Source organism: Rosa chinensis, chromosome 7, assembly GCF_002994745.2.
Source record: "Rosa chinensis cultivar Old Blush chromosome 7, RchiOBHm-V2, whole genome shotgun sequence".
Taxonomy (NCBI): Eukaryota; Viridiplantae; Streptophyta; class Magnoliopsida; order Rosales; family Rosaceae; genus Rosa; species Rosa chinensis.
In genome coordinates, this window is record NC_037094.1 from 66,704,023 (window position 1) to 66,815,391 (window position 111,369).

Below are 111,369 nucleotides of genomic sequence, written 5' to 3' on the forward strand. Positions count from 1 at the left end.
AATAATAGCTATTTGTAAATAATAACTATATTTTACCAAATCATAAACTGACATGTGGACAAAAGAAGAGAGATAAATATAACTTTTGCTTTAGCTATGTAGGATACTCTAGCTAAATATAGCTAACCATTTTAGCTATAGTTAAATTTAACTTACCTATAGCTAGTCTGTTGGAGCTAAATTTTGCATTAAAAATAGTTATATATAGCTAAAAATTGAATTTAGCTACTTTGTTGGAGATGCCCTAAATGCCTAGCTTGTAGCCCGGCCAGGTGGTTTGTTATTTTTTTAATAAATAAACATAATTAGCTTGAGCTCACCTATATATATGGATCACAACTAGACCTTATCAACGGGTCGGGCCGGCTCATTCGTAGCGGGGTTGGGCCGAACCTTACTACATTTTTAAATAATAACAAGTCGGGTCGGGCCGGACTTTATTGTAAATCGAAATATCCAAACCCATCCATATAAAGCGGGCCTTGCGGACTTTTTTGGGCTTTTACGAGCCGGACCTTGTTGACTTTTTTGGGCCGGGTCTTGCGGGCTTTATTTACAAATAAATCTTTAAAGATACTAATTTTTTATAAACCTATATTTATATATCATACACTCCAAAGAACAACCTCTATCAATTCAAAGAAAATGAGAAAACTACCCGTTGGATGTGATCATTACAATAAATTATGAGTGTGGTAAAAAATTTAGCCAATTTCACCATATTTTCGAATCCAATCGAATTGGTCAACCGTCGTCAATTGTATGTCTTCTTGGTTGACCGATGGCATGACAGCCGCGAAATGAGGAGGTAGAAGTGTGTCATTCATTCTCATTAGACTCCTTTATATAGGAGTAAAATTTACATCATAAGAACATAACTAATGAGTGTATGTATATATATATATATATATATACATATACAGAGCGGTTCCAAAGAGGACGTCCGCACTGCTATGCGGACGTCGACGCTACAGCTCGGCTCGGGGCGCGAAGGAGCGGCGGGGCTTGCCGGACGGACGCCAGCGGTCGGACGAACCAGTTTGCAGTCAATGGAGTCGCCGGTGACGTGGTTGCAGCGTTGCCCAGAAACCTGAGTTGCAAGTGAGGTCGCTGCCCAGAAACCTACAACTCCGACCTCGAACACTACGCAGAACCATCCGAGGTGTCCGCCAAGCCCCGAGCCGCCGTCGCCGCCCAGAACGCCGCTACTGCATCGCCGTCAGCACTTTAGCAAAGTGCGGACGTCCGCTTTGGAACGGGCCTGTATATATATATATATATATATATACATATATATACATATATATATAAATAATATTTACAACACTCCCCATTGGATACCCACCAATGAATGATATAGTGTTGGACGAGCTTAATGTTGTCTAGTTAAAAACTTTGTCAAACAAAAATCTAGTGAGATAAAAACAACCTTGGTTGAAGGAGAAAAAGATTGCAACGCGCATATGTTCTAGATAGTATAATTTTGAATGCTTTCCTTAATGAGAATCTTTTCATGATTATGTGATCAAATACATATACCATGATCAGTGGATATGGAGTGTCAATCACAGAAGTGAGATCATGTGTGCTTTGCATAAATGTGACTCACCATAAATTTCAATTCATGCAAAGGTTAAAATAATACCAATAAAACTATGATATTCTCAATAAATCATACCTCACATGATAAAAGTTGAACCGATATCATATGCTCAAATTATTGATAAAGACATTAGCAAAGAATAACAATATAAGAGAACAATGATCGACACATTTATCTTTATAAAATATTCAAAGCATTGGAAATTAAACTTAAGTCATAAATATTAATTTGTACACTTGATAATTTCACGTAGGCTTTATGAAAGCTTTAGATAAACTTTGCTGAAGTTAGAATATGTTGCAACTAGTATCACGTGTATGGTCGTTCAGCCTTCACATCACAATTAAATTCTTTCGTACTATTTTCATGGTGATGTGAGATATCTCAATCTCTGTTTCCGATTTCTTTTATGGCATGTCGACTCTGAAAATGACATGTTCACACGAAAGTATTATTTTATAAATAATGAAATTTTAAAGTCTGCAATTGCTTGGAAGTTTCGTTAATACAATCCATACATCTATAAAAGATGCAGGTGATTTTCTGCCAAAGAAAAGAAGAAGATGGAGGTGTTCGAAAATAGTGGGAACATGCATTAGAAAGTTAAAGTCTATAGAGGAATCGTTGCAAAAGAAAAGAGGAAATGATTGAAGATTTTCCATGAAAAACGTTGGTTTCGTATCAGACCATTTACATAAAGCATCAGCATAACGACAGAGAGAAATATGAGGTCCCTCATTTGCTTTATCGTGCGCTTGCAACCCAACCTCCACCGCCAAACATCTTTTCGACCTTCATTCAAGTGGCTCATACCTTGTTATCTTCAAGTTAACAAATACTTAATAATTGTCACACGGAAGAATTCTAACTGCTACAGTACCAGACCTTACAAAAACAAGCCTTATATCTCCGCCTTGAACACATTTATGAGTCTCCATTTCCATAATGCAATTCAGATACAAAATTCTTCTCTCTTTTTTACCAAAACAGTTCGATATCTACACGGCACAACAGGAATATGACCGAAAACAAAGTAGTCGGTCAGGCTTATTCAACTAAAGCAAGCATCTTGAACACATCTGTTGCACCAAAACTAAGCCTAAAGCTAAACCCAGGACCATTTCCCCAAAATCCCGAGATGAATTAGGGCAACAAATTCATGAAAATAATCGAAAGCATAAAAATTTAGAGATGAGAGAGATTGATCAAAGCATACATACTGGGGGAACAGAGCCTCGAGCAGCAAGATGAGATTTGAAAAACGAGGCACGCCTATTGCTGCTGCGGCTATGTAAAACTATGGGGGAAGAGTTGGTGACTGAAAAGTCTAGAAGAGGTTGAGGAGGAGGAGGACAATGGGTTTTGAGGAGAAGGAAGCAGAAACACGAGGAGGAGGTATGACAAAGTAGTTGTTTGGGATAAACAACGAATTCGCCATAGAAGCTTTTCTAAGTGACAAAAGGAGCTCTACCTCTGGCTGAGTGTGGGAGCTTCTGGAGTACAAAGGGCTTAATTTCTCCGCCGATAGCTTAGCGGTTTCGCTTGACTTAGGCCTAGTTTCGCCCCGAGGTGGCGAGGTCTAAGCGGCTTAATCTGCTTATTCAATAATTTAAGTTGGATTAGGTGTTTGGTAAAAGTAAACAAGAGGTTGTTAATTATAATTCAATGTCCCACTTCTCAAGGCTATAATTCAAAAGTTGCAAAAGTGATGCTTTACAAGTTGGGCTTTATCTATATTGCCCTCATCTAATTTATTATATTACCTGATATCATCTATATTGCCCTCATCTAATTTATTATATTACCTGATATCATCACTTTTTACACACCCTCGACTTACAAACTTCATTCTGGACTTTCACCAATTTAGATATTCCAGTAGAGTTTGGTGGTGGGCACAGGGAAGTTTGGTATTACAAGACTTCACATGGAAGAAGATGTAAGGAAGCTCATTGATTCAGTCAATGGAAGTTACTCAAAGGAAAGTACCCATGTTTCCTTGCAATAATACAATTAGAACATGAAATGTAATGTCAAAGACACTTGCAGATGATTGTACATATATAAATATATATATATATATATATATATATATGTATGTATGGTTCAGGTTGACAGATTCAGTTCGTCCATTGGTTTAAGCGAGTTAGATACCTTAACGGTCATCAATTTGGCTGAAAATTTGTAGAGATGATCTATACACTAGTACATAAAAACTGAACGGTCAAGATGTGGATATGCGACCGAAAGTTGAGCCAAAACTCAAACTTCACACGTTAATTTCAAAGCGGAGCTCTGCTCTAGATAAGATATGGATATATATATATATATATATATATATCCAGAGCAAAGCTCCGCTTTGGAATTATAATATGCGACCGAAAAGTGATCGAAAACTCGAACTTCACACGTTAATTTCAAAGCGGACCTCCGCTCTAGATAATATATATATATATATATATATATATATATATATATTAAATCCTAAAGAAGGGCAGAATGGACATTTCAAATTTAATATAATTTCTAATTTTTATTTTATTTTTTCTCTATATTCTCTCTCTCTCTCTCTCTCTCTCTCTCTCTCTCTCTCTCTCATCTTCTCTGTATCGACAACCACGCCGGAAATCGGAGAAATCTTTGCCACACCCAAACTCAAACCTAATTGCTATCAGATTCAAATCCACAACCCATTCACTCCAATATAGAACTCATTCACTCCGTCACCCAACTCTTCCCCCACCCGGTCTTCACCATTTTCACTCATACCGGCAATGGGAATCTCAATTCCCCAATCTAGCTCTTTCCCAACTCCGATTACCAGTCACCATATAACCGGTCATTATCATCTCTAATTCTCCAGAACCCACCACTTTCCGATAGGTAGCTCCGAAGAATCCAACAAGCCCATCTCCCTCTACGACTCGTCGTCCACTCCCCTCCTCTCTAAACCCGACGCGCCACCAGCTCATCCCTCTCTTTGCTCCGACCAACCTGACTCCGACCCTACCCAGTACCTCTAGAACTCCTACAACCAAGAACCCGTCCCTTCAAGGACCAATTCCCTTTCTGTCTTCTTCTTCTTCTTCTTCCGAACCCATCAACACCCAAACTGAAACCCAATTGCTATCAAATTCAAATCCAAAACCCAATTGCTATCAAATTCAAAACCAAAAACCAAACTCAAATCCAGTTGCATGCTATCAAATACAAATCCACTGTCTTCATTCTCACCTTTGATGGCCATGAGCAGAGAGGGAGAGGATGGAAGAGAGAGAGAGGGAGCCGAAGAAGAAGAAGCGGGCTCTGGTGGCCCAGGTCTCCGACGCCGTGACCCGGCTCAGGAATTTGGTGATGATGTCCAACGCGAGTCGGATAGGTGAGAGCTCTGGTGCAGATGGTGTCCTACAAGTCGGCGGCGAGGCACGTGGATCGGATCGGGAGTTGGAAGATCTCTTGGAGGATTTGGGATCGAATCGGAGACTTTGCAGCCTCCGCCATGAGGACTGCGCAGTGGAGAGAGAGATAGAGAGAGAGAGAGAGAGAGATAGAGAGAGAGAGAGAGAGAGAGAGAGAGAGATAGAGAGAGAGAGAGAGAGAGAGAGAGAGAGAATATAGAGAAAAAATATAAATTATATTAAATAGGAAATGTCCCTTCTGCCCTCTTTCAGGGTTTCAAAATCTGAATTGTGGGCCCCCTTGTCTGCTCGAACTCAGCAGCTAACGTCATTTTTGAACCCGGATTCAAAATTTGGACTCGGGTGATGACGTGATGTCGTTTGAGAGTACAGGGACTAGTTTGATTTTAGGCCCAAAGTTCAGGGGCGTAAACTGAATTTTTTCCTTAAGTAATTTTCATACCCTGCCCAGCCTAAAATCTGTTTAAACTCCTTCCTCCTAATTATTCAACCCTTTATTGAAATTCTTTCGATCTTGTATGTTTGATCCTACTGATTGCTGTTCTTGGACCTATATCTAGACTCTTACATGTTAAGTATGAAAATTGAGATCAAACAATGGTCTCAATGTTTCTCTTATTGAATTAATCCTCAGATATATGTACATTGAATATAATAAATCTAAGATATGCAATTTTGTTATGTGCGAAACACAATAAAGAGTGAAATAGAAGAAACCAATTTCCCAAGTGCGAAACAAATATCTTACTTTTTCTCTGTCAATATTTCCCAGCTTATACTGGATTGGAATTCTGGGATTTCTATCCCTTATTGTTTTCTTCTTTGTTTGGTAATGAAGTTCTCCATATACCGAAAAAAAAAAAGAAGAGAAAGTGCTATTTGTTTTCGAGAATATGAAGCTCTCCATGAATAATTCACAAATCATCATGAATCTCAATTTCTATATATGGAATTTGGGGAAGGTGATGGAGCTTAGGGAAGCCAGTGTGGTGTTCTTGTTCTTGTCAATCTGTTCTTAATTGCTTTTCTTTTTTATCGTTCTTTTAATTTATTTATTTTTAGTCAAAAGAGGTTAGCTCATTATGTAGATTTAGCAAGCAGTACAAAAATGAAACACCCCTATGGGGTCGACGGAAAGAATCGTTTCTCAGAACATCCTGAGACTCCTATTCTAAACAAGACCAAGAACCCAATATACCCTCAGTACACCCACCTTTTAGGAAGTCCATGCATCATTATTTCAAACAAAAACCTAGAAACTCCGAAGCAGAATCAAAAACCCTTAGAGCTACTGGTCTTTGACCGAGATCAAAAATTAAAAAACATTTGGAGTAGAGGATGAAGTATCACCATCCACTCTGTCTTCATTCATCAGAGTCTCCCCAATTGAGAAATTCCAATCAACCTTAGCCCAGCAAGAGACCCTTGTAACCCAGTATCCAGCCTATAAGGAGTCCAACATCCAAACTCGGGCCCAACAGCCCCACCCATGAGCAAAAGTCCATCTCAGGTCCAACAACTCTGGAGCCCAAAATCTGGTCCAACAACTCATAACCCAAATCAAGGCCCAAAGAGCCCTATGCTTGGCATCTGCTATGGGCACACTTCCACCACCAGCCGGCAGAAATAGAACCCACTCCCGGACCCAAAAGCAACAACTAGAACCAATCCCGATCTAGTGCTCAAGAAAGGATCCCAATCTTAGGCCCGACACCAGGGATACGAACTTCGCCGTGTATGCAGCAGTTCCTCGAAGCGAGGCCGATCCCGAACCTACATAACCATCGACACCCTTCCACCATAAGCGTCGTTATCCTTGATTGGTCCCCTTCGAAGTACAACAAAAGCATCTGACTGAAACTCAACTGAACAATCCACCATCGGATCCCCCGTGAAGCTTCGACCCCAACTCAGATCCAGTTTTCTGGCCCTAGCTCCCAACCAGAGCGGACGGTCACCAGATCTTCCAACCACCAAGACGTCCACCACTATATCATCCTCCAATCGGAACACTTGGTTGCCGAAAAAAGGAGTAAGAGAAGCCCCAGGCCAAGGTGGCTTCCCATATAAACAATCAAACCCAGCAAGCAGCAAGAACCAGAGAGCCGCAAGGCGGATGATGACCATGGCCATTGAGGTTTTGGAATTTTGGGAGTTTTGTCGACAATGGAAAACTGTTGAGCAAACCCTAGCAGAGCGCTAGGTCAATGTGTAAATTACAATATCGTTCTTTTAATTTCATTAGTCTTTATTATTTTTGTATTTTACTTTTTCTTCAAAAAAGAAAAGTTTATTTATTTATTGGTTGAAAAATAAATTATTTTTCTTTTGATTATTTATGTCATGTCTTTCTCACACTTCATCTAGATCATTGAATATTTTAAAATCTGTAGGCTCATGAGGAGTGTAAAAAATTGTGTACAATTGTGTGTCCCTTGATCCTGACACACACACACACGCACACGCACACACACATGTATATATCTATACACCCACCCACCCACCCACACACACACACACACACACAAATACACTTGTAAGGTAAGTGAATGAGTAGAGTATAACTTATAAAGATAATATATGTTATTATTTGGGAAAATCGTCCAAACAGTGTCTGAACTTTTCCAGACTATTAATTTTCATACCTATACTTTGAAAAACATCAAAATGGTACCTGACGATTTAAGCCTGACCCAATTTATGTACCTAGCAACAGTAAAGCTGTCAACTTCGTTAAATTTTGAAGGGTAAAATTGGTACTTCTGATTTTTTTTTTTTTTGACTTGACCTCCTTCTTCCAGCTGCTTTCGAATTCTTTTCTCTCTCTTTCTCTGATTGATTGATTCGCTTCACAATAGTGCTCTTTTCTCCATCTCCCCCTTCAATTCTAGATGTGAAGACGGGTCTTGGTGTTGAAGAACAACCTCCTTGCTCTCGCTTTCACCTTCTTCATCTTCGTCCTCTCTCTCTTTGCTCTCGGCTCAATCACCTATAGTTTCTTCCACGGCTTCTATGGCCACCTGGTCAAGTTCATAGTAGCTGTCCAATCCGTCAAGGTTTCGTTCTGGCCAATATTGGGTACTGCTCTTGCTTTCTAGATCGTGTTTTTATTGGTTGTTCTTGTTGCTGGGATGTTCTTGTTCGTGTCTTTGATGGTGTTTTCGGGGCGTTGACTGGGATTCTGGGGTTCTGCAGCTCAGTTTCAAAGCTGGTTTTGGATGGGGCCACTGATAGGCGGAAGAATTGGAAGAGTTTGGCATTTACTCCTTCAGCTCCGGCTTTGGTTGTGTAGGTGGTGGATGCGTTGAAGTAAAATTACAAGTTCTATCAGGAGAAAAAATTGAACTCTGGTTCTTTACTCCTAATGGAAGCTCTAGTACTAGACGGTATGTTCGAATTTGGTATTACAGATCAAATCCACAGTGTGAGGCGTCAACCACCCAATTATTCCCTCTCAGTGATGGCTTCGCCGACAACCTGATCTTCTCTAGCATCTTCTCTGCTTCGATTTCAATCATGGCTTCGCCGGCAACCCGATCTTCTCTAGCATCTTCTCTGCTTCAATTTCAATCATGGCTTCGCCAGCAACCCGATCTTCTCCAAACATCTTCTCTGCTTCGATTTCAATCAAAAATCCCAATACCCACAATCCAAAAAATCAAATTCAATTATTTGCAGCTGAAATCAATTTCAATTTTTCTATTTTTGATGGGTTTGGGAGAAGAGAACAGAGAAGAAGGAAAGAAAAGTCCTGATTAGGTAGATGCATGTGGAGATTTTGGTAGCTGTAACAGCAAAAATGGTTTGGTTTGCAATTGTTTGCTCGTTTTAAGCCTAGTTCACCGGATAATTGAAATCATGGAGATTATTCGGGTGGATGCACAAGGAAATTTCGATTCTTTAGGTCGGAATCCAACGAGCCTGATAGCAAGGGAATCTGAAATTTCAGTAATTCCACTTTGGGTCAAGTCTGGGTTTGATCTCTGTTGGAAATGGAACTGCGAAGCAATTCCGATCTCTGTCGAAATGGTACATCGTAGTTTGGGCAATCTGCTGGTCAGCCTTGATGTGGGACCCAAAGTCAGGTTCTGGGATGTCGGAGGACGTTTCCGAATTCAGGTCGTCGATGTTGATGAAGGTCGGGTTCCGATCAAGTATGGGTCTGAGCATGGCTATTGCACGTTCTTGGAATCATGAAAGTGGCTGTTGGCGGTGGTCTGGCATTGTACACCGATCTTCCTGAGTTCTTCTGGATACGGTATACGAGTATTTGGATCTAGTATACCATTTTGATATTGGTATTTGAATCTCGTATTAGGCATGGTAGTTATTGGCATACTTTTCTAGTACTAGTATGAGAACAAACAAAGTTGTTCTTTATATGGTATAGGTACGAAGAACTCCAAATTTTTTTATTTTTTATTTTTTGTTTCAGAAGTACCGGTTTTACCCCTGAAAATTTAATGGAGTTAACAATTTTACTATTCCTAGGTATGAATATTGGGTTGGGCTTAAATCGTCATGTACCATTTTGATATTTTTCAAAGTATAGGTATGAAAATTAATAGTCTGGAAAAGTTCAGACACTGTTTGGACGATTTACCCTTATTATTTCTAAAAAATACATAAGTAACACCATTTTGCTTCATGTCATTTTTGGTCATTATCTAAACTCGCGGCACTTTTATACCAAAGTTTACCAAACACTCAAAGACTGCTTTTGTACTCACAACACTTTTAAAAGCACAGTTTATCAAACACCCGGTTATTTAATTTAAAATAGGCTTTATAGAAGCTCTAAATAACTTTGCTAAAGTTAAAATATGTTCACGGATATGGTTGTTGAGCCTCCACATCACAATTAAATTATTTGGTACTCTTTTCATGGTGATGTGAAACATCTCAATCTCTGTTTTTGATTTTTTTTTTATGGCGTGTCGACTCTGAAAATAGCATGTTCACACGAAAGTACTATTTTATAAATAATGCAATTTTAAAGTTAGAAATTACTTGGAAGTTTCATTAACCCAATCCATACATCTATAAAAGATGCAGGTGACTTTCCGCCAAAGAACAGCAGAAGATGGGGGTGTTCGAAAATGGTGGGAACATCTGAACATGCATTAGAAAGTTAAAGTCCATAGAGGAATGGTTGCAAAAGAAAGAGTAAATGATTGATGGAATCTTTGCTTTCTCTTTAATGAAGTTTCCTATTGACCAAAAAAAAAAAAACTGGGTGGACGAAGCACCATGTACCATGACGAATGTCATCAATCATGTGACCATGTAATCAAAGGCAATTTAAAGTTAATGTGAAATTCACACCCCAGCTTTGACAAATGAGACCACTCTATAACTTGTGAAATAATTTCACCCACTTTTAACAAAATAATGCCCCACTGGCCACTGCAGGACCACAAGAGTCAGGGAAGAAGATTTTCCATGAAAAACGTTGGTTTCGTATCATATCAAACCATTTACACAAAAGCATCAGTGTAACGACAAAGAGAAATATGAGGGACCTCATTTGCTGTATTGTGCGCGTGCAACCCAACCTCCGCTACCAAACATGTGTGTTTTTATTGGTCAGTCAATAGCTGTGAGGTGTTTACCCGGATCCGTATAAAAGGGAAGTGTTATTCTCATTTGGAGTCATCGCCATAAACAGAGACCCAGCAGCATTCTTAATTAACTTCTTCAATGACTACCAAAATAGATCTTCCTTATTCTTCTTGTCCACCTCCTCCTCCATTTCGTAAATTGACATACGATGTGTTCCTCAGTTTCAGAGGTGAAGATACCCGAAAAAACTTCACAGACCATCTTTATACCAATCTCATAAAGAAAGGAATACACACGTTTAGAGATGACGAAGAACTTAAGAGAGGGGAATCAATTGGTCCAAATCTCTTGAAAGCAATTGAAGAGTCAAGATATGTAATTGTGGTGTTTTCTCAGAACTACGCCGATTCTTCGTGGTGTTTGGATGAGCTTGCAAAAGTAGCTGAATGCAGGAGAGCCCTGGGACAAACGGTCCTTCCAGTGTTCTACCATGTTGATCCATCTGATTACGAAGACAAACCGGGGAGCACTTTGGGAAAGCATTTGAGAAGCATCAAGAGCGGTTTGGAGGCAATCCTGACAAATTGCAGAGGTGGAAAGACGCTCTTGCTGAAGTAGGCAATCTCTCTGGATGGCATCTGCAAGATGGGTAAGCTTTCCATGTATCTAGCTATACTACATTGCATAATTTTTGGGACGAACTTTTTTATTACGCCAGGTCGCCACTTGTGATTTCATATGTTTTTGTGATTGAGAATTCGTTTACCAAAAGCAGAGCTAGTTCGTATTATATCTGTCTCAAAAACTATAAATGCGTAGAACTAAATCAAATTAAATTTCTAATAATGCTTCTAATTAGAATTTCGGAATGAAGAAATAGATTGACATTATATAATCTTCCACCCTCTTTATCTAATTGTTGCTTACTTGGTTTATATCTTATACACATAATATATGTAAGAATATTTCATTACTTTACAGGTACGAATCCAAAGTCATTCAAGAAATTGTTGGAAAGATTTTCAACGAGTTAAATCAATTAATCCCAATATCAGAGGGTTTAGTTGGGATGGATTCTCACCTAAATGAAATGCTTTCGCACTTAGACATTGGGTGTCCGGATGTTCGTATCATAGGGATTTGTGGTATGGGTGGTATCGGTAAGACAACTATTGCACAAGTGGTTTTTGAAAGGGTACAGGCTCAGTTTGAAGGTTGCAGCTTTCTTGAGAATGTGAGAGAGCAGATAACTGAAAAACAAGGTGCAGTTCATTTACAACAGCAACTTCTTTCGGATTTGCTGGGATGTAGTGTAAATGTACCGAACACTGGAATGGGAAACAATATAATGAGGCAGAGGCTACGTACTAAAATGGTTCTTATCATTCTTGATGATGTGGACCAAGACGAACAATTGGAAGCATTGTGTGATAGGGAATCGTTTGGTCCTGGTAGTAGAATCATCATAACTTCTAGAGATGAACATCTGCTCAGTGCAGTTGAAGGAGATAAAGTATATAAGGTGAATCCATTAGCTTATGCTGAAGCTCTTCAGCTTTTCAGTACGAAAGCCTTCAAGAAAGACCAGCTGGTTGGGGAAGAATTTCTGAAGCTATCCAAAGAATTTTTGAAATATGCTGATGGCCTTCCACTAGCTATTAAAGTTCTGGGTTCTTCTGTTAAGGGTAGAAGTGTAGAGTCATGGTTAAGTGCATTGGATAGACTTAAAGAAAATCCTGGAAAAAAAATTATTAATGTTCTCAAGGTTAGTTTTGATGGATTAGAACCAAGGGAACAGAAAATTTTTTTAGACATCGCATGTTTCTTTAAAGGGGTGAACAAAGATCGTGTAAGAAGAATACTACAGGGTAGTAATGCCCACTGTCCAGACATTGATATACAGGTTCTCCTGGACAAATCTATGGTAACTCTATTTGAAAAAAAATTGTGGATGCATGATTTGATGCAGGAATTGGGTTGGGAAGCTGTTCGCCAAGAATGCCTTGATGAACCGGGAAAACGTAGCAGGTTGTGGCTTGCCAATGAAATCATCCATGTATTTGGTCGGAGTAAGGTAATGAAACAGTTGATTGCTGAAACTCATCTATTGTTCTTTCACTATGGTGCATCTTGTGCAATAAGTAATTCTTTGCTCTTTGTTATTAGGCCACGAGTGCAGTTCAAAGCATTTACCTCGAATGTCCGACAGCTGTCCCCCCAAGTGATAATGCCTTCTCAACTATGGACAGATTGAGATTGCTCAAGATTTGTAGGGCGAAGTTTTCCGGAAACATCACATATCTTTCTAATGAGTTACAGTATCTTGAATGGCATGGGTTTCCTTTGGATTCTTTCCCGTCAGGCTTTCAACCTGATAAACTCGTTGAACTTCACTTGCGTTTGAGCCACATTAAACAACTATGGAAGGGGAAAAAGGTAAGATCATAATTAATTTTATGCATATTCATAAAGCTGATATCTTAGATTCTAGTCTCATTTATTTGGAAAGATGAAGTAGCTTTTTTGAATTACACACGTCCATAAAAATTAATATGGCGTTCTCATACTAAGATTGGACATTCTCACATCAACCCCTTTCTGTAATTTGGAATCACAAAGAAATGTGTAGTAATTAGTTTAAATCACGTGATTAATTATGATCTTTGAAATTATACCAGGGATGGAGCATGCTACGGCTTATAGATCTGACTTGTTCACTATACTTGATGTCGACTCCAGACTTCACGGAGGTTCCTGATCTTGAAGTGTTAGTGCTTAACGGTTGCTTTAGCTTGGTGGAGATTCACCCGTCTCTTGGATTTCTGAAGAAACTTGTTATTTTGGATATGTCATCTTGCAACATTGAGACCATTCCACCTTTCATTACCTTGGAATCCCTTCAAATATTGAGGCTTTCAAACTGCTCAGGATTGAAGAAGTTACCAGAAATTGAAGGAAATATGGAAAGCTTGCTGGAGCTTCATTTGGATGGGACCATCATAGAGGAATTGCCCCCATCAATTGAACGCTTGACTGGTCTAACAATGTTGAATCTAAAAGGTTGTAGAAACCTTTTGCATCTTCCCAATACCATTCTGTGCTTGACATCTTTGAAAAGTCTCGATCTATTTGCTTGCTCCAAAATTGATGAGATTCCTGGGAATCTGAATGGTATGAAATGTTTGGAGAGGCTTTGCATTGGTCGAACTTCCATAAGGGAGTTATCTTTCATTGTAGGCATGAAGAATCTACGGTATCTATACTGCCGAGGATGTGAATGTCTAGTTTCAGAATCATACAAAGCTCTGGCTTCGTTATCGAATTTGATAGAGCTAGACTTGAGTGATTGCAATCTGATGGATGGAGCAATTCTCAATAATTTAAGCAGCCTAATCTCCCTAAGATGGTTATATTTATGTGGTAATGGCTTTGTACTCTTACCTGAAAGCATCTATCAACTCCCAGAGCTCGAGATTCTGGACTTGACTTACTGCAGACAGCTTCAATTGCTGCCCAAGAAGGATTACCCAAATCAAATCAAATTATTGAATCCAGTGGAATCAGAACTGATGTTCTATGTATCTCGTTTGGGGGTTCCAGAGGGGTCAGATAAATCATCTCTGGTGAGGGCTATGCTTTCGACGGTTCAAAACACCAATGCATCCTCGGTGGCGGAAGCTATGCTTGATCCCACCAATCCATCCACGCTGGTGAGAGCTGTGTTTGAAAAAATCAATCCACCCACGCCCACGCTGGTCCAGAAATCTGGAATTCGTCAAGTCTATGAGCAAGATGCTGGATGGGTTTCCAGAACATCCCCGGTCAACGGCACCCTACCGATTGTTTGTCTGAATAAAGATGAGGAAGCCGCCTCTGTATCGGAGTCTGGCTGGATTAGTCAATCTTTGAAATGGTATAATATATTTAATTTTCTGATCCACAACTACTTAAATGCCGGTTTTATTATATTACCATCTGCGTACTTTAATGCATTTTCAATTAAATATTGCAGGGAGAAATTCATTCCACCCTTGGAAGAAGAATCCACGCTTGTGTTGAGAAAGAACCTTGAATCTGTTCTTCCAAGATATCTTGAGGTTGATCCGTCTGTGTTTCTCTCTAGCTAGTTTATATGATATCTCTCTAATCTCCAATCTTTCTCTTTGAAATAAAAGAGGTTACTAATTATTTGAATTGCGCATTTTCAATATTCCAGGCACTAAACAGTTACTCTAAAATGTTCGAATTTAACCTCAGAGGAAGCCCAGGGTGGTTTGGGGTCTCTGAAGCATTCAACAGACTAGACAGTTACCCTGAAATGTTCAAAACGAGGGCAGATTATACCAGAGTGTCAATCGAGCAGCCTCAAAATCTACACAAGAGCAAAAAGTGGATGGGATTTGCAATATGTGCATCACTTGCGAAGGAAGTGGGGCAGACAATGAAAAAGAACTATTGGGTAAGTGGTATGGTAGGAGCTAGGAATAGTTTATCTACGGATGTGGGCCAAGTACATAAGCACATCAGGCCATTGTCAGAAGAACATCATCAACTATTGGTTTTTTACATACCGCGGGCACAGATTCCCGAAGCGTTGTTCACTCAGACATTAACAACTACAATGTACTTTTACATCATCATCCACAGCCCCTATGTAAAAGTTCAAAGATGTGGGGTCCGTGTTGTGTATCAGGAAGATATACAAGGGTTTGCTGATACAATTATCCTGTGCATGCAAAGGGAAGATTCTTTTGAATCTCAGAATAAGTTGGTGGTAGAAGAATGGATACGACTGATACAATTGCAAGGTGCCCCAAATTTAGAGAGAATGACAAAACGTGATTCCAGAAGCCCACGGGAAAAATACTTTGAATTGCACTCACGAAAATATAGAAATTGGGTCTCTCTCTCTCTCTTATGCATGATTTTTATTATTATTTCTTCTTTTTTGGCCTTTTTATTGACATTTGAACTTATATTTACAGGACTGGTCTGACAATCCTGTTTCTTTTCACTTCAAGGGAGCTGTAATTTCCAAGTGGAAACGGTTCATGCCTTTCATCAACCAGGGCAACTCTGCAGAAATCCAACTGCCTCTGAGTGTGTTCGATGGTGATAATTGGTTGGGGTTTGTTGTATGTTGTTGGTTGTCCCACGACCAATATCCAAACATTAGTCATGGCAGTACCGTTCTCGATTCAGAGAATGTTGTGCTTACTTGTCGTCTGGACTTATTCAGAGATGTTGCTTGGCAGGGCTTATTAGATTTCACGATGCATAGTCATATTAAGATACAGGAGCCATCGAAATACTATGCAACTCGGTTCCTTTATGTACCGCGCAATGGAGTTCAAAGTGACATTTGGTGGCAAGGCAAATTGGCCAGGATAACTATGCGGTTGTCTAGCCCATGCTTAGCGGTGCATAATTGTGCCCTTCGTCTACTATTTAAGGAGGACGTTGAACATCTTGTAGAAACACTGACCCTCGCCGAATTACCTTGAACATCCCCCAGCATCTGCTGCTGAATAATGGAGAAGGTAACTTGTGAGTAGCCTTTTGGGCTTAGATTATTTTTGTAAGTCGCAATGACATCTCATTTGGCTTGGCTGAAGTTCCGATATATTTTTACATTGACAGGAGGCAAACGTCTGCAAGCAAGAGTTTCCTAATGGAGAATGAGATAAAAACGTTGTGATCATATCTAGTGCTTAATAATGTGGTGTTGAGAATGTTGTTTGCTCCTACTCGAGGAGCAATTAATTTGATTAGTATTACGTGTGTTCATTTTGTTTAGTAATGTTACTGAACGACCTGTTCATTTTGTGATTGTCCCATAAACTGGTTCACGACTATAACAATGAACATGGGTCCAGATTCTTGTTTCTGGTAGATTGTTTCCGAACAGGGTGTAATAGTGACCTTCGTCACAAATACGTAGAATCCAGTAAACACTTTAAGATTCAAATTACACGTAAACCTGAAGAATAATAATGTAGCATGTTCTAGCATTAGCATCTAATACTCAATTTCGAAACTCGATTGAAAACCAACCCTACAGATTCATTGTTTATTTCAACATCCAAAGCCACAAACTAATACACATTCTACTGCAATGGTCAGACCCCTTATCAGCTTCTGCCAGACTTGAAAGCCTGCAACCAGGTATTATGCGAGTATTATAATACGATATATAATAAGGAAATTCCAGAGAGAGAGAGAGAGAGAAACTGATTTGCAGGTCTGTATTTGATTCCCAGAATACTCAATACTATGAGCAAAAACTTCAATGAATTAGCTAATTCTCAAAAGCTTTGCAAACAAGTGTAGCAGACTTTTTCAGATCTGCAATAGTTAGGTAGCAATGACCATGGACTACGTCATAGCCACTCAAATCATTTGCTAACTTTGTGTCTGTGCAGAGAATTGAAAAAGATGTTCATATTGTAAGATTTTGCGGACCTATGAATATCGACCAAGGAATACACACTACGGGCTTTGGATACCATTTTACCCCCACGTTTTGGTTAATGGTGACAGCAACCAAGTTTTATCTCGGGATACTGACCACTTACCCATAGAATACCAAATACAACCCCACACACTCCACCAACTTATTTTCAACCCCAATTACCCAAAAGTTTTCCCTTTTTCTCCCAACTATTCCTTTCACCAAATGTTTATCCTATTAATACCCCTCTCTCTTGCTTTTACTATTCTTTTGCTTCCTTTTATTTTCCTTTGATGAAACGTGGTGGCCCATCTCAAAATTATTTGTCTAGATATAATTGCAGCTGAATTGCATCCTCTACTCGACGGTAAACAGTAAACTTTACTATTCATAATTTCGATTGTTGATAGACTTGAGTTGATTGCTATCTGCAAAATTACTACTAAGGAACTGCAAAAGGAGAGAGAAAAATTGAGAAAATTAAAAACCTATAGAGATAATCTCAGTAGAGATTCTCCCAATTACTGGGATATTATCTATAGACTACAAACTAGAATCTATAGAATAGAAGAGGAGATAGATAATCTCTTAGATGTTCTGGAAGAGGAACAAAAACCTCTTGATTATTTGAGCATTGGTTAGATCCGCAATCACTGGTATCAGAGCTTGTAAATTAGCTCAAGGAGAACCCCTCCTTAATGGGGACAATGTCAGAATTGTTACTAGAGAAAATAAATTCTCTACTCAAAACTTCTGATGAGAAATATCAGAAGCTGTTACTAGAAATATCTAGATGTCAAACTCATCTAGAAAAATTACCTGCTATAATCCACCAATTGGAAAGATTGGAAAACAATCTGGATTATATCAAAGAACTTCCAAAAACGGAAGAAGAAAAGCTGACAGTCGTCAGTAGAAAAATCAATGAACAGCAAAAAACGCTGGACTCTATGAAAAATATACTGAAGGATAAGAAAATGCCTACAGTAAAAAAGAAAACTAATGGATTCAAACCATTAGAAAAACCAGACACAAATCGTGTCCCAAACATGATTTTTCTGAAACCATCTACTAGTCAGACTAGTATCCGGTATGAAAACCCGGAAAAGAGAGAAATGAAGATGTTAAGCATCTTTGGAAAGAAGAAAGGAGTACAACTCCTAAATGCTGAAGAATTTGAGTTCAATGAGATTGAACAAGAAGTAAAAAATTCCTCAATCCCAAAGTTAGATTTCAAACAAATCTACAAAAGAGGAAAGTTTGATTTAATGGACAGCCATTATTTTAAACTACTGGAGATTACAACCCCGGCAACAGCAGGAGGAGAGACTGATCTTCTACTAATCACTCCAGCAGAAGTAGCCAGAGCTCAAGCAAAAAAGTATCAGTTTATGCATATTGGAGCAGTCCAAGTAGGCATAAATCTGCTTGCTCGTGAAGGAATAAACTGTTCAGTCTTATGTGTTCTACAGGACAACAGGTTAACAGACTTCCAAGCTAGTTTGTTGGGAACACTCGAAGCATCCTTATGCGACCAGGTGGCATATTTCAACTGCTTCCCCAACTTCACCACCAGCTTGAAAGATGCAGCTCATTGTCTACGACTGAGAGTCAAGACAGATGGCATATCCATGAAAGAAGACATGCAAGAACTCGGAATAGTATACAGGATATACTATAAATTGATGAGTACCACAGTAGCCCCTAAGACAAGGATAACAAATATCCCAGGTCTTACTACTGGATTCCTCACCAATCAGAAGAACCATTCACAGCAGATACACAAAGTTACTTGGAATGAAGTAACATTTCCGATTGAATGGAAATTATCCGGTCCAAAAAAGCAACCGGAAAGAGCAAAAGCAAAAATCTACGAGAGTAGAAGAACTGGAGAAATCAGCCTCAACTTTGACAATCACAGGAAAAGTGATGTCTGTCCTGAGAACCTCAGGATAAACAGCAGTCTTCTGAGAAAAAGCTACAGCACCAGAGAAGCTAGTGTTAGTGGTACAAAACCCACTATTGAAGAACCAATATCAGAAGAAGATCTGGAAGCTGATCTATGCAGACCAGTCCATATGCTCAGAGCTGAGAGGCTCTATGATCTCTATGAAAAAGCTTAGAATTGTGAAAATCCTGAACGATTAGAACAACTAATCGAGGAAATGAAAGAATTCAAAATCAGAAAGACAAGAAAAGTCTTTCCTTATCAAGATATTGAAATGGAAGAATGAGAAAGCTCCAGAACTTTCATTAGCAGAGAAAAAGAAAAAGTAAAACTCCCATTTCAGAAAGCCCCCACGGGTAAAAAAGGGGAAAGAAATTCCCAAAGATTTGTCCCAGAGGACAATCTGCCAAGAGTTCCGATCACGAACTATGGCATCTGGTTAAATCTAGACAAGAGTCTAGACAAAAGAAAAACCATTGACCAATGGGTAGATAGCCTGATGATGGCTTCTGCACTTACCCTTGGTAAATTTGAAGCACCAGATTTGCAGGTATACTATGAAACTACCCTTACTGGAGTAGCAAAAAAGTACTACCTATCCTTCAAAGAAACAGCCAGAGGAAGAGACTGGCTTGAAGAAATCAAAAATTCCAAGTCTCCGTATGATTTTGCAGTACCCCTGTACGATCAGTTCTGTGGAGATCTTTCAAATCTGAGTGAAAAAGCCAAAGAAACGGCAAAATCGAATATCTATGCTCTCAAAATCTGTGACATGAGATATTTCGAAGAATACCTGAATGAGTTTCAGGAATATTACTGTACAATTGGTGAACTAGAAAATACTGATCTAGTTAATCTGTTGCACAGAAAACTCCCTGAACCATGGAGAACAGCTGTGAGAGAAAGCATAGCTGAAAAACCAATTGAAAGATTTTCAGTTGGAGGAATTGCCGACAGAATCCGGCAATTACTGAAAGAACAATGCAAAGCCAATCTTAGAGCTAAGATGGCCAAGAAACAACTCAAAGGAGTTGAAAATTTCTGTTATGGAATACTAGATATGCCCACAAACTGGGGATGTCAAGAATCTAAATTCCACAGAAAAAAGAAAGAAAAATATTACTCTAAAAGATTCAAAAAGAGTAATCAAAAAAGGGATTGGAAATTCAAGAAAAGTTCCAATTACAAGAAACAAAAGGATGAAGATCCAAAAAAGAAATTCTTCAAGAAAAATAAGAATACTCATCAGCATAAACTAGGGCTGGGATTGGGCCCGGCCCGTGTAAAATTTATAGAGCCCGGACCCGGACCGAAATTTTCGGGCCGGGCCTAAATAATATTTTTTCAGTTTTAGGACCGAGTTGGGCCCGGACCGTTTTTTTCGGGCCGGGTTTTCGGGCCCAAAAGGCTAACAAAAAAAAAAGGAAAAGAAAACAACAGATCTTGCTCCGAAGCCACAGCTCAGCTTTGTCCTCCAATCGGCATAGCTATAGAAAAAGTGAAAAACTGGAGAGAGACCGAGAGAGAGAGAGAGAAAGAAATTTTGGGGATCAGATCTACAATTGATCTTATGGGGAAGGAGGGCTAGGGACCAGGGAGAGAAGAGAAAAGAAAAGAAAAAAAGACAATGGACTGAAAAAAAGAGAAGAATAATAAGATAAGAAGAGAGAAGAAAAAAATTAGTGGGGAGGGAGGAACAAGAAGAGACGGGAAAGAATGAAGAAAGAAAAAAGAAGAAAGAAGAAAGAAGAAAGAATAAAGAAGAGAGAGAAGAAGAGAGTCCAGATTCGAAGAGAGTAAAAACATGAGTAATTGAAGAGAAAGAAGAGAGAGAAGAAGAGAGTCCAGAAAGGAGGAAGAGAGGAGAATAAAAAAGTAAAAAATTAAACAACTCTGAAGAGAGAGAAGAAGAGAGTCCAGAAAAAGAGGAAGAGAGGAGAATAAAAAAGTAAAAAACTAAACAACTAAGAAGACAGAGAAGCAGAGAGTCCAGAAAAAGAGGGAGAGAGAATAATAAAAAACTAAACAAATATACTCACTATACATCAGTTCGGGCCTTCGGGCTTTTTTTTTTTTAACTTTTAAGGACCGAGCCCGGCCCGTTATATAATGTTTTCGGGCCGGGTCTTAAAAAATTGTCAAATTTTTTTAAAGGGCCCGGACCGTTCGGGCCGGTCCCGGGTCGGTTCCGGGCCGGGTTTCGGGTTTTCGGGCTAAATTCCCAGCCCTAGCATAAACAACCAAGCAAGAAAGCTTGCAGATGTTGGTTATGTAAAGCTGAAGGGCACTATGCCAATGAATGCCCTGAAAAGGGTAAAAGATCTACTAAAGCTCTCTTCAAAGAATATGAGCAAATAGTAGAGGTAGCAAACATGAAAGGCTACGAAATAGCCTATTCTGATGATGAAGATGATGACAGGTCAGTCTACTCTGCCTGGTCGGAGGAAGAAGAATCATCAGAAGAGTTTGAGACAGATTCTGAAGTAGAGTACTTCGAATCCAGACAAATGAATGTGTTGAGAATCAAAAACTGGGAAGAAAGCAAGACAGAATCATTAATATCTTCTTATCAGGTGAACCCTGGTACATTCGTTTGTGACTACTGCTTATGTCACGAAAAGAATGGTCTCCCTATGTTCTGTGAAGAGTCTAAGAAGACTTATCACAAAGAATGCTTCATAGCTGAAGCAAGAAGAAAAACCAAGAACGGCCTGGTCAGCCAATTGGTTGAACAAGAATATGAAGAATATTTCTCTGAACAAAAAGAGAAAGAAGAAGAAAAAAAGGTAGAAACTCTGTTCCAAAAAATTAGGGAACCTTCTCCCCCTTCCTTAAAAAAGGAAGAAATTGTCGATGAAGAAAAAATCGATGAAAATTTTGAACTGGTTGAAATACCAGAAAATGTTGAACTGGTAAAACCACCAGAAACTGTTCATCTCTTAGAACGACAAGAGATAGCTGTGGCAGCGGATACTAAAACATGGGATCTACTTGGCGAACCATCCGGCAAGTTTGATTACAAGGTCAGATATGATCCTCCGTCATGGTTTAGTGATCCAGACAGCAAGAAGATAATTCCTACAGGTTGGGATGATGATATAGACAAATCACCCACTCAGGAAGATGTTCCAGAAGAATGTAAACCATTCATTCCTCAGGAACAAGCTCCGGAAAATGAGCTTCATCAATTGAAGGTCGTCTCTACCAGTAGATACAGCAACTACATAGAGATTGGACTCAAATTCCCGAATCACAGGAAATATCATCTACATGCCTTTGTAGACAATGGATCGGGATTTACTGTTTCAAAGAGATTTGCAATTCCAGATGAACTCTGGAAAGAAGATAAGAAAAAGTCAGCTACTGGTGTTACATTTGATGGAAGCCATCTCACCATGAAGAAAGTAGCAAAAAATGTTCATATCACCATCGGTGGAGGAACATTCATCATCCAGAATGTTTGGCAATCTGAAGGCCAAGGTTCTGATTTCTTGTTGGGAAATGATTTCATTCTCCAACAACGATTCATTCAGGATGAAGAAGCGATAGGCTTCAGGAAAGGAGAACGGGTGTTCTGGGCAGACCGACTCACACAAGCAAAAAGTGTGGTAGGTCCCGGTTTTACTACTCAGTATCAGAGATCGCAACAAAATAGTGGTGATCTTACCCCCTACAAACCCAAATTTCAACCCATACTCCAAATCAAGCAACAAGAAGAATTGCTTGTTGAAGAAACTTCTGAAGAAGAAGAAGAGGAAGAAGAAACTAGTAAAGATGAAGAAGCTAGTTTCATCCATGAGCACAACCTCAAGCACTTTCAGAACAAGCTTGAGTCTCAACAAATTCCCACTCTTGAAAAAATCAAGAAACTACTCGAGCAGAATGTGGATACAAATCCTCAAAAGTTTTGGAAAAAAGACCCAGTGGTCTGTGAATTGAGATTGCATGACATGAACGCTATCTGCCATGTCAAAGCCATTCCTCAGTATAAAGAGGAAGATCAGAAAGAATTCAGAAGTGATATTGAAGATCTCCTGAAGAAGAGATTAATTCAACCTTCCACTAGCCCTCATCATGCTCCAGCATTCTACGTGAGAAATCATGCAGAAAACCTACGAGGAAAAGCTAGAATGGTTATTGACTACAGAGACGTCAATAAGAAGACTGTCAAAGACGGTTATCAAATTGCTCAAATAAGAGTACTGATCAACCAGCTCAGAGGAGCTAAAGTCTTTTCGAAATTCGATGCAAAGTCGGGTTTCTGGCAGGTCAAGATGCATCCTGAGAGCATACCTCTCACTGCATTTGGAACACCACAAGGCCATTATGAATGGTTAGTAATGCCCTTTGGTCTAAAGCAAGCTCCCTCAATCTTCCAAAGAAAGATGGACAACATATTCAAGCATGTGGCGGAGTTCTGTGTCGTCTACATAGATGACATCCTGGTCTTCTCCAAAAACAGAGAAGAACACATGAGACACCTCCATGAGGTAGTAAAGCTGATAGTTCAGCATGGGATTATCTTAGGAGAAAAGAAAATCTTCTTTATCCTCGATGAAGTTGATTTCCTAGGAATTAACATCAAGAATGGAGTCATAAAACTCCAACCTCATATCCTTGAGAAGATCTGGAAATTTCCAGATAGAATTCCTGATGCTAAGAGTCTAGAGAGATTCCTTGGTGTCATAAACTAAAGGAGAGATTTTATTCCCAAAATCTCGGGGTTAACAGCGATGTTATCTCCTAAGACAAGTTCCAAAAGAAAATGGAACTTCACAGAAGATGATGAAAAGATCGTGAAGCAGATAAAAAATCTCTGCAAAAACCTCCCTCCTCTTCAACAACCAGAAGAGAATGATGAAATTATCCTCCAGACAGATGCGAGCGATAACTATTGGTCCGGTGTGGTTCTGGCAAAAACGCCTGGAACTAACATTGAAAAGATCTGCAAATTTTGTAGCGGCAAGTTCAGCCCTGCAGAATTGAATTATCCCACAGGGGAAAAAGAAATTTTGGCTATCAAGAAAACAATTTTAAATTCTCCAGCTTTTCTTGGAAAACCCTTTACTGTCCGCACCGATTGTGCCAGAGTAAAGAATTTCAAAAATTTCAAACTTGATAAAGCTGCTGATAGAGGAAGATTAGCAAACTGGCAATTATTTCTTAACCAATATGATTATAATGTTGAATTAATTGCAGGAAACAAGAATTATCTTCCAGACGCATTGACCAGGGAAATGGCAATGTTCAGCCAGAAAGAAGACGACGAAGGTCGTAATCCCAGAAGCAGAAGGACTGGGAAAGAACATGAACTTCAAGAAGATCCTATGGAAACCAAAGAAAAGGTTCTTAAAAGGTTTCTGCTAAGTCCTAAAGGACTAGCCTTAACTGATCAATCCCAGGGTAAAGGATTGGCTAGCCCGTCTCAAACGGCAGACGGTAAAGGCTCATCAAGACCGTTGACGGCTGCTGCTTTGCCAAAAAGCAGACCAACTCCAACTGGAGTTATAAATGTTTTTAATTATGAATTAAGAACTTTTGACACTCCTGTATTCAGAACTGGCAGGAGACTAGCTTATCACCAGAAGGCAATCCTAGACAATCTCTTATTTGCCTTTCAAGAAAGAAGCAGTGGTCTAATGTTCCCGGCACTCTTTGCACTAGCTGAAGAACTATATGAGAATGCCAGACCACAATTTGAAGAAAGTCAGATCCAGCAGAGTGCTGCAAGAAAAGAAAAAATTCTCTTCCTTGAAAGTCCAGAAAGTGCTAGGGTTCCTGTCATGGCACTTAATGAATCAGACTGGCATGAATTCCATAGTCTGATAGGAAGACATAATCCAGAAGACCTGGTTCCTCCAACTCTCTTTATCGTTTCAGGTCCTTACGTTGGAAGATACCTGGTTAATGTTCAGAGTGAACATCCTCAAGAACACAAGCTTTGGCTTGTTGAAAATGGTTTTGTCCATAATCTGTGGACTAAAACAAATGATGATCTAAAAGGTTTGCCGCCTATCATTGTCAATACAGTCAAAAATATAAGAAAAAATGACTGTACGCTTCGACTGAAGTTCAGATCCACTCCTCCAGAATGGATCCATAAGGCAAACGGTGAAGTTGAATATATTCCTCCTCATCATTATGTAAGAATTATTCAAAGGAAATATCTTCAACCAGCCTGTGTAGGGTACAATGGCCAACCAAACTCAAGCATCCCGTGGATGAAGGCCATGACTCTAGAATATATCAAAAAGATCATCTCTGAAGATACCTACAATACCTTCCTGGCAGCAGGAGAGAAAACTATCATCACTGCTTACGATCATCCTGACGTAGTCAGCAGTGACTTGTTCTTATCTCTTACCAGAAAAGAGATAGATTCGACACTGGCATGCTTACGATGGGTGGAAAAACTTGAAACTGACAACCACTACAAGATGTATGTTGATACAGATGTCGAAGACAATGCAACAACAGTAAGGATGGCCCAGGCAGATAACGACTCGTTTGTCCTTGGTCACAATTCAGAAACCGACGAAAATATGTGAAGCAGCAGGTGTAGAAAACACCGAAAGTCCTTTTGGATTTTTCCCAAAAGTGACTTTTGCTTTTCAAAAAGCAGGTGAAAAATATTTCACCTAAAGGAATCTGCTTTTCCCTCGGCCGACCTCCACCAGCAGGAGCACTAAGGAAAGCAGGAAATCACGGAGTCGTTCTGTACATTTTTGTTGTTTTGAATTGTAATTTGAGTTCCGCTCCCTATATAAGGAGCTTTAGCTTCCCTTAGAAGGCATTCGAAAATTTCCATATCAGTTCATATTAGTTCTAGTAGCAGAGTGATTTTTCCTTCCTGTCTGTGTGAAGAAGTGTGCTTTAATTCCAAGTAAGTACTGTAATCATTCTTATGGATAGCTAAACAGCTTCTTAGCTGTTTACCTGAGAATGAGGCTCTGAAATTTTAGCTTTGTAATTATGTTTATATAAATAATTTCAGTGTGTTCACCCACTTCATCAGTTTTTAAGTTAGCAAGTCAAGTTTTCTGTTATGTTCTTATCTTTAATCATGTGTTCAGCCAGTATCTTATACTTTCTTTAAAGTTCAGAATTCCTGGTTTTTTTTTGAAAAAACTTGCCACAGCTTAGGATAGAAACAAGCAGCAGTGATTCCGCCTGTTAAAGTAACCGTTAGGCAGGAGGCCGTTAGGTGAAAAACTTGGGCATGTTGAAGGCTAGTTTTGTTTTTCTCAGAAGTTGGAACAGGATTTTCTAAGAAAAAAGTGAGTTTTGGACCCAAAAGTCAGCATAGGATACACTAGGCACTACTTTAAAAAGACTACCCTTATGAGTCTTTTCACCTAAAAGTTGTGTAAATGGGCAAAATACAAAGATGTTGGATTGATTGGGCAAAATACCATGAGTTTTTGGGCAAACGGGCACAACCCCGTTTTATCTCAGTACTAATCCTCCCAAACGTGTGTACTGAAAAGAAAATCCTGCTCACCGTGGGTCAATATACTGTTGAAATGTCACCAATATTAGAAAGTTCTATTGCCCCATTAAAGATTATCTTTCTTTTTCTTTCCTTTGTGGTGTTAACCGTAAACTCTCTCCCTCTCTCTCTCTCTGCCCTATTGTTTCTCCATCTCTCAAGTGTTGAAGAGAGCAGCAATCTCTTAAAATCAGACATGGTCTTCAAGACGGATTGCCTTCAATTATCTGTCGAGGATGAAGAATCAGTTTGCTGATGCATTGGCCACACTAGCTTCCATGATCAGTAGACGGTATTGATATCCGAGTCGACAAATCGGATTGAAATTAGTTACAAGGGTTGGGTTGAAGAGAAATAGGAAAGGTTCGGTTTATTAATTTATGTGGTAGATCTGATATAACATTTGTGATTTTGCATTATGGATTTGATGTAAGATTTTCTATTTTCTTGTACTTTGATGGGGTGGGAAGGGAAAAAGAAGAGGAGAGAGATTCAGCTGTTGCTGAAATTTTCATCGATTTTGGGAGAAAGTTTTGAGGAGAAGCATAGGTATGTGTTTGACTTGGGTTTCTTGTTGGTAGCGGAGGCACCGTCTCTGGGGTTGGACAGTATCTCAAATCTCAAAACCTTGATTGTAAGGTAAAAATCTCCCTTGGTAACATTATCCATATATTCATTTATTCGCCACCACTGCTTAACGCAATTACCCAATCGATCACTTTCTAATTTCCATTAACTATGTGGGGATACGGACTAGGGATAGAGGCTGATAATGTTATGGGCTCACGTAGGGTTGATGAAGATGCTGAACCCATTTTACAATATGGACACAGCTAGAAGCCCGTTGCTTTCAATTTCTATAATTTAAGGTTTTCAGCTGATCCAAATTGGTAGAACTGTGTTGTTAGAAGTTGAGTCTCACTTTCAGCAGGTAACATTCGCTCTTTCCTCTTTTATGTTTTTGTAATGTTGTTTTTTTTCTCTAGGTTGTGCTCATCACTTATTTCGTCTCTGTTTCTGTTCTCTGATTTGTGTAAAATATATGTTGTTATTTGATGGTTGAGTTTGCTCTTATTTTTTTTATTTTATTTTTTTTGTATGTGCATGAGCTTATGCTATGGTTTTCTCTGGCCCTTTATTTATATACACATATACTGTACACACACACAATTGTAACTTGGCAGACTTGGAGACACTAAACTATGTAATCTGGATAGTGTTTTAAAATTGCAGAAATCACAAAGGTTTGCTGATATAATGCACGTGTGTTTCAAAATGACTCATTTACTTATTCTCGGCAAATGTTTTGGCCTCCATAACTTTTAAGTCTCTATAAGTTTGAATTATATCCTTTCACTGTTTTATTTATCATTTGTTTCTTATCCTGTGTAGTTGTTTGAATGTTTCTTCAGTTGAATTGTATCATTGCAAAATAGGATAATCCTTTGTTTTAATCAAAGAATAGAGAATCTGGGGATGAATCAAAGATATCTTTTATGAGAGTTGTGAACAGAAAAGATTTAGTTATATTTAAGTTGAATGGATATTGCTTCCCCAAAAGTAGACAAATACAGTATATCTGTATATGGTATTCATCATTCATAAAATTTCTCAATGTATGAGAACTGTACATAAAAGTTTTTTAACGGCAATTGACATACCACATAAATAGCTTTTTATTCATTAGACGTCTGTGTATAAACTGTATTAATTGTTTCTCTATGCTAAATGGAACTTGCATGTATTTCTCTAACTTTTGTTTTAGATGAATTCTATTTATGGTAGTCTACTGCTTGGTCTCATGTAGTGGTATTAAATCAATTGAAAGTAGTTCTGCTGTTTAGTATCAAGTTGCAGAAATTGAAGAAAGCAATGGTCCAGCTCTGGCTATAGTTCCCCATTGTAGGCTCAAATGCTTGGGATTGAGGAAATGTAAGCTTCCAAATTTTTAAAGAATTTCCGACTGTCTATTGAGGTACCTTATGAACTAATATCAGTTCCAGTATTCTGCAGGTTGAGAGACTAGAAGTTGGAGCATTCGTCTCTATAAGAGCAATTGGTCGCATTAATTTGCATCAAATTTGTGCAAGTGAGCCCGCGGGGCGGGGGGGGGGGGGGGGGCGGGGGGAACTGGACTGGGATATATGATATTCTGTCATAAAGTTACTCATACATGTAATTATTCTATTACAGGGGAAGAATCACCACTGGGTTTGCCTTTGATGGGTCGATCGTTTATCACAAGGTCTTACTCTCAGTAAATTTGTACCAAGAACTATATTTAAAATGTGAAATGACTTATTGCTTCCCCCACTATAGTTTGTTTTAGTAGTCTCTATTCTCTGACAATGTGTAGGTTTGTCTTTGCAGCATTTCCAGGAAAAGAGGTTTATCATGAGCTAAATTTGATGGTTTAATGGGTTTGAGCTGTTAAACAGGCAGTACAATCTTTGCAAAGTAAGGTTCTTAAGTGGTTTATGTCATATATTCTACAGACTTTGCTGACTTCTTTTTATGTCATATATCAAACCATTTAGGGGTTCAGAAAGGTTTACTGAGATGGTTCAAAGGATATCATTTGTTTTAAAGTTTATGAGCTGTGTAACATTCTTTATATTGTTTTCATTTTATGTGATGTAGTTGTCCATTGAGGAGTAGAGGAGAATGCAGACATCATGCCTAGAATTAAGGTCTTTGCAGAATTTTCTTTTCTCATTAAGTGGTTTGATTAGAATTACTGTTATTGTATATTAATTTTAATTTTTTTTAAATTTGAAATATTGTCTGTCACTATTTTTCTGATTGGTGGGTGTATTGTATATATACAATAAATAAATCATATTGCTTTTTAGTTATGGGACCCACAATTTGTAAGTCACCAAAAAAGTAATGGTGGTATCTTGGGTATATGTCACGGCATCAATGGGCACCATTCAATAAATGGTAACTAGAGAGGTGTCTATTGCTCTTCAACACCATTGATTGGTGTCTATAGATTCAATACACACCATTGTTAATGGTGTTGTTAGGTCAGTTTTGTGGTAGTGACAATAATTTGTTATCCTAGTTTGCAGAACAAGTAATTGGATATGGTTGTGCAGTTCTTGTTCTCTTCCTATCACATTAAGGAAACATAATTATAAATGGCCATACCTTGTTCCAGACTGAATAGGGATAAGAAGAGAGGTTGGAGAAAAAGATGATCGAAATCATAAATCTGTGAAGGAGTAGATCTGGATTGCTCAAGTATTGGTGTAAGAACAGGGTTATTAGATAATGTGACTGAACAACAGAGGTATCTTTGCATATCCTCGACTATTCCTTGAAAGAGAAGACGGTCCTCTTCTCTTGCCTATGTTTTGTTATACCCGGTTTATCTAGGAAATGTCTTGGGAGTTTTCTTCGTTGAAAGAAATGATGATTTGTTGGAATCATCTACAATCGAGAAGTAATTCATTTGTATACAAACATCTAGAATACCCTAAGCGACTGCACTAGTCGCCGCCACTGATCCTCCTTCTCCATGGCACCGCCATTTGCTACCGGAATGTTACAGTGCAAGATTCTTGCGTGGAACTGCCGGGGAATTGTGAATCATGAGACACAAAGGGCTCTTGTAGACATGGTGCATGCAAGAAACCCTAGTTTAATCTTTCTTGCTGAAACTCTAGCACAACCGGATCTTTTGGATTCCATCAAAACCCGATTGGAGTTTGAAGGATGTATTTGCTATCAAGCTGAAGAGGAATCTCAAGGTGTTGCGTTACTTTAGAGTGCAGACATAACAGTAAATTTCCGATCTTACTCTACTCATCATATTGATGTGGAAGTAGGAATAAAAAGGGTCGTCTGATCTCTGGAGGTTTACAGGGCTTTATGGTTTTGCAGCTCGCACTCAACTACATCAAACATGGAATTTAATCAGAACCCTTGTAGGGGAAGCATGTGTGCTGCCTTGGCTTATAGCAGGCGACTTCAACGAGATATTGTGCCAATTGGACAAGTCCGGAGCTCCACCTAGGGATGCTAGTGCCATGGATGATTTTCGGGGAACTATGAACAGTTGTGGATTGTATGATATGGTGTACTATGGTAGTAGGTTTACCTGGTCAAACAGGTTTACTAAAGAACGTTTAGACCGTGCATTTCAGTCCACTCTATGGCATGAAAGTTTTCCGTTTACTAAAGAACGTTCTTACTCTTCCTCCATCTGACTCGGATCATTGTCCTATATTGATTGAGGTTAGTGCAGAGAGGCTTCAACCTTGGCGAGCCCCAAGAAGATTTCATTTTGAGGAATTGTGGCACCAGTATCCTAAATGTTCTGAGATTGTTAAGCAATGTTGGGCACAACCTCATGCTGGCAATGCTATGAACCAGTTAGGGGTCAAAATCAATAACACTAGAACTCATTTGTGGGAATGGCACAAGAAAGAGGTCTCTAAAAGCAAAGATGAGATGATCGAGGGTGATACAAGAAAACATGAAGGATATTATGTCACACCCGTATACCCCTCAACAATATGAAGAACAACGTCAACTACATGTAAAATATAATGCTCTTCTTGCGCAAGAAGAGACCTATCGGAGGCAGAGATCAAAAGCTTTTTGTTTGAAAGATGGCGACAAAAATATTGCATTCTTCCACAGGAAAGCATCTAATAGAAGAAGTAAGAACCGAATCAAAGGTTTGGTTGATGATGCAGGTGTTTGGCGCTCTGAACCACAGACTATACAGTGTATACTCGTGCAATATTTTAAAGATATTTACACTTCTTCTGGAACTAATGCAAATGCAATTTTTGAAGTATTGGAGGTTGTTGATGAAAGGGTGACTCTAGATATGAACAGTGAACTGACCAAACCTTTTGTTGAGAGTGAAATAAAGGATGCATTATTTCAAATGCACCCTTCAAAAAGCCCTGGACCAGATGACATGTCACCGTTTTTCTTTTAGAAATATTGGCATATACTCTCAACTGATGTGTGTTTGGGCGTGAAGACGTTTTTAGAAACAGGAGAATTGGAGTATTCTGCAAACTTTACTCATTTGTGCCTCATACCAAAAATTTCTGATGCCACAGAAGCAAACCAGTATAGACCAAATGCTTTATGTAATGTTCTATACATAATTAGTTCAAAAGTAATGGCAAATAGATTGAAGAAACTGCTGCCCTCCATCATCTCGCCTTTGTAGAGTGCCTATGTACCTGGAAGATTAATTTCAGACAATACTCTTATGGCTACTGAGGTAGCTCACTTCATGCACAAGCTGCGCACTCAACAAGAGGGTTTTTTATCTCTCAAGTTGGACATAAGTAAAGCTTATGACAGACTTGAATGAGATTTTTTAAGAGCAATACTAGCAAAACTGGGATTTCATGCATAGTGGATTAATATTAGGGCTAAATACAGATTACTACCTTATAGCTAGTTTGGGTCCAAAATCAATTCAGTCCCTAAACTTCTAATTTCATCAAAAACACCCCTACACTTTCAATTTTAATTTTGATCTAATAGGTCCAATTTGTTAGTTTTCCGACAATTGAGTTATTTAACTTGTTAATGTGGCTCATATATGGCCTATGTTTTATGATGTGGTGTTTGCAGGCCACCTCTAGTCAATTTAAGAGTGAGTCTTACTATTAAAAATAAATAGTTTTTCAACAAATAATCCAACTATAACTTGAACCCATAACAAAATATTAACGAATTGGACCTATTAGATCAAAAATAAAAGTGCATGGGTGTTTTTGATGAAATTAGAAGTCCAAAGACTGAATTGATTTTGGACCTAAACCACAGGGTAGTAACCAGTATTTAGCCCTTAATATTATTATGCAATGTGTGGCCTCAGTTCGATACTCTATTTTGATAAATGGTCAACCTTCTGAAGTAATTGTACCAACCAGAGGAATTAGACAAGGTGATCCTCTCTCACCTTACTTATTCATTTTATGTGCAACAGGTTTGTCTGCTTTAATTTCCAAGGCTGTTGCTAGAGCACAACTTAAGGGCTTAACTATGTGCCCTGGAGCTCCCACTTTGCATCACTTCCTTTTTGCAGATGATAGCTTCATTTTTGGAACTGCAACTGAAACTGAATGCCTCATGTTGAGGCACATTCTTAATACTTATGAGCTTGCATCAGGGCAAAAAATAAATTTTCAAAAAAGCAGTGTGGTGCTTAGCAGGAATGTGTATCCATCTATCCAAGAACATTTGGCTTCTATTCTAGCAGTTAAAAAAATTGAAGAGCATGACAGATATTTGGGGTTGCCCTTGAGAGTGGGAAGGTCCAAAAAGCATATTTTTGCTTACATTAAGGAGAAGCTTACTAAGAAGCTTATTGGCTGGAAATCCAAGCTGCTCAGTTGTACGGGTAAGGAAATTTTAATTAAGGCAATTGCTCAAACAATACCATCCTATGCTATGAATTGCTATCTGCTCCCAAAAACTTTGTGTGATGATATTGATCAGTTGTGTGCTCAATTTTTTTGGGGTGATACCGATCAAAAAAAGAAGATTCATTGGAGCAGTTGGGGTAGACTGTGCTTGACAAAACCAGAAGGTGGTTTGGGATTTAAAAATTTATATGCTCATAACCTGGCTATGTTAGCAAAGCAGGTTTGGAGGATACTTTCTAACCCTCACTCACTGATCACTAAATTGTACAAGGCTCGATACTACCCCAATCACTCTTTTTGGGATGCAGAATTGGGTGAAGCTCCATCTTTCTCTTGGAGAAGCATTCTTGAAAGTAGATTTGTGCTTGCTGTAGGCAGCCAATGGAAAGTTGGTGATGGGGCCAAGATTGAGGTATGGAAAGATGGATACCTGATTGTCCTAGTTATCTCATTCATAAACCAATACATACAAATATCACCATAGTTGCGGATTTAATTGAGCATTCAAACAGAAACTGGAAAAAAGAAGTTCTTTGTGAATTATTTCAGCTACAGTAGTTGACAAGATACTTAGTATCCCACTAAGTAGAATTGCATCTGAAGATCGACTTAGATGGATGCCAGAAAGAAAAGGTGACTACTTGGTTAAGTCTGCATATTGGCTTGCTCGACAGCAAGTAATGGGAAACTTCCTAGCCTCTACTTCATCAGGGGACCCTTACCATTTTCTGTGGAAGAAAATATGGAATGCAAGGGTGTCGGGAGGGTGAAAATCTGTGTATGGAGAGCTGTGAAAAATATCCTGCCTATAAGAGAGCAGTTGAGTCATAAGGGCTACACTGGTCCGGGTAATTGTTTATTATGTAAGGAAGTGTGTGAGACAAACAATCATGTCTTTCGCTATTGCCCTGTTGCTAAAGAAGCTCTTAGGGTAGCAGCTATCCCACTTCAAAGCAGCATGCCTTGCAACTTCAAATATTGGGATGTTAACTCAAGGGAAGCATCTTGACAACGGATATTGGGAGAGGTTAATCATGCTTGTTTGGGCTCTTGGAAGAACAGGAACAAGAAGTTGTGGAATGATACCACTCAAACAGCCCAGGCCATTGTGGTTGGTTCGTTGAGTTAGTATCAGCAATTTTTACAAGTGCAACAAATGGAAATGCAAATGCATAGTCGAGCAACTAAGCCTAGTAAATATTGGACTCCACCGCCAAGTCAAAAGCTTAAAATCAGTATTGATGGAGCTTTCCTACCCTCTAAGCATATTGGGGGTATTGGTGGAGTTATCAGAAAAGAGGATGGCTCTTTTGTTGCTGGCTTTTCTCAGTCCCTTCAATATGTGTCGTCTCCAAAGCAGGTGGAGCTGTTAGCCATTAGAGCTGGAATTGACTTACTACTGCAACTCAGATTAGAGAACGTATATGTGGAAAGCGACTGCCAGCTTGCCATCCAAGAGGTGGGTGCAAATGATTTTGAGTTAAATCAAAATGCCAACCTACTTGCTAATATACATCATAGTAGTAAACCTGTAAAAAAATCTGTTTTTCTTGTTTGCTCCCAGAACTGCCAATATAGTGGCACATAGATTAGCTGCTTTTGGTTATGAATCCAATACCAATCAGGTATGGATTGATCGAGCTCCAACAATTATTCTGGATGCTTTAGAGTCTGATTGTAATCATTTACCAAAAATTCAATAAAGCTTTGTGGTTTTACTCCAAAAAAAAAAGTAATTCATTTGCTTTTGATTGACCTCCATCTTTAATTTGTTTAGTAATATCAGAAACGCGCCATCTTACCTCCGTCCTCTTCTGTTTCAATCTCTCTTACCAAATTTCATCCATGTCATCCAAAACTCAAATTCAATGCACAGAACACTATCCAACTTTCATGTTTGCTTTTATTATATCCGAACTCTCATGTAATGCTTCTGAATGAAACTTGGAGCCTCATTTTCGTGTCTCGACCAAATCAGGTTATTCCTTTTTTTTGTTCTTTCTTTTTTTTTCTTTTTTTTTTCTTTTTGAAAAGATTGTGCTAATAGTGATAATACTTCAGGCAACAAAGCTAGACTTTCAAAGTCCAAAATACATTTCATGTCATCCCAAGTTCACTCTAGTTTCACTGTTATAATACTATTCTACACACGAAAAGGCACAGAGAACGTCAGAGTCAGTTTGAGACCGTCCCTCAAACTGATTCATGACTAACAAAGTATTAAAGACGTTCATCTGGGTCCGGATTCTCCTGTATTAGATTTATCCAGAAGTATGAAACAAAAACACATTCCCTGCCATTTTTATTAGGAAAACCATAATTCCAGAATGGGGTGTAGTAGCAAAACATCACAATTACATAGAATCCAATAAACACGTAAAGATTTAAATTACACATAAACCTGAAGAACAATAACATAGCATCTTCTAGCATTAGCATCTAATATTCAGTTTCCAAACTTGAAAACCAAGTCTACAGATTGATTGTTTCGACGTCCAAAGCCACAAACTAGACAAACCAGAATACACACATAACACTACTGCAACGGTCAATAATCCTAATCAGCTTGTGCCAGACTTGAGAGCCTGCAAACAGATACTAAACGAGTATCACAATATGATAGCGACGAAACTCTTAATTATATGATAATGACGACAGATACTAAACGAGTATCACAATACAATAGTGACAAAATTCTTGATTATATGATAGTAAAAAGAATTATTGAGTATTGACATATACGGATTTTATCTAGTTGACACCTGATATTTTTTTTTTAACCCCATTTAACACATACAACTATCATACAACTATAGCCAGTAAACTTCTGTATATGATTTGAGCATTATGAGCATTACTTGGTTCTTAAAATCTCTACAAACAAGACTCAAAGGAGTAGCAAACTTTTTGAGTTCTGCAATAGTTAAGCTAGTGATGACCATACAGGACAACGTCTTAGCCAGTCAACCATGGCTATACAGAGGAATCAACAAGATATTCGTATTAATTCAATCTATCCGGTAATCTTTTGTTTTCTTAATGCAAGATTAATTGGCAGTTTACCTAGGCTAGAGAACCAAACGTCAAAGCAAACAAGCTCTAATTGTAACAATCCAAGACAAAAACAAACTTTCCTCTTTCTGGATAAAAAAACTCTAAGGGATTCACACTGTGAGTTAAGATAAATGTAAGTTATTATCCCAAAATGCAGTTCGTGCAAAATAAAACAAGTACCTAATATAATAACTAGCTATCCATAGGACAATAAAAATAGCAGATAATAACGCACTATACAACAAAGAAAAGAAATCAATTTATTAGGTTTCCAATAATGAAACAATTTATTCAAAGAAATTTACAAGTAGTGTTCTGAATGAACTGGTTTAATGAAGTCGATTAAAATGAAGTCCTCATAAGAACTTAAACCCAAGATAATGTGAGTGAAATTTGAAGGAACAACTTTCAGCATAACATACAGACATAATGAACAAGTTATTCAAGAAAACCTACCTGTAAGAACTGTTAAAGCTACATGAGAAAAATTTAGTTACATCGGTTGCCAATGGAGTGGCGAAGCATCGTTAATGCGTGAAACCCACAACAGAAAAATGAGGTTTCAACAATTCATGATTTAGAAACTGACTTATGCGCAGAATTTGTAGGCAAATTTCATCAAATGATTCAACAATTCAAATCAATTAGGCAGATGAGATTACCTGTACAGTGACTTAACTGCATGACGTAGCTGCCACAAGTAGTTTACAAAGTACAAGCTTCAACAGCTGAGACTCGAACATCAATCCTTTCAAGCAGTTTGGTATAAGAAAGATCCAGTTGGTTGTTCAAAAGTTCAGTTTCATTATACCCTATATTGCCACCGCCCCCAGTGCAACCAACAGCATCAATACCTTCAAGTTGAATGGTCTGACCAAAGAGTTGAAAAGAACTTCTTCCGACCTTTGTCGAGTTGCAGTTTCGATTCCCATCAAGTTCCATGCCAAAGGAATGTGGACTACTCTGGCTATCTGGTGATAATTGATCAGACTGTGGACTTCCAATGTTCAACTCAGTTGACACCCTCTTCAACCTTGGCACCATGTTGTTGTTGCCAAAGGAATTATAGGTGCACATCCGAGGAGAATTTTCATTTAACAAATGAGACACATTGGATACACAGAATAGATCTTGCCTGGCTCCCTGCATGCCAGCAGGAAAAATGTTATAGTTCAACAAGGAAGCATTGAATTGCCCCATTGTTGAATTAGCTGCTCCGGTTATAGGTATCATGAATTCTTCCTCTCCATTTCTCAGCAGCCCAGGATTCAGTGGAGCTCGGAGTCTCTTTGTGGGGGGAAATACAGTATGAAGTGAAGGTACAGTATGAAGAGAAGGTGTTGATGCAACAAAGTCAACTTGCCATGGGCTCACCCTCTTAGCATTCTGCAGAACTTCAGGTTCATCCCATGTAACCTATTATATAGAGATCATTAGATAACTAAATACTAGGCGTGAACTATAAAATTTAAAATAGTATATGCTAAAGGCAATGAGTTCAGCATACGACAAAATGTAAAATTTTAAAACATCCAACGGATATAGTATCACAGAGGTATCGATCAAGTAACTCGTTCAATCCCACTTCTCCTCCAACATTTTTTATACAAGTTAAATGAACCTAACCTATTATAAATCATTCAAAACAAGCAACTATAGAACAATTCAGGCTGAGTTGCTTTATCAAAAATCAAATATTCTCATTAATCCCAGAAATCTTAACAGTAATATTGCAACAAGCATAAAAGATAAAAATCAAAGCCACAACAGTAGTATCCTCTGGAATACAATTAAAACATAATAACTGATCAATTCATAAATGAAATCAATCATTGAAAGTCTATTCCAAATCAATCACTGATATTTACAGAAAACTACATCCAACTGGATCTACATTACAGTAAAATGTGCCATATAAACATCAATGAGTTTCAATGAGAAGCTAATAACAAGTGCAAAGCAATTGCCTCTACATTTCCCTTGACTCAATCAGTTGTTAATATAAATTCAAAGCCAAAAGCTGAGGAGAGAAATGAAATACCTGAAGCATACGCCATGGGGATCCCTTCCAAGGCCCATTCTCCGGAACAAAGGCTGAAGACAGAGTGCCCTGAAACCAAGTCATCCTGGAGGAGTCATCAGTCTCCATGGCCATCTTGACTCTCATCCCAGCCGTCCAAAACACCTTCAATGCCTTCTCCACCACCTCTGCCTTCACCACAAAGTCGGCCCACCCAGCTTTCGGATAATACACCACCTCAAACGGCATGTCCTGCGCCGCCATCTCGGCAGCCTCCGCCACAGCCTCCGCCGAAAGCCTCGTCTTAAACCCGTCACCTCCAGAACGTTCCTCCTCCGACTTCAGCCCAATGTGAGAGCTCCACCTGCCGCAATCGCCGCCGGCGCTCGCCCTCACGGCCCGCCTCACCCCGACGTACATCTCCCCACCTCTGGAGCTCCTCATGAACACCACAGAGTCGCCGGCGACGAGCATCTTGTGATTGACGAACTTGCTCCAGCCGGTGGTGAGCAAGTGCCTCCGGGGAGTCCCGCGGTAGATGTGGCGGAAGTCCCAAACGCCGCCGTGCAGGTCGGTGACGGAGAGGGTCTGGACCGGCGGCTCAGCCTGGTAGTTAAGCGGCGGGAAAATCGAGTCAGCACAGAACCTCGGGACAGAGAAACCACCGCCATTGTTAGCATCGGAAGGAGTCAAGATCTTAGCGAACGACACCACCCTATCGCCGCCGTCGTCCTCCTCCTCTCCCTCCTCCGCCGCGGCGGCGGCGCTCAGTTCGCGGTGGTGAGGGGAGAGTCCGGAGTGAACAGGATGGAGGAGGAGCTTGGCGAGGACCTCGTCGGTGGTGGGATCAGCGAGGAACTGGACGGCGGCGATGCGGCAGAGAATAAGGGGCTGGGAGAGGACGAGAGGAGAGAGAAGAACCGGAGCGGAGGAGGAGGAGGTGGAGTGTTCGAGGTGGCCTTGGGGGAAGTAGTAAACCCTAGAATGGAGAGTGGGGATGGTGACGGAGTTGCCGGCGCAGGCCCGCCAGATTTTGGGGTCGATGGAGACGAGCTGCGGCGGCGGAGGCGCGTGAGAGTGAGAGTGAGAGTGAGAGTGAGAGCGAGAGCGAGTGTGACGGTGAGAATTGGGAGGCATAGTGTGGTTTTGGGATTTAGGGATTTGAATGGAATGAGTGAGGGATTGTGAGAGAGTGTGTGTGTCTCGGTTTTTCAGAGAAAGAAAGAAAATTGAAGAAACTGTCTATGTCTGAGTGTGATTCAGCAGCTTTATTTATATTTTTAATTTTTGTTGTTTAATTAATTAATTAAGTAAGTAAGTAAGTAATTAAAGAAGTAGTAGTAGACTAGTAGTGGGTTAAAAAAACTCGGCCTCTTTGTGAGAGTCTCATGCTGTGTGACTGACTGTGCCGTCTTCTTCTTCTCTCAAATTACGGTTTTCACACACTTCTAAACGTAATCCACCACCTGAGTCCTTAGTCCTAGCTAACTCCTCATAATCTCATGATCTTAATTTTTCGAGGAAATTTTTTATTGATCGATATATGATACGGTGAAATTTATGTTGTAAGATTGTGAATCGGAATTAATTGTTATATTTTTTATCAATAGAATGTTTGATGGTGTGGTTTAGAAGTTCGAACAAAGAAAAACTCGGTGACGTCGTGTAATAGAAGAGAAAAGAATATTTACAATACAATGAGACAATCTTGTAAGTTACATTTGTCACTTGTCAAATTGTGATTAGGATTATTTAATTGTGTGTTGTTTTGACAACAGTGTTGTAATATGACAAGAAATCATTACATTGTGACAATTTGTGTTAGATGTAGTTACATATAATACAACTTTCCGTTTAATTTATAGATTCGTAATAATCGACAATCAGACAACGTAACGTAATAATAATACGACAGAGTAATAAAATCGTAAATCCATTTATTAGGTAGATAAATCCATTAAATTTGTTTTATGCTATGGGGTTTCAATTAACGGGAGTTGTCAGAGAATCCTATATAGGGCCATGGAGCAAAGTACCATAGCCATTGTTGTTCCACATCTTTGTCCCTCTCCCTTCCTGTGCTTGACATCACCTTTTCTATCGGAGTTGTACTTGAGTGAAATGAATGGTAAAATTGAATGGAATTGGTGGGTGGTGAGTCAGTGACTGAGTGAATGCCACTGAAAATTTTGACACTGACACTGAGAGTGAGTGAAGTCAACCATCAGGTTTGTTTGTTAGGATATTTTCTTATTTTCTCTCTGTTTTTGGTTTTCTTTAGGGATTGCAAACGTAAGCGGTTTGAACGCCAATTGCCGACCTCAAATTGGTTAGCTACTGTTTCTTTGAATTGAAACTTTGACTGTGCAGTCCAATTCAGATAGAAATTTTCGAAAAACCCGTTATGGTTATTAGTGTTTGTGCTGGTCTTAATTAAGTTCTTAATTAAGGGATCTCATTACGAATACAAAGGGGGGTGGCACGGACCGGATTTTCCTGCCCTCGTGTCGCGGTCGGCATTTGTTATTTTCTTTGTACTAAGACCCTCGTTTAGTCACGTTTTTCACCTTTTTCTATTTTGCCTTCACATTTTGTGATAAAACTTATCTCTAATTAGAGATACAAGGTAATCGGAGAATTAGACTATTAGTTTTGTCTAATTGTTTAACTAATGTATTACTGAAAATTATTCTATGCACCGACGGTGCAAGTGATCCAACCCTTAAGAAATAATCTCAACCTTTGATATTTATTATCAACTTTATTTTTAATAAACAAAAAGTGTATTTAATGCAATCTAACCATTTATTTGTGTTGGTGCAAGTGCACGGCGGTGCTCTGAATACTCCCTCATGTATTACTTGCAAAATAGGTCATCAATGACTCAATATCTTTGCCTTGTTTTGATGTGAAACTCGAGATTGGGGTGGTATTCAAATTTGAATACAATATTTTTGTGATTGAATTCTTGAAACTTGTATCCGAAGTGAAAGAACCACTTCGCAATATGAGACTAATGGGATCATTATCTACCTTAAATATTTTGAGAAATCATGAATTTTTGTAGAATTTGACTACTATCTCAGCATTTTATTCAACATTGACTTTGAGATCCAGACAACATGGAGGCGGCTAAATCCCATACTTAGAAAATTTTGTAGGTTCCCTCTTCTTTGTCTTTGAATTTCTACTCCACTCATAATCAACGCTTATATCATACTTCGTGAGTCTTCTTCGTAATCCCTATAAACATAATGTTCGTAGCTTATGTTTTTCCTTCATTATATTAAATTTGTAGATATAACTCTTAAATTTATTACATGAGTGACATAACTACATATGTTTGGACCATGTTTTGTCAAATACAATGACATGAGTGTCATTGTTGTTGGCACCTTTTGGGTGAAGACAAAACGCCCTTGACCCCAACATAGATAATACCACAACCAAAAAATATGGTGAACTTTAACTTGTACGCATCATCCACTTTGACCAGAAGAAAATGAGGTGGATGAAGTTTAAGAATCACATTAATAATAAATATTGAATATTGTTTTAAAGAATTGGAGTGATGGAACCTAATACATTAACTAATTGCTTTCGGAAACCTGGGGAGCCATTGGATTAGAGAAGATAATTGAGTTACAACCCGACCATGGTTGAGCCTGCTCTACTTCTTTGTCAAGAACTCTTTTTAAGTTTGATAAGATTGTGTAGATGTGATTCAATTGGGATGATGCAAAACCAACCCTAAAATGAGGATATAGGCCAGCGTGTTTTTCATATGATATACGTATATCAGATTGATAATTTGGGATGAATAAATAAATAAATAAGAGACATTGATAAAGAAACCGTTCTTATCCTGTGAAACTTGAAAGTCCCCACATATAGGTGCGATGAGCATGGGCATAGCCGGCAAAGGTTGAGGAGGATCAACAACCATTGGTTGATATAGTAGAGTTTCTCTCTTCGTCTAATCACTCTAATGCTTCCACTCTGTTCAAAACTCGCCAATCATTGCTCTTGAAGTGACATTTTACGGTTTTACATAACCAACCTGATCAAGTTAATATTCATTGTAAGACCAGCTAAAATTCTATCTTTAACAAGTTTGTGGAGAAGCTTCATAAACATTTGACAGCAAGACCATTCAATGTGAATATACGATATCTACTGTCTAGACCCCAAAAAGAAAAACACTAGCTGCTGTATTTCACCCTCTACAGCGCTTGCTTTTCATCCCTTCAACCAAAACGTCCGAATCCACCACACACAACTCGCAGAAATTTCCGGGCATCCGAAATATTCATGAATCTTCTTGGTGACATGGGCTTGTTACAGAAGTCTATGATCAAGAACGCTGACTAATAAGCTGCATTAACCCATACCAAACACATTACACAGCCCATTTAAAACTACCATTCTGAATGCATGCTATATGTTTGTAGAAAAGTCGATGACAGAGATATAGATGAAAAGCAAATACGATTCGAGATACTAAAACCAAAACCAGAGATGAGACAACATCAAGGCTAAACAACCAAAACTTTGTAAATGAAGCATGAACATTATTATCGAAACATATAACAAGAACAAATAAGTTCATCTCAAACAAAAACGCAATTCCATAACAGGGCAGGCCAGACAAGCCCAACCATCAACTCCCCTTTTATTTCCAGACACAGACAACTAATACTCATTATTCAAGAGAAATAAAATAAGAAAACACAACCAATACTCCATACTAGTAATCAAGCAGCAAATAATGCAAGCGAGCATGTTAGATATGCCATTCACTCCTCTTCTGTCTCCGACTCAGCACTCTGGAGCCACTCAATGAAAGGCTTAATGTTCTTCCAAATCTGGGAGCTTTTTGCCTTGCCGCTTAAGCCTTGCTGATACCACTTCATAATGTACTCTTCCTCCAGCACATCTTCATCATACAGTGATTTCAAAACCAAAGCCACCTCCTTTGTAGCATCAGGGTTCGCCTTATCACAGAAGGACTCAAGTCCACGCAACAAGGTCAGCTGAGAGCCCTCGGCTATAGTTGCTTCAGAAATGTACTTGATCTTCTTGGTCACCTCCTTGGAGAACCCCTTTCCAACACCTTCAAAGAGGGCTTCAAGTAAGGCATCCATTTTCTCTTGGGGAGTACCAGAAAGAGTACCCAAAAGGGTTTTGAGCTGACTGCTATTGCTCCCGGCTTTCAAGGATTGTTTGATCTCATCAACAAGCTTCCCATGGGCATTATCAGCACCATTCTCACTCTTGGCCTCAGCTTTCTTTTCACGCTCTGGAGACTTTGGTGGAGATTTTTTCTTCTCTTCTGTGGTAGAAAGCATGACCATATCAGCAGTAGCAGCACTCAACTGCTCCTCGATTCGCTTCTTGGCTGCCTCTATGGACGTGTCTGTCTGCCACTGGACATCATCATCGTCTTCAGCGGCTTGGTCAATCACATCTCCGTGGCTCCGAGTAGGGGAGTGATCCTCATCAGAACCGGTGGTTTTCTTCTTGCTTGATACTTTGGAGCCAGAAGTGCCTTTCTTTCTTGCTGCCTCCTTCTTAAGCTTCTTTTGCTCCTCATCAGCAGCCTCCCCTTCCTTAAGCTGCTCTTTGTCTGCCCTCCTCATGGCTTTCTTTTCTTTGGCAGACTTCTTCTGCTCTGGAGGATTCTTGAGGATAAAAGTTGTAAGCTTGTCCCTCATGTCAACATCAGACACAAACCCACATGCAGCACATTTGAGATTGAGCATCTGCGTTTTAGTGATGATAATCTCAGTTTCAGGGTTCCCACAACCATAGCACTGCACATATTTCTTAATGAAGTTCTCAAGAAGTCCAGCAAGCTTTGCAGTGTCATGAGCACCATTCACATGGGAAGTTCCAGTCTTCTCATCGAACTTTGACTGTGCTCCAAGCTCACAGCCAAAATACTTGGTGGTATAAGAAGCAGGTCTAGCCAAGGCCTTTGCGATTTCCACCATGTTAACCACATTAGTCTTGATGCCATTTCCTCTACCTTCAATCTTAGTTATCATCCTTGGCATCTTATACCTGTAGAAGGCATCATCACGGTTGGAAGCACCAATGTTCTGTAGAGCCATCTTCAACAAGGGTATGACAGAGATGATGAATTATAGGAGAAGGGCTCCTTTATCAGATAAGTCAGCAAAGGGAACAGGTTGCATAAAATGGCAACCAAGGGAGTGAGCGTTATTGCCTTCTAATGATCCAAGATGGATGCATTCAACTTCACCAGCAGTAAATCTGTACTTTTTTCTAGTAGGACAATACTCACCAAGCAATCCGATTGACGACCAATAGAGAGAGGCCCGTTCAGACATAAAATAGGGTACAAACTTCACACTCTCCACTTTGACGAAATGCAATGTAGCAGAATGAACTGCCAACTTCCTGCAAGCAAATAATAAAGGTACTCAGCAAAACATGATCCAAGGAACATTACAATTCATCCGCCAATAAAAAGTTCACTTGTATAATCATTGAAGGCAACAGAATATAATTCACATTCACATCAACTTCACAATCAGGTAAGTTAAGAACGATTAATTTCCAGTGTACCTAAGAATTCTTATTTTCATTTCACATTACATACAATCAAATACATTCAGACACACAAAAAAGCATAGCTGACTGTAAATAAGAGTCCGACTTTCAAATAAACAGCACAGTTTGCGCAATGCAAATAAAAAACACTAAATCAAAAGAAACTCTTTCCGATTCCAGGCATCCATGTATCAATAACAAAAATACCTAGAGGTTCATGAACCCTAGAAACAGATTTCACAACTTCTATACTATAAGTAAAACCTCTTGTATATCTTTTATGAATGGGAGCTGCGCAAAACACACAAACAAGCATAGCCGACTGTAAATAAGAGTTCTGATTTTCAATAAACAGCATAGTTTGCGCAATGAAAAACAAAAAACACTAAACCAAAAAGAAACCCAGTAATTTTCCAATTCCAGGTGTCCATGTATCAATAGCAAAAAACCTAGAGGTTCATGAACCCTAGAAACAGGTTTCACAACTTCTATACAGCAAGCAAAACCGCAAAACATACAGACTCTATATATAGTTATATATATAAACAAACAAAAAGACTCAGAGTAATCAACACGGCTCTCATAAGAGATATGAAGCTTCATGAAATTCTCTGGGCAAATAAATTATCAAAAACCTGACGAAAAATCCAAGGTCAAAAACACGAGCGAATTTCATCTATCGCAAATACAAATCCATCAATACAAAACAAACCATAACGCGTATTAATTCGAACGAAAATAAACAAGCGAGCACTAAACAGCTATAGATCTACACAAACAACAACAATCCACAAACATCGCACGAAATCTAATCGGAAAACGAAGCTCCGGTTAAACAAATCTCACACAGAGTCAAAAACAACAATCGGCGATAAGGAAATTGACGGCGTAAAAAAGAGAGAAGCGGATCGATTCATAGAGAAGAGAGAGACGACGATACCTGATGGTATTGGAGACGGAGGAGGAGAAGAGAGAGAGAGAAAGGAAACCCTAGAGTGGAGGAGGATGTGGATGTTATCTGGTTATGCTTTGCGTCTTGGGCGAGAGAGAATGGAGAATGCACGCAATTTATATGCGGCGTTGGGTGTGGGAAGGTACGCGTAGGGCTAACTCACCGCCTTTTATTTACTATATTTTTATTTTTATTTTCTTTGCCAACCTGTTGTTTTACAAATTTCACTGCGGGAAAATTTATTTTTACTATTTCCATTTTTTGTTTTTTTTTTCAGAAGTTATCGCACAAAATTTCAAAATAAAATTTCCTTTTTGCATGGAGAGAGAAATATAATAAGATGTTATCTCCTTCTTTTATTTTTATTTTTTTATTGAGATCACACGGTTTCTTAACGGCTTATTAAGTCTAAAGAATTCGAATCCAGGTGTGGGGGTTCCACACTTAGAGGCTCTTACTGACTCGACCAGTTGTGGTGGTTAAGATATTTTCTACTTATTTAGGTTCTTATCTAGGAAACCAGTTGGCTCGATGACAAGCTACGAATTGCAGAAGTCGTAATCGAATAGATAGATTTGTTTGGCAATAACTTTATTCGTAATTGATTCTTCAAGTTGGTAATATAACTTAATCCTCAAGATGATATTGTATATTATACATATGGGGCTGTAGAAGATTTGATGAAAAGAATAAATTTTGTGCCTTTCCGATTTAAATAGTGCATTATTCTACACTAAATGGTGACATTTTTGAATGTTTGGACTGAATTAGTATGTCTAAAAGATGAAACAACATATCCTCACCTAGGTTCCAAATTCTAAAAGAATCTCAAGTCATATCCCAATTCAGCGATTGCCAGCTTCTCCTTTTATAAAATTGGAAGATGGAACTAAAGGGGATTCAGAATCACTGCCATTAGCAGCAGTTACATCCTTCCATATTTGGAGTGATTCTGAATCATTAGAAAGTAGTAATAATAAGCATAAAGGGGACAAATTCCATTTGTATGATTATGCTTCTTCTTCTTTTTTACCCTCTTTTTTTTATTGTCTTTTGACTGTTAGATAATAGATACCGATCATACGCATATAAGGTGAAATACACATCCGTCGATTGAAATAGCTGAACTGTTATGAGTGAACTTCAATTCAATCAAGCAAGCAGGACCAAATAATGACGGTAGGCAGCACAGCCTGTATGCATTGAGACTTAATCCTATAAAATACAGAATCACTCAATCACAGTTGAGAAATTTGAATTTGCTGATATTAGCCACCGAAAAATTGACATTTGTAATTTTCTCAATCAATTTCAGCAAACATTATCTAGACCATATGCTTTAGTCAAATGAAAATCAGGGCCAAAAGATGAAACCTCAGAAACAAACAATAAAAAAATTTAAGAGTCAATGTGGCCATACAAGAGACTGATTCAACACTCAATTGAATGAAGCATCAAACATCGAAACATGCTTGATATAATCAGTTCAATCAATCAAAACTTTTTTTATGAAAAAAAGAGTTGCTACCTAATGCATAATTGCATACTCCAACTTTCCTCACTTACGAAACAAAAATGTCACAGTAAAACCAGACTACAAGAACACTGTGTAATTAAGTTGCCTGATTGAACTATGCCATCATCTATACTTGAATTTGAATTAGATGAAAAAGAAGAGAACACATGGATGTCAAATAATTCCTCACGTTAGTTATTTTAAATGTATTGCATCAAGTTCTGATAATAGAATGTATTCCATTTAGTTATATTAAATACATTGTACAATTAGTGCCTAGTGTTCTAACAGTTGTTTTTGCATCGATCGAGTTCTTTAACATGACATATTCCAGTTTCTTGCAACAGATCTCGTTAGCTATTCTTGAACTGTAATCACACTTCTCAAATGGACGGTAATCACACGCACTTTTGATTTCATCCCGCAATGCCATTTGAATATCCTGATTCAACAAAGAAACAAACATTCCTAAATCCTCATCCCCAATTTCCAAAACCATGAGCAAAAAGTAAAACTTAAAAGAGTAAGAATAACCCAGCTTTCAGCTAAGCTAGCACCCCCGACCAAAGGTCCCTCACATTTCCCCATATTACTATAACTCCCTAATAACACAAATGTACAATGAAACCAAGATCTGTTAATACTTGAAACAGATTTTCAGAATGAGCATACTCAGATTATGGAAGACGTACTTTGATGAATTATATTGCATCAACTAGCGGACATGGTTGTTGATGGACTCCCTTCTGGGACCAGTAGGGTTTGCAAGCTCGTCCATCACACTTGCGGCCAGCTCCAAAACCTTCACGATTCTCTGTCAAAATTAACCAATCCCAGTCAAGTCGCTGTTCCCCAAAAAAGCAATCTAATTTCAGTAATCCTTACCTTCTCCACATTCTGAAGCCACTGCAGCGACGTGTTCTGGGTCTGCGAATCCATGGCGTTTGATTGAGCTCAGTTGAAGGAATGACCGACTCTGAGAAACCAGAGAAGAATTGGGATTTGAAGAATGAGAAAGAAGAAAGAATGAACTTTAAGAGCGAGCGACAAGTGAGAGCCTCCTACCCTGTCCGGCGGCGAGCCTTTTCGCCGTCGTCGGACGGGCTTTTGTCGATCCCGTCTGGGATTAGAGTGAGTTGCGCATTCGGCCGACGTTTCTCGTTCGGCTCGGGGAGTTTGGGGTGGAGGGAGATCCAGGCGGCAGTCGGGTTTTGGCTTGATCCTCGCTGGCTTGGTCGGCGAAGTGGTTTTGGTTGCGAAAGTGTGGAGGCTGCTGGGTGGCGTTGTGGGCATGGCGGCGTGGCGTGGTTCGGATCGGCGGCAGTTTCATCCTCCTTCAGTGGTGTCCAATCTGGGGTGGTCGGTGGCGCGATCCGGGTTGGGTCTCTGGATCCAATCTGGGGAGGGATCTGATCTGAGCAGGTTTGGGCGCGTTCTGGATTGGATTTGCTGTGGTCGTGGTGACATGAACTGGTATGGTCGTCATGGGTGGCGGATCTGGCAGGGCAAGGTAGTCGGTGGTCAGTCGGCAGTGGGGGGTTTGGGCCAAGCTCGGCCTGCTGGTGGAGCTTCTCCTGCTTGGGCCTCGGCTTGCGGTGTTTGGGCAGGGGCTTGTTGCTGGGGCTAGATGGAGTTTGGGCCTGGGTCTGTGCTTGGGCTCAGGTCCCAAAATGTGTTATTTTATGTTATTTGCAGGTTAAAATTAGGATTTGGTTTCTTTTCACTTGTTTTTCAGCAATTGATAGGTTTTGTTTTAAGTTTAGATGTTGGGTCAGGTGCACTGCAATTTTGGCATAGACAATCTTCTATTTGGCGGTCTAAAAGTCGTTCATGTTCTGGAGTTAGGTCAGCAGTGGTGGCGAAATGGTCTGGCAGTGGCATACTGGCATAGACAATCATCCTTGGCCTTCTAGTGGGATTGTTCCTATCTGATCTCTAGTCGGAGGTGATGGCGATTTGAAGCATTTGTGGATTGACAGTGTTGACATTAAGGTGGCCATGGTCTTGGGTTTAATTTAGTCTCATGTCTGAAGGTCCAGCATTTCTTTTGGTCGGGTTCGAAGTCACGACTAGTGTAGACTTAATCGATCAAAGGCAGGTTAGGAGGATTCTGGGTGGCGAGTTAGTGTTGACAAAGTTGTGTATCAAGGATTCACTGCTCCTGCGCATCTTGTCTTTGCCTTTCAATTGTAGTGCAAGTTAAGTCTGTAGTTGAGTCGGGGCCTTGTTGGCTTCGTGAGTTTGTCATTTTGGAGTTCAAGTGTGAAGTCCAGTGGCCATTTCTGTGTTTGAGATGATGCCAAAACTCATTGTATCCAGTTCATGATTAATGAAGTTTCTTCTTGATAAAAAAAAAAATTTACTATCTTCTTATTTTCTTCACCAACCTATGTTTTTTTTTCTTCAGAAAAAGCAAAAAAAAATGTCAACTAGACAATTTTACTGCAGGGTAAGTTTTTTTTACTTTTTTTTTTTTCGAGTTATCGGACTTTTCAAAATAAAATTTCCTCTTTGCATTTTTTTTTTGGAGAGAAAAATATAATAAGATATTTTCTACTTGTTAAGGTTATTATCTAGGAAATCAATTGTCTCAATGACAAGTTACAAATTGCAAAAGTCATGATCGAATAGAAAAATTTGTTTGCAAATAACGGTATCACATGTGTATTATACACATGGGACGGTAGAAAATTTAATGAAAAGAAGAAACTTCTCACCTTTCATGGGAGAAGATGAAGTGGCTTTGTGAGAGATGATGATTGATGATGAACTAGTTCATGGGAGAAGATGATCAACTAGGTGGTGGTTGAGGTGGATTTGGGGAAAAACGTGAGAATAAAATTCCCCCTTTTTTTTATTTTATTATCTCTTGACTGTTTGATATCGATCATGTGCATATCAGGTGAAATACACATCCCGTCGATTAGTTGAACTATTATGAGTGAACTTCAATTCAATGAGTAAGCAAGACCAAATAATGATTGTAGGCAGCACAGCCTGTATGCATTGAGACTAATATTTAGCACCAGCAATCCCATTAAATATAGAATCACAATAGGGAAATCTGAATTTCCTGATATTAGCCACCGAAAATATTGACATTTTTTTCTCAGTCAACTTCATCAAACATTCCGTTACTATCTAGACCATATACTTCAGTCAATGGAAATCAAGGCCAAAAGATGAAACTTCAGAAACAAACAATAAAAAAAATATTAAGAGTCAATCTGGCCATAGAAGACTGATTCAACACTCCAAAAACAATTGAATAGAGCATCAAACATTGAAACATGCTTGATATAATCAGTTCAATCCATCAAAAATTTTATTAATGAAAAAAGAGCTGCTACCTAATGCATAATTGCATACTTCAACTTTCCTTACGGAAACTACATGATGGTTATAAGGAAGAGTCCATATATAGTTCATTCATCTGTTGGCCTTTGCCCCAAAACTGGAATGTCTTCATATCGTTTCTGCACTAACAAGAAAACATAATCTTAGAGTATATGCTCAACATTCAGAATGTTGTCAACCAAATTACAACCAAAGAAAGAATCTCAACTGCATAGTATGTATCTGCATACAATACATGTCCTCTACAAACATGTGATATGGCTGTGGTACTCAAAGCATCACAGCCCAAATCATTAAATATCCTCTACAGCCTGCAAGTCTAGCTTCAATAGTTCAATACATGTACATCCAGATCCAATTACCATCAAATCATGCCTATATTTTAATACTATGCAGAACCGCGAGGCATGGGGAAAATGTCAGAGAAAAACCAGACTACAGGAACACTGCAATTAGTCTTGTTGTGGTCAGATTTACATCCTCCGCTTGAAATCATTCCATCCAAATGGAGCCTAACGTTAGGAAGAATATGTAAAACTTACACAAACAGTACGTCTTTACAATCAAATTTCCATCCAAAATCACCATGTAAGCATCTAAACCACAAAATAAAAGATAAAAACACGAACACATACATTTCTTGGAGCTCCTTTTCACGGACATCAAAACATATTTTTGCAAAACGGAAATGCATAATAGTGTGTGTGTGTGTGTGTATATATATTGAGCAAATGAATGCAAATCACCGAAAGACAATGAAAACTTCAAAATAATTGACGTACCCCAACGTTATTGTACTCCCACAGCCTATGAACTCCATAATCCACAGCCTGAAACCAATGCATAAGAATTCAGTGTTATTAAATAGTATGCTTAAGCAATCACAAACACATAATCTAGAACCTATACTAGATCAAATCATGTTAATAGAATTACTGCAAATTAACTGAATGTAAGAATGAACTGGGGATTAAAAACTGCATATTAATCTTGAATCTGCAGAAAACCAAACATAAGAACATGAACCCAGAAAACTTACTCGATGCACTCCTACTGTCCATGATAGCCTTCTCCTAATTTCACCCTTATGTTCTCTTAGTATATGGGACTAAAACAAGAACAACTCGTGCATTAGAAGGGACCAATCTGACATACATATACAGCAACCTTGCAAAGCAGTTCCATCCATAAAGAAACTGCTGCAATACCTTAACTGCCTATCAGCTTTAACTGCTTGTCTAACTGCAACCAAATTTTGAATTCAAATAACAGATAAGCTTGTCTTAATATGATGTATATCATAAGCTTATACTATAGTCTAAACTTAGATTAATTACATATATGAAGCATATATGCAGAATACAAACTCCAAACAATGTCTTGTTCCATAAGCAATGTTAATTTGCTTACAATCTCCCACTGAACCTGACATTGATTTGAAATTGTAGATGAATGCATATATACATATATATACACTCACATATGAACTGATCTACTTAAGTGTGCACTGCAAGTTTAGACACTTAGGCTATTTAAATTTTATAATCTTGATTCTGTCAATAATGTCTAACTACAAGGAACCTAAGAACATTACAGTGAATGAAAATAAACACTGATGTTCCAAGATCACATTGCAGTAGACTAAAATCACATGAACCTCAGTTACAACAACAGTATAAACACACATGTGCTATTTATGCATTTAACCACACACTCGTATGTTTAAAGTCCTACCAAAATTTCTAAATAAATAGAAATAAAGCAAATTATATCTCATTCTGAAACTTTTATCACAGTCTGCATATATGTATTGCCATCATATGAATTGCAATATGTACATGTACTTCTTGATTTTAGCAAATGCCTAATAGGATAAAACCTAATAATATAATTGCACATTATTGATCATATCACAACTAAACAATAATAAAGTCATAATACATACTAACTGGTAATGATTCTGACATGTAATTTTGCTCTAGATGATGTCTTTAATTCCCATATGTGCAGCATGCTTGACAAAATCAGCTACTGGCAAAGCTTTTGTCAATGGATCTGTTAACTGATCTTTTGTCCCAATTTTTACAACTTCAATCTCTTCATCCCTAACACTTTCTCTTACTGCAAAGTACTTGACATCTATGTTCCTTGAACCTGATGATCTCTTGTTATTCTTGGAGAAGAAGACTGCTGATGCATTATCACAGTAAATTACCATAGGCCTTTCCATAGAATTTATTAGTTTCAAATGAGAAATAAAATTTCTCAACCACAATGCATGACCTGTTGCCTTATAAATGGCAATATACTCAGCCTGAAAAGTTGATGTTGCTGTCAAGGTTTGCTTTACAGTTTTCCATGAAATGGCTCCACTTGCTAGAAGAAATATGTATCCAGATGTTGATTTCAAGTCATCCATATCTAATTTGTAAGATGCATCTGTATAGGCCTCCACTTCCAGTTCTTGCTCATCTAATCTTCTGTAAACCAGCATATGATTCCTTGTTTTCTTCAAATACCTCAATACCTTCTTTCCTGCTATCCAATGATCATGGCCTGCATTTGATTGAAACCTTGAAAGCATATTTACTGCAAATGATATATCAGGCCTTGTACAAATTTGAGCGTACATCAAGCTCCCCACCAATCTTGCATAAGGCACATTTTTCATGCTTTCTGCTTCTAATGTATTTTTAGGACATTGTCCCTTATGCAGTCTATCTCCTTTAGATATTTGTGCATCACCTGATTTGCAGCCTTACATTCCAAATCTCTGCAATATCTTGTCCACATAATTTTTCTGAGATAAACCTAAAGCACATTGCTTTCTATTTCTGGTTATCTCAATACCTAGCACATAATGTGCTTCTCCCATGTCTTTCATGTCAAACTGACTTAACAGAAAAGTCTTTGTTTCTTTCAACAAGCAAATATTACTGCTTGCAAGTAAAATGTCATCAACATATAGAATGAGCAAAATAAAATTGCTCCCACTGGTCTTAAGATAAATACACTCATCTAATTTATTTTCCAAAAATCCAAATTGAGTGATTACCTTATCAAACTTGAGGTACCATTGCCTGGAAGCTTACTTAAGACCATATATTGATTTCTTGAGTTTGCAGACCTTGCTTTCATCTTCTACAAAACCATCTGGCTACAACATATAAATTTCCTCATGCAAATCTCCATTCAAAAATGCAGTTTTGACATCCATTTGGTGCAACTCAAGATCAAAGTGTGCTACTAGGGCCATGACAACTCTGAATGCATCTGTAGACCCCGTGAAATTCCGAACGTCACTTTTTGACGGGAAAATTTTTCGCGACCTTTGTTCGGCTAAATACTTTTGGAAATAGTTTGGGCTTGGGCCTTGGGCCCGAGAATAGCATATGGTTAGAGTCTAAAATTTACTCTGGACACCCAACAGACGGGTATGCTAGTGAACCCAGCCCAATAAGTTAGTTGACCTTTGACCCGAACATCTTCCTTGATCCAATATGGTTGTAGCTCATAATGACATCTTTGCATAATTTTGAAATATATTTGTGAGTGCGTTTACGATTTTCTTATTTTACCTTTCTTAATAATTGGCGAAATTTCTGCTCGCCTTATCCAAAGCTTACTCGTCAAGCATCTCACCGACTTTCAAAAGCACAATTTATTTACTCCTTATGTTTTTCAAACTCGAGCAAAACTCAGACAAAACTTGCTTTGCCATTTTTCTATCTAAAAATAAGTTTTGTGAGACCCGATACTTATTTGGCATTGTCAACACTTTAATTTGAGTTTTCTTGTATTTACTTACTTTACTTTTATTTTCCCCATCATTTTGGTTTTTACCACCTTATTTTTTTACCCCAAATTTATCTGCCCAAGCTGAGCGTTCTCCTTCACACACAAAGTTCAGCTTTTCCTCTTTCCTTGTTCACGTCAGAGTTGGGCAGAGAGAAAGGGAGCCTCGTTCAGCTCTTCCCCTCCACGTTTCCATCATGCAAAGGGCAACTCCTCCAAGAACATCATCTCAGACCTTCAAAAGAGAGAACCCAGGCCATAAATCGTCATTCACCCTTCTCTTCTCACCTTTCCTCTCGTCCCTGGACACATCAGTCTGTTTACGATCCCCAAAACGCCTAGTTAGAGACCTCCGATCAAAAAAATTTCTTCACCAAAGTTGTTCGTCTATGTATCCTCTATCTAGCCTCAAAATTTTAGCTCCATTGGAGTCGATTTGAGTCCTGTACACCCCTCGAAGCGGAAGCTATTCTGAAACGAGCCTGTTCCGGATTTCTGCTTGAATTCCCTCTCTTGCTTCACTCGAATCCCTCACATCTTACTTGAGACTGATACAAACACTTGGTAAGATTCTGGAACCATCAAGTTCCCCTTTCTTTCTTCAATTTTTAGGCTCAATACGTTCAAAACAACTATCCCACATATTGAGAAGTTTCTGTTGCACTTTGCATGTTCGAGATTGAGCGAACTTCTTGGCCTGCGGCTGGACTCGATCCAATCAGCTCCCTCAGCTCTCTTTCCTGTTGAAATCCTCAAGAGAAACTCACTTTTTTATTAGTCTTTGGTGAGTATCATCTTTTCCATAAAACTCTATATATTTTTGGTTGTTATTACGAATCCTTGAAGATTATGAACTTGTCACTGCTGTTGTTGGTATCTTGCTGCCTTAATTTTGATTTGTCATCCATTCTAATGTCTAGGGATTCTGCTAGGTCATGGCTACACCTTGAGTGTTAGAATCGTATTTGGTTCAAAGGTTATTTGTTGTTTGTAGCTGTCCAAATATCATGTTTCAATGCATTTTGTCATCGAGCTACAACACCTGCCCATATAGTATTAGAAAGTAACCTGAGCTATAGATCATTAGGAGCATTAGACATGCCTCTTAAGTGTGTTGGATTTGTGCTAGAACATGGTTATTTTGAACATTGAAATCATGCTTGATCATAGAGTTTATTTGTGTTATTGTTGTCCAAACACCATGTCTTCAAAACATCATGTTAGTGAGCTACAAGACCTTCTCCTTATAGTATTGAAGGGTGACTGAGACTTTAAGCCTTTAGAAGCTTTAGATACTTTCTATAGGTGTCCTAGAGTCTACTTAACCAGCCATTTTAGGTACCAAACGAGCTTTACACAAAAGAACCAATTTCTGCAGTTTTCAGTTTCCAGTATAATCTGACCCAGCTGCATTCCTTTCAAAACTGGAGCTGAACCGTTGAGAATTTGGGATCAGTTCCTTCTGGAGAAAGATAGTAAACACATATATGAACATTCCAGAATTTGAATCACCCCAAAACCATTTTTCTAGAATTAGTTATGCAATTTTTAAATAGGTGGACAGAAGCTGCTATTTCTGGAGAAAACCTGCACATTGTTTTACTTTAGCTTCTGAAACCTTTACTCTTCACATGGCTTTACTCAAAATTCTATAACCATTTCATTCTTACTGAGTTGGTTGTTAAACCATCTTCTTTCCAAAAATTTTCAAGAATCACCTCAAGTATTTTAGACACTCTTCTAGTCTTCTTTAACCCTTAACAGTTCCTACTTAAACTCTGTTTCCAGCTTTTGACAACTTGTCTTCTAAAGGTGTTTTTGCCACTTTTTCCTGAAAAACCAACTCTCCCTTAGAGCCCTAATGGTCTGGTTATTAGTTAGTAAATAGGTTAAAGGAAAGGTTTTCTTCGGAGAGTAATGTGAGTGAATAGCAAGCCTAGTTTATCATTATTAACGTCGCTTATTGATCTAGGCTCGATATCTTGGTAGGATCTTGTAAAGTGGTGGTTGCTACAAGGTTGTATTGAGGCCAAGTGCTGCAAGAGAAAGCTCGAGTTCCAGGTAGGGGATGCCTTTAACTCTATCTATGCTTTTCTTGCATATACTATGTTTTATATGAGGCCTCTTGCATGTTTTGGAAATTATCTGTTTTTACAACTTGAAATTTTTTGCGTGGATTGGATTGATGTGTTGGCAATTGATGGGGATGTAAGGAGAGGTCAGTTCCTCCTTGAGCCACCGGTGGTGGGCAGTGTGCACCATGCCCTTGATTATTGTTATCTCCCCTTTGTCTCTAGCCTTGTGATTAATGAATTCTGGAAAGTGATTGGCTAGATGGACGGTTGTGATGGAAGTGTGAAAGATGATCAATTGCCGTGGGATTGTAGTTACGTGGTGACAATCACGTGGAAGCGCAAACCGGTTTTTATCTACTTCTTTTATTCAAAACGATAAATCCTATTTTTAAACTTAGATATGGGGGCGGGCATGGGCAATGACTGGATGTAGGAGCCTAACCCCTACTTTAGTTTGTTTTGCAGGCTGTTGTTGTCGAAACTTGGGTATGGAGGATAATCCTTGGAGGCCAACATTTGTTTTGTTTAAAGTTTATTTTATTTGGCTTGTTTGATTTCGTTAAATTTTTGTAACGTTATGTATGGTTGATGATGTGTGTGATTGCTTACCACCAAAGTGGAACCATAGGGTTAGAACCTCTATTTGAGTTTAGGTCCTAGTGGGCTAGACCTAAAAGACTCACGTAACTTACCATTCAATGAACTTAATGCAAACTTGGGCTAAGAACTAAAAATTGACATAGGACTCAACACAACACCACCTTCCTTTCCTCTTCCTCGCCTAGTTCGTAATCTTGTGATCACGAGCCAAGCCCACTATACAAGCCCAAAAATTTCGGGCTTATAGATTTCTTGTTTTCCAACCTAAAGGCCTTGTCTCTTTGAGGAATTCTAGGCCCAAAACACTTACTCCAAGTGTCGCGGGTGTAGGGTTCCTTGGGGAGGCGGCGCTGTGGTAATCCGGTCTCCGGGTCGCCACAGCATCTTTGGTTAAGACTGGAGAGAAAGTATCATTATAATCAATTCCTTCCTTTTGATTGTAGCCCTTAGCCACCAACCTGGCTTTATATCTATCTACTCTGCCACCTGCATCCCTTTTTGTCTTAAACACCCATTTACATCCTATAGGCTTAGCATTGCATGGTTTATCAACCAAAGTCCATACACCATTTTGTGTCATGCTATGAAGCTCATCCTCCATGGCCAACCTCCATTTTGCATTATTTACAGATTGCATAGCTTCTGCAACTAATATGGGATCATCTTCATCTCCTAGTTCAGTCTCTTCAATAGTCAGGTACAACTTGTAATCATCTGATATGGCACATTTTCTGGTTCTCGTAGACTTTCTCAAGGCCACAGGTTAAGACACTTCTACATTTGGTGCTACATTTATCTCATCTTGTTGATCAACTTGCTGTACTTGCACTTCATTATTCATACTTTGTTCATTTTGAGCAATTGTGGCTGCATTAGCATTCTCAATATCATTCTGCACTATATCTTCAATTTGGTGTGCTGCAATATCAAACTCTTGATTTTCTGGAATAGGATTCAAAAGTGCTTCATTTTCTGGAACTGAATTGTTGTTGCAGTCTTGGTTTGGGATTGGTGAGGCACTGCAATCCTGGTACACAAACCATTCTTCAAAGGCTTTGCTGCTATTCTGCATTGCTACTATTTCTTTTTCTGCATCTTTTCTTGCATTGTTATCAAACAATTCATCATAAAATGTGGCTCTATGTGACTCCACAATCCTTGTGCTTCTGTTCGGGCAATAAAATTTGAACCCTTTTGATTTTTCACAATAGCCAATGAAATAACCACTTACAGATTGAGAATCAAGCTTTCCATCTGCCACATTATGAACTCTCACTTCTGCATTACAACCCCACACATGGAAATGATTTAAACTAGGTTTGTAACCACACCATAATTCAAAAGGAGTTTTGAGTACAGCCTTGCTTGGAGTTCTATTACAAATATAATTTGCTGTTTTCAAAGCTTCTCCCCACAGAAATTTTGGTAGTGCAGACCTTACAATCATGCTTCTCACCATGCTAATCAATGTTCTATTCCTCCTTTCTGATACTCCATTCTGTTGTGGGTTATATGGAGTAGTATATTGAGCCACTATTCCACATTCCTGCAAGTAAAATGCAAAAGGACCTTTGTGTTGTCCTTGTTCTGTGTACCTGCCAAAGTATTCACCTCCCCTATCTGATCTGATACACTTAATCAATTTTCCAGTTTGTTTTTCAACCTCAGCCTTATAGATTTCGAAAAATTCCAAAGCTTGTGACTTTTCTGAAATTAAGTAAATGTAACAAAATCTTCAAAAATCATCAATGAAAGTGATGAAATAACAATTCCCACAGATTGTACTAACTGGAAAAGGACCACATATATCTGTGTGAATTAAATCAAGCAATTGTTCACTTCTCTTTGAACTTGTTTTCCTAGCATTTGTCATCTTGCCTTTCAAGCAATCAACACATGTTTCGAAATCTGTAAAGTCCAAAACAGGTAAAATACCTTGTTTCACAAGTTCTTGTAATCTTTGTTTTGAGATATGACCTAATCTCTTATGCCACAGAAAAGATGATGAATCACAAAACTTTCTTTTTGAACCTGATTTGCTTAAAAGAAAAATTTTCTTGCTGTCATTAGTTTCAGCCAAAATATTTTCACAATTTGCACACCAATAACCATTTACCAAATCAGCATCTCCAAAACAATTTGAACCATGATAGAAATTCATAACTTTATCATTACTTGAAAAGCTGAAACCATTGTTTGCTACAAATTGAGATCCAGAAATTAAGTTCCTACTAATACTTGGAATACAATACACATTGTTCAACACTAATACATAATTATTCCTAAACTTGAGTTTGACAATTCCTACAGCCTTCACAGCCACTCTTTGGCCACTTCCAGTACACACCCTTGTCTCATTCCTTCTTGGGATTGAAATCTCTGACAATCCCTGTAATGAATTGACAATATGAATAGGGGAACCAGTGTCAAACCACCAAGAGTTGTCATTTACAAAAGCATTTGACTCAAAATTAAAAACAGATTTTGAAAGAAAACTACCTTTCTTTTTCAGCCAAGCTTTGAAACCTTCACAGTCTTTCTTAAAGTGACCAAGTTTCTTGCAAAAGAAACACTTAATGCCACCTGCAAGTTTGTTTTTCATTTTGTCATGATCAGATTTCACAATGGATTTAGAGGTGCTTACAGTGGTTCCAGGTTTGAAATTCTTGCTTTTGCCAAATTTCTTCTTGTACTTGATTTTGGACATGAGATTTACAGACACTTCTTGTCCTTCTTGATTCTGCATTTCATCTTCAACCTCCACACACAGTGAGATCAACTCATTGATGCTCCATTTTTCCTTCTGAGTCTTGTACAGAGTCTTGAGTTGAGAATATTCATTTGGGAGTGAGTCCAGAATCATATACACAAGGAATGAATCATCAATTGCCATATTTAGTGCTCTTATCCTTGCAGCAATATCAGAACCTCTCATAATGTACTCCCTCACACTAGTCTTGCCATTGTATTTCATCCTTGCAAGAGACCTCACCAAATTCTGCACTTCAGCCTTATCAGAAATTTTAAACTTTTCTGCAATAGAATTAAAGAACTCCTTGGCCAATTCTGAATCAGGTATACTGCCCTTTACATTCTCATGCATGCTTTTCTTGATCATGATCAATGCCATCTTGTTATGCTTGTACCATTTGTCATGTTTTTCCCTTGCCTCTTTGCTGGAACTCTCAGTTAATGCTACTGGTGGATTTTCCTTCAATACATGGTCATAATCTAAAATCCCCAGATTCAGTTCTATGTCACCTTTCCATTTCTTAAAGTTTGAGCCATTCAGAAGCTCAATCTGATTGATGCTCATTGGAAAGTGCATAGCTGCATATGAAATGATCAAACAAATTAATCTAGTGTAACTTAATACCAGAATAAACTGAATGTCCCAAACTATATAATGTAGTATATATATGCAGTAATATGAGCTTTATCAATTTCAAGACTTTGACAACCTTTGTGGTGTACTAATCTCTGTTGATATATGAATGTTCATTCACTTAATATATAATTAACAGATTTAAAACCAAATGTATGTAACTGTGTTTCTTTGGAAACAAGTACAAATAATTTTAAGTTTCAAAATCTGCAACTTTAACAATAGAACATTGACATCCTTTTTCTCTTTTGACATAAAGCCACTTTGACAGCATATATGTTCTTAAAGATCAACATAACGATGTAAATAAGTCTATTTGATACATTCTTAGGCCACTTTGGCAGCACTTGATGCATTTATCTTCATATTAGTCATCAGATCAACATATTCATACACCAATTATCACATAATCTTAATGATACATCAATAAATATACATATACCTATGATATGAATCTGATATGAACTTGAATATGGATCTACAAATATTTGACATTTTTCTGTCATGAACATATGATCCACATGCATATTTCGATCGAATCAATGTATAAGAACATATAAAATGAAATTAATGTAAGTTTCTAAATCAGTATATCATGATCAAGAATATAAAAATAAAGTTATATAAATTACTTGATGCGGATTAAGGTAATTGAAATTCCCATAATTCAAAATGTCAATGCAGTTAATTGCTTCAACATGTAAATGATCTATGTATGGCTGCTCTGATACCAATTGTTATTAAACAGTATGCTTAAGCAATCACAAACACATAATCTAGAACCTATACTAGATCAAATCATGTTAATAGAATTACTGCAAATTAACTTAATGTAAGAATGAACTAGGGATTGAAAACTGCATATTAATCCTGAATCTGCAGAAAACCAAACATAAGAACATGAACCCAGAAAACTTACTCGATGCACTCCTACTGTCCATGATAGCCTTCTCCTAATTTCACCCTTATGTTCTCTTAGTATATGGGACTAAAACAAGAACAACTCGTGCATTAGAAGGGACCAATCTGACATACATATACAGCAACCTTGCAAAGCAGTTCCATCCATAAAGAAACTGCTGCAATACCTTAACTGCCTATCAGCTTTAACTGCTTGTCTAATTGCAACCAAATTTTGAATTCAAATAACAGATAAGCTTTTCTTAATATGATGTATATCATAAGCTTATACTATAGTCTAAACTTAGATTAATTACATATATGAAGCATATATGCAGAATACAAACTCCAAACAATGTCTTGTTCCATAAGCAATGTTAATTTGCTTACATTCAGCAAACCTAAATAGTTATTCTTCTCTCAAATTGTAGATTATTCAATGGTGAGCTCACAATCAGACTTAGTTGGCCCCAGTCTCAAATCAAGGAAATTCCATTTCAGATTTATTAGCAACCAAGCAAAAGAAGGAGCCTAACAAAATTGGTTAAGTGAAGAAACCCTAATGTAAGGCTGACCCACCCGTTCACCAAGGAAAGCGCCGGCGATGACGAAGGTGATGTAGATGGAGTTACGGCGCATGATGACCCTATAGAGGCCTTCGAAGAGGCCTCCACCGGTTCTTCGAGGTGTTGAAGCCATGGCGATATGAACCAAGTCTCTTCCTCTTTTTCTTTTCCCTTTTCTTTCTGATCTGTATTTAGAAGAACTATGATGAAGAGTATCAATTAGGAAAAATAGATAAAAATAGTTACAGTCGTCAACCAAATGTTAAATTGCAAGACTGTAAAGGGCACTTAAAAAGCTCACTTTTGGTAAGTGGCATGTATATAGATAGGAACGGGTGAGGGATAAAATCTTTACTTAGAGAAAATCTTGAATTAAGCAGTCAGACTACTAAATTGCTGCGAGTCATCTGACGGTCCAATAAAATAATGAGACGTGCTACACACGCCATTGTTTTTTTAACCTTCAAACATGTATTGGTTTTTTTTTTAAAGGAGCATGTATTGGTTTTTAAGTAGTTAGAGAGAAAAGACACATTCAAATTTCGAATAAATAACCTTAGCCATTAGACCTACAAGATTCACCTCGTGTAAGCAGTTGGTTGAACAAAAATTTTGTGGGGCAGCATAACTTGTCAAACGCTTAGAAAGGGGTTTTGAGACTACAAATTTTCATTAGCAAGGATTATTCTCATCGTCTCGGTAGTGCTTTTGCAGCAAATGAGGACTAGCTGGGTAATATCTATTGTTATATGAGATTTACCATCTGACAGACGACATTGTGCAGTTAGATTTACCATCTGAAGAACAAGTAAGATTCAACATACAAAAGATAAGACAATCAAAATGTAAACAAAAATCTCAGCATCAATCTTTTGGCATCCAACATTTGGGATTTATCTTACTGCCTACTTATTTAACTGCCCATCACTCAAAATATAGGGAGAAGGCTATGAAGGAATTGAACAATTTCAAAGCCCAAATCTGATGCTTATGTGCTTGATTGATTAAATCAAAATTATCAAACAAATGACCACAATACTTTTCACAAGACAAGTAATGAGAAATGGATCCAAGAGAATGTCAAAGACTGCATAATCATGCGTCTCTTATTGCTGCATTCAACCATATCAACCAGAGGTTGTTTTCTTCTGTTGGAATATGACAGCATATACTGGAGCAGCCACACCAATGCTGAAGGCAGTGAACACTCCAAGGCTCATCTTCAAAGCCTGGTGCTTCATCATGTCCAAGTTATACATGTGTTAGGAATGCATGTAGAAGGGTTCATCATGGCCATGTCTGCCCATCCTCTTCACTCCAGTTGTGAATGGAACCCCCCCAGTTGCTGCGAAAGCACAATAGCCACTGCTACTTAGTACATACAATGAAAAAAACAGTATTTAATCTTAAATGAATCAATACATCATAGGTTTAAAAGCTAGAGTTTTTAATATATGCAAAGATTCACTGTGGCTTTGAACATTCACTCTCCAATTACAAGGTGGCAGCCTTTTCTTTGGCAATAAGACTTTGACCAAAATTATCTATGGGGATGCTTCACAGAGAATGGTTTTCTTTATGCACATTACAACATAATAAGTTACGCAGTAGATACAACCCCAAGAAACACATTGACTATAAGAGTGAACTTCAATTCAATCAAGTAAGATAATGATGGTTGGCAGCACAGCCTGTATGCATTGAGACTAATATTTGGCACCAGCAATCCTATGAAATATAGAATCACAATAGAGAAATCTGAATTTCCTGATATTAGCCACCAAAAATATTGACATTTTTTTTTTCTCAGTCCACTTCATCAAACATTCTGTTACTATCTAGACCATATGCTTTGGTCAATGAAAATCAAGGCCAAAAGATGAAACCTCAGAAACAAACAATAAAAAAAAATTTAAGAGTCAATGTGTCCAATACAAGACTGATTCAACACTCCAAAAACAATTGAATGGAGCATCTATCAAAAACATTGAAACTGATTCAACATTGAAACATGGTTGATATAATCAGTTCAATCTATCAAAAAAATTTATTAATGAAAAAAAGCGCTGCTACCTAATGCATAATTGCAAACTCCAACTTTCCTTACGAAAACTACTTGATGGTTATAAGGAAGAGCCCACAGTTCATTCATCTGTTGGCCTTTGCCCCAAAACTGGAATGTCTTCATATCGTTTCTGCATTAACAAGAAAAACATAACCTTAAAGTATGCTCAACATTCAGAATGTTGAAAACCAAATTACAACCAAAGAAAGAATCTCAACTGTATAGTATGTATCTGCAAATAATACATGTCCTCTACAAACATGTGATAAGGTTGTGGTACTCAAAGCATCACAACCCAAATCATTAAATATCCTCTACAAAATGCAAGTTTTGCTTCAATACATGTACATCCAGATCCTATTACCATCGAATCATGCCTATGATCTAATACTATGCATAACCGCGAGCCATGGGGAAAATGTCAGAGAAAAACCAGACTACAAGAACACTGCAATTAAATTGGTTGCTTGAACTATTGCCATCAACTATACTTAGATTTGAATTAGATGAAAAAGAAGAGAATAACATGGATGCCAAATGATTCCTCATGTTAGTTGTTTCACTTATATTGCATCCAGTTCTGATAATAGAATATATTCCTTAGTTATATTAAATACAGTGTACAAGTAGTACTAATGCGCTACAGTTGGTCTTTAACAAGATTAGTCTTGTTGTGGTCAGATTTACATCCTCCTCTTGAAATCATTCAATCCAAACCTAATGTCAGGAAGAATGTGTAAAACTAATACAAACAGTATTTACAATCAAATTTCCATCCAAAATCATCATCTAAGCATCTAAACCATAAAATAAAAGATAAAAACACTAACACATACAGTTCTTGGAGTTCCATTTCACGCACATCAAAACATACTTTTGCAAAATGGAAATGCAAATAGCAAATGCATGAAAATCACCAAAAGTAAATGAAAACTTCAAAGTAATCGCTGTACCCCAATGTTACTGTACTCCCACAGCCTATGAACTCCATAATCCACAGCCTGAAACCAATGCATAAGAATTCAGCAAACAGAAATAGCTATTCTTCTCTCAAAAATTCGCAGCAGACATTCGAAGGTCGGAACAAATACAGCAAGGAAAAAAAAAATTAACTGAGAACAATGCAGACATCTAATCTGTATATTCCTCACAGCAAACGAGCTTTAAGCATGTGACTAGTTATGATATTACTGGAACTCTACTGAAAATTACAGAATCACAATAAACAGTTTCAAATTTTATCAATCTCTCTGTAACATGAAAAAAATTCCTTGAACCAAATTGTAATTATTGAATGCTGAGCTCACAATCAGACTTAGTTGGCCCTAATCTCAAATCAAGGAAATTACATTTCAGATTTATTAGCAACCAAACAGAAGTAGGAAATCCTAAATGTAAGGCTCACCCACCCATTCACCGAGGAAAGCACCGGGGATGATGAAGGTGACGTAGACAGAGTTGCAGCGCATGATGACTCTGTAGAGCCCTTCGAAGAGGCCTCCACTGGTTCTTCGAGGTGTTGAAGCCATAGCGATATGAATCAAGTCTCTGCCTCTTTTTCTTTTCCTTTTCTTTCTGATCTGTATTTAGAAGAACTATGATGAAGAGCATCAATTAGGAAAATAGATAAAAACTAGAAAAAGCACCCGCCCGTTGCTGCGGGTTTTATTATCAATCAATGTATTTGTAATAATGCACTCTAGCTAGGTTGTTTTGGCTGGAAAACTAAAATGTATTGCACAGTTGCAAAAATATTAATCTACATTGTGAGGTGCGGTGAGTAATGTGCTCATGTAGATAAATAACAATTTGATTTACTCACTCTTAAAAACAATTGAAACTGTTTGAAATGAAGAAGTTTAGAAGATGAAGAAAATATTATTAAGGATCCTTTAATCTTATACAATTCAATTGATAAAGCATGGCACTTTCTTGACATTACAAAAGATCTAATACAAATTGAGAAACATATCTCTAGTATGGCCTGTACCTCCAATCTGATCTTGACCGTCTCCCACCTCCCATTCCATAACCCCACTGCAGATTAAGATTGCACAATGTAATATGTTAGCAACTGATTTGGATTACAAAAAAAAAAAGTCCCATCCTTTTGCTTAAAGAGATTAACCAAGAAACCATAATGCTGATCTTTACTTGCCTGATCTTTGTTGTACCATTTGATGAATATGGCTCTCTATGCTTATACCTATTAATCTACGGAAGTTCAATACAAAGTTTAATACTTCTGTAATAAGAATTCACAATAATCTAAAGACAACATACCTACAGAAGATATATCCATTTGAACCAAATGAACTTGTAACTTTCTAGCCAGTCATTTCGAGTTTAGTCATTGTCTTTCCTCATCTCTGCACAAAAGTTTTTGTGGCAAGAATCAATGACCTGAAGTCCATCTGTTATAAACTTTATCTTTCTGTATAGAAGCTTGACAATATATTCCCATTATATGGCAATGTTTTTCAGTCAAGATGAACCTTTTGTTTCCCGCAAACCACTTCCAAAACTGCCTTCTTTTCTTCTAGTTGGCTTCTCCATCCAACCAAATCTACCTCATGCAAAGACTTGGTCACTGATCGGGTTACCATATTTTCCATCTCCAACTTGGGGTATCTGGTTAGGGGTACTTTTAATCTTCTCCGCAATTTGTAGAGCAGCTTTGGGCCTACAATTGTTATATCACCTGAGTAATTCAAATCATCAATGAGTCCAACTTTTATTTCAGAATTGTCCCTTTGTATATGGAATATGATAAGATGAGAATTATGAGAGGACTACGAAATACCTGCTCCAACTCACCAACTGTTAAAACAACAATATTTGGATGAGGGTTCTTGCATATCCGATATATCGGCTTCTCTACCACATCACCATGTAAAGCCACCAAACCTTACATTCAACTGAACAATTCTCGATCAATTTTTTTTTATTTTTTTTATGACAGGCAGGCGATCAGTTTCAGTCGTTTTAGAGATGCGACATTCCATATATTATAAAAAGGCTTTTTTTTTTTTTTTTTTAAGGATGTTAGACAAAGAAACAAAATCAAGAAAAGGAAATCTACAGCTTCTTTCATTCGTTCCCAAAATATGCCACCATGTTACACTTCTGCAATCATAATGACCTAAAAAGTGCAAAAGAAATACAACAATAGCCACAAGGACTAAAACGGCAGTTTGTGGTAGTTAGGTAGTAGAAGCCAGAAGCCCCGAGCTCATACTGGTCACTTTGTTATATATATACTTGTAGCAGGTAAGAATGGAAGTAATTGCAAGCCAAGATTGTAAGCCAGCAGAGCACATAGATGAAGCCGGTGACACATTTGAACCAGAGAGCGGGAAATGGAATAGTGATGGATATGAAGATTGCAGTGACCCCAAGGAAAATGTCGACTCGCTCGAGCACCTGAGCCGCTTGTTCGAACATGGAGCGAATACATCTGCCAACAAAGAAGCAAGTAAAGGCAAGTATTATGGTGAATCCGAGGAAGCAAAAGATTGCAGGGAGCTGTGAGCGGATTTGGGCGGAGAGGAGAGCCATTTCGATGGCGGATGCCGAGCAGAACAGAGCAAGTATATTTGCCCAATAATGTAGCAGGTGGTCGTTGGGTTGTTTGGGGCCTTTGGGCTCTTCTGCTGCCGGTGGTTGACCCATTTCTACGTCCGTTGGTTGAGCCATTTCTACGTCACGAGGATCAGGAACCCGACCAAGTTTTGCAATGACTCCCCGGAGAAATGTTTTGAGACCATTGGTAGAGAACCTCATTTTTTTTTTTTTTTTTTCTGGGTACTCTCTTGAGTCTCTTCTCTGGACATCTCCTTTTGTACTATTTATAGGAGATTTGTGCTCAAGGAACATTGTCCTAGTGAGTACCAGGGTAACGGTGCCTTCAAATTTACACGTATGACCCTTGGGCTTTAAGTAGAGAAAGGCCCATTGCAGTTCACAAGCAGTTAAGTAGACAAAGACTTCTTTTTTCTTTTCTTTCTTTTTCCTTCATCATCTCCTGTATTTTGCTCCACACACAAGGCCAAAAACAAAAAGAGAAATCAAACACGAGTGTCACTATCTGTCCCATCCTTCTTTTTTTTGGTCTGAGTCGGTGAGTCCCACATCATCCGAGTGTCACTATCTATTGCGACGTCCCACAACGTTTTTGCCCTCACCCTTCCTTGGTAACAGTAACTGTCGTAGGAGTGAAACATTTACCTTTTTACCCTCACCCTTCCTTAGTAACAGTAACTCTTGTAGGAATGATACCTTTACGTTTTTACCCTCACCCTTCCTCTCTTGGGATTTTTGCCCTCACTGTTTCTCCTGTACTTTTCCGGATTTGCCCCCAATGCGCGTGTGGACCTCTACCGTTTCCCAAGGTAAGCATATAGGTGAAGAAAAAGAAGGTCTCGGTCATAGTCATACCAGGTTAGTTATGTGAGCGAAGGTAGGGGTCGAGTCTCCGGCTGACTGCAGTGTATTATAGTTTAATTTCCTCAATTATTCTTTAATTTCTGTATTGTGTTACAGCAAGTTTACCGGGCTTGTTCTTGCCTGGGCACCACATCAAAAGGAGGTTAGGGGGGGGGGGAGAGGATTTTCGGACTGTTCATCATTCCACCGGATCTAGGGCAAGACTACAGGGGGAGGCCCAGGGCACCATCTCGGGCACCATGGTGACTGAGCCCGTGACCCAGGCTGCCAGGCTGGCCCAAGAAGAAGAGAAGAGGGGAGACGCGCGTAGCCGAAGACGTGAAGCCCAACCGCTAGTCTTCTAGCGGCGACAGGACAGCAGGCACGTTGGGCGCCACGATTTTGTCGTCTAGTGGCGTGGGGGTGCGACGTGGCGTGTAGCCGTTGGGCTACTTTTCAGTTTGAATGCAACGGTCCACAGATCTGGACCGTTGATTTTGATAATTAAAGGGATCTGACGGCTATAAATCTAGTACAAGAGGTTTAAAAATAAATAAATAAATAAATAACCGTTAGATTTCAACGGTAACAAAAAAATTATAACCACAATTTCCTATAAATACCTCACCTCCTATTTTACTTCTCACACCAAAAAAATCATCTTTCTTCCTCAAAATTTTTTGTTCCTTCTCCTCATAGCTTTCATACTCTACAATTTTTTGATTCCAATATGAGTGTACGAGGCAATACGATTGTCCAACCCGTAGGAGATCCAAGTATTGACGGGACACGTTGGCAGACTATTGAAGACATTCAATTGTGCAAGTCTTGGAGGACTGTTAGCCAAGATCCGTCAAAGGGTACGGAACGAAGAAAAGATGATCTATGGATAGATGTACGCCAACACTATGCCGAACATTGGGATGGATATGTCCGATCAATTCAAGCTTTTCAAGGGAGGTGGAAAACCTTGAAAGTCGAACTTTATGTTTGGCATTGTGCGTTAAGGCAAGCGAAAAGTTGGTACAAGAGTGGTGCGAATATGATTGATGAGGTATGAATTTGTAATGTAACACGAATTTTAATTTTTATGATTCTTTTAGTGTATATTTAATTAGTTGATACATCTTACTTTAAATTATTAGTTGAAATATTTTGTTGATAATTATACTTTAAATTATTAGTTCATATATTAAAATTTAGTTGATAATTATACTTCAAATTAGTACTTCATAAGCATACTTTATACTTCATTTTATTTAAATTATACATTATACTCGCCTTATACTTAAATAGTTGATACATTGTACCTCGTTTATATTTGTACTAATAGATTTATATTTTTTTTAAAAATTAAATAACGACGTCAAGCACAAGATTTGTGGAGAGCTGCGATGACCAAATCGAAAGGAACAGAAAAAAAAGGTGATCTCATTAGTTTAGAATGTTACGAGATTGTTAAGGGCTTTTAACAATTTGATGACATTCCAAACCATTCCTCTTCGGCTGGAGGAACCTCCAGGGGAGGAACTGAACGGATGCACACACAACAATCCGTTCCTGATTCTCATGTCCAGTTGGACATAGATGCAGATGAGGTAAACGCCGATGCAACTCCCAATCCTTCGGTGAGGCCTTAAGGAAAGAAGGCTGCCAAAGAAGCTCTTCGGAAAGGAAAGAAAGCATCTAATGATTCCAGTCCTCTGACGAACACTGTGGAGACTATAGCAACCAACCAAACATCAATGATGTCTGCCAAGGAGAAACGTGATGAGGAATATGCTCGACATCTCCGTGACCAACAACAACGAGATTATATACGCTTGCAAATAGATATGCGAAACGAGGCATTCAAAATTCAAGAGAGGGAAGATCGTATTATGGAGATGGACACAAGTAAGATGACGCCAACAAAAAAGAATTACTGGCAAAGAAAACAAAAAAAAATTGCAGAGAAAGAAGCTGAAGATGCAACCCGTGGATCTAACATCCCACAACCACCATTCCCCGGTGGGTATTATCCACAATCTCCGTTCTCCGGTGGCTATCCACAACCTCCTTTCCCCGGTGGCTATCCACAACCACCATTCCCCGGTGGGTATTATCCACAATCTCCTTTCCCCGGTGGCTTCCCACAACCACCATTCACCGATGGTGTCCCTTCCCCACCTTTCTCTTCGGGTGAATCCACCAACTCCAACCATATGGATGACCCCACAAACACAAATTGGATTCCTAATGAAGATGAGGATTAGGAAAATTAGGGAGTTATATATTTTAAATAATTGTATTGTTATGATTCAAATGCTTGGTTTTTGACTTATGTAATATTGGATTGATGAAATTAAAATTTATTTGAATAATACCCTTACAAATGAAAAGCTAAATGAAACCACACAAACATAATTAAAAACATTAAAACTATAGTAGAATCCACACAAACATAATTAAAAACATAAAAACTAATAGAAAACACACACAAATAGCAGATCTAGATACTCCTATTGCCTTGAAATTGCCAAAAGTGTTGAATGAGGTATTCCTAAAGGTTGGAGTGACTGTGCTCAGATCTAATTTGTTGGTAGCGGTCCATGAATCCGTTCATATGATGAGCATCTCTACAAACAGGATCGAAGTCTCTACCGGTTGGTCCCTCCCATACCTCAGCAATCCTGGGCCTCATATTGTTATCCTCCTCATCATCGGACTCCAACTCATCATTGCTGTCTTCAGGTCGTTCATTTTCGACAATCATGTTGTGTAATATAATACACGTCAACATAATGTATCGAAGGTCCTCTTTATGCCACCCACGAGCAGCTCCTCTAACAATACCAAACCGTGACTGTAATATACCAAAACACCTTTCTACATCATTCCTATACCCCTCTTGAGCCTTTGCAAACTCGATTTCCTTGGGGCGTTTAGGATTTCGAACAGTTTTCAAGAAAGTCGCCCATCGAGGATAAATACCGTCGACGAGATAGTACCCTAGACTGTGAGCTCTGTTGTTAACTTGGAATTGGATCAGAGGTGCTCTACCGTCAACTTTGCCAAGACGTTCAGGTCGTTGCATGCCCCAGGCATTCCAAAGAATGCGTGCCAAATCCAGGTGTCGTAAGATGCAACTGCTTCTAGGATGATAGTGTGGATCAGTTTCCTACCACTATATTTTCCAGCCTAACCTGTCGGACAATTCTTCCATTGCCAATGCATACAGTCGATGCTCCCAATCATTTATGGAAAACCTCTCCTCTCAGCTTTGGTAAGAAGTCGTCTGAGGTCGGCTGCAGTAGGAGCGCAGAGGTATTTTGTTGAGTAAAGATCAACAATTCCTCGTGTAAAGTGCTGAAGGGCTGCGACGGAGGTGGATTTCGTCATCCGACAATACTCAGTACATTGATCTGCCCCTGCACCGTACGCAAGCATTTGCAAGGCAGCTGTCATCTTCTGCTCCGGAAGCAGTCCGACTTTGCCGGTAGCATCTGACCTTTGAACAAAGTAACGATCATACTGGCAAAGGTCAGCAGATATACGCTTGAAGAGATTGAGACTCATCCTGTAACATGTTCGGAACTCCAGATCTTTAAACACTGGCCGGTCGACAAAGTAGTCGGCCAACATACCTTTGCCCCTTTCTTCTCTAAGTCGTTCCTCATTTGGTGCACGACCCAGATGAGAACCGCGCCCTCAGTGTTGGTTTCCAGATTCTTCTGCGACTGCAGCAATGACAATGGCGTTGGTGGCCATCATCTTCATCTTAAGACCGTCGAATTTGATCCCACAAATTGTTCATTGCAACGAGGGAAATTTAGGAAATATGTAATGCTAGAGATATGAAAAGGGTGAAGGTTTGTTAAGCTCGGATGGTGTGTGTATGTAGTGAAAACATCATGTCTATTTACTGAAATTTTTCACACATAAAAGTGTCGGTGGGTTATCACTCACTCATTTCGAAAAATTGTCGGTGGTGTGCATGTGATAAAAGTGTCGGTGGATTTTTAAATTTTTTCACACTTTTCAAAAAACTTGTCTGTGGTGTGCATATGATAAAAGTGTCGGTGGAGTTTTAATTATTTTCGTACTTTTCAAAAACTTTGTCTGTAGTGTATATATGATAAAAGTGTCGGTGGAGTTAAAAAAAAAAAAAAAAAATGTCGGTGGACATATAATTTGTCTACCAATAAAATTTTATTTGGTTGCATTTTCAAATTGTTTATCAATACTATTTATTTACATCATACATTTCTCATTTTTCAAAAAAAAAAAAAAATATTCAATGAACAGTAACTGACTGGTGACCCTGACCCAACGGGTGGAAGCAAAGATCCAGTGGCAGTGAATAGTTTCCTGCCCTGGTGACCCAACGGGTGAACTTGCTCTTAGGAATTAGGATTGCTGCAATTAGGGTTTGTTGCATCAATATGAAATTTATTTATTTTAATGTCTTCAATTGGAGTGTTAAATCAGTAGGATTTGGATTTGGGTAATTGGGTTTTGTTTGATTGGGGGTTTGCTATAATAAGGGGGAGAGAGGAGTGGGACGGTCGGCGATGCTGGACGCGAACGCGAACGCGGTAGAGCGTTTGGTGGGGATGCTGAGCCACGGGTCGATGAGGCTGTTGATGATCATGGGCGGACTGGGAAGGGGTTTTGGATTATTATATCAAGACACAAATTAATGATTGGGGTATGCCTTTCTGAAGTGTGAATTTCTAATCATTTGAGAAAGAGTTCAACATTTTGCTTGACAGGCTCTATTGCAACTTTGGTCGATTATATAGCATCTCTAATACATCTAAGAAAAGAAAAAAAACTTTGCTTCCATCATCTTGATTTAATCTTCGTGTTTGCTTAATCTGACTTTCAAGGCTTCTGCTTGAAGCAACTTTGCGTACTCTTCGTGTTTGGATCAGTTTAGGCCTAGAGTGCTTGATCAAGTAGCGAAGGGACTTTGCTTTGCAAATTTCAGGTCTTGCTTTAATTTCTCCTCATTGTTTTAAATTATGATTGGTTTAATAGAAATAGAATCATCGATAAATCAGTGTGTTGGTCGAAAAGTATAACTGGATTGATTCTAATGAAAAAAGTATTCAGTCTTTGTAAAGACTTTAGAGGCAGTTCAGAATCTTTAGACGCCTTCCAACATAGAAGTACCTTAAATGTCTATCACTAAAGCAAATACATAATGCATCAAACAGTGTTGTGGAAATACATTGAACGACGTGACATCAGAGAATCAATATTAGAAGTTGAAATTATGTAAAATGTCGGATAATCGCAAAAAGAATTTCTCATGCTCTACTAATACCAAAAATTTTTATAAGTCAGTTATTAAAGTGTCACTGCAACCAAGTTCCTTATCTTGGGCATCGCCTGACTTCTGATAAACCCATATAGCAATTATATAATAATAACAATATTTAACACTTGACCATCTTTTCTATTACAACTTCAATTCCCCTGGAAGTTATGACTCGTAGAAAAATTGATCAAGTAAATATCAAAAGAGACTAAAATAGCGATAGAAGACTACTGGATACCAACAATGATCAGCAGTTCTTGAACTAATAACCCACACGATATACCTTTATCCTCTATAGCTCTAATTATATATTCTACTGACCATGGTAAAAATTTGCAGGTCGGTGAGATGCATACTACCAATCTTGCAATATTTAGATCATTTTACGACCAAAAGACTGAATTGTAATTTCGGATAGTACCAACCTTACAGTATTGAGATTCTTTTTAGTGACCAGAAGAATATAATTGAAATGCTTTTATTTTCTGATGAACAATTAAATCCTAATGTGAGTCATCAAAAGGTCTGCATTCACACCCTATGTAAAAAGTAAAACTAATTAACCTCTGCCGTGCACCAAGTTTCTTCAATTGATCCTCGCAAAGTATGCAATCCAATACCCCCAATTTACAAATGCACTGAACAACATAAAACAATGGAAATAAAAAGCATGTACCATATATAAGTATATAACTGGCATTTCTTCATCAGGCTTCCTATCTGCTTGAAAGAACTCCTCAAGCGAGTAGGCCGTCGTCCGAGCCATAGAAGCAGCACCAGAAGCTTCTTGATTTGGCTGCAGCAATCAGTGTTCACCTAAAATATACAGATCATGAATGGTTCTCCAAGGATTAGTTTCCTTATAATATATATTTGTTCAAAACATGAAAAACCATATGAAAAAGGTATAATCACAATAAAGGAATCGAACAATGAACAAAATCAGACCAATAATTACAATCAATAAAACAAAGATACTGTGGCATTACAAACACCAATACAATACAATAAAGAACAGATCCTTCATAAACAATCTTTCAATTCCCTAACTCAACAACTAATTTAGAAATATTTAATCTACATACAGGTACAGAAAGAAATAGACAAAACATTTCTGTGAAAGCTGTAGCTCAAATCCAGTTAACTTACATTCTTCTCCACTAGTTTTCGCTAGGAGCAAGATCGTCAAAGTCTTTCTCCTAATGCTAGAAACAACAGTATTAAGACGGTTTGCAATCTGCAAAACATTTGAAATAACTTAAAAACCAACCAAACTGCTATTAGTTTACCTTAGTATTGGGGGTATCATCGTTGAAAGAGATGGAAGATGTGCAAATGAAAAGACCAACTCCTAATTACTTAACTGTTCTAACCACCTCTGCCACCTCATTCAAGAAGCTGGATTCCTTAAAGCCTTCTTTCAAGTACATCCTGCAGGAGAATATATGGATGCCATGAGCTATGCATGCACAGATACAGACTAGGAGCAACAAAGAGTTCCCCTATTTTACCTTTGCCAAATTTACAAATCTTGAGCAACATGCTTGAGAAATCCATCCCTAAATGGTGCCTTTAGACCAGTCACGAACCTGGAGTTAAATCAGATGGATAGCTTCTGAGCCAATGCTTTACATAAAGAGGTTTTCCCAGTCCCTGGAGGCCCATGTAAAAGAACAATGCTGCAAAGGCATAAAACAGATCCATAGATAATGAGAGAATTTCTTAGCAATCAAAGATGAGAAACGAAAAACCTTATGAAAAGAATACGATATGACATCATCAGCAAATGATCATGCTGCATTTTTTATTGTCATCTTTTAGTTTGTTAACTTGCCATTAAAATTGAAATGTTAATGACCAGTCTAAGGCTTTGAAGATCATATTATAATCATAGAACTATACTGGCATCCTTATTGGCTCACTTGAACCACAAAATTTCATTCACACTCGCACACAGAATCACAGGAATTTATTAACCATAAGAAAGAGATCAAATTTGTAACTCAGGTTTGAATATAAAAATTTGAATTTCATACCGACACAGTTTTGAGTCCACCAGATTTAAGAGTTAATGCCTCCTTTGAATATTTGACGACCTGTGATTCATCATTGTGTCTGTAACCTTCCTCATACTCATTTTCTCTTCTGATATCTGACAATAAAACAGTCAAAGAGACTTGTTAGAATTCAAAATCAAAGTTCTCAAAATGACTGTAAAGACTTCACAAAACAGAACCAATGATTTAAACAACTCAATCTCATCGACTCGGAATTGGAACTTCAGAAAACATCTCCTAAAAAAACAAAAAGAATGGCACTTGCCAAGATTGTGTTCCAGTATTCCCAGAACTCGTTCACTAACAAATGCAATTAGATAGCAAAAAACAATTAAAACTTAATGCAATCAGCTCAATGTAGGTCGTCACTTGACCCAAAACATTGAAAAACCATAAAGTTCTATATTCTACGCAATTTTTTCACCAATCAAATCTAACTTCAAAAAAAGAACACACCAAGAACAGACTCTTTGTTTTGTTTTTGGATAATCAAACAGAGAGATATAAACAACCCACCAAGAAAGTCTGTTCAATTGTAATCCACAGCGATCAAAGATTTAAAATTCAAAGACAATGTAAACTAAAAATTGAAACAGAATATAAATTTAGAGAAGACAATCAAAACGAAGAATAGCATAAACTAAAATCAAATAAAGAAAGAAAAAGCTGGGAGCAAATTCAAACTACCACAGTGTCGGCAATAAATCTCATATATATCGAAAGAAGCAGAGCACGACGGAAATCACTTATAAAATAGAAAATTACATAGTAACACATGACCAAAGATATAAATACAGAAAACTCACTTTCAAAGAGATTTATATAAATAAGGACATGAGCCTAGACCCAAAAACTAAATTATGCAGGCCTGACTCCTAATTTTAATATAAAATGACCAAAATACTCGATCTCCAGAGACTTAACATCTACAGGCTGGGAAAATTGTAGGAGCAGGAACAAGGTAAAGCTTAGCAGAACCAAGTGAATCAGCAAGGTAGTCATGGCTTTTCTTCTTTGTTTCCTTCTAAAGTAGAAGTATTAAATAGAGATGGTCCTGAAAACGAAGAGGGATCTTCAAACGTGAAGAAGGAGATGGTATCAGTGTGGAGGATTAGGTGTCAAATAGGCAAAGAAGGAAAGGATTACGTGCAATAACATGAGCAATAAACTAATAAGCCCCTGGAGGGTGGGACAGAAAGGGATTTAATTACATATCCCTGACAAATTTGTATAGTAACCAAATTTCGTGGTTTTTTATTTTAATTTTTTTTTGGCATAGTAGAATCACTGTTAATTACCATAGTCTAAAGGTATTTGAAAGCATGGTGCAGAATAGGCATTGGGTATTTACCTATTTCTATATGTGCCTTGAAACTCTAAATTTTGCTATTGCTACTGCTACTGCTACTGTTCATGTTTATTGCTTCTACTGCTCCTGCTCCTACTCTTGCTACTGCTACTGCTCATAATCCTGCTCCTGCTACTACTATTGCTTCTGCTACCTGAGATTCAATCGAAGGCTTCAATTTCATTCATGGATTGACAGATCTAATTGCTCCTGCTACTTCTATTACTTGTTATATTATGCATACAGTTCATGCTTTTTTTCGGTTGCATTTGAACATATTGATGTTCTTAGCATAGTTATGGAATGTAGTTGTGTGTTATTAAGCAAAAGAAAATGTAGCAGAACACGAGTACAAGTGCAGTAGTAGAATTGGACGAGTATGAGTGTAGTAGCAGGATTGAACGACTACAATAGCAGGATTAGGCGATGCTAGTGCAGTAGCAGAACACGAGTACAAGTACAGTAGCCAAGGTTCTAAAAAACGCTAGGCGCTAGTCGGGCGGTGACCCAGGGACTAGCGCCTAGGGGCCTAGGCGGGGACTAGGCTGTTTTTTTTTTTTTTTTTTTTATAATTTTTAAATTATTTTAATGACATATAATAATATAAATGACAATATTTAAAGTCTAAAAATTAATTATAAATATAAAAATAGTCAAAATATAGAATAAATTAGGGTTTATGACCGCCTAGGCTCCGCCTAGAACCGCCTAGCCCGCCTAGTCCCCGCCTAGCCCGCCTAGTAGCCTAGCGCCTAAGGGAAACGCGTAGGCCAAAATCGGAGCGGTTCCTTGCCGCTTAGGCGGCCGCCTAGGCCTTTTTTTAGAACATTGGCAGTAGCAGAATTGGACGAGTATGAGTGCAGTAGCAGGATTGGACGATGAGAGTAGTAGAAGTAACATAAATGGATTATTCTAAAAATTAGAAAAAAGTAACATAAACGGATTAGTTTCAGGGGAAAAAAAAAGTAACATAAATGGATTATTCTCAGTAAAAAAAAAAGTAACATAGATTATTTTCAAAAAAAAAAGTAACATAAGGGGATTAGAAGTTAAAATAAGTAGTTAAGGGTAAAAAAGTAAATTAACTCGTGACATGTGGCAAGTGGAGAGCAGATTGTCCTTATTTATAAAGATCTAATCCTTATAAAGGGATTAGAAGTCAAAAAAAGTAGTTAAGGGTAAAAAAGTAAATTAACTCGTGACATGTGGCAAGTGGAGAGTATATTGTCCTTATTTGTAAGATTTAGTCTTTGTATGTTTAATTCAATCTTTAAAAGATGTATTTGTTAAATCATCTTTTGTCAATAACTTATATGTAATTTGTTACTTATATAATCCAAGGCTCCGTATAATGGAGAAATGGATGCTCATAGATTTACATGCTGCTGCTTTGAGTCCTGCTCTCTGAGCCTTAGAATTTGTTTTACTTGTGATGCCCCGGATTCCCTCAACAGCTCTACCACGCACCACGAATCCTCCATCCTCGCCTTCTTAGATTTCCTCAAGATCGACAAAACCAAACTTCTTAACCAAACCAACACCAATTCCTCCTCTCCTCCTTTCACAGTCTCTCTCTATGTCTCTGCACCTCCTCTCAAACAAAGTCTCTTCTCTTTTCACAGTCTCTCTGTCTCTGCATCGAAACAAACAGTCGGTCTCGCTATCACGGTTCTTATCAGCACATCAATGGCAGGACCGTAATTGAAAGGAAAAATTAAGGGCAAAATAATCTTTTCCTCCTCACATACGAACATTCTACAACAGTGACACCAACTTTTTTTCTTTTATTTTGTCAAAGAAAACCCAAAAGCTTTCCAGGCCCAAGATAAACTTATTCGGCTCATGTAAAATGCTCCGACAGTGACACCAACTTTAGTACTATCGAAAATATTCACTTGGTCAGTTATTGACTAAGAAAATAATGTTCAACCACCCTTGGATGTAAATCCAATGGCAGAGAGAATTATTATTAAGTTGAGGTGTTTTGTTTTCCACCCTTTGATATAAATCTAAGGGTTATTGAGCATAAATTTTTTTGTCAGCAACTAACCAGGTGAACACCACTGTTAGTACTATATAGTAAATGAGTGTTCATATTGCGACCTCCAAATCTGCTCACTTAACCTCACTCTATTATGAATTATTAAATTATATATTTAACCTACTATAAAATGACTACTAAGAACAATAATTATACCCAAAAAATGTTATATTTATTTTATGTAGACTTTTCAATTCAATAATATTAGATTGTATTCTTTATTATTTTCCTCATTTATTTTCATTTTCCAATTTCACTACATACTCGTTAAAGCATTCATATATGTTCAATAAGAATTAAAAATATGATTAAGATCATGTGACATAAAAATGTATGATATATATAATATATATATATATATATGTTGACGCATATTGGTGAGAGAAAACAAAATAAATCCTATTATGATTTATGACCTAAATCTAAGTCTATCCATTATATTTGCCAAAAAAAAAAAAAAATCAAAAAACAAAACAGAGAGCTAGCAGTTAAAAAAAATAAATAAATATTTAAATAATTAATCATGAGTTACAAAAAATAGAGAAAAAAATAAATGTTAAAAAAATGATTTCTTCAATTTTTTTTGCACAACTAAAATAGAAAAAAAAAAGTTGAAAAAAAAAACCACATAATAGTTCATGTTATTTTTTTTATTGATTAGAAATTAATTTTTGAAACTCCATAACTTGTGTTTGATTTTTTTTAATTGAAAAAGAGATTTATGCATGTTGTTTGATTAAGAAATGTATATGTAGTTAAGATTTATAGAATAATTAAATCGTTGAAATGACTAAGTTTTTTATTTTAAAGATAATAATTTGTTTGCAAATTATATGAGTGAGGTTATTTGAAGAACTTTAGTGAGGTTTAGTAAGTAAATTTAGTATTTAAAAATTTGATAAGAGATGTAAAAAACATAAAGGTCAAGTGAGTAAATTTGGAGGTTTCAATAGAAAAACTCATAGTAAATAGTCATAGTCGTCAACCAAATGTTAAATTGCGAGTGTAAAGGCACTTACAAAAGCTCATTTTTGGGAAGTGGTATGTACATAGATAGGAAAGGGTGAGGGATACATATTTGCTCGAATGTAAAAATTTTATCAAGAGAAAATCTTGGATTAAACGGTCGTAGTGGTTCATTAGTCTAACTATCCAATAAAAAAGCGAGATGTATAACATACACCACTTTTTTCTAAACAATCTTTGCTCGATCATAAAAATTTACTTAGAGAAAAAAATTTAAAAAATAAAAAGAAACTTTACTTAGAGAAAATCTTGGACCGACTCGAACCACTAGATTGGTATGATTGGTATGAATCGTTTGACAGTCCAATAAAACAACGAGACGTATTAGTGTATTACACAAGCCACTGTTTTTTTTTTTTTTTTTTTTTAATTTCAAACATGTATTGGTTTTCATGTAGTTAGAGACAAAAGAAACATTCAAACTCCGAATAAATAATCTTAGCCATTAAAACTACAAGCTTCACCTCATGTAATCAACTGGTTGAACAAAAATTTTGAGGGGTAGCATAACTTGTCAAGCGCTCTTTAACTTTGAAGTTTTAAGTCATCGTTTTGTGAGTTCTCAGAAAGGGGTTTTGACTTTTTGAGAGTACAAATTTTCATTAGTAAGGATTATTCTCATAATGTCTCCGTAGTGCCTTTGCAGCAAATGAGGACTTGCTGAGTATCATACAATAATATATGAGATTTATCTTCTGACAAACATTGTGCGGTTAGATTTACCATCTGAGGAACAAGTAAGATTCAACATACAAAAGAAAAGAAAATCAAAATGTAAACAAAAATCTCAGCATCAATCTTTTGACATCCAACATTTGGAATTTATCTTAATGCCTACTTATTTAACTGCTCATCACTCAAACTATAGGGAGAAGGCCGTGAAGGAATTGAACAATTTCATAGCCCAAATCTGATTCTTATGTGCTTGATTGATTAAATTAAAATTATCAAACAAATAACCACAATACTTTTCACAAGACAAGTAATGAGAAATGGATCCAAGAGAATGTCAAAGACTGCATAATTATGCGTCTCTTATTGCTGCATTCAACCATATCAACCAGAGGCTGTTTTCTTCTGTTGGAATATGACAGCATATACCGGAACCGCCACACCAATGCTGAAGGCAGTGAACACTCCAAGGCTCATCTTCAAAGCCTGGTGCTTCATCATGTCCAAGTTATACATGTGTTTGGAATGCATGTAGAATGGTTCATCATGGCCATGTCCACCCATCCTCTTCACTCCAGTTGAATGGAACCCCCTAGTTGCTGCGAAAACACAATAGCCACTCCTACTTAGTACATACAATGAAAAAGAACAGCATTTAAACTTAAATGAATCAATACATCATAGGTTTAAAAGCTCGAGTTTTTAATATATGCAAGGATTCACTGTGGCTTTGAACATTCACTCTCCAATTACAAGGTGGCAGCCTTTGCTTTGGCAATAAGACTTTTACCAAAATTATCTATGGGAATGCTTCACAGAGAATGGTTTTCTTTATGCACATTACATCATAATAAATTAAGCATTAGATACAACCCCAAGAAACTCACTGATTATAATTTCACCCATCCAATTTGCAGATAAAACACTCGTCCACATTTAGGTAAAGTTGAGCCAGTGCCTAACAATTTATAATTCAGTAAGTGAGAAATAGTTCATCGGTATGTGGTAAGAAGTATAATGATTTAGGGCAATTCCCTGAATTTTAACATGAGGAAGAACATGTTAACCCTCGATTTTGCCCCATAATCACGTATTGGCCGGGTGAAGTTAAGCCCTCACACACACTTTCTCAAAGCGAGAAGCCATTCGGAACGGCCAAAACTGATTTGCAAAACACATAACCAGGATGATAGAGATATCTCTAAGACCATATTTGCACAAAAGAAAAGAAAATCACTTTCTTAAAGTGAGAACTCATTTGAAATGGCCAAAGTGGGTGACATAAAGAAATGTGTAAGACCTTTCTTCCACATAAGAACAAAGAATACACTCTTACAAAACAGAAAAGAAAGAAATTACTTTCAGTTTTCTGTATGCCCGCGTGGCAACACGAGCGCCATCAGAGACAGTTCGCTCGGTTCTTTGAAAGGCATAAAAAAGGACAAGCTCTGTGACTGCGTAACCATGGGCTGAGAAGTACATGGGGCATGATCGTCTTTTTTCCTTCAAACTCAATTACTATTTGTATACCACATGGCATAATTCATCTAACTGTAAATGCTTTCATCTTAACCAATCCACAGCAATTCACTCACAATGCCATGAACTAGGATCACTCGACAGCTAGGTCAGATTGGAGAATGTGTATACTGTCAAAGGGTAAATGACCGCAGAACTGATTCTCTGGTGCAAAATGTTCTTCATTTAGATAATGAAACCATTCCATTACTACCAAATAGACATCATATCTATTACACTATGGACACATTCATACAGAAGTCCGCAAGGGAAATGCATAATAGCATCACATCCCTACAGTTTCCTATTCATCATATTTTAACATCTGAACTTCAACAATTCAGTTGTATTCTTAGTAGTACATCCAGACTTGGTGGATTTTTCACTTAGCAAGTTGAGCCAGTGCCTAAAAATTTCTAATCCAGTAAAAGAGAAATAGTTCATCGGTATGTGGTAAAAAATATTAAAATTTAGGGCAATTCCATGAACTTTAACATGAGGAAGAACATGTTAATCCTCGATTCTGGTCCATAATCACGTATTGGCTGGATGAAGTTGAGCCCTCGCACACACTTTCTCAAAGCGAGAAGCCATTCGGAACGGCCAAAACTGATTTGCAAAAACATAACCAGGATGATAGAGATATCTCTAAGACCATATTTGATTAAAAGAAAAGAAAATCACTTTCTTAAAGTGAGAACTCATTTGAAATGGCCAAATTGGGTGACATGAAGATATGTGTAAGACCTTTCTTTCACATAAGAACAAAGAATACACTCTTATAAAACAGAAGAGAAAGGAATTACTTTCAGTTTTCTGTATGCCCGCATGGGAACACGAGTGACATCAAGGCAGTTCACTCAGTTCTTTAAAAGGCATAAAAAAGGAGAAGCCGTGTGACTGTGTAAACATGGGCAGAGAAATACATGTGGCATGGTCATCTTTTTTCTTTCAAATTCGATTACTATTATATACTACATGGCATAATTCATCTAACTGTGAATGCTTTCATCTTAACCAATCCACAGCAAGTCACTCACAATGCCATGCCACCTTTTTTCTTTCGAATTCGATTACTATTTATATACTACATGGCATAATTCATCTAACTGTGAATGCTTTCATCTTAACCAATCCACAGCAATTCACTCACAATGCCATTTCAAGTTCAATTACTATTTATATACTACATGGCATAATTCATCTAACTGTGAATGCTTTCATCTTAACCAATCCACAGCAATTCACTCACAATGCCATGAACTAGGATCACTCGCCAGCTAGGTCAGATAGGAGAATGTGTACACTGTCAAGGGTAAATGACCGCAGAACTGATTCTCTGGTGCAAAATGCCCTTCATTTAGATAATGAAACCATTCCATTACTACCGATTAGACATTATATCTATTATGCTATGGACATTCACGAAAGGAATGCGTAAATAACATCACATCCCTTCAGATTTCCTATTCATGATATTTTAACATCTGAACTTCAAAATTCAGTTGTGTTGTTAGTAGTACACCCTGGACTCAATTTATTTCATCTATAAGCTTTCACTTAGCAAGGAAGGTGTAAACAGTACTACTGTAAACACTGCTTACACGGGAAACCATATTCCACTGTTTCTCTAGAGCTTATAAATACTATCACATTATGCAAACACTGGCTATCTAAAATACAGATTGGAAGCAACCAAAATAAGCAACAGATGACATCAAAATAACCTGATTTCGACAACGGTGCTTCTGAAGACATCAAGACCTTGGCACAGGTCCTCATCCCACTGCTCAAACTCATGATTGCAAGAACTAAACAATCTCTGCTACTGATAACCTGCTTCACCAGAAACACTCCTTGAATCAAAAAAAGATAAATAACATCTCCAGAAACCATAATTTCAATAAATTGCAGTCAAAATCTTCGAACCTGAAACTAATCCAATTGATTTTTCTATGAGCAAAAATAAAATCTCATAGAATAGTCGCCAAAATCAGTTCTAAAAAATTGGCCGAATTAAATGATAAACGTGGACAGATCTATAGGTATAGTCCGATCCACAACAGTCATTGAGCTCCGATAATCGAAAACAACAATTACTAAATTTAAACCAAAATCAGCGATTCAATGATTCAATAAAGAAGCGTGAAAACAAGAAGGGAAGAGCGAAGGGAGAAGAATGTAGAAGAAGAGAGGGGAAATGTTTACCTTGTGGAAATGATGGAACCCTAGAACTCAGCAATGCGTCGAGATGATTCGAGATTTGGACTTGGGAGTTGGGGGGGTGCAATTAAAGAACCGAACCCCGGTGATTGAATGGGTTGACCGAATTGAAGCCCAATGGGTTTACGGGTTGGGCCTCGTTGGTAAATCTCTTTCGACCGGGTTCTTTATGCCCCAAATTCATCTTCTGGATGCACGCCAACATAAATTTTTAAAATAATTATCATTTTTAGCAAATTTTGGGAAGGAAAAAAATTCTCAAATGGTATCTCTATTTTCCGCAATAAGAAAAAAAATAGTATCTCTATAATCGCCAACCGAAAAAAAATGGTACCCGAAAGAAAGGTTCTTCATATGGATGTTCAAATGGGTGGTAGTTGCATCCATAATTCTTTCTTTTAATATTTTTTGTTAAAAGGAGGTCTTAAAGAGACCTAAAATGAAAAGAAAAGCTAAATTATGACAAGTCTAACAAGGGATCTAGGTCTGGAAACTTTACAAAGATCATCAAACAAAAGCAATAGCAGCCTGGGGCGGAGGGAGTACATCCATATTTCTACTCCAATTGAATACGTGATTCCCACGTGACTCTTTTATTAGACAATATGTTACAGTCATACCTAAAAAAAAAAGACAGTATTTTACAGAAGAAAAAAAATTTAGATACAAGTTTAACCATTTCATTATATTATATGGTATCATTTTGAGAATTATTCTACTCTTCATAAGTGTGCATGTTTATATGTTAAATTTTAGGGGAAATATGGCAGATAGAGATATATTATAGGTATCAATTTGGGGAAAAAATCCCAATACCCTTTTTCATGATACTGCAAGTTGAAGTAACGAAGTTGTCCTATACAGACTATGTTTTGTACATTAGAATAAGTTGCATTTTTGTGTTTGTTTAGTTAGTTCTATGGGAACAACTTAGTCCCAAAATAACAGAATAGCACGATAATTAAGAGAGATATAATTAACACTTAATAAAGGAATAAAGGTTAAGTTGACTAAAAAAAATGCAAGGACATGATTAGCCAGAGGATTAAATTCCGCCAGTACCATATATGTAATTAGATAAGCTCCAACTAGTAGACTGTGCATGAATCAGTCATGCCATTTGCTACTTTGCTTGGAGTACGTTGCATTAATATTAATCTCGCAAATATGTCAAACTTGAGCCTAATTAATCATGTTTGGTCATCCACGCATCGGGGCCAAGTGGAGACTAAATGAATGAAGTAAATGGGTTGCCATGCTTATAGAGTTATAGGTGTGACCATTGAATCAAGGAAATTAGCACTATTGTTAGTTGACTCATAGAAACTTCATCTTTTCATTCCTTCCCCAACCACACAACACCCCCCCCCCCCCCCCCCCACCACTGTTTGCTTGTACTGGTTAGTTAGAAGTAAGTCGTTATCGTGACCAGAAAATGTGTTACTTGCTATGTCTGATGACTTGGTCAAAATGTTAGTAAGAGGTAATCTACTTCCCCTTTTCTTGTGGTACCAACTTGAGTTCATGATCAAGCTAAAAAAACCTCCATCTCTTTGGAGAGAGAAAAACTCGGACTGCTTCCTTTGGTCTAGGGTTGAAAATTCTTCTCTTGTCCAGTGGCATTCGGGGTCGGCGCCAGTCTTGGCTTGTCGATGAGGAGCTGCTGCCGAACAGGTGATGTGTTATAGCCCTTCGACCTTTTAGGATTGTTGGCCTGAGGTGTTCAACAGGGTAGTTGGCGTTAGTTCTCCAAAACTCTGCGGCGGTACTGGAACGTCTTTCTCCAAGCGGCGACGATGGCACCGTCGAGTTCGTTGGTGGCTAGTATGTGGAGGCTCCGAATCGACTTGGAATCTGGTCTGACTGCCATGCTCTGGTCAAGCAGCTTCTCGGTGATGGCATCGTGCTGGGGACAACGATTTCCTCGAGTCATGGTCGCGGGGTGCACTTGTGGCAAGGGAGGAGTGCGCTTGCGGTGGCGGTTCTGATGGAGGGCAGGTGACGGTCGTGCACAAGGAGGGGATGGAAATTGGGCTGGACCGGCTGTTTTTGGCCTAGGGTTTTGATATTCCTTTGGGTCTGTTGGGCTCCAAATTAGTTAGATTTTTCTTTCTAAGTTATCCCCTATTTTTTAAGGGACCTATGCACATTTTTGTTGTTTATGTGCCTATTTACTATGTATGTTCATAGTTCATAGGCTCGTTGAATAAGTGAGCACTGGTTGTCTAATAGGTGGTGCTAGCATACCACGTCCTCAACTTGTCCTAGGATTGGCAGGGGAAGATATGTATCTGTGTCACTCTGCTTGAGAAGAATGAATGATTTTGGTTAAAAAAAAAACTTGAGTTTATGATCTTGAACTTCCTCATCCTATTTTCTTTTTAAATAAAAATATATAGAAGACATAGTTATATACTCGCTTATTATACTTGATAAAATTGTCAAAGAAAATGTTAGCGTGAGTCATGGTTTGATATTAAGAATAGAATATATTGTAATTATTTCGTAGTATAGAATATATTGTACTTATCTGTTATATTCTTGTAATCCTCTTTATATACCTCCACTGTGAGATGAATAAAATATAAGACAATTCATTCTCTAAGTCTCGTCTTGTTTAACTTGGTATCAGAGCAAAGATCCGAAAAGGACTTTGTCTCTTTCTTTTAGCTTTTTCTCAATCCGAGGAAATAATTGGGTTAAAAGCCAATTTTTCGTCAGGCTCTGAAACGACGTCGTTCGACGTCCTCTTCATCTTGTTCGCTCGTTCCTCCTGTTCGCTCGGCTTCGTCTTCAGCCAAGAGACCGCCGGTGCTCGTCTCCTCCTGTCCAGGTGACTTCGTCGTTCATCCAAGGGCGACCGTCCAACCACATCTTCATAGTCAAAGATCGGCGATCTCTTCACACAACCATCAGTTGCTCACCGGCCAAGACCGGCAATCTCTTGAATCCCGATCGCCTTCGTCTTCAGCCCAGAATCTCCAAGCCGCTTCCCAGTCGCAGCATCGCCTTGCCCAGACCAGACCCAGCAAGTTACTTTGGGCACCCACCCAAAGATCGATTCTCCAGATCCTTTTTTTTTCCAGATCGTGATCCTCTTCTTTGCCGCGTTGTGTTCGTCAGCCCTCACACCGGCGTGCCCAGACGACCCACCTCCGGTCGTCTGCTCTGATCTCCGGCTTAGAACAGCAGTAAGCAAATCTCAACCCAGTCGACTCAACTCGGTCAACTCGACCCAGTCGACTCAACTCGGTGAACTCGACTCAGTCGACTCAACCCGGTCAACTCCAACAGGTTTCAAAAAAAAAAAAAAAAGGAAAAGAAGAATCTGTTATTATTTTGGAGTTGTTTTTCTTTTCTTATTTCCGCTGCATACTTTGGGATTTGTGTGTTTTTTTCTATTGTACTATTGCAATGGGTGGTGATGACAGTCAAAGTTCTAAGGCCAATGAGGTGCAGAAGGTTGAGGTTTCTGTCAAGAGCTCAGAAGGTGGTTCTTTCGGGGGTACCAAACTTACTGGTACCAATTTCCGAACATGGAAGAAGATTATGTCAGTTTATCTCCGTGGAATCCACAAAATGGGGCATGTGACTGGAACAATCAAGGCTCCTAGGGAAGATGATGTGGAGGCCTATGCTAAGTGGGAAGATGATGATGGGTTTGTAATGTCAATTCTATTTCGAGCCATGACTGATGATGTGCTACAGATGGTGGAAGAATGTGAAACTGCTGAGGCGATATGGAAGACATTGGGGGATTTGTATACCAACGAGTCTGATTTTATACAGGTTCATGAATTGATGTGTAAAGCTGCTAATATGCAACAGAATGGGCAACCAGTAGCTGTGTATTTCACCAAGCTGAAGAATGTATGGGCAGAAATTGATCAGAAGCGTCCTTGCAAGATCAAGAATTGTGGAATAGCTGTAAATCTTATGTAATTATGATTCTTATTTATTTAGGTTATCATGTAATTATAGGAATGATTGTTTCCTATTAGGGTTAGACTACTCCTCTTATCCTTGTATATATACCCCTTTGTGGGATGAATAGTATTATTATTGAAAACCCTAAAATCAAAGTATTCTTTTCTACTTGGTATCAGAGCAGGTTCAATCCTTTGAACTTGCCTGCATCCTTTGAATCCTAAATCCTGAATCCTGAATCCTGAATCCTGAATCCTGAATCCCAAAGCACACCACAAACCGCTGCGTACCACCACCATTAAAATCAAGTCATCCCTGAATTTTTGAAACCCTAGAAAAACCAAACCTGAAAAAAAAAAAAAAAAAAAAAAAAAAACAAACAAACCCCAAATTCCTCAATGGCCGTTCAACGCAGACCAGGTCCTCCTCCAGACTTCTCAGGTCCTTCTCCACGCCGTCCTCATGACAAACCAAACCCATACGCAAACAGAAAATGTGTTGTCTGTGGGGAAGTAGGTCATACCAAGGAGCGGTGCTATGAAGTGATTGGCTACCCTGATTGGTGGGACTTCACCAGGAAAACACGAAAGAATCCGGGCAAGGCGGCTATTGCTACTACAGAGGAAGAGCATCTCGACAATGCCTCCGCTAATGTAGCGCAGTCAGGTATGAAGGGTAAGGCTACTTTGAATAATACATGGATAATTGATACAGGTGCATCTGATCATATGACCAATGACCCTAGTCTTGTGAAAAACCTTAGACGTTCCTCTCAAAATATTGTCTCTACTGCTGATGGTACTCCAACTCCGGTCACCGGAGAAGGTTCTATTGTTGTATCTGATACCTTAACCCTTGAATCTGTCCTAGTTGTTCCCTCACTAGCTTATAATCTCCTATCTGTTGGTCAGATTATTTTAGCACTTGCATGTATTGTGACCTTCTATCCATCTTTCTGTGTGTTTCAAGACATTCTGACTCAGCGGATTCTTGGTTATGGTGTTAGAAGGGGAAAATTATACTACCTGGATCTGACAGAGACTGGAGAAAACCAGAAGCATCTTTTGGGGCAAGCTAATCAGATTAATGGGGTAGAGAATGCAAAGGAAGCAGTATGGTTATGGCATCGCCGTTTAGGTCATCTATCTTTTAGTTATCTTAAGAAGCTGCAACCTCATTTGTTTTCGGTTGTCAGTGATTTGGATTTCCATTGTGACATTTGTGAACTGGCCAAGAGCCACCGTATTTCATATTCACCAAGTCTTCATAAAAGTCCTGTTCCTTTTATGAAAATTCACTCTGATGTCTGGGGTCCTGCAAAGATTCCTTCTCTTTCTGGAGCTCGGTATTTTGTAACGTTTATTGATGATTGCACTCGCATGACATGGGTGTCATTTCTGAAGAATAAGAGTGATGTATTTGGAATGTTTATCGAATTTCACAAAATGGTGGCAACTCAATATCAACAATCCATCCGAGTGTTTCAGTCTGACAATGGTGGAGAGTTTGTGAATGGCCCTATGATTGAGTTTTGCCGGTCACATGGAATTCGTCATCAAACCTCCAATTCTTATACTCCTCAACAGAATGGGTTAGCAGAACGGAAGAACAGGCAGTTGATGGAAGTTGTTCATGCTTCCTTATTTGGCATGAATGTACCTCGGTCCTATTGGGGAGAAGCAGTAAAATCTGCAGCATATCTTATCAACCGTACTCCTTCACGGGTGATTGAGTTTCAGAATCCTCATCAGAAGCTTCATACATTTTTGACCATCCCTTCTATGCCTAATTTGGAGCCCCGGGTGTTTGGGTGCACAGCCTATGTTCATATTCCCAAGCCTCAACGCAACAAGCTTGATCCCCGTGCCCGTAAGTGTATCTTTGTTGGTTATGCTGACTTCCAGAAGGGTTATCGATGTTATGATCCCCTTACTGGCACTTTACATGTCTCTCTTGATGTTGCTTTTCGTGAATCCGAGCCTTATTACTCAGGGGGAGCTTCTCAGTCTTCCCTTCAGGGGGAGAGAGGTTGTGAAGGGAATCCTCGTTCTATTATTGATTTTGATGTCTTTGAAGACTTGGAAAATTTGGAGGATACATTTGAGGGTAGAAAAAATTTGGAAACAGAAAATGTAGTTGCCGAACAGAGCATTGTGAATTCCGAAATAGACAATGCGACTGCCGAACGAAGTGTTGCGAATTCCGAAACAGAAAATGCGATTGCCAAACAGAGTGTTGTGAATTCCGAAACAGAAAATGTAACTGCCGAACAGAGTGTTGTGAATTCCGAGACAGAAGAGACGACTTTTCTGGATAGTTTGAATCAAAATCAAGACATATCTGAAGCTCACACACAAGATATTCCCCCTTCTACATCACCAACTGAAGATCCCGGTCAGAATGATCCACCTCAGGTACCCCTAAACTTTAATGAATCTTCTGGGTTAGAAAGTGTCGAACCTAGGAAATCACAAAGGGTTACCAAGGGAATTCCTAAGAAACAATATGAACCAGATATCAAAGCCAAAGCTAAATACCCTATAGCTAATTTTATGTCTAACCATAGGATTTCTGGGTCACATGAACTTGTTATTGATCAATTATCTACTGTATCTATTCCTACTAACGTGCAGGATGCATTAACGGATCCAAAATGGACAAAGGCGATGAATGAAGAATTGGAAGCTCTTCAAAAGAATGCAACATGGGAACTAGTACCTATGCCGGTTGGAAAGAAGACTGTAGGGTGTCGTTGGGTATTTACTGTGAAGCTTAATGCAGATGGAACTATTAATAGATACAAGGCGAGGTTGGTTGCCAAAGGATACACACAACGTTATGGGATTGATTATGAGGAGACTTTTGCACCTGTGGCAAAGATCAATACTGTTCGGATTCTAATCTCACTTGCAGCAAACAAAGATTGGCCCTTACACCAGTTTGACGTGAAGAATGCGTTTCTTAATGGGAATTTGGAAGAAGAAGTGTACATGGATGTGCCCCCAGGTGTTAAGAATTACCCAAGTGAAGTTGGCAAGGTGTGTAAATTGAAGAAGTCTTTGTATGGCCTGAAGCAATCTCCAAGAGCCTGGTTTGGGAGATTTTCAAAGTCCATGAGAACCTTTGGGTACAGACAGAGCAATTCTGACCATACCTTGTTTATCAAGCGCAAGAATGGTAAGATTACAGCTCTTATTGTGTATGTTGATGACATGATTGTTACAGGGGATGATCCGAAAGAGATGAATGAGTTACAAAAGTATCTGTCAAAGGAGTTTTGAAATGAAGGATCTGGGGCAACTGAAGTATTTTCTGGGTATTGAAGTTGCGAGGTCTAAGAAGGGAATTTCACTGTCACAGAAGAAGTATGTTCTTGACTTACTTACTGAAACGGGGATGCTGGACTGCAGTCCAATTGAGACACCCATTGAGATGAATCATAGACTTGCCATTTATCCTGATCAAATTCCAACTGATAAAGGAAGGTATCAACGTCTTGTAGGAAGGTTGATTTATCTTTCACATACTAGACCTGATATTGCTTATGCTGTGAGTGTTGTCAGTCAGTTTATGCATTGTCCTAGTGAAGAACATATGGATGCAGTTTTTCGGATTTTGAGGTATTTGAAGATGGCGCCAGGTAAAGGATTACTGTTTGAGAAAAAGGATGAATTGGAAGTTAGGGGATACACAGATGCAGATTGGGCTGGTGATAAAACTGACAGGCGTTCTACGTCTGGGTACTTCACTTTTGTAGGAGGGAACCTTGTCACTTGGCGTAGCAAGAAACAGAAAGTTGTGGCCAGATCAAGTGCAGAAGCTGAATTTCGAGGTATGGCACATGGAGTCTGTGAAATGTTATGGATTCGTAATGTCCTGAAAGATCTAGGTTACAAGCTTAGACAACCTATGGATTTGCATTGTGATAATAAAGCTGCTATTGAGATTGCACATAATCCAGTTCAGCATGATAGGACAAAGCATGTGGAGGTTGACCGTCATTTTATTAAAGAAAATCTTGACAGAAAGGTTATTCGTTTTCCATTTGTAAACTCAGAAGAGCAGTTAGCTGATGTTCTTATTAAAGGAGTGTCTAGGAAGATATTTGACAGCTCAGTTGACAAGTTGGGCATGATAGATATCTATGCACCAACTTGAGGGGGAGTGTGGAATAGCTGTAAATCTTATGTAATTATGATTCTTATTTATTTAGGTTATCATGTAATTATAGGAATGATTGTTTCCTATTAGGGTTAGACTACTCCTCTTGTCCTTGTATATATACCCCTTTGTGGGATGAATAGTATTATTATTGAAAACCCTAAAATCAAAGTATTCTTTTCTACTAGAATCAGGAAGATCTTGTGTGGTACCAGAAGGAGAAAGAGCTAGAAAGGATTCATGTATTCCTGAGAGGGCTTGATGAGAAGCATAGCAGTGCCAAGGGAGAATTGCTCAGAATGACAGACCCGCCTAGTTTGACCACGGTTTTTACATACATCCGCAAGGATGAGTCTCAGCAGGAGAGTGTCAAACATGCACAGGTTGAAGTATCTAGCCTAGCCATTCAGGCTAAGTCACCGGCACCATTCCTCCATCAGCAGAGTTCAGCCCCACTTCTTCAGCAAGGTTTCCCACAAGGCTTCACCAACCGCACTCGTCCTCAATGTTCTTATTGCAACGACCTTGGGCATGTTCGGGAGACTTGTTGGAAGTTGAACCCACACCTTAAACCTAAAAAGCAAGGCTATCGTCCTAAGGCGAAAGCAGCAGCTGTTCAATTGGTCCAAGAACCAGACTTCTATGGCGTGGTTGGCCAAGATCATCATACAGCAGGGGGAGTTACTCCTACAGCCTCTATAGCTGGTCAAGGTAAAATTGGTATGGCTTTAAAGGTTTCTCACTTTGTTGGTTCTCATACATGGATTATTGATTCTGGTGCCTCTGACCATATGACTTATGATAAATCATATTTTACTGAGTTGTCTTCCCCACCAGTGTCCTATGTCACCAATGCCAATGGTGAGGCTTTTCCTGTGTTAAGGTCAGGGTCTGTGCGTATTACTCCCACTTTAGAACTTCATAATGTGTTATATGTGCCTGACTTATCTCATCACTTGATCTCTGTTCCACAGTTGAATACTGAATCTAAATGCTCCGTAACCTTTTATCCTATGTATGTGATTTTTCAGGATCTTCTCACCAGGGAGTTAATCGGTCGGGGGTATCTGAGGGGCAGATTGTTTCATCTGGATCAGACATACGCAGGGGAGAAACCAGAAGCACCGTCTCGCGCCGCTTTGACTTTGAATTCTGATAAGCTAAGTGAAATTTGGTTGTGGCATCGCCGTTTAGGGCATCCATCTCTTAGTCTTATGAGAAAAACCATGCCTACTCTGTTTATTGGTGTGGATGAGTCTGTTTTCCATTGTGAAACATGTGTCTTGGCCAAAAGTCATCGTGCTACTTATTCTCCTAGTATTTCTAATAAAAGTACTATTCCTTTTGAGTTGATTCATTCTGATGTTTGGGGACCTTTTAGAGAACCCACTGTGTCTGGTATGAGATATTTTGTGTTGTTTATTGATGATTGTACGAGATTGTCATGGGTTGCTCTTCTTAAAACCAAAGATGAAGTCTTTCCAGCTTTTCAAACTTTTCGTACTCTTGTTCAAACACAATACCATAGCACCATTAAAATCCTTCGTTCTGACAATGGAGGAGAATATGTTAATCATGTTTTCCAAGCGTTTTTCAAAGCCCATGGGATTGTTCACCAAACCACATGTCCACAAACACCAGAGCAAAATGGAGTGTCTGAAAGGAAAAACCGTCATTTACTTGATATGGCTCGTGCCCTTCTCTTTAGTGCTCATATGCCTAAGTATCTTTGGGGCGATGCTATTCATGCTTCCTCCCATCTTATCAATCGTCTTCCATCTAGTGTCCTTCATGGAAAAATTCCATTTGAGGTACTTGCCTCTCATGTTTCCTTCCCTTTATTTCATAATCTGCCAGCTCGTGTCTTTGGTTGTGTTGTTTTTGTCCATATTCCTAAAAATCAGCGGTCTAAGTTGGATGCCCGAGCGCTCAAGTGTGTGTTTGTGGGCTACGGAGGTTATCAGAAAGGGTACAAGTGCTATCATCCACCAACCAGAAAGTACTATGTCACTATGGATGTTACTTTCTTTGAGGACATGAGTTATTTTTCCTCCTCAGATACAGCTCTTCAGGGGGAGAGGAATTCATTTTTTGAAGAGCTCTATCATGGAGAGGGGGAGGAATCAGAAAGTGGAGAAGAAGTCGCACAGGCAGGAGGTATTTTGACAGATCCAGTTGAGAGCATTGACTCATCATTTCCAGAAGCAGAAGCTCCAGACATCCAGACACCTGTTTCAATCATTGAACATGCAGTTGAAGACACAACTGCCCCTACTGCCATCACTTCTACCCCTGACCCACAACTTCCTGGTGCTGAAGATCACTCATTTGAGGTATGTCCACCCACTAGTACTGGCAATAGTGAGTCTAATGTTGAGCAATATGTGTTACCCAATAAGACCACTCGAGGTCAATCAGCCAAACGATATGAACCTACTCTTACTGCCAAGTCAAAATACCCAGTAGCCAATTATATGTCCACTAGGAAGTTGTCTAAGTCATATGAATCATTTGTGAATCAAATATCTGCTGTATCAGTACCTAACAGAGTGCAGGATGCATTGGGGGATCCAAAGTGGAGGAAGGCAATGGATGAAGAAATGGAGGCGTTGCAGAAGAACAATACTTGGCAACTTGTGCTTCCACCACAAGGCAAGAAGGCTGTAGGCTGTCGTTGGGTGTTTACTGTGAAACATAATTCAGATGGATCAGTGAATCGATACAAAGCACGCCTTGTAGCAAAGGGGTTTACTCAGACGTATGGTATTGACTATGATGAAACATTTGCTCCTGTTGCCAAGATGAACACTATTCGGGTTCTACTATCGTTTGCTGCTAGTTTAAACTGGCCACTCCGACAGTTTGATGTCAAGAATGCATTTCTTCATGGAGAGTTAGTCGAGGAAGTATACATGAGCCTTCCACCTGGGTATATAGTTGCTTCTCCTGGTGATTTGTATGCAAATTGAGAAAGTCTCTGTATGGTCTCAAACAGTCACCTCGTGCTTGGTTTGGGAGATTTTCACAGTTCATGAGGAAGGTTGGTTACAAACAGAGCAACTCAGATCATACCTTGTTTCTCAAGCATCAACAAGGGAAGGTAACAGCTCTAATTATTTATGTGGATGATATGGTAATCACTGGCAATGATACTGTTGAGATGGATAGACTGCAGAGACAGCTAGCCTCTGAGTTCGAGATGAAGGACTTGGGTGAACTTAAGTACTTCTTAGGAATTGAGGTAGCCAGGGGGAGAGAAGGAATCTACCTGTGCCAAAGGAAGTATGTTCTTGACTTGTTAACAGAGACAGGTTTGTTGGATTGCAAACCTATTGATACTCCTATTGAGCAGAATCACTGTTTAGCTGAGTATCCAGATCAGGTACCTACTTATCGAGCTTGCTATCAGAGGTTAGTTGGGCGCTTGATTTATTTGGCTCATACTAGACCAGATGTTGCATATGCAGTGAGTGTGGTGAGTCAGTTCATGCATAACCCGAGTGAAAGTCACATGGATGCTGTTATGAGAATTTTAAAGTACCTGAAGTCAGCTCCAGAAAGGGGAGTATTGTTTTCTGGACACAACAACATCCTTGAGGTTTGTGGCTTTACAGATGCAGATTGGGCTGGAAATATTACAGACAGGAGGTCAACATCAGGTTACTTTACCTTTGTGGGAGGTAATTTGGTTACATGGAAGAGTAAGAAACAGAAAGTTGTGGCACGATCTAGTGCTGAGGCCGAATATAGAGGTATGGCTCACGGAGTGTGTGAATTGCTGTGGCTGAGAAATCTTGTACGTGATTTGGGTTTCAAACTCAAAAATACTATGCAGTTGTATTGTGACAACAAGGCAGCCATTGACATATCACAGAATCCAGTACAACATGATCGTACTAAGCATGTGGAGGTTGATCGTCATTTTATAAAGGAGAAGCTAGATGCCAAAATTATTAGCTTTCCTTTTGTTCCAACGGAAGAGCAACTTGCAGATATACTTACCAAAGGAGTTTCTAGGAAGGCGTTTTATGACTCACTAAGCAAGTTGGGCATGGTTGATGTGTATGCGCCAACTTGAGGGGGAGTGTTAGCGTGAGTCATAGTTTGATATTAGGAATAGAATATATTGTAATTATTTCGTAGTATAGAATATATTGTACTTACCTGTTATATTCTTGTAATCCTCTTTATATACCTCCACTGTGAGATGAATAAAATATAAGACAATTCATTCTCTAAGTCTCGTCTTGTTTAACTGAAAAAACCTACTTTATATCAATATCAAACAATATGCATGAGTGAGATTTTTTTTTTTTTTTTTGAAAAATAAATTTTAAAATATTTTCGACAAATATTGTTGTGAATGACAATGATGTTAGATACTAAGTTAAAACACCAATGCATGTATCAATCAAATAATCGAAGTCACGTACATCTATATGGAGGGACAAATGAAATGACACTTGATACACTAAGAACCGCCACAAGCCTTCATGAATGAGCTATTCTTCTTCCTCCCTTATTGTCCCTCTTTGTTCGATTTGCAATGGAATCACAGATATGCAATAAATATTCCTCCTCCATCGTTTTTCTTCATTAGAGGGATTAATCGGTGCAGTGTTAGTGCCAGTTTTCAAATTTCTACAATTAATGAGCACGGTTTCACAGTCAGTAGTGACCAAAACCCCAACCAAAGGAAATTGAGTTTTGTTAGATTGGTGCTTACAGTGCACTTGAGCGGATAATAGAAACAAAGAATGTTCATCAGGTCAGTAATTACGTTTACGTCTAGATTGATATAATAGAGTAATATAAAAGAGCTCCAACTCAAAATTTTCTTTTTAGATTTCAGGGTGATTGACAAAGAATTCAGTAATGTGTAAGTGGTATGTTAAACAAATATAGTATAGTATAAACATTATCTTATGATAAGTATCAATTCAATTTTTTGAAGGCATTAATATAAAAGTATAGTTGTCATCGCTGATTGGGTCAAATGCCCGATGTCCGACCAAAATTGAAGTCTTCAAGAGATCCTCCAACCAGACTGGTAGTATTGAAACCATATATATAAACTATGACCAGTTGAACATGTGTAGAATAGCAATGAATGTATCCAAAACTCTAGCCATCCCATACAAATTGAAACATGTTATTTACTTTTGAGAAGACAAAATGCCCTAATGGTATTTTGTCATAGAGTACATGACAAAATTATTAGCATGTTGTAGAAGCGAATGAAGGGCTTGTTAATTACTTAATTTGATAGGGCACATGCATGCTTCATTTGCATCTAAACTTGGAGTCCTCCTTTGGTTTGGTTTTGCATTACAAAAACAAAGTGTTTTCAACATCCATATAACAAAAAATCCGAAAAATGACACATAAAAGAGAAAAAAAAAATAAAAGATGATATTTCCTTTCTAACTACAGGGATGAACACCAAAAGTCCGCTCGTCAATACTATATCTAACAAAAGAAAAAACATTACGAATAATTTAGTAGTTGATTTTCAAACATACCTAATTTTTCTTTTCTTTTGAAAATATTTTTCTTATGAGATTCACGTTGTTTTTCCTTCTTCAGTCAAAAAGACTATTTGCACTTTAATTCATCGTACAAAACAAGGTCCAGATGGTCCACAGGTCCAAAAAGTCTCTTGACAAGTCCAAAAAACGGGTCGGGTTACTCGCCACGAACAAATAAACGGATCTTAGACAAGTGGCGTAACTGGCGGGCACAGACAAAACGGTCGCCGTAGCCAAACCCCAACAAGACATAAAGTCGCATCCGAAATCATAACGCCGTTGCCTAACGGAAAATTCATCGCCTGTCCAAAAATCATGGACCCAAAAACCACGCCTAAACTCGAAAGAAATTTCAAAAATGAGACCCCTATAAATCTCACTGTCTCTCTCCATTCACTTTCAGCTTCCTCACAACTTCTTCTCTCTCTCTCTTCTCTTTCTCTCTCGGAAAGAACACGCAGGGAGTATGAAGAACCGAAGCTCCAGCAAGATCTCCGCAAAATGGATTCCCATTTTCTGCATACCCTCCTTTTTTCTCGGCATGCTCATCACCAGCAGGTATACTCATCTTCATCTTCTTAATGATTCCATTATCAGTTTCCGGATTATGTCTAGTCGAATTTTGGGTTGTGTTGGTGACCGTCTGAGGTTGTTGGTTTAGCAGAATGTGGGCGGTACCTGAATCGAACGGTCAGCTCATTTCGACTCGTCGTCACGAGCAAGAGCTTCAAATTGTATCTGAAGATTGCGAAACTAAGAAGGTAATGATTTTATTGGCCTTAAATGGAAAACCCTTCCGTTTGGATTTAGGTTTTCTTTCTAAAAGAAGCAAAATTTGTTGCTAAAGAGGTGAACTTTGTTGGTTTTATACAGAAGCTTGGACAAGAGAAGGATGTGATGAACGAAATCTACAAAACCCACGAGTCAATTCAGTGAGTACAACAGAACTTGAGCTCTAGTTTCTTGGATTTGGGTTGCTTTGTATTGGTTGCAGTTATGTGAGTTTTGTGTACTGATAACTTTGGGTGCTTATTTGCGGAGGCACATCAGATCTCTAGACAAGCAAATGGCGTCAATTCAGATGGAACTAGCAGCAGCTCGGAGTTCTAAAGAGATGGGGGTCTCTGATGACTCCACCGCCACGTCAGTATTGCAGAAGGACAATTCAGCCAAGAAGAAAGCATTGGACAATTCAGCCAAGAAGAAAGCATTTATTGTTATTGGAATTAACACTGCTTTTAGTAGTAGGAAGCGGCGAGATTCGGTTAGAGAGACTTGGATGCCTCAAGGTATTATAGCTTTGTTACTCTTCTTAATCTATGTATGCATAAGATCCTAGTGGTTTGTGTGGGCTTGATTGCTGGAATTGTGTCAATTGTTCGGCCAGGGGAAAAGTTACTACAGTTGGAGCGTGAGAAGGGGATTGTTATCCGTTTCATGATTGGCCACAGGTATTTTGGCTTCACCTGTTCTTTTCCATCAAGAATTGTCATGATATAGTTACATTTAAGTTGTGTAACTGCAGCCTGTGCAATGAAATTTGAAGAGGAAATCCTTACATATGCATGTGCACCCTTTACTTTATTTTTCTTAATTTCAACCCTTACTTTAGTTTTAGTTCAACATGTCAGATATTGAGATTTTCAATATAATGTGAAACCTTGTATTAGATGCAGTATGATCCATTGGTAGCTCATTTCTAGGACAAGTTCTGCATCACATGCTTCCCCTAGTTTAGTTTGAAGTCATCATTTTTTATATCAAGACTTGCAATGGGGTTTATTTTTCTGTTGCTTATATAGCACATGAAGTATGATCTACTGTGAAAGTTGGTTTGCATGATGTCACTGACCAATCTAATGTAACTATGACCTGCCATTTTTTAAGAAGAGGAACTCGGAGAACAGGAAGATATCCGGATGATGTTATATCTAATAATATACACCACACCATGTTTATTTATTTATCTATTCTCATGTATGATATGCGTATGATATTATCAGCATTCACAAAATGTTTATAGATTCGTTATCAAAAGGATGTTCTTTTTTCATTATGAAACTGACCTCAGTGGTATCTGTGCCATTTACACAGTGCAACATCCAACAGCATTTTAGATCGAGCCATTGATTCAGAAGAATCTCAACACAAGGATTTCCTCAGGCTGGTAAGAGAGCTGACATAAAACTTTGTATCCATGGAACTATTATACCATAAATCTGTTCTGAGTCTTGTTTTGTACTGAAGGAACACGTTGAAGGTTATCATGAGTTGTCTGCCAAAACAAAAACTTTCTTCACCACTGCAGTTGCAAAGTGGGATGCTGATTTTTATGTCAAGGTGGATGATGATGTACATGTCAATTTGGGTATGGCCTATTGCTGCATTGCTCCTATTTACTTTTTTAGTAGTAAAAATATATGAATATCATTACTAAGGATGAGTTTCTTACCTTTCTTGCTTGGACAGGCATGCTAGCTTCAACTCTTGCCCATCATCGTTCAAAGCCTAGAGTATACATTGGCTGCATGAAATCTGGACCTGTTCTTGCTCAAAAGTAATTGTCCTGAGCATTTACATTGATGATAGATAATACTACTCTGTGATTCTCACCAATGCTTAAGGGGAGGAACTATTAATTCTAATATGTTTCTTTGTTCTCTAGGAGTGTTAAGTACCATGAACCAGAGCACTGGAAGTTTGGTGAGGCTGGAAACAAATACTTCCGACATGCAACAGGACAGATTTATGCAATCTCCAAGGATCTAGCTACATACATCTCCATTAACCAGTAAGAATATGTTGTTTTATATTAATTTTCTTTCAATTGCTGATATATCGGACCATATGTAATCACATCTGCAAGACTGTTTGATGGTGTTCATATGATTTCAATTTTTCTTTTATACTACGTTCTGCAATGATTGAAGTCCTGGGACACACTGTTTTTTTGTTGCAGACCCATATTGCATAAGTATGCCAATGAAGATGTGTCTCTTGGTTCGTGGTTCATTGGTCTTGAAGTTGAACACATTGACGAGCGCAATATGTGTTGTGGCACTCCACCAGGTACTTTCTTTAGCACAGATTTGTGATTAGTGAAGGTCTTCCGTCCAACTTATAATAAATGAAAAGAATAAAAGGCAATGTTCATATGGACCCACTCAAGAGATATATGGTGATATATTTGCGAGCAATTTTGCTCTCCTGTAAGAACAATACCACTTTGGGCCATCAGATGTCCCTGGTTTCTACTTGCAAGGAACCTTATTGTTAGGAATATGATGTTTACCCAGAGCTCATTACTTGCATCTGAAATTTACGGATGTGATGAGTCTATATATTTTTGAATCTTGTTTTTAATTCAGTTGAATCTTCTGCAGATTGTGAGTGGAAGGCACAGGCAGGTAATGTGTGCATTGCATCATTTGATTGGAGCTGCAGTGGTATCTGCAAGTCAGTGGAGAAGATTAAATTTGTTCACGAAAAGTGTGGTGAAGGGGATGCAGCTGTTTGGGGTTCGTTGTTCTAGATCACTTCCCTTTGTAGGGTCTTTGCTCTGAAAACAAACTAGTACATACAAACCGTTCAATTGTGATCACATCAAATGCAGCAACACTATTGAGATTATAGTGGAGGTGGACATGTCCAAGATATTGCTTCTTTGACTCTCAGGGAAGTGATGAGCCACTGCTTAAGTTATGCTGAACTGTTCATCTGAAGAGTTGACGTGAATTTGAAGACACCATTTGTGTTTCAAGATGTCTTCCGATTGTAATTCAGCGCGGTAGGATATAAGGGTATTTATACAAATTGATAGTTCATTTATTTTATTACAGTTTTACATAGTGTGTGATATGTTATGTAGTCCGTCCTTCCACTGTTACAGTAGAATTACTAATGTAATGCACAAAATAGAAACAACATTGCTTTCGCTACATTTTTCTTGTTATGTGATGACACTGAGATTGATGGATTTCCTATTTCTGAAGTTTTGAAAGTTTGAAACATGGATGAGCTCTTATGCCTTCATTAGCACACTTGAGCAGAACAAGGGGCTATCGAATTATCAGTAGCTTCTGATGAGAACTGATGGTTTCAGATCAGTTTGGGCTCATGAGAATGCAAAACACAAAAATAATTTAACGTGTCTAGCATGCGAGATAACCTTAAAAGATGATTAGAAAGTACTTACTGAAAAGTGAAAATTGACAACCCGAGTCAAATCGACATAAACTAGAAAATATATGCACAATTTAAAACTTTAAACATTAGAGTGTACATCCTCCATCATAGAAAAAGTCGATGAATTTTATTTATAATAATTTATCTTGTGCTTAAGGAAAAAAAACCAAATATACGCTAGTCACAAAACACTATCTTTGAATTCAATTTGGATTTGAATTGTCATGTAATCGAAATCACACGGACACCAAATTTTAATTTCACATGATATTATTAATTTAAAAAAAGAAAAAATACATACCACATGATCATATATATTTTCAGACCACCACGTGTACTATAATTTATAGCAAAAATAAATAAATTACTGCAGTCTAAAAAACAAAAAAAAGTTCTTGTAATATACACACGTATTTGAGTTCCTAGGCTGCCAAGTAATTCTGGACAGAAGGCCCAAAAATAATTGGGCTCAATAATTACATCAATTAATTTGGATGTTCTCTTTGTCATCTATCAGAATATCACACTGATTTTACACACACAACTTCATCATCGGCTCTCTCGCCTCTGCCTACCTAATCGCCGCCGTCGACCTGAGATTAGTCTCCGACGGTAATGGAGAACGCCGACGTCTTCACCGGGCTGCACGAATTTCTCGAACGCATGCGTCAACCGTCGGCCAGCGACTTCGTCAAGTCTATCAAAAGGTGAAAATGAAATACGAAATTGAAAATGTTGATGTGTGGATTGGATTGAGAAATTGAGCGAGTTTATCATTATTTGAAAACTGATCGGATTATTATTGCAGTTTCATTGTGTCGTTCACGAACAATTCTCCTGATCCAGAGAGGGACAGTGCTGCGGTGCAGAACTTCTTTGCGCAAATGGAAGTGGATTTTAGGGTTCATCCACTTTGGGCTGGTTGTTCTGAAGAGGAGCTCGATAGTGCTGGCGAGGTCAGTAATTTCAGTTTTACTTAGCCGGTAATAGTCATTTTTCTCTAGTTCTTACAGCTTATGATTCTAGTCTTTGCTTAGTTATATGAATTTGAACTAACTAGCAAGTAAGAAGAGGAGATATATCATTAATTGAGTGTTTTTTTTTCGGGTATGAAACTTATCTTCTATTAATGCCGGAGAAAGGAAGAAAGGAAAGATGTGTTAATTGCTATTTCTGGACATTTAATGTCACATTTGATGTTAGAGAATGAGAGGTAACAAACCCTTCAAAGAGAGCTGAAGGAAAAAAGAAACGAAAGAAATCTAGTGTCGTATAGAAGGGAGGTTGAAGATCGATGAATTTTTAAAAGATTTTTCTACTGATTTTACCTGCTGGAGGAACTTTCTAGTTTAATCTGCTTTCCACGTTCACTGTATCATTATTGTTTTGGATAAGAATGCACACACCGTGTTGTTTGATGATCTGAAGGATTTTGCTAATACTTGATATCTCTGATTGATGTTGTTGGTTGTTTTCTGTTTTCTTCTTTGCCTGGGCTTTCTGTTAAATACAGGGACTGGAGAAGTATGTCATGACAAAGTTATTTACTCGTGTATTTGCTTCACTTCCAGATGATGTAAAACTTGACAACATACTACATGAGAAGATGGCTTTGGTTCAACAATTCATTCGACCAGAAAATTTGGATATTCAGGCCCCCTTTCAAAATGAAACATCATGGCTGGTGAGTAGAAAAATACACTTATTGATATATGTGTTTTTTTGTGTTCTGTGTGCATTAGGTTTTTTTTTAATATAGACAGTTTCCAATCAAGATGCATTGCTCTGCATAATCACACATATACACAGGTTCAGTACTTTCCAATGCAGATGGCTAAGTTGTAGAAATTTTCTAGACAAATGAAACTTTATATTTTGGAGGCCAATGGATCTTCGGATGCCTACAATCTCTTACAAAGAAATAAAGGGAAAAAAGGGAAGAAGAGTTGTTAAATGAAATTTAAGTATTCATCAATACTTTAAGTGATAGATAGGCTATAGAAGAATAACATAAACTGAACTTGCTTCAGTTTGTTTTGTATTTTGAATAAGATATGAGTGGACAATTTATCTGATTTGTTTATCTAAGAAGGAAATAGTAAACATCATAAGTTTTTCCGAGTATTGCTTATTAATAAGGAAATATGATCAGGATAGTGCTGGATTTGCTAACTTAGGTAAGCCTTATTATACTTTAAACAAAATACCTAGTTGGGGGAACCATGATCGACTTTCTCCTCTTCCTGTGAACTCATGTGTATTTTTTCTCCCAGATTCACACACTTTTCACACTCTGAGTGATTAATGTATCCCAATTTCTCGAATCTGGTTTTTCTTGGCTCTTTAATTTTTGATGGTGAGCATGCACATGGGACACTGGTGAATCATGATGTTCTTCAGTATGGTTTGTTGAATATCTCCTGTTAAATTCATTCTCTTGCAATTTTTCGATTTTGTTGTTGCAGCTTGCACAGAAAGAACTGCAAAAGATCAATATGTACAAGGCACCAAGGGACAAGCTTGTGTGTATCCTCAATTGTTGCAAGGTTATCAATAACTTGCTGCTCAATGCTTCTATTGCTTCAAATGAGAATCCTCCCGGGGCTGATGAATTTCTTCCTGTCTTAATTTATGTTACTTTGAAGGTATGGCCAACTTCATATGATGGCCTGATTATTTTGATTCAATATTTTCAGCTGATGCAATGCATTTGTTCTTCTATTCTACCTATATTTATTATGATTTGGCTACTGCTGCAAAACATTAAAACTCAGACATAGCTCTTAACTGATCCCATCAATGAAAAAATATAATATGTATATTATAAACTTGCTTTACATGTGATGCAGGCAAACCCTCCGCAACTGCACTCAAATTTGTTGTATATACAAAGATACAGGCGACAATCTCGATTAGTAGCAGAAGCAGCCTATTTCTTCACAAACATGCTGTCTGTCGAATCCTTCATTTCAAATATCGATGCGAAAGCCCTGTCAATGGATGAAACTGAGTTTGAAAAGAACATGGAATCTGCTCGAGCAATTCTATCAGGACTCTCAACTGATTTGAACAGCCAGCCTAATCAAAGCGATCAACCTGTGAATATAAACAAGGAGCCAACAGCACCGCCCAAATCGTCAAAAGTTCCATCTCTTTCAGATTTGGAGGATAAGGGTGCAGCACTCCTTGTAAACGATAAGCAGGCAAGCCAGGTTTTCCGGCAGTATCCATACTTGTTTGCGCATGTTGGTGATCTAACAGTTAATGATGTAGAAGACCTTCTTAATAATTACAAACAGCTTGTTTTCAAGTATGTTTGTCTCTCCAAAGGATTAGGTGATTCTGCTCCATCTCTTCCTCTAAAGAGTTCAGAAACACAGGATCGCCAGCATGCTGAAACTGCAAAGCAACAGGACCATACTAGAGCTGCAGAGCCTAATGATGGGCCATCAAAGGATACCGATAGAAAGGATGATGGTTCAAATACAGGGTCTCTTTTTGAAGTGGAAAGTTTAGAATCTAAATTGTCAGAGGATCAAACAGTAGCACCACAAGACAGTAAACATGAAGAGTCCTCTCAATCACAGCTCTCCTAGTTAATGTATTTTGCAGGGGTATTCTAAAGTTTAATGCTAGGATCACCATCAGGGCTCCCTTTTTTTCATTTTCTCAAGTGTGGAGGGAATATCACTGTGGCTACTTTTGGTTGGCAATGAGTGTTGTCATCACGGAATGGTGAAGTCTGGATAGAATGAGGAGTTTAGCATTTTGATTTGGCAAGCCTCACCAGGCATTTGTGTGAAGATACAAATATTTCCAACTGTTTGGCAAGTCAGCATTCCACAGTTATACATTTCTGCACTTGTAATCTCATATATGCAGCAATGTAATGATCCCGATACACAGGAGCTTGTTGAATCCTGAATGAAATGTAACTTTTCACCAGAAGCACTTTGCTCTCCTTCATCCAGGGGCAGAAATGTATGTTCCACATTTCTTTTCCTGTGTTTTTCCTCAGCAATATCTTACATCGGTATAATAATCTCCTGATGTTGATAGTATGTAGTTTCTTTCCTTGTTTGTGTATGACTGCTCTCCTCTTCTAAATTGGCTGTTCTAGCAGTCACCCTATTATGCAATCTGACTATGGATTGAGTAGATGTAGCTTGTCCACAATGAAAAGTACAAAAACCAGGCTTGTCCATATCAGGTACTGGGTTTCAAGTGAAACTTTCTTATCCTTCATCCTGGTGGATATAATTATATTCATGGACAGGACATGTTATCAGTAGGGTGATTCATAATGAGCTTAAATGTAACTATGAAGTCTATTCTCTGCTTGACAATGTTTTGATGTATATATTAATAATGCACCGACATATTTATATATGTAATGGTGTGCCATACTTATCTTTGTGTATGTGGAACTAGATTTGCATCTACTCCATCACTGTAACACAATAGTCAAAAATCAAAGCTAAAACTTTGAAATTTTATAACAATCTGTTATTTATTGTATGTCGCATCATATTCATCTCCCCCAGCCCCCTTTTCAAACTAAACCCAACGGCACTAGAAAAATGAGGACATTGGTTGTGATTTTGTGATGCAAGCTTTGTTTGATAGTAAAGTTGATTCATATTTTTCACGTGCTGGTTTATTGATCTTGTTGTAATCTTGGTCAATAGAAAGGCCACATAAAATTATAAACCACAGGAAGCTCTCAGGAAAGATGAAATTGGAGAAGGCTGCGCATCTGAATTGTGTCTTAGATCATGTTTATGCCTTTTTTTCTCTTTGATAAACATTTTTTTTTTTTTGGCATCTCTTTGATAAACATTGTGCATGCTGGTTTGAGATTTCAAGGACTCGAAGTGGTTGTAAACGAAGTTCTCGACCCTCTGATAGTGTATTTCTTCTTTTTAAATTATTTTACTATTTGGATATTGTAACAAAGTTTAGTGCTTACCTGAGTACCTTTATTTTGGGCCTTTCTTGCCTTGGAATTCACCTTAAAAAGAGCTCAAGTTTAATGTATGTAAAATCAAATTTTTAGCAAAGAGTAGAGGGGGTCAGGGCTGGCCCTCGGCCTATGACTCCAATCTAATGGCTCCCAACATTTAATATATAAGAAGACACTTATTTCGACGAAAAATTTATTGCTTAAACTCTATAGTCTTCAATAAAGAAATAGAATAGAAAGGATTGCACATTTGCTAACGAATTCACTTCAACAAAAACTCACATTTGTCGATGACTATTTGTAAAAGAGGCCAATAACCATCTAATTACATGGTATGATCTCATACTTTGATTTAACTATTTGTTTTGGTACATGTCTTGATATTAGATTAAACTTTTAGGGAATTAATTTTGGCATTTCACTTTTAACTATATAAAAGTAGAATGTAATTGATAAAATATATGTCAAAGTGAAGTGCCAAAATTATTCCCTTATATTAACACATCATCACAATTTTGTTACTGATACCTTAGCTAAATGCCTAAATTGGAGAATACCTTCGTTGGTACTACTTGAAAGAATGCGCTTTTCATTTCAATCTTGTAGAAAGGTGTCGTTATTGTATTATAAAAAAAAATAAACAAATGCATTTCTATTTAGCTAAATTAAAAAAAAATAATAATAATCTTTTGAGCATATATTTCTATCAGGAATTCTATTGGCACTGTTGGGGATAAGGAAATGTAACTTTCCTGTTGTATCTTTTCCAATGGGGTTTCAAGCATCTCAATAATGTAGAAATCATAGAGATGTGATATTCGATGGCGATGTTTCTAAAGAAATACGTACACATATATGTTCAAGTTTTAGTGAAATAATGGAGGGAAGGAATTAACAATTAGCATACACAATAAAAACAAAACAAAAGCTTCTAAACAACTTGGACGTGTATTTCAGGATCTGGTTCATCTCAGATTGACTTTGTCTAACCTGTCTATTTGGCCAGGCAGGCCAGCCCTAGAGGCAAATCAACCTCTCTTCTTGTGCTTCTCACCCACCATATAAATATAATTATATCTGAGACAACCTTCAATTCTATATGAATAAATCAAATTAGGGGTCCAAGAATCTATAATATAAGAGATTAAGAACGCATAGATTTGGATATTGTATATCTGGGGGGTCTCAGATAGTGTGTGCCACCGGTACTAATCAAATTATTCTATGAGCTAGTCTTGCTACGCCAGTGCACTTGGTCATTTAGCTTTTGTTCTTTTAGTTAGCAAACAAATCTGTACCCATGTACCCAAAGTTTATATGGTTTGCTGATTCCACATTGGATAATTTTTTTTTTTTTTTTATTCAAACTGATAATTTCATTCATTGATGCCAAAGGCAATATGTGTTAAACAGCGACAAGCGTGGCCCGTGGCCCACCATTGTACCGATACTGTCCCAACTTAACCACCCGTTATGTGTTGGGTTTTAATCACAAAAGGCCTCGGTACAATTGGGTGAGATCCACCCACTTATAAGTTATATTTTATTTGTCACTTTTCCAATGTGGGATCTTTCCTCTCCAACAATATGGGTAATAGCAGCGCATAGATGCCTCTGCCCCCAAACTTATTACATAGTGTATTTCTCCACAAGGTCTTGTAGCCAAATAGGGCCAATTTCCTTGCAAAATTAACATACTTCCAGCCATAGTCAAAGCTGACCGGGCTAAAGCACGAGCAAGCTGATTATAATTTTTCCAAACATGTTTCCACTTAACCATCTCCATCTCTACCATCACATGTTTGACATCCTCAATGATAGCCCCCAATCTCACTCAAATCAACGCCATTACAATCTAAAGCCTTCAACACATTCAAAGCATCACCTTCAATCTCAACTTTAGTAAAACCCTACTCTTTACAATAAAGAATTCCATACCTTAAAGCTAAAGCATCTGTTGACATCAACAAAGGAACAGCCAAAGCACCCTGCATCCTTCCAAATTCATCACGTACTACTGCACCCATACCATCTCTTCCATTTTTTACATCACATGCACCATCAAAGTGTAGCTTCACCCAATTAGGAGGAGGAGGAGCCTCCCAAAGTAACAAATCTGCATCATTGTCGCTAGTTTGATTATGATCTTAAAATTATATATATGATCATTCATGATTGGTTACAAGAGAGGCCAAATGAGGGGGAGGATTTGAATTCCAGCCTCTGAATGTCCTATTTATCAATGGAGCCACAAACCCCACTAAATCATATGATATCTTGAGACACAAGTAATGTAACTATCATTATTCCCTTTTATGATTACAAGTTTTTAGGGAAATTACAATTCAATTAATTGTACTTCAAGTAAACAAAACAAAATTTACTGCAAGTACAAAACGTTAGTCGATCAAATAATTTGCCATATTATGTCACTACTAGGATTTGGATTTTGATAGTAGATTCAAATTGGTAATTTAAAAATGAATAAGTCTGGGTGAAATGGTAACACACAATAAAGTTTTGTTAGATGGTCAATGCGTGATGATCATAGATTCATAGACAAACAAAATTGATAATTGATGGGATCCCTCACAAGGACCATTAATGGTCCTACTCCCCTACACTCTTCCAAAACTTACACCAAACATATACATTAACATGAATCATTCGGGGGCAATTGCCAACCACAGGTGCTTGTTTGGTAAATTATATGATAGAATTTTGTGTACCAAATGCACCTTTCATGTGCATACCACGTTCAATAGTACATGCTCTGTCGGCTGAGATGTATACACCTCCAAGTTCTATTGCATTTTATCCACCCTCGATGTGCATGTGCTTTCATTTTTAATCAAAGTTTACAGCCAATCCAGATTTCCATGAAATACAAAGATGAATGATATATTAAGTTGAAAACCAGATCTCATTTGAGTTAATTTTACCCAGTTGCTTGGATTTTACAGTACTCTAGCTAGTAGCTGGATTTCTGACATGTTTAAATTTTTAAGCTGAAATTTTTCTGTACATTCTTTATTACTATTTACCAGATCGATGCCCATAATGGTTTCTTAAGTTTAATATTAAGGCCAACCCTAGAAAAATCTCAGCCAACTCTAAAATCCTAAATGTAGTTTTTCATGACCAAGTAAAACAACAGAGAAAAAGAATGAAGAGGTAAAAATATAAAATCGATCATATATAATTCCTCTATATTTCACCTTTGACTTGAAAACTATGTATAATCATTTTGACAAGCTAAAAATTGCTTGCCATAAAGAAAGCAGCACATCATGATTATTAAACTCGATGGATCCTTTCATCAAAGAAAAGAAAAACATATATTAAACTCATGAACAAGACATACATCCTCTCCCCCATATATATATGTTTATTGTTTGTCAATGAACCCATAAGAAAACTTTGATCTTCCTTACGTTGAACTGTTCAACTAGTCAAATACGTACGCACACACAGAGAGAAGCTATAATATGCAAGAAGATAGAGAGCAGACTGGCTTAGTAGGAACTATGAAGATTAAGTAATATACTTGTTTTCCACTGATTGGTCCTAGATTAATTAAGGTTTGCATTTTTTGGTTTCTGGGTAGGCGTGGTTATACATAATAATATGTGCTGGACTATTATTCATTGTGATCAGCTTGACTCTTTGTCTGGCTTTGTGTGTGTCTCAATCAACTAGCATATCATAAACTTAATGCAGAAGCGCATTTATATTCCTCTGTAGAACAAGCTCCAACATCATGAATAAAGGGCCATGATTGTATACAACAGAATGATCTGAGAAGAATAAATAATTGCCAGAAAACGAGGTATGATCTGAGAAGAATAAATAATTGCCAGAAAACGAGGTGTTAAAACAAGTTTAATTCAAACAGCATAGTAAATTTGATCTAACATAACAACATAATATTGTTCTCAAGCTTAATATAAAATTAGACTCAATTTACAAATTCAAATTTAGTGTTGATAGTGGATCACTAATTATCAACTTAAATATCATAATGTTGCAGTTAACTTAATTTTAGTGTGACTGGTCCAAACATGAATATGTTTTCTTATGTAATAAGTAGAGAATATTTAATCAGAAATTTTCTATCTCTTTTCGGAATATAATTCCTTATAATTTTATGTAACATTTGTACTTTTGCCCCTCTATATAAAAGGCCTTATTATCAATTAAGAAACACACATTTGAGAGAGTATTTTTCTCATTTCACAACACATAAATTA

The 111,369-nt window shown here is 38.1% G+C and overlaps 11 protein-coding genes and 4 long non-coding RNA genes across 28 annotated transcripts; 4 read left to right on the top strand and 11 right to left on the bottom strand.

The window, feature by feature from the left end:
* The first annotated feature begins 7,847 nt into the window (after positions 1–7,847).
* LOC121050810 lies at positions 7,848–9,348 on the top strand. The gene is made up of 2 exons (XR_005803982.1): positions 7,848–8,100; positions 8,218–9,348. It is a non-coding gene; the product is annotated as an uncharacterized LOC121050810 (long non-coding RNA).
* Positions 9,349–10,722: 1,374 nt separating this feature from the next.
* On the top strand, positions 10,723–16,476 carry LOC112178442 (TMV resistance protein N). Its single transcript, XM_024316585.2, has 9 exons — positions 10,723–10,997; positions 11,099–11,233; positions 11,566–12,658; positions 12,751–13,020; positions 13,263–14,497; positions 14,597–14,681; positions 14,801–15,484; positions 15,570–16,124; positions 16,225–16,476. Exons 1-8 carry the CDS (start codon positions 10,723–10,725, stop codon positions 16,086–16,088), a joined length of 4,296 nt encoding a protein of 1,431 aa, XP_024172353.1. The 3' UTR covers positions 16,089–16,124; positions 16,225–16,476.
* An 18,677-nt stretch (positions 16,477–35,153) lies between these two features.
* Positions 35,154–39,203, bottom strand: LOC112180012 (auxin response factor 17). The gene is made up of 3 exons (XM_024318499.2): positions 37,975–39,203; positions 36,596–37,349; positions 35,154–35,464 (listed from the first exon to the last, which is right to left on the bottom strand). The coding sequence occupies exons 1-2, from the start codon at positions 39,088–39,090 to the stop codon at positions 36,639–36,641; spliced, it is 1,827 nt and encodes a 608-aa protein (XP_024174267.1). The 5' UTR covers positions 39,091–39,203; the 3' UTR covers positions 35,154–35,464; positions 36,596–36,638.
* A 3,300-nt stretch (positions 39,204–42,503) lies between these two features.
* On the bottom strand, positions 42,504–45,626 carry LOC112176543 (probable eukaryotic translation initiation factor 5-1). The gene is made up of 2 exons (XM_024314519.2): positions 45,470–45,626; positions 42,504–44,376 (listed from the first exon to the last, which is right to left on the bottom strand). Exon 2 carries the CDS (start codon positions 44,064–44,066, stop codon positions 42,750–42,752), a length of 1,317 nt encoding a protein of 438 aa, XP_024170287.1. The 5' UTR covers positions 44,067–44,376; positions 45,470–45,626; the 3' UTR covers positions 42,504–42,749.
* Positions 45,627–47,171: 1,545 nt separating this feature from the next.
* Positions 47,172–48,459, bottom strand: LOC112175953. 3 transcript variants are annotated; one of them, XR_005802926.1, is made up of 3 exons: positions 48,063–48,459; positions 47,690–47,973; positions 47,172–47,439 (listed from the first exon to the last, which is right to left on the bottom strand). XR_005802926.1 is itself a non-coding variant. In XM_040510235.1 (3 exons), the coding sequence occupies exons 1-3, from the start codon at positions 48,288–48,290 to the stop codon at positions 47,699–47,701; spliced, it is 432 nt and encodes a 143-aa protein (XP_040366169.1). In that variant the 5' UTR covers positions 48,291–48,459; the 3' UTR covers positions 47,446–47,698. The 3 variants fall into 3 exon arrangements, 1 of the variants encoding a protein (XP_040366169.1); XR_002926722.2 differs by having other exon boundaries at positions 47,690–47,811; positions 47,883–48,459; XM_040510235.1 differs by lacking the exon at positions 47,172–47,439 and having other exon boundaries at positions 47,446–47,811; positions 47,883–47,973.
* Positions 48,460–50,091: 1,632 nt separating this feature from the next.
* Positions 50,092–51,518, bottom strand: LOC121050348. Its single transcript, XR_005802742.1, has 3 exons — positions 51,394–51,518; positions 51,137–51,184; positions 50,092–50,473 (listed from the first exon to the last, which is right to left on the bottom strand). It is a non-coding gene; the product is annotated as an uncharacterized LOC121050348 (long non-coding RNA).
* An 814-nt stretch (positions 51,519–52,332) lies between these two features.
* On the bottom strand, positions 52,333–53,025 carry LOC121050698 (secreted RxLR effector protein 161-like). The gene has a single exon (XM_040511569.1). It carries the CDS (start codon positions 53,023–53,025, stop codon positions 52,333–52,335), a length of 693 nt encoding a protein of 230 aa, XP_040367503.1.
* Positions 53,026–62,625: 9,600 nt separating this feature from the next.
* On the bottom strand, positions 62,626–66,438 carry LOC112178443 (cytochrome b-c1 complex subunit 9, mitochondrial-like). Of its 5 annotated transcripts, XM_040510030.1 has the most exons (8): positions 66,236–66,438; positions 66,028–66,109; positions 65,899–65,939; positions 65,731–65,777; positions 65,150–65,320; positions 64,694–64,741; positions 63,749–63,870; positions 62,626–63,040 (listed from the first exon to the last, which is right to left on the bottom strand). In XM_040510030.1, exons 3-7 carry the CDS (start codon positions 65,915–65,917, stop codon positions 63,820–63,822), a joined length of 336 nt encoding a protein of 111 aa, XP_040365964.1. In that variant the 5' UTR covers positions 65,918–65,939; positions 66,028–66,109; positions 66,236–66,438; the 3' UTR covers positions 62,626–63,040; positions 63,749–63,819. The 5 variants fall into 5 exon arrangements, with proteins under 5 accessions (XP_040365964.1, XP_040365963.1, XP_040365962.1 ...); XM_040510029.1 differs by having other exon boundaries at positions 65,899–66,109; XM_040510028.1 differs by lacking the exons at positions 65,731–65,777; positions 65,899–65,939; positions 66,028–66,109; positions 66,236–66,438 and having other exon boundaries at positions 62,626–63,020.
* Positions 66,439–70,707: 4,269 nt separating this feature from the next.
* Positions 70,708–71,241, bottom strand: LOC112178444. The gene has a single exon (XM_024316587.1). It carries the CDS (start codon positions 71,239–71,241, stop codon positions 70,708–70,710), a length of 534 nt encoding a protein of 177 aa, XP_024172355.1.
* A 161-nt stretch (positions 71,242–71,402) lies between these two features.
* On the bottom strand, positions 71,403–71,789 carry LOC112178445. Its single transcript, XM_024316589.1, has one exon. The coding sequence runs from the start codon at positions 71,787–71,789 to the stop codon at positions 71,403–71,405; it is 387 nt and encodes a 128-aa protein (XP_024172357.1).
* Positions 71,790–74,015: 2,226 nt separating this feature from the next.
* Positions 74,016–76,667, bottom strand: LOC112175187. Of its 5 annotated transcripts, none has more exons than XR_005802744.1 (5): positions 76,334–76,667; positions 75,507–75,622; positions 74,982–75,149; positions 74,620–74,901; positions 74,016–74,286 (listed from the first exon to the last, which is right to left on the bottom strand). It is a non-coding gene; the product is annotated as an uncharacterized LOC112175187 (long non-coding RNA). The 5 variants fall into 5 exon arrangements; XR_005802743.1 differs by having other exon boundaries at positions 76,215–76,667; XR_005802745.1 differs by having other exon boundaries at positions 74,620–74,707; positions 74,835–74,901; positions 75,507–76,667.
* Positions 76,668–80,699: 4,032 nt separating this feature from the next.
* LOC112180735 lies at positions 80,700–84,494 on the bottom strand. Its single transcript, XM_024319293.2, has 3 exons — positions 84,341–84,494; positions 83,860–83,968; positions 80,700–81,213 (listed from the first exon to the last, which is right to left on the bottom strand). The coding sequence occupies exons 2-3, from the start codon at positions 83,930–83,932 to the stop codon at positions 80,999–81,001; spliced, it is 288 nt and encodes a 95-aa protein (XP_024175061.1). The 5' UTR covers positions 83,933–83,968; positions 84,341–84,494; the 3' UTR covers positions 80,700–80,998.
* Positions 82,797–83,853, bottom strand: LOC112180736. The gene is made up of 2 exons (XR_002928448.2): positions 83,186–83,853; positions 82,797–83,073 (listed from the first exon to the last, which is right to left on the bottom strand). It is a non-coding gene; the product is annotated as an uncharacterized LOC112180736 (long non-coding RNA).
* A 13,828-nt stretch (positions 84,495–98,322) lies between the features above and the next one.
* LOC112180001 (beta-1,3-galactosyltransferase 7) lies at positions 98,323–101,962 on the top strand. Of its 4 annotated transcripts, none has more exons than XM_024318481.2 (11): positions 98,323–98,529; positions 98,633–98,732; positions 98,845–98,903; positions 99,013–99,260; positions 99,359–99,422; positions 100,066–100,138; positions 100,219–100,339; positions 100,441–100,528; positions 100,637–100,762; positions 100,931–101,040; positions 101,355–101,962. In XM_024318481.2, exons 1-11 carry the CDS (start codon positions 98,438–98,440, stop codon positions 101,501–101,503), a joined length of 1,230 nt encoding a protein of 409 aa, XP_024174249.1. In that variant the 5' UTR covers positions 98,323–98,437; the 3' UTR covers positions 101,504–101,962. The 4 variants fall into 4 exon arrangements, with proteins under 4 accessions (XP_024174249.1, XP_024174252.1, XP_024174251.1 ...); XM_024318484.2 differs by having other exon boundaries at positions 98,325–98,529; positions 99,022–99,260; XM_024318483.2 differs by having other exon boundaries at positions 98,326–98,529; positions 98,636–98,732.
* Positions 101,963–102,656: 694 nt separating this feature from the next.
* On the top strand, positions 102,657–106,295 carry LOC112179175 (vacuolar protein sorting-associated protein 9A). Its single transcript, XM_024317516.2, has 5 exons — positions 102,657–102,863; positions 102,965–103,112; positions 103,670–103,840; positions 104,622–104,801; positions 105,006–106,295. Exons 1-5 carry the CDS (start codon positions 102,772–102,774, stop codon positions 105,750–105,752), a joined length of 1,338 nt encoding a protein of 445 aa, XP_024173284.1. The 5' UTR covers positions 102,657–102,771; the 3' UTR covers positions 105,753–106,295.
* Positions 106,296–111,369: the final 5,074 nt, after the last annotated feature.

Excerpts from the sequence above, each read along its gene's own strand:
- LOC112178442 (XM_024316585.2), top strand. The coding sequence starts at position 10,723 with ATGACTACCAAAATAGATCTTCCTTATTCTTCTTGTCCACCTCCTCCT. Across the intron at positions 10,998-11,098 it reads CAGAACTACGCCGATTCTTC|ACAAACCGGGGAGCACTTTG; the intron begins GTGGTGTTTGGA and ends CTGATTACGAAG. Across the intron at positions 14,682-14,800 it reads TTCTTCCAAGATATCTTGAG|GCACTAAACAGTTACTCTAA; the intron begins GTTGATCCGTCT and ends TCAATATTCCAG.
- LOC112180012 (XM_024318499.2), bottom strand. The coding sequence starts at position 39,090 with ATGCCTCCCAATTCTCACCGTCACACTCGCTCTCGCTCTCACTCTCAC. Across the intron at positions 37,350-37,974 it reads CCCCATGGCGTATGCTTCAG|GTTACATGGGATGAACCTGA; the intron begins GTATTTCATTTC and ends TCTATATAATAG.
- LOC112176543 (XM_024314519.2), bottom strand. The coding sequence starts at position 44,066 with ATGGCTCTACAGAACATTGGTGCTTCCAACCGTGATGATGCCTTCTAC.
- LOC112175953 (XM_040510235.1), bottom strand. The coding sequence starts at position 48,290 with ATGCCCACAACGCCACCCAGCAGCCTCCACACTTTCGCAACCAAAACC. Across the intron at positions 47,974-48,062 it reads AAGGCTCGCCGCCGGACAGG|AGTCGGTCATTCCTTCAACT; the intron begins GTAGGAGGCTCT and ends CTGGTTTCTCAG. Across the intron at positions 47,812-47,882 it reads GGCTTCAGAATGTGGAGAAG|AGAATCGTGAAGGTTTTGGA; the intron begins GTAAGGATTACT and ends TAATTTTGACAG.
- LOC121050698 (XM_040511569.1), bottom strand. The coding sequence starts at position 53,025 with ATGAAAAATGTGCCTTATGCAAGATTGGTGGGGAGCTTGATGTACGCT.
- LOC112178443 (XM_040510030.1), bottom strand. Across the intron at positions 64,742-65,149 it reads GTGCTTTCCTCGGTGAATGG|GCTGTGGATTATGGAGTTCA; the intron begins GTGGGTGAGCCT and ends CATTGGTTTCAG. Across the intron at positions 63,871-64,693 it reads GGGAGTACAGTAACATTGGG|AAACGATATGAAGACATTCC; the intron begins GTACAGCGATTA and ends TTGTTAATGCAG.
- LOC112178444 (XM_024316587.1), bottom strand. The coding sequence starts at position 71,241 with ATGCAACGACCTGAACGTCTTGGCAAAGTTGACGGTAGAGCACCTCTG.
- LOC112178445 (XM_024316589.1), bottom strand. The coding sequence starts at position 71,789 with ATGTTGGCCGACTACTTTGTCGACCGGCCAGTGTTTAAAGATCTGGAG.
- LOC112180735 (XM_024319293.2), bottom strand. The coding sequence starts at position 83,932 with ATGAGTTTGAGCAGTGGGATGAGGACCTGTGCCAAGGTCTTGATGTCT. Across the intron at positions 81,214-83,859 it reads AGCACCGTTGTCGAAATCAG|CAACTAGGGGGTTCCATTCA; the intron begins GTTATTTTGATG and ends GTGTTTTCGCAG.
- LOC112180001 (XM_024318481.2), top strand. The coding sequence starts at position 98,438 with ATGAAGAACCGAAGCTCCAGCAAGATCTCCGCAAAATGGATTCCCATT. Across the intron at positions 98,530-98,632 it reads GGCATGCTCATCACCAGCAG|CAGAATGTGGGCGGTACCTG; the intron begins GTATACTCATCT and ends TTGTTGGTTTAG. Across the intron at positions 99,261-99,358 it reads AGAGACTTGGATGCCTCAAG|GGGAAAAGTTACTACAGTTG; the intron begins GTATTATAGCTT and ends TTGTTCGGCCAG.
- LOC112179175 (XM_024317516.2), top strand. The coding sequence starts at position 102,772 with ATGGAGAACGCCGACGTCTTCACCGGGCTGCACGAATTTCTCGAACGC. Across the intron at positions 102,864-102,964 it reads TTCGTCAAGTCTATCAAAAG|TTTCATTGTGTCGTTCACGA; the intron begins GTGAAAATGAAA and ends TTATTATTGCAG. Across the intron at positions 103,841-104,621 it reads AAAATGAAACATCATGGCTG|CTTGCACAGAAAGAACTGCA; the intron begins GTGAGTAGAAAA and ends TTGTTGTTGCAG.